This window comes from Biomphalaria glabrata, chromosome 11 (assembly GCF_947242115.1).
Source record: "Biomphalaria glabrata chromosome 11, xgBioGlab47.1, whole genome shotgun sequence".
NCBI lineage: Eukaryota > Metazoa > Mollusca > Gastropoda > Planorbidae > Biomphalaria > Biomphalaria glabrata.
Window position 1 is genome coordinate 7,729,717 of NC_074721.1, and position 144,179 is coordinate 7,873,895.

At 35.5% G+C, this 144,179-nt stretch overlaps 8 protein-coding genes across 16 annotated transcripts; all 8 read left to right on the plus strand.

Annotated features, from left to right (window-relative positions):
- Positions 1 to 1,415: 1,415 nt before the first annotated feature.
- On the plus strand, positions 1,416 to 2,471 carry LOC129921722 (probable G-protein coupled receptor B0563.6). Its single transcript, XM_056004291.1, has one exon. The coding sequence runs from the start codon at positions 1,416 to 1,418 to the stop codon at positions 2,469 to 2,471; it is 1,056 nt and encodes a 351-aa protein (XP_055860266.1).
- Positions 2,472 to 7,743: 5,272 nt separating this feature from the next.
- On the plus strand, positions 7,744 to 40,167 carry LOC106051639 (putative uncharacterized protein DDB_G0277255). 6 transcript variants are annotated; one of them, XR_008773700.1, is made up of 5 exons: positions 7,744 to 8,243; positions 8,329 to 8,447; positions 23,488 to 30,286; positions 34,772 to 34,880; positions 37,140 to 40,167. XR_008773700.1 is itself a non-coding variant. In XM_056004282.1 (3 exons), exons 1-3 carry the CDS (start codon positions 8,226 to 8,228, stop codon positions 12,571 to 12,573), a joined length of 1,539 nt encoding a protein of 512 aa, XP_055860257.1. In that variant the 5' UTR covers positions 7,749 to 8,225; the 3' UTR covers positions 12,574 to 13,005. The 6 variants fall into 6 exon arrangements, 2 of the variants coding, with proteins under 2 accessions (XP_055860257.1, XP_055860258.1); XR_008773701.1 differs by having other exon boundaries at positions 23,488 to 25,910; positions 37,140 to 40,160; XR_008773703.1 differs by lacking the exons at positions 7,744 to 8,243; positions 8,329 to 8,447 and adding an exon at positions 18,919 to 19,094.
- Positions 40,168 to 54,751: 14,584 nt separating this feature from the next.
- Positions 54,752 to 58,465, plus strand: LOC129921753 (uncharacterized). Its single transcript, XM_056004425.1, has 3 exons — positions 54,752 to 55,051; positions 56,552 to 56,669; positions 56,781 to 58,465. Exons 1-3 carry the CDS (start codon positions 55,042 to 55,044, stop codon positions 57,850 to 57,852), a joined length of 1,200 nt encoding a protein of 399 aa, XP_055860400.1. The 5' UTR covers positions 54,752 to 55,041; the 3' UTR covers positions 57,853 to 58,465.
- A 16,671-nt stretch (positions 58,466 to 75,136) lies between these two features.
- On the plus strand, positions 75,137 to 79,733 carry LOC129929003 (uncharacterized). Its single transcript, XM_056045696.1, has 3 exons — positions 75,137 to 75,310; positions 76,771 to 76,888; positions 77,305 to 79,733. Exons 1-3 carry the CDS (start codon positions 75,301 to 75,303, stop codon positions 78,416 to 78,418), a joined length of 1,242 nt encoding a protein of 413 aa, XP_055901671.1. The 5' UTR covers positions 75,137 to 75,300; the 3' UTR covers positions 78,419 to 79,733.
- A 17,473-nt stretch (positions 79,734 to 97,206) lies between these two features.
- Positions 97,207 to 106,260, plus strand: LOC106069884 (uncharacterized). Its single transcript, XM_056004646.1, has 3 exons — positions 97,207 to 97,411; positions 99,491 to 99,644; positions 104,122 to 106,260. Exons 2-3 carry the CDS (start codon positions 99,505 to 99,507, stop codon positions 104,639 to 104,641), a joined length of 660 nt encoding a protein of 219 aa, XP_055860621.1. The 5' UTR covers positions 97,207 to 97,411; positions 99,491 to 99,504; the 3' UTR covers positions 104,642 to 106,260.
- Positions 106,261 to 107,392: 1,132 nt separating this feature from the next.
- On the plus strand, positions 107,393 to 111,516 carry LOC106069879 (uncharacterized). Its single transcript, XM_013229646.2, has 3 exons — positions 107,393 to 107,556; positions 110,064 to 110,244; positions 110,989 to 111,516. The coding sequence occupies exons 2-3, from the start codon at positions 110,084 to 110,086 to the stop codon at positions 111,500 to 111,502; spliced, it is 675 nt and encodes a 224-aa protein (XP_013085100.2). The 5' UTR covers positions 107,393 to 107,556; positions 110,064 to 110,083; the 3' UTR covers positions 111,503 to 111,516.
- Positions 111,517 to 114,324: 2,808 nt separating this feature from the next.
- On the plus strand, positions 114,325 to 122,823 carry LOC106069882 (uncharacterized). Of its 2 annotated transcripts, XM_056004942.1 has the most exons (4): positions 114,325 to 114,508; positions 116,747 to 116,839; positions 119,582 to 119,741; positions 122,217 to 122,823. In XM_056004942.1, exons 3-4 carry the CDS (start codon positions 119,593 to 119,595, stop codon positions 122,731 to 122,733), a joined length of 666 nt encoding a protein of 221 aa, XP_055860917.1. In that variant the 5' UTR covers positions 114,325 to 114,508; positions 116,747 to 116,839; positions 119,582 to 119,592; the 3' UTR covers positions 122,734 to 122,823. The 2 variants fall into 2 exon arrangements, with proteins under 2 accessions (XP_055860917.1, XP_013085102.2); XM_013229648.2 differs by lacking the exon at positions 116,747 to 116,839 and having other exon boundaries at positions 114,326 to 114,508.
- Positions 122,824 to 127,741: 4,918 nt separating this feature from the next.
- LOC106069878 (uncharacterized) lies at positions 127,742 to 132,501 on the plus strand. 3 transcript variants are annotated; one of them, XM_013229644.2, is made up of 4 exons: positions 127,744 to 127,877; positions 128,072 to 128,116; positions 129,431 to 129,601; positions 130,474 to 132,501. In XM_013229644.2, exons 3-4 carry the CDS (start codon positions 129,447 to 129,449, stop codon positions 131,000 to 131,002), a joined length of 684 nt encoding a protein of 227 aa, XP_013085098.2. In that variant the 5' UTR covers positions 127,744 to 127,877; positions 128,072 to 128,116; positions 129,431 to 129,446; the 3' UTR covers positions 131,003 to 132,501. The 3 variants fall into 3 exon arrangements, with proteins under 3 accessions (XP_013085099.2, XP_013085098.2, XP_055860846.1); XM_013229645.2 differs by lacking the exon at positions 128,072 to 128,116 and having other exon boundaries at positions 127,742 to 127,877; XM_056004871.1 differs by lacking the exon at positions 127,744 to 127,877 and having other exon boundaries at positions 127,900 to 128,116.
- The last annotated feature ends 11,678 nt before the right edge of the window (positions 132,502 to 144,179 follow it).

The window sequence follows — 144,179 nt, forward strand, 5'->3', positions numbered from 1 at the left end:
TATTGTACAGTCTTCTACGCTACATGTTACAGTAACGAATTGTTAGAGTTAATAGTCATTAAAGTTATATGAAACTGAAAGTTTAGTCGTCAAGTTCTTTGCTGTGTTTTTATTTGTGTGCCAACTAATACATCTAGCCAGAAGATTCAGAAATACGTAACAATATATATATATATATATATATATATATATATTACTGCGTCTTACTTGCTATATCTTATATCCAGGCTAAGACTATATGATATTGTACAACATAAAACACATGACTATATTGATATTGAAAACAACAAAATACATTGCTGGAGGATTTTAATGCTTAACGTAGGCGTTCAATAGCTAATAGCTGGCTAACAATTTAGTTCACATTCATTATTCTTTGAAAATTTGCGTTAGTTGTTCCCGTTAAAGAGCAGAGAAAAAAAACGCCTCCTATATTTCAAATATTGACTTTGTCAAAGTCAACACATTTCTTTGTTATTGTTTCAGCCATAAGTATACGATACCAATCAGTCTAGCGGGACTCCATTATTATTTCCCTCCCGGCTGCTATTCTCAGTAATTAAACAAAAATGATATTGGAGATCTAAATTTTACCGTAAAGTCAATTTCTTCTCTACTGCATTATTAAAATAGTTAATGATAGTTGAGAAAATGATCTACATTAGCTAAGCCATCATATTACTAATATATGTACATTTTGGTTTCTTATAGTTATAATGTTTTTTGTTTGGTGTAATGCACAAATTGTAAGACAAATTTCCTTACGGATAATAAAGATTATTATTATTATTATTATTATTATTTTACTTTTTCTTTAAATTTGGTAATATTGCAATAAATATAATTTTTGACTCTGATTCTTACCTTTTTTTTTTAATTGAAGAGTTGGTCTAATAAATAACAAAGTAAAGTCATACTAAGGTTTTGAAAAACATAATGTGCATTTTTTTTTTGCTTTTGAAAACAAATTATATACTTAATTACACATCTTTTTTAATTATAGTTTTTAAGATTTTGTTTCGATTTATTTGATATTTAGAAACTATTTATTTACCCTTTTTTATGACATTTCTATTAGAATTGAAACAACTTTAAACAAATTGCCAATGAGAATCTATATGTAAAAATATATATTTTCATAAAAGTCGTAAAGACTTATGATAGTAAATAAATGAAAAAAAAACATTCTGAAACAACTAAAGAAAATTGTCCTTTAATCTTCTTTGATTTTTTCTTCTATAATTGTGCCATTAAAAATTACATTTTATTACCATCATCAACTAACAATATTTGACTGAGAGCCTGAGATTCTTAAGTCCTTTCTTGCAAAAGCCCAGACAGAAGATTTTAACAGCATTTTCCATCTGTTAAATACCATATCTGTACCAGACTAGTGTTGTTTTTATAAGTTAAGAATGACAACAGTGAACATGTCTGAAAGCTGGACAGCGTCTATCAATTTCACTTTCAGCACCTTTACTGAAAAAACAAAGTCTGTGGAATCTCGGAATCAGGATTACCGCCTGAAAATCGTTCAGCTTTATGTGGAGCCAGTTGTAGGACTGTTAGGAATGATCGCAAATATGTTAACGTTTGCCATGTTGATTAAAAGCGGCTTAAGGAAGCCATCCAATATTATAATATTTGGTTTGACGCTGGCTGACTGTCTCTTGCTTATCACTCCAATTAACATTATTGCTTTGACTGGAAGATTTCTTCACTCAAAAGAGACCGCTAATTATTTTGGCTGGGAGTGTTCAGAAAATCTGGCAAGACTTTTGTCCACTTTTAATAGAGTGCTAACGACATTGCATTACTGGGGAGGATTCGCTGGGACAGGCTTGCCAGTTGTAATTACACTGGAAAGATTTATTGCCGTTTTCTTTCCAATGAAATTTGCAAGTATCGTTACAACAAAGAGAGCTATAGTGGCGGTAGTTACTGTCTGGCTATTTTGGGGTCCCTGGGCTTGTTTGTCTGCCTTTGTTAGGGACTTTTGGTTTACAGTTTTACCCAATGGACAAGCTATTGGTTATGAAAAAGTCTCTGAATTCTACATCCATAACTTTAATCTTCTTTACAACTTGGATCGCTACGTTTTCAACTTTTTAAGCTCCATAGTTCCAGTATCCTTGGTAACCATCGGCTGCGTTCTTATCGGGGTCAAGGTCAAGCATTCCTACTTGCAGCGTCAGCTGATATTCTCAGCGAAGACAAAGAAAAAACCGTCGCTTAAAACGACTCGCACCTTAATGACTATCGCGTTGATCATCGCCACCGTTCACGGGACCTACTTCACCGTGACCTGTGCTATGGTAGATCAGTTTATTAACGATACCACGTTCAGCCTCGTGTTGGATGAAATCAAAATGACTCTCGTCTACGTCTGCGGCTCATGCAATTTCTTCGTCTACGTCCTTCTCAACAGCAACTTCCGCAACATCTTAGTGAATATGTTTCCAAAAGTTTGAGTTATTTTTATCTTTCTTATGTCTTTTTTCATCACTTGGAGGAATATGAATTTGTAGCATACGTAGCAGTTGTTTTATATTCACTGAACTTCATGCATATTTACTTACTTTTACTGTATAATGTAATTTTAACTTTCACTTTTCCCTTAGAGTAGCCTCAGACGGATAAATTGTTAGGTCATAATGCTTGATCTGTAGACATTCATTCTCCGTTCCTCTCTGTCTTTTGCTTTGAAGTAGAATCTCCTACAGCGACAGGCCTATCCATATTTTAATGTTGTTTGTCCGTCGTTCTCTGTGTCTGCCTCTTCTTCTTTGTTCTGGTACATTTCCCTGAAGGAAGGTCTTTGCGAGGCATAAGGACCTACTGATGTGTCAATATAGCTTTAGTTTGCGCCTTTTTTTACAGTGGTCAGCAGGTCATTGTGGGCCCATTAGCGGTTACGCTCATATTTAAAATATGGTGGGAAGCGTGGTCGAGTAGCCAAGTGCGGTTGAACTTAGCTTGGCTTGGCTACCTAGAATGGGGCTCGAGGTTCGACACCCGACTCGGGCAGAGTTGTGTTTACTGAGCCTAAAGGCAGCAAGGAAAACCAACTCCTAGATACTTCCTCCCCCCACTTGTCCACAAATGAGATTGGACCAAAAGCGCTCTGAGCATGCTATAAGCATGAAAGTAGCGCTGTATAAAAAGCTATAATAATAATAAATAATAATAATCTTTACTTGTGACGAGGTATTTGTAGGTGATACGTCGGTTCCCTTTATAGTATCTCTATTCCATTACATATTCATAGAAGGACTTTTTGTACAAGAAAATAAGACGCTATTAGACACGTTGTCAGATGGGCAAGACGCGGAGACAGTCGGAGAGATTCCCCGAGAATTCAAACACCTGGAAGGAAGCTGCTCGGTGAGCTTTGACTAGACGGAACCAGACAGATGATGAGATAAATGGTGATACACAATGTTAATGTCATTGTATTGTTAAAATACTTATTAGTAAGGGTTACGGCACTCAACAACTTAGCGAGAATTAGACCGAGCGTATGAGATTTTTTGGGAGCATATTTTCCCATGGGTAACAATAACATTTAAGCCAGTGCGAGCAAACACGCAACATGCAAAACAGCTAACAGAATAGTTACCTCATTAACAAGAGTACACATTATTAGGTAGAAAACAAAACGAAAAATAATAATATTTTTGAAATATTATAAGAAAATGTGCAGTTTCAATAATTATCCTGTCATTTAGCTTTTCTATATCTCTCAATATAATTCTCTTCATGACCCAACCATGCCTGACACCATGATAAAGTCATGGAAAGATAACTCTTATTTCTGCAAGTCGGACTAGAGTTACTTCATGTAACTATCGAGAAGACAGAGAAAAAAGAAAAGGGGGGGGGGGAGAGAACAAGTGATCTTTCTCTTTATACATTCTATATATATATGACTACATTTATGTGCGTTTTTTTGTTACACACGTCAATATCTGGTGTTATTAAAATAGTTGCATGTTTTTTTCATAAAGCTTTGTTTTGATTTTATCACTTCATATTGCTTTTCATTTCCTAACCATGGTCACCGCTTCACATATATTTCGTGGAGTCAAAAGATCTTTCAATGTAGTTGAAATTCCTGCACAAACTATTCATGTACAAACTATAATTTTTTTTTCGTTGTTTTTTTTTACTTTGACTGTTTACCGGATGTTATAAAAATGCACCAGATGTTTGTCATAGAAAGCAATTTGTCTGGTAATTGAGGCAACGAAAAATGTGTAGCTCATGAACATCGATGTTAATCATTGTTAAATACAGCCAGATGTAAAATGTAGACTTAAAAGCACAGAAATACCAATGATATAGTTTCAAGGAAAGCAATCCAATTAAAAATAAAGTAATGTTGTATATGAGTAGTTTCCTTCTGAATTAAAATGGTGGAAAAAACGGCGTCTTTCTAATGAATAGACAAAGCTATAGTCTGCTGTGTGGGAGACATAGTTCCGACCATAAACAATACCCAGGCTTTCATCTCACTTATTCAAAGCCCAATTTCTCTGAGATGAACCATAGTCGTTCTACGACTGAAGGAGGCCAATGATAGTCTGCCTTTAGCGTCAGGAAAATGGTTTTTCTCCAGTAAAAAATAAAATTTTATGATTACTAGAGACAAGTATTTTACAAAACATTGATTTTAGCTTTGTCGGAGAAAGAATATTAATTTTTAGATCTAAATAAAAAAAATGTACAGTCGAATCCTGTTAATTGAACAACCTGCTAATCGGAGCTGTCACTTATTCAGACCGAATCCTAAAGTAGAGAAACTAATGCTATTACACTATTAGTCTTCCTTGGACCAACTTTCTGTTTAATTTGAAATAAAGAACGAGAGAAAGAAACAGAGTGAGAGAGAGAGAAAAGAAAGAAAATTAAAAAGGGAAAAGGTGGAAATTCAGTAGATCAAAAAATTACGAATATTTTTTATACATCACCAACGAGCCTGAGGGAAAAGATTAAAAAAAAAAAAAAAAAGAAAAAAAAAAGTTTTTTAAAAAATTATATTACGTTTACTTGTATCAATTAGTTTGGATCAGTCATGTAATGAAGTTTGTAAAAATCTAGACTAACAATAAAAAAGCATTTTATAAAAATAAAACAAGGGAAACGACATGGAATCTAACTTATGGCTCAAGCCTTCTCAGGTTTCTGAAGCCAACACGCTAACCACTCTGCTAGTTGAGAGCTTATGAACATGGAGGATTTTATAGTTATCTATTGTTTCCATTGCCTCGGAATATTTTTCAAGTTTGCGTTCACTAAGACTCAGACAGTTACCTATAAAGGGTTCTAATTCAGCTTATGCCGCCACTTCAGTCAATTACAATTTCTTTCCCTTGTTCTAAATACCCAAACATAAAAATTAATTACAATAATTAATTAACTATTTGGTTTTATTTTTTATTGATTGTCAGGTAAAAGAAATAATTGTGCACAATTTCAGCTTGATCTTAGTTTGGATGTGGGAGAAATAACGTGTACAAACTTTTAGCAAGACAGGAAGAGATGTCATTAGCTTTGTAAAAAGAAGATGCTGCAATTGTTGCTCAATTTGGCGTAAGGAAAGATATTTAAATGTTGCTCTGTTATTTCATTCAGGAAGTAAACAAAGACGTCTACACCGTTGTGTTAGATGTTTGAAGTGATTTTGTCTAAGTTCAGCCGTCAACAGAACGCGTCAGGTCATATCTGGTAAGTTCTTCAATCATTTACAGAAAATAAGCAAACATAGTGCTGAAGATCGATTCGAAGATGTGTTTGCAGATTTATTTTTTACAAAGCGTATACTAAATCTCTTTGACTGATACAAAGTTTGTACACGTTATTTCTCCCAAACTCATTCTCTGATCAATTTAAAACTCAGCACAATATTTCGTAGGCATAGTGAGACATAATAATAAATAATAATAAAAAAAATTGTCAATGAATTATTTTGTTTGATATCACAAAGTGAAATTAATTCTGCAGTATTTACAAATATGTCTAAATAAATGGAGTTTTGTCCCCTTAGATAATTTACACGTTATTTCTCCCACATCCATTCTCGGATCAAGTTGAAACTTTAAACCATTATTTATTGTACCTAACAAAACATGAATAAATTAAAAATTTTACACATTTGCCAATTATTACTAATTAATTATTTTGTTTAATATTGACGAAGGGAAATCAACTTTCTCTATTCTTCTCTGTCATTTGCCTTGGATAGAATCTCTTTCAATGACATGCCCTTTATTTCCTCTATCTTGTCTTCCCATCGCTTTTCGTGTCTACTGATTCTTCTTATCCCTTGAAATAACGTGGATGGAGGTCTTTGCTAGCCCTTAGGACCTCATGATATGACCATACAATTCAAGTTTTGCGCGTTTTTTTTTTCTTTACAGTGGTAAAATATATGAGGAGTTAAACCTATTGAGAAGTCGGAATTATTCTATCAATACATGAATATAGGATTAAAATGTGTACAATGATGAAGAATAAATGGAGAGCTAGATATTAAGTGTAAATGTTTTAAAAGTCCCCTTTATTATTGCAAAAACAAGTCCTTAGTTTTAGTGAATCCAATACTTTGCTATATGCTATTTTGCATTACATGTGCATATTTAGTTTAGAGAGAGTCGACGTGAATGGGTGATAATCCTTTTCTAGAATTGTTCGTTTGTAAAATGTTTTACATGTTTCGGATGTTCCTTCAGAGTTGAAGATAATTTACTTCCTAGTCCAAACCTCCCGCAGCACGACGGGGGATGGGAGCGGGCAGGGTTTGAACCCGGGACCATCGATAAATCCAAAACGACAGTCCAGCGCGCAAACCGCACGCCAAGGCAGTCAGCACTGAAGAAAATAAAATATATTCTTAATACTTATTATCAGTCAGAGAAAATGTTTTACTGCAACAGACCTGTCTTTGGATGAGAATAAATTTCGCAGGACATTGTTAATGGGATAATGATAAATAGTTTTTTTCACTAACAGATTGTTTTAAGGTCGTAACTATTAGCCGATAATTATATAAAAATGATGATGTATTCATGGCGATTAAAAGAACGTGTATATTAAAACAAATACATTGAGTACAAGTTTTCTATAAAAACATAACCTACACAAAGCAAACCTTTTTACAACTTTTTATTTTTTAAAGGACACTATAACAATGCTATCTTCTGTTTCTTCTACTGGAACCAGTCAAGTGGAAACAGTGCGTGCTAAGGCTCTGAGATTCTGCTGGGTTAATTCTCTATATTTTGCTATCTTTTGGGGGAAATTACCTTCCTGGTGGAAATATGGAACATTGATTTTTAGTAATGAGATTCTCAAAATTTTCTTTAGCTTTCTTAAATAGTAATACAACTTTAAGTGTTGGCCACCTTTGTTGTATAAAAATCTTTTGTTCCAGTTTTAAGTTTGGAGCATTGGGTGACATGAGAGCCTAGGTATAGGCTACGACCTGAACATAGTCGGATACGATAAAATAAGACACAATAAATATTTAATATTATGTAAAGATTTATGAGTCAGAGAGAAAAAGAGATTGGAGGAAAGTATATGTCAATGTGCATTGCAGATCACACCCTCAAAATAAAATACGATTACTTAACTATGAGTTTAAATTTAGAACCTCTCGAAGCCATTCTGTTTAGAATAGAAAATATCGATATAGTGACTATTTGCATTGATTTGTACGTAACTGAAGAAGAAGACTGGCATGATTCAGACGGCTTGTCTTTGTCCGTCACTACGATCACTCATGCCAAATAGACCATATGTAAACAGACAATGTGATGTTAGAGATCAATCGATTGCAGTGCGTTGGATGATTGAAGAACGCCACAATCCATCTGACTTTTATCATGGGTTAATGTACAGGAAGCTGAGAAAATTGTTGATGTTGATGTGAATTATCCGAAACTGGACTAAATTGACTTTAAAAAAACAAATGTGTCTGTGTGTGCGTGTGTGTCTAGGTATTTTTATAATTTCAAGGGATTCCAAATTTAGAACCGCCGTGTAACATTCACAATTAAGATTTTTCTCTGTCACAGTTCACGTGAGACGACAGCTTCAAGTGACACTCTTGTCTGATCAATACAAAGATGGAACATTATAGTTATCATCTGTTACTAAATGTATAGAATTAATAAAGTCTTAGATATAAGATACTTATTAAATTCTGAATAAAATCTAACGACATGAAACCAACTCATAAGGTAAGATACTCTTTTATAAACACATTAACAGATTGTTTAGCTTTTCAAAACTTCATTTGTAAATATCATTCTTTTTTTTTTTTAGAATTTGATCATTTCGACAGCGGTATTTGAGACTCTGTTCTTATTGCTTCCATTGTGTCATGTCTTTTGTCTATCTCAAAGTGATTGCCCTCCTATAACGCAGTGCATACCACAGCTCAGGTAAAAAAAAAAGAATATTATATTTAACTAAGTTTTTATATTAGTAATACACATTTCCTTTTCGAATCTTTCATTATAGTTTGTAATTTTATTGCTCTGTAAGGTTTAGATTAGGATATATTTCGTTGAATTACTGGAAGAGGTTTTGCCTAAAACCTGGGAGAGGTTTATCATCACAATTGTTTACACGGAGGAACGATTTGATAATATCTATATTCATTTCTCTCGTTCATTTGATCCTTTTGGCTCCTTTTGTTCTACCACCAACAGCACCTCTCTCTTGTGTTTGGTCATGAGCTTGTGAATTACCTTCAGTAAACACTCGACTCATTGGTGAATAATATTTACCGCCTGAGTAATTTATTTCGAGTTTAACATTGTCCTGGAGTTCCAATTGGGAATGAAAAAATATCACATAAAAACTAAATTTATGTTCAATATATTATGCTAGCCGGATATGACTCCCGGCCTGCAGGCCTTAGTTTGGGTATTACGGATCTATTGATTGGATTTAGATTTATGTTCCTTTCAAATATTTCAAATATTTTTAAAAATTTTGCCACTAAAAAAAAATGCGTTTACCAGTTCAGCCGACATATTCATATCAAAAATAAAATACCATGTTGTAGACAGACGGTCTGTTATTATTAAAAACTGCTATTCGACACCTACAGAAATGGACGTGATAAGAAGAGAAGTAGGTCATGAGCTTCAAATACAAGAGCTTATCTCAGATATAAATGACACACCCTCTCAGCCGACCAACGAAAACATTTGTAGAACACCCAACCAACATGACAATGATTCAATATCGGCAATAAGCAATGAGCTAGACTCAAAATTTGTACTCTCATGGACCGTTACAAGAACACCAATTTTAACTCTAGGCCACGTATCCCTAAACAAAATGTCAAGAAAGAGATAAAAACTTATATTATTGAAATAAATAAAGTTTTAGTCAACTATTTTGAAACACCAAAAAATTAGTTTGATATACACCTCACTACATACTTCGCCGCAGTGGCTGTTACAGAGATCTCTGGACAAAAGACCATCGAGCTAAGCTAGGCTCAATTAATCAGGGAAAGAAAAAAAAACATATGCCAGCATGGAAAAGGCGCCTTGAAGACCATATAATGGATACAATAGGACAATATCTTGGAAACAACTATTCCTCGAAAATTCTTAACAAAATGAAGTCCATTTTGAGAACAACTGGAATCAAGCTGATGGACTGTGATAGACAACGACTGCGGACGACTCTTATGTTTGAAAGATACGCTGAGACAAAAAGTTTAAGGGAGCTCGGTTAAAGCGCTACAACGAAACCACTAAAAGGAAAGAGCATAATGCTCTATTTCAAGACAAAAGAAAACAGTTCATCCGTAAACTAGCTGATAATGATGCTGACAAAATTCAGAACATTGATAGCACTAAAAACGGCGAGTTCATCGACTATTGGGCAGCGCTTTGGTCCGACCCTCTATATTACAACGTACAGGCTGACTGGATCGATGAAATCCAAACTAAAAACAACCTAATACCAGAAATGTCTGATGAGGATTTCACAGCCGAGGAAGTCTTAGCAGCTATATCAAAAACTAACAACTGGACTGCTTCTGGGCCGGACAATATACACAACTTTTGGCTGAAAAAGCTTACAGCCATACAAGTACCACTAACATCAAGTTTTAACGAGTTAATATCAGAACCGTCTTCAATGTTGTTAGAACTCACTGAAGGGAGAACATCTTTCCTCACGAAAAAGGTGATCCGAATCAACCATCAAACTATTGCTTTATCACATTTCTGTCACTATTAACTTAACTATTAAAAAGTAAAATGCATAAATTTTGCTATGCTCATAATCTACTAGCAGAGGAACATAAAGGTTGCATTGAAGAATCGATGAGCTGTAAATTACAGCTTATAGATGGTATTATAGAAGAAAAAGAAACTTACACATGTGTTACATCGACTACAAAAAAGCATTCGACTCAGTGACTGGCTATTAAAAACCTCGAATATTTAGAAAAAATCAACATAAGAATAACAAAAAAAATCTATTGAAATTCGTAAGGATAATTTGAAGATAAATCTACACCTTAACGGTAGATTATGTTCACATAAGAAGGAGTAAATACTAGGGTGACTCTCTATCTCCGCTCTGGTTCTGCCTAGCTATTAACCCATTATCTAAATTACTCCATAGCACTACAAACGATTTTAGGATAGACACCAAATCTACAAAAAGTGTGTCTCACCTATTATACATGGATGATTTAGAGCTATATGCAGAAACCGAGAAAAAGTTAAACACCCTCACTGAAACGGTAAAACTCTTTAGTGACGATATCTGTATTTCTTTTGACCTGGATAATTGTGGCATCATTACCATTAATTAAATACAACAATGTACCTTATTGTTATATCAACCGAAAGCATAATTCCAACTGATCTCACCTTCAAGGCCCTTAACATTCTTAAGAAGATTCTCGTGGACTGTCAGAGGCCAGTACTGCTGCAGACCTGCCACATCATCAGAAAATTTCTCAGTGGACACTGATAAAGGAAATACAATGAATTTCGTTTCGTTCTTGCGAAACCCGACCCTGGCAGTGCCACAGAATGAATACTTGTTGTTTCTAAGATAATAATAATACTTTTTTAAAAATTAGTTCTCTTTATTCAATCATCTATAGTCTACATTTTATTTTGTTTCAGTGCACTACAAATGTCTGGGTGTCAACCTCCTTTTTGTACATTAAATGAATTATGTCTAGTGGACGCTTCTTATTGTCTGAACATCTCTTGTAATAATGCAAATTTAATGTGTGAAATTGCGTGTACTAATCTAAAACGTTCATGTCAAAATCAATTAACGAGTTACAGTAGTAAAGTCTTGGGAGTAACAACATCTGAACCTCCCCCCAACGAGGAGTTCAGTAGGACATATTCTGCAATAATCACAGCGACCTATAGTAGTAATGCCCAGAAAAAGACAACGCCAGCGCCGTCCTATACAGAGGCTTTTAACAAGACTGATTCCTTAATAATCGGAGTCATTGTCAGTTGCTCGTTATTGGGCGTTGCTTGTATTGTGATATGCGTTCTGTGGAGGAGGAAAATAAAGAGAACACAGCATCTTGACAAAATGTGTAGTCAGGACTCTTCTGTCACCATAGTGAGACAAAGCTTGGCGCTTAACAACGATTACGATGTCATACAGTGGGTCAGTGAAACACAAGATGCCTGCAGTGAGGCTCCTAGTCAACACAAGGATGTTAAAACTTCAGCTTATGAACTGTTAATAGAAGAAGATAGTGAAACGTATGAGGCTATAGATGATCCAGACGAGAGGGCCAATACACAGGAGGAGACCTCAGTAGATCTCAACAAGGTAGGAGATAATGGCAAAAATAATGCAATCATAAATGAATTGGATGGACTCAGCCATTGCGGAACTCAAAACAAACTAGATAAAGAGCGTAATATTTCCTCTGCATCTACGAACGTTCCAAACCCATACTTTGTGCTAGATTCCGATGGTGTCACGGAGCCATACTTTATGCTGGATTCAGCGTTCAGTGGTGTCAAGGAGCCATATTTTGAGCTGGAGTCAGCGTCCACTGATGTAGGAAACCCACACTTGTTGGAGCCAGTGTCCACCGATGTTTCGGATTCTTACTACGTGTCAGAGTCGCAAGATAAATCATCCAATGATACAGAGAATAGTTCTGATTCTTATTCCAGACTTGGTGAAAAGAAAATAATTAAGGCTGTAAATCCTTACAATGTTAAACTTGATGACAATGTCATTGTCAATGATAATAATGACAACAATGATAGAAATGAAAATATTGATAGAAATGAAAATATTGATAAAAATGAAAATAATTGCATTAATAACAATAATGATAATAATGACAGTAATGATAATACTGACAATAATGATAATACTGACAATAATGATAATAATGAAAATAATAATGAAAATAACAATGACATAACAATGACAATAACTGACAATAATAAAAACGACAATAATAATGACATTAATGATACAAATGAAGAGTGTGAACAAAAGCACAATGACTTAGATCCCCCTGCGCCATTCGGCTCGTAGGTCGGCAGGCTCTTTCCATATAAATCAGTCACTAGAGAAGTTTACAGCCTCTTCCCAAGAGTCTAAGGTCTTCCATGACGGTACGACGCCATGTTATACACAAAAAAAAACGGGCATATTTTTTTTTGTTTCAACCTCCTTAATTTACATGTCTTTAGGATTCTTCTTGTCAAAAGATGTCATGCGACGTTCACAGCACATAATGATTTATCACAATACTTTTTTGGATTATGCATCATTGGACAAAAGAATGAATTTGCTGAGATATAAATTTCTAAAATTCAATGTTTAAAAATGCTTGGCATGTTTCTTTTGTTGTCTGTGCAAAGAATGTATGTAGAGGAACTCAATTGTTTTCAAATAATAAAGTCTGTTTCCAGAATTCATTAATACTTTATAGTCAATACCAATAAAATTGTTTTAATTTGTTAAGTGTATTGCTATCTTTTTTAAAATGTACACTCTTACAGTAAATGTATTTTGTTTTTTTTTTTTTTTTATTTCCTAGTGTAAAATGCTCCTTTATTTTTACATTACAGTATGCTCTAACACTTCAGAGAGATATGGTAACTATTTTTTCTGATGAAAAGAAATTTCTTTATTAAGAAGAAAAATGTAGCAATCACAATCACACAGAAAAACATTAGGCCACACCTGTTGAAATACAAGTTAATAATCTTTTCCTAAATTGACCTCTGATCTATGCGCATGTGTACATCTAAGTAAAACCCAATTGCAGATGAGATTGAGAACAGATGCGTTTACATCCAACCCTTTTGTAGACCTCTGGCAGATGCGCTTGTATCCAACGCCCATGTTAGTCACTGACCAAAGCGCGTGTGTCCAACGCCCATGTTACTCACTAACCAAAGCGCTTGTGTCCAACGCCTATGTTAGTCACTAACTAAAGTGCTAACGTCCAACACCCATGCTAGCCACTGACCAAAGTGTTAGCGTCCGACGCTCATGTTAGTCACTGACCAAAACGCTTGTGTCTAACTTTCCTGTTAGACTACTGACATATACGCTTGTGCCTTAACTTTCGAATTCATCCATATTTATTACAAGACATTTATTAATTGTATAAATATAATGCAATCCGAACAGTCCAACCAATTTATGCACCAAAAGATGTATGTCATAAACACAATTTCATCTTCAAGTGGAGGCTACACTACTGTGCAATGAAAACTACATCTTATCTTTTATAATACAGACGTTACTTCAAAAAAGAAGATGATTACGTCCTACGCGTCATGCATTCAGTCATGCATGTTAACCAATGACTTAAATTCTGCCAAGTCACTGGTTTTCCGATCTAGCACTGTATACATTACTATATATCCTAAACCAAACCAAACAAGATGGTATTGTCCTTATGTGCTTTAAGTAGGAAGCAGAGCTTTTCATGTAAGTGGGACTTGAGACATCTGTGGCTTCCTTGTTTGAGTAATGCAAATAGAGAAAAGCGTTGGTTAATTCTGCTCAGAGAACGTTGAAAAATATGACTCGCAGAATTGTAATGCTATAAGCGCTAAAAAATATTATGAGCTTAGTTTTCAGCGAGGGAACATCTTTTATAGATCTATTGTTAGAATTCAAACTTAGATATCGAATTTTTTATAGTCTAGTATGACGTTAGATAATCTCTCATTGCAAATAAAACAATGATGTTATTAAGTGAGATCAAACTCGTTTTTAGAAAGTTCGGGATCGGTTCGGTTAGATTTAAGTTCGAGTTCTGTTCGATAACAAGTACGGTTCGGGTTCAGTTCGGTCATCATAGCTTCACACAACATAAAACAACGCTATGGCACCCCTGTGATAATGCAGTGGGTACCGAGTCACATAGGTGTGTGTGACAGGTGGGGAAATGTGATGTGTGTTTGGCACGTTTTATGTCTAGGGGATGATTATTTTTAATGCTATCACACCCCCACTTATCAGCATATGAATCGGGAGCAGACACGCAACGAGACAAAGCAATGAAAGATAGATACAAAAGTTAAAATAAAGGAAATTTATTTACATAAATATACATATAATAATAAAAAGGGGGAGGGTTTGCATCTATCTCTAATATATTCTATGTTTAATCATCACTCTTGCACATAATAAGAGAGTATGTCACTTTGTCCTCTGACTTAGCTGGTTGTCCTATTGATGTCGCAGCTGGCTGGGTCCTGGCTTGAGGTTCTGCAGCTGGAGGTGGCGCTCTAGCGGATAGAGGGACGCCGGCGATATAGCTCTTGTGGAGTCTCAGTCCCAAGTTCTAGTATCTGTAGTGGGCACAGTATGGCGGGTGGCCGGATACCGTGGGCACAAGGTTACTGCGGGCAGAGCTGATCTGCCGTGGGCGGTGTGAGTAACAGGATATGTCCAGTGAATTGCAGAGGGTTGGCGTAGCTATGACGTCTCGCACAGATCTGACTCTATAGGGACGTCGCGCCTAATAGCTTGACAGGTGGGCTGTCGAATAGGTGGGCAATGCCGATAGCGCCAAGTAGTAGAGTTGGGTAGATCTCATTAGGCAAATGCAGCGCTGAATAGCACTAAGCACAACTGCGGGTAAATGGATCGTTGATCCAGTAACTAGGCAATAGGTGATTCTTGATAGCAACTAGGCAAGTGCAGCGCTGATTAGCACTAAGCACATAGATAGGCCAGTAGGCAAATAGGCAGACACCTGAGGGAGGCTGCGGATAAATAAAGACAAGTTAGGACATGTCTCTCATACATATTATCGATGCCCTCGACTGAGGTGCATTCGTCAGATTGGTGAAATTGCTTTAGAGCACAATGAGGAGATGATGACAAATGGGATTTGGAAAATAGATGGCAGATAGTAGCATTATATAAATGTACATAAAAGGGGAAATACTAATATAAAAATGTACATAGAAGGGGAAATAATAATCTCAAATGAACAACACAGGTGGATAGAGAAAGAAAAGGGGGGGGGAAGTGGGCTGTGGTCAGCGACCCAGACGATTTGTCTACATATGACCGTGGGTCGAGAACAATGGGGCGCGCTTGAATGGAGTGTCCGTTCAAGCGGCGCAACTCTCATTAGAGTAAAATGAGTAAAGGGGAGATAATTCAATACAGGGGAGATAACTCATATCTCCTTTCTAAGCGCAGTATTAGTGCGATAGTAAAATCATCACGGTTGTCAGCCGAGATAAGGGAAATAGGCTAAGATGTACAAATATATACATGGTCGCATCAACGATCAATTGAGCAACGTAGCATTAATAGATTAATGCAATACATAAATACATAGGGCATGTTTATGTTTTCTACTTACGCCAGTGAGAAATACACAATGCACTAATTAAATACAAATGAAATAAGCAAAATACACATGATAATATCCAGTGGAAATAGCACAAAAGTAATTAAGATGGAACTTGTGATTAAGTTCGGCTTACCACCAGGTATTCCTCTAGGAGAGAGAATAAGTGATATAGTCCAGACTCGATAGCTCAGCTCGAATGAGAAATGAAAAAGGGTCTGGCTTGAGTTGGTTTACTTTATATAAGCCTGGAAAGTGCGGGCGGACACAGGAAATGCCCTAGGCTAAGATTTATCTTACACGTGGGTGGATTTGACTCGAGGTGGGAGCCGCACCTTGGAATATCACGCGGTGTGTTGACCAGGGCAATCTCTTAGATCAAAGAGAGACGTGAGAGAAGGGGGGGGAGAAGGATTAGCTTGCATTCAAACCAAGGTGGTGTCAACCGCGACCGTCAGGCAGACATCCGGCGGATAAGACAAAGGAGATAGTGTGATTATCTTTCCCCGATCAAGGGCAGATAAATGAAAGGACTGGCCTAGTTTTCTCCAATGTGGTCAACTAAGTCTAGCCTGGTATAGAGGAAAAGGTGGGGCGGGTGGAGAATTTAGGGGTAGGATGGTGAAATAATCAAAATAAAATAAATAAATAATGAAAAATAATAATTAATGCTGTGATAAATTTGAGTGACTCTGACAGCGAGTTTTTGACTTGTCACAGTGTGACTGGCAACACTGTTGCAGACTCCTTGGCCCACCAGGGAGGGCAAATTCCACCCACTGAACAGGCTGTAAGTTTCCATCATGCTCTGGCTTTAATTCAAAAAACAGAAATGGAAAAGTGGTTTGAGTGCTGGGACAATTCCCAAAAAGCCAGTGGAGTCTGGGAGTGCATGAGGCGCCCTGACCGCACTTCCCCGTGGTGGAGGCTGTCCAGGCCTGAGCAAGCTATTATAGCACAGCGCAGGACAGGCCATTGTCCTGTTGGCTCATATTTCTCACGGCTATGGCCAAATTTCGATTCACGGTGCCCCCGCTGCGGGGAGGAAGAGGAAACCGTGCCTCATATTCTGTTTGACTGCCCCAGACTTGCTGATCTCCGTCTCGAAAGGTCTGCGAAACCCAAAATTCTCGATCTGTATGGCGACATTTATGCACTACACAAGACAGCAGGGTTTCGGTCCAGGGCTTTAGCAAGAGAGGATTTGAGCCTCTCAAGCCCTCACTCTAATGGAGTTTGATGATGATGATGATGAGTTCGGTCAGATTTAAAAGTCAGGGTTGGGATCAGTTCTGTGTTAGAAAATTAGGTAATATCCAAGCTCCTTCATCTCGTCTGTCTCTTTACTTTCGTCGTAGTGGTGCTGTGACAGTTCGCGTAACCAAATCCCTCTATTTTTCCCGATCAGCAGCTGTTCTTAAAAGGATATCAAGAGAGAGAGAGAGCGAGCGGTCCATTCTTTTAAAATGTCCATCTTTTCTTCAGACGACCCTTTTTTTCGTGCTCCATCCATTTCATCTTGAAGAATGAGTTTACACAATGAGTCATTTCTTACACTACATATATACCTCCTCGTTCGTGGTCAAAGATGAGCACATTTCTCATCTCCAGTGAACTCGAAGATGGCTGTAAAGTCCAATCTTCGCTTTAAAAAGCTGGCCGCATACGTGGCATGGTTAGATTCGGTCAGTTGCAGATAGGCCTGCTTCTTCTCTCAGGTTTTTTGTTGGTTCAAGGCTCTTTCGCCCGAGTTGTTTCTGTTTCAGAAGGTGTTCTAGTTCCTGATTTTTTCGAACATACTGAGCGTACCCCACCACTTCTTTTGAAGTCTTGGTTATAGCGTGAACTGATCAGCACCAGTGTTTTTAAGAGAGTTTTCAACAGCTAGGTTCCTTTTTAGATCTGCACAACTAGTTCTACCATCGTTGTGATTAAAGAAATTCATATTATTACCATTATTAGTAACTAATACCAAGTCACTCTTTGTAGTATCATGAAGAAAATGTTCAAGAATTACAGTTGTCTTTGCTTTTACACCTACACAAGTTTTAGACTCAGTTAACTTAAAAAATCCAATACAATTGCTTATAAAGAAAGGCCGTAGTTGCATGTAGTTTCAGAACGAAACAGCTGGAAGTCACTTACATAGGCCGCGGGATACACATTTGAGACCAAAAGAAATTTGCTGCCAAGGACAAACGTAGACGGCGAACAGAAAATCTAAATCGACAACCGCCGGACAATTGTAATGCCTGCGCAGAGAGTGGCACATATGTAGGTCACAGCTGGGACTGCGTAGCCACGGGAAATACTGCATTCCTCATTAATCTTCGGACTCGAAGACAAGCCTTATTATTATTGTTAATGTGATTTGAAATGTATTGTAGGGATTTGTAAATGGCAAAATGTTCAATTTGCAAATCTTGATTCAGTTCGGTTTGGACAAGGACAGTTCGTTCCGTTCGGTTCGTAGCGATCAATTTTAAAGTTTGGGTTTGGTTCGTTCGGTTTGGGTTCGGTTTGTTTATCTCTAGTTCTTAAGCTTTTTCTCAACTTAAATCGTTTGTTATTGTATTATGTTATAATTGAACGTGAGAGTAATATCTTGTAAAATTATCAAGCAACCTTATCTAGAACTACAAACGAAACAAGTAAAGTAACAATACCTGAGCTAAAGTAATACATTACTGCATAATATTATACTGTTTTACCATCCTAAAATTTACCCGAGAAAAAGAGAAGTCACGATATACATCTATTAAGTTAAATAATTACAGTCTATTAATAAAGCCTATCATTTTAAAATGTGTAGTTAAGGTTCGACATTATCAGACGGTCATAGCTGGCAGATGTAAACAATGCGCATGCGTAAGGATCTTAAATAGAGGGGATATGCTTAAAGTGCTTAGTATAAATATTTTATAATCGTTTATTAATATCCTGTTTTTACTGGAGGAGGTAGGAATTTTTTGGAGAAAAAAATCGCCCTACTAACGAGTGCCCCCCCCCCCCTTTACACTCTTAGCCCACGCTGCACGCTATTATGGTCTCAGAAAGGCATGTGTATTTGTTGCATGGTATTTAATTCAGACAGTGTGTACACACACACACACACATGATGGGAGAACGGAAAAAGAACCATTTGGCAGACTAGCAGGCAACGGAACTTTAAATAGGATCTGATTATTCGCTGTAAAAGTGGATTCCTGATGACTTCATAATGTAGGTACAAATAAATTGAAATATCGATTTGGTTATTTACTATTAACACATTTTAAATTATAGTTTTCAGTACTTGGGGTAATAGAAGTAGAGGTAAGGTCGATTTGAACTAGGGGGTGGCGAGTGGGGTAGCCGTACCGAGGACCGCGCCTTAGAGCGCCCCGCGATAAAGAGAAACTTTTGTGACCATCCATTGTACAAATATTTATGGCCCTGATATGACACTCTCCCACGGCTACGTAAGATGCTAACGCCGCCTCTGTCGCTATTGTCACAATCAATATCGTTATTACCTTGCTAATACATTTTTTTATTTTAAATACTAAGATATTTACGTAGATCATATAAACAATTTTAGTTTATTTCTGAAAGTTTTATAAATATTGTTTAATAACAGTTGTTTTTACTGTCCATCAATAATCTCCCTACCTCTTTTCTTTTCCGCATTTTCCACTCTTTCCAACTATCTAGGATTATTCCCATTAGAAGTACACATTCGTATTTCTTTTACTCCCTTCGATATTGTTTTAATTTCAGATTTTAATTTGAATTCTATTGCAAAAGAATGTTGGTAACTATTTAAATATATGTTTCAATCTATCTTCGAGAAATTGTTGACCTTAACTAATTCTTCATTAGTTTCAGGCCTGTGAAGTTTCTTTCACCAAATTCCACAATCATGATGTTTTTTTTTCATCGCGCGGAGATTGGCGTTTACCATTTTGAATGACACCCCAAAATGACATTTTAGCGGCCCCCGAAAGGGGAAAAGACGTTATTAGTTTTGTGTGGCCTGTATGTCCGTCTGTTCATCTGTCCCGTTTAGATCTCAGAAACTAAAAGTGAAAATGAAAATCAGACATCATGATATTTTAGATCATTCAAAGTTCTGACGCAACGGCTACTTTATTCTTTTCCGAAAGTGAACCATCTAATTTTTAAAATTATATATGCAAGCAGATTTTTTTTAAATTACACAACTTTTCAATGAAAAACTTCAGGGGAAATAAGTCTTATTAAAAGTTTGCAAGCTTCTTCATTTATAAATCAAGCTTCATTCATAGATTCGCCCATTGGTACAAAAAAAAAATACATCTAAGGTCACAATTGAAAAAGTATCAATGAATTATTATAAAATAGATTTTCCATTTATTAACTAAGTCATGAAATAGAATACTGATTCAAATGTTGTTTTTAAAAAAGAATTTTAATACGAACTTGGTTTCAAATGTAAATTTAAAAAAAAACAACGAACAACATTTATACCGCTCAGTTTTCACACATCGTCGTTAGACTATACACATGACGACAAACTAATTTACAATAAATAGAGGCCAGACATAGATCTAGATTTAGATTTAATTGTATGAAACAATTTGAACAAAACTTACATTTTTTATCCATTAGGAAAATAGTTTATCTTCTAACAGCTTAATGATGCAGATTTATTTATTATGTAAGCAGTAGTATCACATCAAGAAGTGAATCAGATGTGAACAGCATAAGAGCACTATAACCCAATAGTAGGTTTACTTATCCTGATCATAATATTGACCTAGATCTAGTAGATCTAGATTCTATTTATAGATTCCCAGATCAAGTCTAGATTCTAGTCTAGATTAGATTATAGATTTAGTTCTGGATCTTTATCTAGAGTTTATTTAGTCTAGATCTAAACCTAGTCTACGATGGCTGCCTGTTCGCGCGGTTTGCGCGCTGGACTGTCGTTTGGATTTATCGATGGTCCCGGGTTAAAACCCTGCCTGCTTCCATCCCCCGTCGTCCTGCGAGATGTTTGGACTAGGACGTAAACTATCTTCAACTCTGAAGGAACATCCGATACATTTAAAACGTTTTACAAACATTCTCTAGGCCTAGCCTAGATTCTAGATCGAGATCTAGTTAGATCTAAATCTTTAAGAGTCTAGATACAGATCTAAACTTGATCGATATCATTGTTATGATAATTATATTCTGTATCGGTTGTCGTTCTTATGTTTACATGTGCTTGTAACTCGTCCGTGAGAATGTGTTCACGAAATGTGTGTTGTGTAGTCATTCAGTGTATTAGAGCCATACTATGAGGACATGGTTTTCGACTCAGTTATCTTTATGTTCATAACAATCATATCTAGAACTAGTCAAGATCTAGTTTCTATATATATTCTAATTCTATATTCTGGATCTAGTCTAGACCTATTAAGTAAATAGAGTCTAAAGCGATTATGATCAGTATTAGTTGGCCTACTAGTGGTTAATAGTGTATTAGCCTATTCTGTTCTCGTGAAAAACCAGTTAAGTTGTGCAGGCTCATTTTTTTTTTATTTCTTACTACGTCTACTCCAATATATTAATCGAAATTGTTGGGAAGAAGTAGGTATCTGGGAGCAGTGGCGTCATGGGGAGGGGGCGAGGGTGTGGTCCGCACCGGTCTACACCATTTTGGGGGTGAAAACCAAGTTGGAAAAATTATAGCTTGGCAAAAGCAGACACATTGAAAAAGATAATAATGAAATCTCGGGATAGATCTTGGAGCAGTCGATACCATTTTGGGGGTGACAACCAAGTTGGAAATATTATAACTTGGTAAAAGTAGACATATGGGAAAATATAATGATAAAATATCTCGATATATTCCCAAATATTTCTTGACACATCTAGATGATGGTTGAAGTGTAAATGATACAGCACATTGTTATACCATTTGAAATATAACAAAAGAAACCTGTTCATGGGATGTTACGTCTGTTTATAATTTTAATTAGGTTATATTATATTATAAAATGTGCAATAACAATTTAATAAATTTAATTAACATTTGGGATTTTACATTTGAGTAGAAATCAGTAAAAGTAGGTAATCAGGAGGTTTCCATGCTGATCTTAGGTGATCCCTTAACGCTATTCTGCTTATTCCAGAAGAGTTAGAAGAGCCTTACCAAAGACGACGTGTTGCACTGCTTACTTTTTTGTGAAAAATAACGCCGAATTTCTTTAAACCATCAAAACATTGGTGAATTTGATGGGGGCCGCCTATGAGTTTGTAAGATAAGGCAAACTCTCTTTGTAATCTTTTTTTCTATATATTTCAGGAATTTTTCTTTTTGAGTTTTCAAAAGATTTTAATAATTTCCGGAGATATCCATGACTTTTTCGTATATTTTGCAATTTCAGGAGATTTCCAGGAGCTCCTGGTAAATCAGAAGGCTGAGGAAATTCTGTTATAAGTTATAAAGCGGTTTAATTTAATAATATACACCTAGAATTAGCACGGGTCTTTTGAAAGTGCGGGGCCCACTGAGGTCGCATATGTTGCATTGGTCTAAGGCCGGCCCTGCAAAATAACGGCGTATTCTTCGCCGTGGGTAGACTAGTATTACAAATTGGCTAAAAGCATACCGTAATAGTTCAGGCCTATTGATAATTAACTAGTTAATGTTTACCAAGCGGTGGTTCTCTCGACGCTTCTATATAGCTCGAAACATGGGCATTATAAAGAAAGCAACCAAGATTATTTGAGTACTTTCACCAAAGATGCTTGCGCTCCATTATTCCATTATGGGTCATACGGTGACAGGACCGCACTACAAACAGCGATGTCCCTTCGAACGCATGTATGGACAGTATAAAGGGACTTCCTAAGGCCCGACAGTTACGCTGGGCAGGGCACGTATCCCGTGTGGGGGACGAACGTATGCCAAAAAACGTTTTTTTTTTTTTTTTGTGAGCTAAAAGGTGGTCGAGGTGGTCGAGGTAACAGAGGTGCCCCACGGAATCGCTTCAAAAACCAACTTAGGCGCCAACTTGCCTTAGCTGACATAGAAGACAGCACCTGGTTGCATGCGGTCTCAGAATGAGACAGCTGGAGGTCACTCACAAAGGCCGCCGGATACACATTTGAGATCAAAAGAAAATCCGCTGCCGAGGACGGACGCATACGCGATAAGAAAATCTTAATCGACCAGATTATGGTAATACTTGACCTGGAAAAATATGTAGGTCACAGCTGGGGCTTCGTAGCCATGGGAAATGCTGCATTCCCCACTAATCTTCGGACTCGAAGACAAGCCTTATTATATATATATATATATATATATATAATCGCTCGGGGTAAAATCTTAACTTTTGATTTGAATGATTAAGATCTAGTTATGTAATTGTTCTATTTATACATTTTAAAAATATAGTTTTGAGAACTTGGGGAAATAGAAGCAGAGCTCAGGTAGGTTTGAACTATTTTGTAGCTTCTTGTCAAGATGCTCGACCTTTCCAAGTAATATTTAACAAAATACCAAAGGCTTAAACATTATTTCAGTTTAGACTTTAGACTCTATTTAGTGTGATACAATGATTTCTAAGGTATCTATTGACTTACTTGTACTCTTTTTTTTTCTTTAGTTTGGTAGAGACAGTAATGGCGGCACCTACTACTTCTACCTCTACAAAGGCTACTCCCACATCATCTTCCTCCCAGAAAACTTCATCAACCTCAATAATAATCACATCGTCTACATTATCAACCATGTCCACAACATCCAGGACTTCCACCAGTTCGTCCAGACCATCAAACGTGACAACTTCTCGGACAACAGCATCGACTGTCTCTGTCCATACAACGCAATCAACTCGCCCTAATGCATCGTCATTGCAACCGTCAACAGCCAGTGTCTTGACAGGGACATCCACTCTCTCAATTCTATTAACAGAACCGACTCTCAAAGACAATATCACGTCACCACCATGCTTTCCAACAGACAGTCCCTTGAATTGCAGTTTCCCAATCAATGACAAACAAGTACAAAGCAATGAAACCAACTTAATTATAGGACTTACAATCGCTTTGTGCCTCTCTGCCATTATTACATTAATGATCGTCTGCTTTGTGCGGCGATTACGTGCTCAAAGAAATGCCCGCCGTGGGGTTAAAAATAACTCTGACATCTTTAACCAATCAGAAAAAGATACACGATCCAGTGTGTATTGTAACAGTTTCATAAAAAGGGACGTCATTTTACCCGTACTAAATAGTTCGACAGATCTCAAATCAGTTCCTTTAAAAAAAGTAGATACTGCATCAATCATTTATAGTCAAGTATCAAAGAAGACATTAGACCATAAAGGCAGCCATGACAATTTTAATGTCTCTAGTGAAATCTACACTGAAGCCGCACCAGATGGGGCTGATACCAAATTATCAGGAACCTATTATGTGCTTGAACAAGATACTAACTACACAGATGGAGAGTATATAAACTCAAACTCTATTCAAAAAGAGAGTTCTTCAATAGACAAAGAAAAAGGAAGGGTCAACATCAATCAAGAGTATATCAACTCAGAATCTCTCAAGAAAGAGATTTCTTTAGTACACAGAGAAGAAGAAATAAACACAGCATTATATAAAAACATACATAAAGAGGAGAATTTGCTAGCGATTGAAAACTCTAGACTTGCAGACGATCGAAATGGAAAGAGCCTACCCCAAATTGTCATGGCAGATCCACGATACTGGAATCAAACAGGAAATGATGATATTGAAAGAAGTTCAGTAATATTGGATTCAGAAGACAAGAATGAAAGAAAATATCCAGAAATACACGTCACTGAAGATTGTTATATTAATGTTCACCATGATAAATCAGCTGCAACCCCAGACAATTCAGTTTTAAACAGTGTTTTAAAAACAAGAGACACATATGCCAATGGAAAACTTTTACAGAAAGATTTGGCTCAAATGGATTACTCTAATGATGGTAGCCAATGGGAATCTGGTAGTAGAAATCCAAGTGACAATTATGCTAAACTACGAGACGTCACTAAACCGTCTAGCGACGACTACGGCCCAATAATGCCAAAAGAACTCGACAACATTAAATAGCTTCTAATAATATTAAAAGAAGGCTTGGAGATTAAGCATTTATGGACTTACTTAGACTTAGGTCCTCCCGCGTCGTTCGGCGCATTGGGCGGCAAGCTGTCTCCATAAAGATCTGTCATTGGTAATGTCTGAAGCCTCCTCCCACCTGGTGTCCACTGTTCTGACGTCCTCTATGAAGGTGTGTCGCCAAGTAATACGGGGGCGTCCCTGTTTGCGCTTTCCTCGTATTGGCTTCCACGTTATCGCAACTCTTGGTGTGCGTAATTCATTTTGACGTAGAACATGTCCCGCAAACCTCATGCATTCGACTCCAAGTTCCGCATAGGATTTCCTTGTTTGAGACTCGATCTGTGTAACTGAATCCCAAAATCCGTCTCAGCCATTTTTGTTGAGGCACATTTAGTCTTTTCTCGATTTGGACAGATGACTTCCATGTCTCACATGCATAAGTAGCAGTTGGAATGACGATTGTGTTGAGAAGGTGTATTTTTGTCTCGAGTCCAATGGCTTGGCTAGTCCAAATAGGCTGCAGCCTTTGGAAAATGCTTCCTACCTTTCCTTGCATTTATGGAAGTTATCTAAAATAAAAATGTATATCAACCGAGGGGATTATGACAACTGACGTCACAGATACCTTCGAGACCGTTAACATTCCTAAAATGATTCTCGTTGCCTGTCATAGGGCGGTACTGCTGCAGACCTGCCCCATCACCAAAAAATTCCTCAGTGGACACTGATAAAGGGACTACAGTGAACCTTGTTTCTCTTGAAAGAAACTCGACCCTGGCAGCGCCAGAGAATAGAATACTCGTTCGTTTCTAACATAATAATAATCTTTATTGTCAATTAGAAAATGTGTCTGACTATAGACCAAAAAAAACAAACATCATTTTAACTATAGAAAATAAAATAGACATCAAATTTTACTGCCTGGTGTAACACAAAGGTTAGGACAAATGTTAGGCTCAAATAACTGGCTGTAGCCAGCACAACACTGTTTGCCTGCCTGCTAATATGAGCTGATGCGGGGTGGGGGCGGCTCTGTGCGCTACATCTAACTCCACCCCCTGACCTTGATACTCGTTCAAGCGAATAGTTTTCACTAATTTTTCGTTTGTGGCAATTCAGAATATTTAAAAAAAAATGTTTTGTTTCATTTATGTTAATATTCTTCCTGGTAGAAAAGTGGATGAACTTTAACCTGTTAGTTAGACCAAGTTTTCATTGTGTTACAGCAGAGGTAGGCAAATTACGTCCCGCGGGCCACATGCGGCCCGCCGAAGCGTTTTATGCTGCCCGCGAACACCTAAAGAAATCAGGTGTGTCCACACATTACACAAATATAAAAATGCAAATATATTAAAAATAAATAATTGTAAATATCTTTAATTTATTAAAACTTTTGATTCTAATCACTTATAATGAAGAAGCTAAAGAAACAATGTCTCTAAATGTTATTCTAATAAGTTTATAAAGTAAATGAAGATTATTTTAAATTTCAATAATTCGGGAAATTCAGTCATAGACACAAGTTCAAGCCAGTATGTATTCAATGTTATGAAGAAAAGTTGAAAGAGTTGGGCTGGCTTGTACAAGATGGCAAGGGTAACAACTGATGGAGCCCCTTGCTTAGACTGATAAAAAGAGGCTTTTTAATAAAATAAAGACAAATTTCCCAACCATAAACTAATAACGCGAAAGTTTACACAAAGCTGCATTGAATACCAAGTTTAAAGGGATATATCCCATTTACACAATTTAGGCAAACTGTGCAGCTGCTGGCCTCGCATAAGACCTCTTATTACATCAAATTTAGAGAGGAAATAGCGAAACCCTGTTATTGTTGAAGTACACTAGGTTTTAAAAAAAGGCATACTTTTAGACTTTTTGAAGTTATATTTTATTTTTCTATTTTATTTGGTGCTACCAAATTCACTTTGCCTAGGGCCTCCAATCAACTAAGGCCGGCCCTGGCTGGCTATTCGGTAACACAGTAGAATCCACTGGCCTAGCATTAGAATAATATGGAATCTCAATGAAGAAATTGTTAGGCTTCTTGAAGAACTGTGTTTCTAATATTTCTAATGAAGAGCTGAAGACTTCATGTTTATCATCGCAAGCATGTGCATCCTAAATCTTTGCAAACAAAGCTATTCCATTTCTTGAGGCCAGCAAGTGAAATCAGGTCTTCTTATTTTCATTGGTGAAGGTGAAACCATTTACCGTGAAATGGTTGAAAAGTACAAGACTTATTTGGATTCCTTGATTGTGGAATTTGAAAGCCAATTTTGAGACGTCAAGAACTTGGAACCAGTTTTCAATACCCTCAGTCAAAAACCTCTAAGCAAATTATGATCTGAAAAGGAAGTTCCAGGCAGCTCTTTCGCGGGAATTAAAAAAAAAAACTTTGCTGATTAACTTTCACATTATTTGGCAAAGCATGTAGGTCACAGCTGGGGTTGCGGAGCCACGCGAAGTACTGCATTCCTCACTGATCTGCGGACTCTAAGACAAGTCTTATTATTAGTATATGACTGAGTCATAAACATCCAGAGAGACAACGAAATTAGAAAGATGGTTGAGTAGCTTTTTACTTAATTGTTATACTCTCATAGCGACAATGAACAAACAACATGGCATTCTTGGTCATGGCAATACCCTTGTGTACTTGCGAGCGTGAACGTAGCGATGGAATGGAGATGTTACAGAAACGATCTACCTAACACATACAGAGACCGCATAAAAGAGAGGTAATAGATAGAGAGATCACAATGGCGATTTGGTCCAAGATGACCTTCTGACCATAGTAAAAAAAAACGCATACTAAAACTGTACGGCTATATCACGAGATCCTCAAGCTTCGTAAAGACCGGAAGAGAACAGTGCCATGAATAGAAGGAGAACCGCCAGAAAAAGTGATGGTAAGACAGGATATGGTAAGACAGGATATGGCAAGACAATGTGTGGTAAAACAGGGTATGGCGTCTAATCCTGGCAAAAGACAGAGAAGAATGGATGAAGAGACAGGCCATGCGTGGTGCCTCAACGGCCCAACAGACTAAGGCAGTGTTTCTCAAACCTTTTCCTGTAGAGAACGTTTCGCACATTCTGAGTAGGATATTTAGCGGAACACTTTGCTATTTTTTTTAGACCTATTAATTTAATTATAATTAATTTTTAGACAGATAAATTAAAATGGTGGCCTACTAGTTAATTATTCCTGTAGTTTATGAAACACCTATTCAAGACTTGCGTAACATCAGCGAAAAAAAATGTTTGGGATACACTGGACTAGTTGGGTGTGGCCCACTGAGTCAAAAAGTAAACCTAAACCTGAACTCGATCTAAATTAAAAGAACCAGGCTTTAGTATTAGTCACGTGACAAGAAACTTTCTCTGCAGTGTGATGAACATGTCGATGTTATCACGTGACCACTCTGGAGGCCCATCGAAAGAAAAACGAATATTTTGAACATCTGGATTGTCATGGTAGACATTGACATAGACGCCTCTGGCGGGGTGCTGTTGAGCCGATGCTTCTTGTCTCAGTCAGACCTTGTTTTTATTTTTAACACTTCCTCTATTCAGCTTGCAAATGTATGTAAACTGGGAAAAACTGGGCACAGATCTCGAAGGCGACAAAAAATGATATTTATGTGATACTTAAAGCTTATTCTTGAAACGATCCGGTCTAAAGAAAATACATTTCCTTACGAAGTTCTTTCTTGTGTGTCATATACAATCTTCATCTTTTTCGCCTGACACCATGTTTTTTTTTTGTTCTGTACTAATCCCCAGATTTGAAAATTTGCTTTCAACAAAGGTAATACTGGCTTCAGCGATGTCCTCCAGACTAGTAGTTAAAAATGTCTTTTTAACTAAATTAATGCTTTTAGTATCTATTAGTTTGGATCAGTCATGTAATGTTTTTGTAATAGATCTAGACCAGGGGTGGGCAACATTTTTGTATCGAGGGCCGCATTAAAAAAAGTTTGGTAATGGCGGCCGCATATATATATATATATTTATGTGTGTGTACCCAAATAGTGTGAACAGCAGCAAAGTTTTTTATAATGTGGACATACAGCTTCTGGCACCCATAAAACTACCGTGGTAGTGATGACTGGAACTTCTCTTTGCTTTCAGTTATGTCCTCTGGAGCTGAATCGGCTTCTCTTAATAAGTGTTGTACTTTAAATCCTTTTTCACTCAATTTTGTTTCACCTTTCAGCAAAGGAAAATGACAAAAAACTATTTCTTTTGCTTGCTTGTAGAAATGGGGAAAGTCTGATTTGTAAAGATGTAACATGCATTTACATTTCATATACAAACAATCAATTGCAATAGCAATTATGAAAAAAACATAAAATTTGTCTTCAACTCATCATTACAAATATTGGTAACAAAGTCACAGTCAATGTCCATCAATTAACATAACAATTTCATCATTGAGATTTTATATTCTTCTCCTTTGCCTTGCCCATACTAAGCTAGCGGATGCATTGGATTATTTATTCATAAATCAGCACTAATAAGTAATATTGCTATCGCATTTCACAAGACTAATTGTTTCAATTATAAGCAGCTTTGTGCAAACTTTCCTGTTTCAAGTTTATGCTTTCAGTCTAAAATCGACCTCCATCAGTTGTTACACTTGCCATCTTGTTCCAAGCCTACCCAACACTCAGAGATTGTGTCTTGAATTGAGTGTATTGATGTATAGCCAATAAGCATAATCTTCGTTTACTTAAAACTTTTTATAATGAGACAGTTTCAATAACTAACATAATAACTAACAATACCAACGTGGATTGCACCAGAATGTGGAAATTAATTACGGAGAGAAAGAGTTAAGTTAAATTTTACCTTCTCCCTGAATACACTTGGTGATGAATGAATCGAACATCAATGTAAGAATTTACTACAAACTATATTTCCAAGTATATTATACAATTTATAAAATAATCTTTTTACGAAAAGATAGGAACCTGCCGAGTTCTACTACAATTAGCAATTTTTTGGGGGGCTGGTGTAAATAGCAATTTTTTATAAAAAGGTTTGTAAAAAAGAATGCCTAGAAACTTCAACTTCCTAATACCATAAAGAGTTATATATCAATTACTTACAGTGGTTTCCCATTCCTACACGACCATAGAGTTAAATTACCGCCAAGTTATTTAAATCCTGCTGCGGCCGGTAGTGTGAGGAGTCAGCTCTGTTGCTTGAGAGGAACCAAGTGTTGGGTTTATATTTTTTGTTCTTTACAATTATTTATGTGATATATGAATAAATTTACAATTTACATTTCAACAATGCTGCAATGTAAGTATCACATTTCTTACCATAAAAAAAATTCATTACAAACAATATTGATAAGCAAAATAATAATATAAAAACAAGATAGTGTGAGTTTTCGTCTAGACACAAACCCGTAAATGGCCACTGCAAAATAATTGTACGTTACGTTAGAAACATGTTCTTACATAAATTACAGAAACTGTTACCGATTAATAAAACTCCCAATTAATTCCTTTTTAGAAATTCCTATTTTCACCTAGAACAGTTGTCATGATGTAGTTTTAAAAAATGGTCGAAACGGACCTCGAAAACGGCTCTAACGATTTTTCTTGAAATGTGTATATCTTTGTGAAAGGAATTAGTGGCCACACATGAAAAACTCTGATTTGACCGTTATAATTTTTAAAAATATAATCTAAAATTTAATTTGGTCAGGAGGTCTAGACATTCGTTATCACTCATCGCGTATTACCGCATGTATTCATTAAAGAATTAAATCAATAGATAGATGTTATAGACGACTAGGAATATTTTGCGCATCATATTCTAAGCCTGGATCTATAAGCCTATCTTCAAACTAGAATCATCTATTTCATTTATCTAGATCCAGTATTCTTGTCTATAATACTGTCTTTTAATGTTGCTATGTCTGGATCTGTATCTCCAAACTAAAACTATATTCTAAATACTGTAATAACTGAAGGGAGGCAACTCAACGAGACATAGACGTTTATTTACACGGAGACATGACAAACACAAAGGGCATCTGCCTTGAGTACAGCAACTCCATATTGGCTCTCTACTTGGGCGGAAATCGTTAGTCTCTTATGTCAACATCCGACTTGTCTGGTCACTGATAGTGCGCACCTTCTTTCTGCACTATCTTGGATGGCGGTGCGCATGGCAAAGTCATAACATTGCCCCCGTCTTAGCACTTTTCGTCCCGAAAAGAAACAGTGCAGCTGAGGTTTGACAGTTCAGGTGGAGGTCGATCAGTGGGAGCCACAGGCGGCAGGGAGCGTGTTCCCCACGAAACCATCCGCATTGTTTTCTTCCAGTGCCGCTTTCTCTTTCTCCAGTTGACCAGGCTGTTGTTGCGATAATGACGTGGCCGTTTGACACACAAAGAGATATTGTCGAGCACTGTTTTCTTCAGCACAGCCGTTGATCGGACACGCTGTCTCAGCAGACCTTCCCGACAGACGCCTCTCAAGGGAGCTGCAGGTTCGCTTGCAGCCACGTTGCAAACAAAGTCCAATGCACCGCAGTCATCCTCAGACAACAGTCTCACGTCCAGAAGATAGGTCTCTTCAGGTTCAAGTGGAAAATGTCTTTCTCTTGACAGCTCAGATTTAGAGTGATTTGATTGACATTCATCTATGCCAATGTCGATGATGATGGTAGAAGTACATATGCCCTGTTGGTGGTTTTCTTGGCATCTAAATTCTATGTGTGATGCGCCGCACGTACAGTTCATGCTAAACTTCTGGATGCTGTTGTCAAGCTTCGAATTTCCCTCGTGAGCACCGTCAGATAGGCAGAGGTCTTTAAAGTCCACAGCAACAGGCTCGAACGCAGACCCAACGTTGTCTTGATCTGTCCGGCTCATTGAGGTATTAGTAACAGGTACAACAGGAACAAACGCTTCAGGCACATAATAGACTTCAGTTAAGGTACTGGTAACAGGTACAACAGGAACAAATACTTCATTTGTCTCTTTCCGTTTGACTCGGTACATCTCGTTGAGATTATCACAGCAATCGTTGTCACGTTTCTCGTCTTGAAAGTCACAACCACAAGACTTGCCCACAACACAGACACAGACGGCGCTCAAATCCCCAGCGTCTCCGTCACCACTGTTTGTGCAACCACAGTCTTGACCACTCAACTTCTTGACCAACGAGTCTACAGGCAACTGCTCCTTTACCAACGAGTCTACCCCTTCTTTCATTCGAGACACCATTTTATCTACCTTGTTCCCCATACTGTTAATTTATTCACACATTGCTTCATTTATCTTGCCAATAAGCTCATAAATCTCCGGTTCAATTTCAAATAAATAGGTATCTGGATCTTCGTCTTCATCTATCAAGGCTTGCCGGAGACGAGCTGTAAGCACCTCCTTGGTACCACCAATTATCTCATATCGGTTACGAAGTTCCTTCCTAAGCTCTCTAACTGAGAGTTGGTCTAATCGTTTCAAAGCTGCCATTGTAAATCCTACCTCCTCTCGTTGAGTTGCCTATAATCCCACTTCTGACAACCAATTGTAATAACTGAAGGGAGGCAACTCAACGAGGACATAGACGTTTATTTACATAGAGATATGATAAACACAAAGGGCATCTGCCTTGGGTACAGCATCTCCATATTGGCTCTCTACTTGGGCGGAAATCGTTAGTCTCTTATGTCAACATCCGACTTGTCTGGTCACTGATAGTGCGCACCTTCTTTCTGCACTATCTTGGATGGCGGTGCGCATGGCAAAGTCATAACAATACGTTAAACCATAACTTTTTAATGGGAGAGGGGATTGGGGCGGGGTAAACAAATATTTTTAAAACCTAGTATTCATTATTATTCAAAGTCAAGTAATCACTCTTACAAAAAGCCCACAAGTTCATAAAGAAGGCTTTGTCTTTAAATAAAAACACAACAATTGTATGTTTGAAAACAAAAGCGCACGATCCATAACAAATATGCCACATATTCAGCGTCTCATTCAAACATGGGCGTAGCCAGGATTTTTTTTCGGGAGGGGTTTTGGGGGGGGGGATTCCCCCCCACGCCCCCCCCCCCCCCGCGAAAAAAAATTATATATATATATATATATATATATGTGTGTGTGTGTGTACATAATTAATCTTTATTACACTCTGACCCTTTCGGAAGACGTTTAATGTGCCCTAGAATAGATTCTTCCTGGAATTAGTGGAAAACTTGTAGACTCCCCGCCCTTGCTAGCAAGGGGGTATGGGGGAGCTAGCAGCGCTCCCCCAGCGCGGGGCACTATTTCTGGTATTGAAAGCCAACAAAATGCATATTCTGAGGTATCTACAGTGCATTATCTTGCTATTAAAAAAGTTTTATTTCAAAAACCTAATGTGCTATTCTTACTGACTTAGACCCTCTCGCGCCGTTCGGCGCATTTTCCGGCAAGCTGTTTCCGCGTAATTCATTTTGTCGGAGAACATGTCCCGCAAAACCTCATGCGACGCTCTGTCACAACCTTACTAAGGGTTCGAATCCCAGTTCGGCATATGATTTAAAATTCTTTGATTTAGACCCGATCTCTATGACTGACTCCTAAAATCTGTCTTAGCCATCTTTGTTGAGCCACATTTAGTGTTTTTCAATTTGGCAGAAGACTATTCACACTTTATTACTGGAGCCCAAGCCACTGGTAGAAATTTGTAACCTTTCTTGGCTACGCTCCTGGAATTACATGCCTGTATTTCGCTTTAGATTTTATATCGAAAAGGAAAGTTTTTTCGTCAAAATCATCTGTTGAGGGGTTTTAAATTAAAAATCTCTGGAGTTTTTTTTTTTTTTTTTTTTTAAATTCAAAACCCCATTTAGCTACGATCATAGAATTTGGTGACTGTAGTTTGCTTTAAAATAATATTGAAGAAGTAGGTTTTCAACTCTAAACGCTCTGTAGGGGAATTTTAATCTCAAAACCATCTGGTGGGGTTTTAAACTTTAAAGAAAAAGCCATCTGGAGGATGGGGATTTAAACTCAAAACCCCCTTTGGCTACGCTCATAGCATTTTGAGTGCCTAATTTGCTTTATTTTTTTAAATATTGAAAAGGTAGTTTTCAGCTTCAAACCCCGCTGGCAGGGGGTTTTAAACTCAAAACCCTTTTGGCTACGCTCATAGATTTTATAGTGTGTAATTTGCTTTTTTTTATATTGAAGAGGGGGTTTATCGTAAATTTTGGAGGGGGTTTTAAAATCAAAATCTTCTTTAACTGTGCTGTTAGAATTTGGGGATTGTTGTTTGCATTTTTTTGTTTTGTTTTATAGAAGAGGGGGATTTAACTACAAAAACCTCTGGTAGGGGGTTTTAAACTCAAAGCCCCTGGTGGGGGGTTCTAAACTCAAACCCCCCCTGGTAGAGGGATTTGTATCTCAAAACCCCCTGATAGGGTTTTTTTAAATCTCAAAACCCACTGGTAGGGGGTTTTAAACTCAAAACCCCCTGGTAGAGGGTTTTTAACTCAAAACCCCCTCGGCATTGCTGTGGTAAGTGATGATTTAGTATTAAAATCTCACCTAAAATAAACAAAATGAAAGCAAAAACCAGTCACTTTATTCCGTTTCCCCCCCCCCCCCGGGGGGATTTCATTTCGGGGGGGGGGGGTTGAACCCCAAGAACCCCCCCCCTGGCTACGCCCATGCATTCAAATATTGTGTGACAAATTTGTGGCATTCACTTTACATTAACTATGAAATTTTGTATAAATCAGTTTTTAAATGTATCTAACATACACACATTTTGTTTTCAGATATATTTTCAAGTCTTGTATGTATTCATCTTGTATTGTCACACTACTGTTCAGCAGAAGATTGCAGATATCAATTATTATTGCCAAGCTCTTGCTATATAGATAATAGGTAAGAAATATAGTGGGTTTTTTTTTTTAATTTCTTTTTTGATTTCGCATATGTTATTGCAGTGTTTGCCAAACTATTCGATCAACGGAACACTTCTCACAATCTGAGAATCTAGCGATACACTTTCCATATTGATATGTTTGGATTATTTTCTTTTTATAAAAGATAAACACAGCGCATTGTATCTGATTACATCTGATCAAACTCAAATGCAAGTCTCTTGTAGAAATGAGTATGACGGCAATTTAAAGACAGATCAAGAAACTATAAAAAAATAATAATCCTATCTATATACAGACTTTATACGTAAATACCCTCATTCATTCATTCATTCACTGACCTATGGTTAGTTCTCTCACTTGCAGTGGACTAAAAAATATGATATTTTAAACTGTTGTTACTAGTCTTAGGTCTAGAACATGTAAGACGTAATTGTCTTCTTTTTTGAAGTAACGTCTGTTTTTTACAAGATAAGAGCGTTTACCTTTTTACTATTATTCTTATAAGTAAACAACTGTTTCACAATTGTTAACTAAGACAATATTCAGCCTGGTGATAAAAATATAATAAAAATAAAAAATTGGCATAGTAATCTAATAGAATAATTCTTGTATTGTAATCTAAAAAAAATCTCAGCTAACTGGCTACATCGGAAAGCTTGAAGTTGACCGTTATATTTTTGTTATTGTTGTTGTTTTTTTTCACAGTAAGATTGATTTTGGCTGTAAAAATATCCAGACAGCTATGACAGAAAATTTCAGTTAATTGTCGGCCGCAGAATAATAGATCAAAGTATTCAACACATTTCAGCACTAACGCAAACTAGTGAGAAAGAGAAGCTATTGTCTTTTACTAAAAGTGAACGTGTTTGGGTAGACTGCCCTCCCTTTTGAAACAAACTATCATTATTATAAAGTTTAGAAGTAGTAATAAGGGACACTCCAGACTAGTAGACTAAGCGGTGGCGAACGAAACATTTAAGGTACATTTGACTGGTACAGTGCAAAACAGTTCCTTTAATGTAGAGTCTTTCAAGCTTAATGAAGAAAGAATGTTCAATTAATGTTAAATATGTTTCTAGTGTTCGTAATCTAGAATGTCAACTAGTGACGCCATATATATAGCTATATCTATTCAATATCTATTTTAGCTTCTGTGGTCTAAACTGTAAGGACGCATAGACAGATCACACAAATGTAATAGCTCCTATTGCCCTCTCGGGGGCCGCTTAAAAAATAGAAGGAAGGAGAGCACACAATATGACGTAATTAAAATTAGTCCAATTATACTATTTGAATTCGTACACAGTAACAGCCAACTTTAATCGATTTGGAAAAATTCTTAGTCTAGACGAAATCCATATCTAGATCTGCAATGCACATCTGCTATCGTATTGACCCATATTAATAAATTATTCATTCAGTTTTATTATCTTTTGTTTTTTCCACCTTGTCTAGATGTAGATCTAGAAAGAAAAATTTTTTTTTTTTTAAATAAAAAAACAAACTGCAACGAGAGAGAGTTACGTATCAAAAACCAAAGTGTTAATAAATGCTTCAAAACTGTAAATACTGTATTGTGCTATTAATTAATGGCTTGTCGACTCTATAAAAACGTAACAATAGTACGTAGCAAGGAATGAAAAATCGTTTTGGGGAAAACTAGCTAGTGCTGATTCGATCGTATTTAGTGCTTTTAGTTGTACTAGGTACACGGTAAGAAGTAATTTGTTAAATTTTCATTTATTTTCCTCTAAGTGTATGGATTAGTAATGAGTCCTTGGGTGATCGAATTTAGAAATTTGTAAAAATTACATTCTTGTTCACTATAAACAAACACGGGATCTCATATTTATAACGGCACGAGTGAAGATGGCTTACCAAAATATCTAGTTTGTTATCGCCTTTGAATGTCATCATGACGGTCCAGAGTTCCAACCCTGCCTGCCGTCCTTCATAACGCATAGACCAGAACGTAACTATCCTACTTTTACAAGTAACGTTCTAAAGTGATAAATGAAAACGCCATGAAATCAAGACAGCACAACAATCCTCGGTACACTTTTATTGCTACCAATGCTGCACCATTGATACACCCTTACTATGCGCAAAAGAGATTATTTGAATTGACATCTTCATAATGAATAATAAACAGAGTTGGTTTGTTTTAGTATTATCTTGCTCTCTTAACAACTGAATATATTTTTAATGTCTCGGGGTAAACAGAAGGATTAATAACAAAGTTTTATTTGATCTACAGATCACTTTCAGATGTCAGCCTACCTTGTACACTTGAAACATGTAGCAATGCAGAGTACACGTGTGCCTATAACGGAACTGGACAAGACTTCAGTTATTTAGTTTTTTATTGTAATTCAATTAAAGCTAACAGCGAAAGGTTGAATTGTACATTTCGTAGAACATCATGGATATTATATAATAACATTACAGCCTTGTTTAATGTTTGTTTGATTAATGAAGCAACCTGTAACATACCTAAACAGTATCTGGCTAATTGTGCTTTAAACAGTTTTAGTACTAATACCACTCATGCATCTACTAGCGCATCTACAGCTATTTCCGTAGTAACGACAACGAAAATCACCACATCATTGGCCACTAGTCCACCCACACCATCACCTCTTAGCACATCAACAACCAGAGCAACAACAACTGAATGGGTTAAAACTACATCGCTCGAGTCAGCCACAACAGCAACCAATATTTTTTCAGCGTCTCCCACAAAAAATGCGAGTCAGTCAGTCAGTCAGTCAGACATTAGCACTATCCATGTCTCATCACATTCAGACACACAAGAAGCAACTGAAAACAACAAACTTATAATAGGATTACCAGTAGCTTTTGGCATAGCATTTCTTATATTAACTCTTGTCTTTATTGTAGCATTCGTGCATGATAAGAGAAACAAATCTAGATCTAGAAAGAAAATGAATGCGTTAAATACACAGTTGAATCTTAGATCATCTCAGACTTCTATACTTGCAATAACAGAAACAAATTCAGATCCATGTAGTCAAGGATATACTGTAGATTATGCTAATCATCAGGCTGAACACAAAACTCAAAATGATGGTTTATCAGTATATACCAATGAAAATAGTCTCTCGAGCAATTATTCTAGAGTCATTGGTACACCAAAAGGAGTGACCCTTAATAAAACAATGACGCATTCAGAGCCTCTGTTAGTACAATACTCAATGGTTAAAAAAACACACAATAATGTTGGTAGTGCAGGTAACCCATCTGTTCAGCCAGGTTACGTCAGTAACAACCTGTACGGCAAAAGCGGAAGTAAGTTACTGACAGAGAATGACACGACATATCACGAAACGAAAACTGAAGCCCAGACACAAGTGAATTACTCGAAACTTTTTGAAGTGTCAAGAGAAACTTCTTCAGAATATGCTGCAGTTTGTAATGTCAAACATATAGACAACCAGTCAGTTCATCTGTAATAGAGTTAGAAGAAGTCGGTTCCTCTACAATATCTTTAGACAAGCAGTCAGTTCCTGTATAATTGCTTTAGTTCTTCTATAAAAGCGTTAGATAAGCAGTCAGTTAATATATAATAAACGATTGAAAAGCAGTCAATTCCTCTTTTTACTGCACATTCTGACTCAAATTTTGTTGTCAACATTTTACAACTTTTCTAAAGAAAGACGCTTTACAATTTTAAACACTGTATCGTTGTAAAGAGGAAAACAAGAACTATCTAGCACATGATTAATATAAATCACATCATTCATATAAGTCACATCATTTATATAAGTCATATCATTTATATAAGTCACATCATTCATATAAGTCACATCATTCATATAAGTAACATTATTCATATAAGTCACATCATTAATATAAGTCACATCATTTATATAAGTCACATCATTTATATAAGTCACCTCATTTATATAAGTCACATCATTAATATAAGTCACATCATTCATATAAATCACATCATTCATATAAGTCACATCATTCATATAAGTCACATCATTCATATAAATCACATCATTCATATAAGTAACATCATTAATATAAGTCACATCATTAATATAAGTCACACCATTTATGTAAGTCACATCATTAATATAAGTCACACCATTCATATAAGTCACCTCATTAATATAAGTCACACCATTCATATAAGTCACATCATTTATGTAAGTCACATCATTAGCATAAGCCACATCTTTAATATAAGTCACATCATTAATATAAGTCACATCATTAATATAAGTCACACCATTCATATAAGTCACCTCATTAATATAAGTCACACCATTCATATAAGTCACATCATTTATTTAAGTCACATCATTAGCATAAGCCACATCTTTAATATAAGTCACATCATTAATATAAGTCACATCATTAATATAAGTCACACCATTCATATAAGTCACATCATTAATATAAGTCACACCATTCATATAAGTCAAATTATTAATATAAGTCACACCATTCATATAAGTCACATCATTAATATAAGTCACACCATTCATATAAGTCACATCATTAATATAAGTCACGTAATTTATATAAGTGTTATAAGCCTTTGTTCTCTACTCATTTTCAGTCCTTTTTGTTTTGATAATCTTGTAACTTCTAATATCCATTTTGGAAATAATTGGAGGATATAACTCCTCATTTGTTTACAACACAAAAATAGCATAGTGTACCTTTTTTTATGTCTATAAAAGTATGGCGACAAATTGCTGTGACAGTAACACTGTAACACTGTTACATCGATAATTATTAATGCCCACATTCTTTTAGCACTTAATTCTGTGAAGACATAATCGTTGTATTTCGTTTATTTATTATAAAATATGAATTGCAAAAATGTATGTTTAGCCTTTATGAAAAGCACTTATTGTTTAAAAGCTTTTATTATCGATCACACTAGTCCTCTGAAAAAGCATATATAGTTTATTGAATAAATTATGTAACAAAATAAAGATATACGATCATATTTATGCAAGAATGTCATACTATTGAACGTGTCAAGACCTATAAAGATATTTTAGTTTTTCATTGAACAATTCAAAGATCAGCGCTTCTATTATTACTACTATTATTAAAGCCATGTTTTTATCAATAAAATTTCAAAAGTATTTGTTGGAAAGAATATATATATCATTATAAGCTTGAAAATAAAAAAGAACAGATTATCCTTTAGTATTTTCCGACCATTTCTTAAAAAAATTAAAATTATGCTCAAGTTTCAACTATCGTTATTTATTTTGTTTTGCGTAAAATTTGGTTATATACTCACTATTCATTATGTTTTCGATTATAATGTTTGTATATTTGAATAAAAATCTCACAAAAATGTTTGCTGATGATGTCAGGGCTTCAATCCTGTGTTATTAGATGTAATCAATGTATTGGTAATTAAACAAAAATCACTAAATTTACAAAGCCTTCAGGACAGAAGACTCAAAAGTAAAGTAGCAATTATACATAAAACACTGAACCATAATCTTCAAATACAAAATTTAATAAAATACTCTGAAAGACACAAAGATAAAGGCACATTCCTCATCCCATATGCTATGACAAATTTGTACAAATACTCCTTCTTCCCTAGTGCTATTAGAGCATGGAATGGGTTGCCTTAGCTAGCCAGGAAAACCAGTGACTTGTCAGAATTTAAGTCATTGGTTAATAAGCATGACTAAATGCATGACGCGTAGGACGTAATCATCTTCTTTTTGGAAGTAACGCCTGTATTATATAAGAAAAGATAAGAAACAATATTAAATAATAAATATAAATTTTATGACAATAGCTGTAAGTTTATTTGAATAAAGCTACTCTCTTTTGGGTTGTAATTACAAATACATTTTTAATTATATTAATCCCTAGGTTCAGTCTAAGCACACAAAGTCTTACAAAAAGTAATAACAATAACCACATGCATAATAATTTAAAAATAAAGTACGAATTTAAAACTATGCTATTAAGGGGTTACTGGATAGCGAAATTTATTTTTTTTTATTTTTGCTTTAACTTAATAACTATTGTTATATTATATCATATGACAACTCAATAATAAAAAATATATATTGAATGTTGTCTAATGTTTCCGGGTTGCCATGGTAACGGCAGCCATCTTGAAAATAAACAAAAATTAGTTCATATAGGAAAATTCTAAAGTCATTAAAACTAGCTGATTCTCTGTATTATTTATCTCTGAATATGTGTACCAATTTGACACATTTATCTCTATTAGTTCTAGAGATTTTAGAAATATGTTACAGGGGGGGGGGTCACAAAAAATGCATTCACTCAAAAACAGTGAATTTGTATGAAAAAAATATGGAAAATAGTGTTCACCACGCATCATTAAAATGCTTTTTTTCAATAAAAAATGCTATTTTTTAGAAAATTTTTGGTGCCAGTTTATAAAATACATGTCCACCTATTAATTACACCAAAATTGAAAAATCGATTTTTTTTACCCAAAATCGGATCCAGTAACCCCTTAACACAATAATAACGATAAAGGTAAATGATGCGAATAATGTGAATAATGTGTAATAAAAATAAAGTACCCGGTGACCGAGCCTCGCTCGTTTGAATAATTGGTTGAGGATATGTATTTACTTATTTGGATCGGGCAAAGAAATGTTTTAGTATACTGCTGTAAGCCGTGTCAAGTTTTTTGGCGTCATGGAAAATGTTCATTCATAAAAACATTCAAAATTAATTTTTCGCTACTGAAACATTTTCAAACCGATATAACGGTTGACCTCGAGTTTTCCCCTTGTGGTCTATATACATATACGTTAGTTTGTTTCGGATGTTCCTTCAGAGTTGAAGATAGTTTACTTCCTAGTCCAAACCTCCCGCAGGGCGAAGGGGGATGGGAGCGGGCAGGGTTTTAACCCAGGACCATCGATAAGTCCGAACAACAGTCCAGCGCGCAAACCGCAAGACCAGGCAGCCGTTGAAATTTTAAAGAAAATCGTTAGAGCCGTTTCGAAAAAAAAACTAGATACATGCATACATGCAAGAACTGCTCGCTTAAGAGTATAGGATATATTAAAATACTAAATTCTAATTACATTCATAAAAAACTAATTGAAGAACAATTAATGTAATAAGATACTTCTATGATGAATGAAAAAACGAGGACAAGACACCGACAATGACTTTAAAAATATCAACTGTTCCACCAACTTGCATCAAATATTCTTCACTTTCAAAAGATTACCTCAGAAACTGTTAACAGAACACCAACTCTAACAAATGCAATCAAGGACTGTCACTGAACTTCTGAACGTCGACATTGGCAATGGTGGCGACTACACTGTTAAGGGCAACTCCTGTACCGACAATATTAACCCAACGTGAAAATGTGTAACGCCAACACTGAAACCCTATAGTATAGAAATAAAAAAGACTCTAACATTTAATCTAAAACTATAATTACGAACGAATTCGCATAAAAAGTACAGCAATATGAAAAATAAACTCACCCTAAAGTGCCCTAGACCGGGGTCAAGGAGTCCTACCAAAGAATAGGTCCAAGATAATATGGCAATGTCCGTCCTCTAGCTTAGAAACCAAGAAACTTTTCAAAAGTAATTATTTTAATTATTTTTATTTTACTAGGCTTACTAAAATTAAAACAACAACAACAAAAATTTTTAAAAATCGAAATAATGAAATGTTTTTAAAAGCAATTCAACAGGTTGTGTACAATATTTATTGTAAAAAAAATATTACATTGATATTGTTACGCCGGATTTGAGGGGGTGAATATTTCTAAACTTGTTTTGGTGACTCAACATCTAAGCTTAGGCGTAAAAATTATAATTGATAAACAAAACTTCTAAAGAATTGGATAAAAAGATGAATACTCTCACACACGAAACTTGATATTAAAATGCATAACATAATTCTAGTTCAGAATCAAATCCACAGAAATAACGTAACACTAACTTGAAATCGTGAAATCTCTAAATCAGTTTTACTTTAATTTTTACCAGTGGCGCATTCCCCGACTCGCCCTTCCGGCCCCTCCCTCCCCCCCCCCCAAAAAAAAAAAAAAAACTCGTTTGCGCCCAACTTAGCCAGCTTGGGTCTGAAGGAGATCTGTATGCTCCGAAAGTGGAATGCAGGAAGATTTAAAGGATGTAATGAGAAGAAAAATTCAGACATCTAATTCTAACACATTTTTCCAGTTTTACCTATATATTTAAAATATGTATAAAAATGTACATAATAAATATTTATTAAACCTAGTCCGTTTAATCTTTTCTGTCAGAAAGCTTGTTACATATCGCAGAGACTGCAAGTTCCTCCTCCAGAAAGGTAGGCGTTTAGAAAAGTGAGCGACCTGATTCCGAATTTGAGGGCTAAGGCCTCCACAGCCTCCTAAAGCAAGTACTGTAACCACTGTTCCAGGGAGCTGCTTGTGAAAATAGGTTTATAGTTATTTACAAACATTTCTTTCTACAGACAATAAAGGGGACAAGTTCAACATCTATCTCCTTATCAGTCAAGTAAAATTTCTTTCCCTTATTCGAAATACCAAAATGCCCGCCAAAATAATTAATTACCAATAGTCAAATGACTAATTGTTAATATTTTTTTTAGCGTCGGCAGATGAAAAAAAATAATTGTGCGAAATCTCCGCTTGATCCGAGATTGGGTTTGGGAGAATTAAAGTGTACACGCTTTTTTTTCCAGAGACACAGACAGACAGATTTGATAAAAGCTTTGTAATAATTAATACCCAGCATAAATCACACTAAAAAGATTTTTACTGTGAAATCGCTTTGAATAATGGAGATGTATAAGTTGCAACTCATTAGTGCACGACTTTCGGTATAACAATAAGGCAGATGTCACGCTTATGAACAAGCAACGCATTAGATGCGATTTTTTTTTAATAACATGAGGAAAACATGTATATTAACTGCGAATTTTATTTGAAAAGAAATCTATCAATTAATAAATCTAGATCTATAAGCTATTAAATAGAATATGCTTTACTAATTGTATGCAGACTTCAGAAACTTCTTTCACTAAAAGAAGAAATATAATGGTAACACATTGAGGGTTTTATTCTTTAAGATCAGAATGGAAGAAGTTCTTGAGCGATTCAGCCGTTTTAGAAATAACAAATAATTGAGTCAGGATTTTGTGATTTTACCATCACAAAGAGATCCAAGACACCGATAGCAAGGACAAACAAACACAAAAACTCTTTTATTCCCCCTAGCAATCAAATCATTAAACAAAATTCAACTATCTGATATAAACTTTTCACAGGTAAATTTATGAGTGAGAAAAATAGACAAAGTAGTCTTTTTTGGGTGTCATTCAATATTGAAAACGCCAATTCTAAGCGCAATATAAAAGGTATTGTCAGCTTTCATTTAATACAAATGTAATAATAAGGCGAATTTTAAGTTCCATTACTTTATTTACTTTAATAGTCACTGGCATATAAATATGTTTCTAAATCTGTCTCGATCTCTTAACAAAAATCAAAAGCGATATTCTTTTAATTGGATCGTGATTTTGTAATTAGTAAAGAATGAATAAAATGCAATTTTCACATGTTATCCTTATCTTTGCTCCGACTGGGCCCCCGCCCAATCCGTTTCGCATAGCGCCCCGCAATTGGTAGGGCCGGCCCTGTCTCATTGGTTCAATCCTAACACATCTACACAATATAACAATAGAATTAAATTTCAAGGAAGTGACCCACTTCCTAGTTGGCAACTACTTAAAAGAACACAAAATAGTTGAAGAATGGATCTGTTATAAAAAGGTATCATTAGCTGCATACATCCACGTCATGTGCAGTCGTGTAAGTCTTTAGTATTGAAACGTTTTTTAAGCATTTAAACTTGTCCTTTTGCAAAGTTATTAGATCTAGATCTAGGTATTAAAAGATCTTTACAAAATTACATTATATAAATAATGAAAAATTATTTATTTCTTCATATTTTACAATTATTTATTTATTTTTTCATATTTAATTTAAAAATATGAAGAAAACTACATGTAAGTCCCTGTGGCATTTCATTCTTTTCCCTTTGCAACGTCTTGTGTGACTAAAGAGGCCAATTCTTGATACGTAGCTGCGATCACAGGTTAAGCATCAGTAACCAACAGGGACGGTTGTAATTTCACATCTGTTTCAACTAGAGATGTGTATGGCATCTGCAATCCCTGTGTCTCAAAAGACAATGGATGCGCCCAGATGAATCACTGGTTTTAGTTTCTTCTTGAGTGTGGGCAGAATATGGCGTGGCTAATCTAACCAATTTTGCCACAGTTTGTGTATCTGTTTTAGGGCCATCTGATAGGGCAGCTTTCTTTCTCATTCTCTTGTCAAAGGCGGCTTCGTTATAGACAGACAGTCAGAGATGTATTATCTTATATTTTAACTTTTTCATTCAGACAAGCTGTTTCTACTGTTGTGTTGAAGTCTTTTGTTCCATCATCTCTTACACCAGAGGTTCTCAACCTGTGGGTCGCGACCCCCTTTGGGGTCGATTGAAGATTTGCCAGCGGTCGCCTAAGACCATTGAAAATATGGATTGTTTTTGTCTATTCTTCTATTGCTGTGTGGATGGGGGTCGCCGCAGAGTTGGGATTGTAAATAGGGGTCGCCGAACTTAAAAGCTTGAGAACCGCTGTCTTAGACGAAGACTGTCGCTCTGAACTTTGAATGCTGTCTTCTTGTAACATTGATTCTGGCTACGAACAAATTATAATTGTTTCTTATGTAGCAACCTAAATATTATTAAATTAATTTCTAAAATGCTTATAAAGAGATACGAAAAGAATACCATCATTAAATATATACAAGGTTGTAAAATATTAGTAACTGTATCTATTATCTACAGATCTCCATCAGATACCACCATACCTTGTAAACTTGAAAAGTGTGCAACTTCTTTAAACTCGAGTTTACTTTTCTAGTTTTCAACTGTACAACGAATTGCAGCGCAAACATGAACTGTACAGTTTGTAGAACTCCAAGCTCATTATATAGCAACGTTACAGCCTCGTTTAACGTTTGATTAATTAATTAAGAAGCCTGTAATAGACTTTCACAGATTATCACCACTTGTGCTTTGAACAGCTTTAGTACTACGTACAGTCAAACATTAACAACCACACCATGGCATCGAAATCATCCGCTACGACTACATCACCTTCAAACAATGCGATTTCCGCATCAGTAGTCGCTACAACTGATAGAGACACGAAACAAATACTTTTAACTGCAGCAGTTCCTCTATGCGTGAGTCTTATTGGCTTATTGATAGTGGGCCTCTTTAAGCAAAGACGTGCTAAGCTAAGAAACTCTACAGCACAAAGAATGGAAGATACCAAAATAGAATCATCAATCATTCGTAGAAGAAACAGTCTTAGTGTAATAAAGAAAGAGACATTGACCAGGGATGTGGCAGATCACTATGCCGACCATGTATATAATCACACTGAAAACCGAAACTCCAACTATATCAACAGTTCTATGATTCAATATACCATCTGTACTGAAGTCAATGTGGACAAGCGAGATATACCGGTGGATACGTACGACAGGTACGTAACTGAATGCAACGTTTCACACCTGGAAACTACTAGCCAAACTGAAGCTACTGTATCAAGTGAGAGTGACAGAAGTAATGACAGTGAAACAGACAGGAACGGCCTCAAGACTCAGTGTCACCCACAACAATTAGAAGCTATAGCTACTGCATCAAGTGAGTGTGACAGAAGTAATGATAGTGAAACAGATGGGAACTATCTCAACACTCAGTGTCACTCACAACAATTAGAAGCTAAAGCTACTGTATCAAGTGAGTGTGACAGAAGTAATGTTAGTGAAACAGATGGGAACTATCTCAACACTCAGTGTCACTCACAACAATTAGAAGGTAAAGCTACTGCATCAAGTGAGTGTGACAGAAGTAATGACAGTGAAACAATTGGGAACTACAACACTCAGTGTCGCTCACAACAATTAGATGACAGCTGCTGTGAAATCACGACACCCTATCAAAGCTTACAAGATGTCACTTATTACTTCAGACTTTCTTTATCACAACAAGATAATATTCATACTTATGAAAAGGTAAAGCAGTAAAAATTAACTTTTTTTACAAAGTTTAGATCGACTGTCTATCTAGGTTTGAGTTTGAGTTTAGGCACATCGGCACAATTTAGGCCATATCGTGCCCGTAATTCTTTAAGGATCACTCTCCCTTTATATAACAAGGGCTAAATTCTATACATTTGAATCATTAAAAACAAGGTCTATTCATAGTTAAAATAGTAAAAGTAGTAAAAATGTAACTGTCTATCTGGTACAAATCTTGTACACGTTATTTCTCCCACTTCCCATTCTCGGATACACATTTAAATGACATATTGAGTATATTATTAACTTTTTAATAGCACTAATTTTTTTAATCTTATTTTCAATTCGCCAAAAAGTTGTCTCAAGTAAACTTCATAATTCCTAAACTTGTCTGTTTTCCTTTCCATTAAAAATGAACCTTGTGAAATGAGACAAGTCAATTTGTACTAAATAGCAGATTGTCAAAGAGAACCAGTTCGTTGTTGGAAACTCTAATGGGTACATACGTTACTAAATTGATTTTTTCCTTGTATCTTAACATTCAATTTGTTCAAGCGAAAAAACTAATACATTTCTCATGAAAGTAAGACACTACTTCGATCTTCAGTTCTCAAACTTGCTGAATTCAGATGTCCAAATGGTTCGAGGCAAGCACGACCCTTTTATGAACCATGTGACCCGAGAAAGGCTTTTATCTCGTGGCCAGGATGAGAAATAGTCTCTTCACCGATCTCTCTGTCAGGAGGCCCCCGTTCTTCCGAACCCCTGCATGAATTCCTCCTTTCATATGTGGCCGGAAGCTCAAGCCCCATGTGGGGGCCATCCTTATGCCTATGCTGTCCCATCGTACCCGTGGGGGGACCATCACCACACGTATGTGCCCCTTTGGGAAACGGGCTGATGGGGGTTTCGGACTGGTTTAGCGAGCCTTTTCCATCCCTACCACGTGTAATGTAGCCTCGCTAGAGGATACGTGTGGTAGACCAGTGAGAGCTATGTTTGCTACCGTACTTCGCCTATCCACTTTCCCGGATGGACGTTTCCACGGAGGAGCCACGCTGAGGCGACAGTAGCTGGAATTTCCTCCGCAAACTTGCTGGAAGAAGTGTCCTACACTTAGCGTTCTTATTTTCATATCTAAGTGTCATGGGTTGTTTTTTTTAGATATACTTACACTTGTTCTTGTCCGGACATAAATCTTTGCAAACTTGAAATATATATATTGCTTAATAATAAATATATTTAAATAAAATTATTATCATATTTTTATTTAAAATTATTTAGTGTTTTTTAAAACCAATAATTGAAATAAAGAAACAATAAATAACTGATTAAGACTTATAATAAATAACTGATTAAGACTTATTTACTTGAAAAACTTATAACTTACACATACGGTATTACCAAATTTAAATCAGAATTTCAAATCAGCAGACGCAACCAAAAGTGATTCATAAAAACAAATACCACTACAATACTGTCACAATTTTCCATATCCTATATTACTAAATTTTTTTATTGTAAGTAATTTTTATAAAAATTCTTATTACAAAACATATGGCGGGCCGATATAGCTTAACAATAATAGAGTTGTACGATTGGAAAAATATTTATTGATTGTTTTTCTTTAACACAACCTCTCTATATATAGCATACTCAGCGCACAATTGTCCAATAAAAAGTGATTCAGTTGTAAGGATTAGAAGTGTTCCTGCGCTGCCTGTTCAGAAAAACTGAAAAAAAAGTGCTCGAGTGTCGAGCATACACGATAGAAGGCCGATTTTTTTCAGCATTTGTCATCGACAATAGATGATTATGCATATCCGAAGTTTCAAATTGATCCGAAAATCAGAATGGTGAGTAATAGCAAGTTCTATCTGTTCGAACAGAAAAACTGTAGAGCTGCTTATATAAATAGAATCCCTTTACAGCGAACAGCTTTAATGATGTTTTCTTTCTTATTTTTTATATAAATAACTGGAAATATTCATACGTATATTGTAGGCGTGTATTTCTACATGCTATGGTAAATATTCTCTTTAGAATATTTTTGGGTTTTAAAGACATTTAGCTTTTTAAAAAAAGGGGGCTAAACTTATTACGAATAATAAAGATTTTTTTTTCATGAGAATTATTATTATTAACATCATTGTTAGATATTACATTTTAATACATTACATTACTTTCTTTTGTGGTCGAACAAGGGAAAGAAATTGTACTATACAGTATTACAGATGTGGTGTTATTAGCTGAATTAGTCCCCATTATGCTCTGAGTAGAGAATCAATTCGTCACTTAAAAGTTTGAAACTAAAAATATATAGCTGTGAACCCTTCTATCTTCATTAGTACTTCGCTGGCACAGTGATTGGTGTATTGGCTTGTGGAAGCATGACCCCCTCAAATTTGAATTAAAGTCGTTAAAACAAATTACAGATATAAAATGCATTTAAAATGCTATCTCGGTAACTTTAGCTAGTTGTCACCTTCTCCCCCCCCCCCTTTACCCTTTCCAACTGGTCCAGGCAAGTGATAGGATCACAATGTATTGAGAAAGCTAAAAGCATGGAATTGCGCTAAACGAAAACTATTTGTAAAATATTTGTTGGTCTAGTCTAGATCTATTACAAATTTATTTACATGACTTATCCATATTAATTGATAAAACTACATAAAATATACGCTTTTTAAAAATATTTTTTTACATTTTTCTGTTACAAGCTGCACTTGTCATTTTTTTCTGTGATCTGTGACCTTTCAGGTTTATTCTACAAATATACCTAGCATTGTACATTTACTTCTAAATTTAATATGACTAAACCAAAGCGATAGACTTTTATACATTTTATCATGATTTATTTCTGTTGTTTTATTGGCACATTGTGAATGGTGAAGTAAACAAAACTATTTTGTAAAAAAATATTTGTAATCTCACGCATGTATTTTTGTTTAGTCTAGATCTATTACAAATTTAATTACAGGACTGATCCAAACTAATTGATACAATTATACTTTTAATATAAGATTTTTTTTTCTTAAAATATTTTTTTGTTTTTCTTGTTTTCCTTTTTGAAACTTGACTTTGATGTTTCTTTGCTATGAATGTTTGTATCATTTAGCTTTTTGTCGTGTGTATATGTGTGTCAGTCTTTTTTGGTGAGCTAAAAGGTGGTCGACATAACAGAGGCGCCCAACAGAAACGCTTCAAAGACGAGCTTAGGCGTCAACTTTCCTTGCATGCGGCCTCAGAACGAGACAGCTGGAGGTCACTCTCGAAGGCCGCGGGATACACATTTGAGAGCAAAAGAAAATCTGCTGCCGAGGACCAACGCAGACGGCGAAAAGAAAATCTAAATCGACCACCTGCGGACAATGGTTATATTTGCCCTGGATGTGGCAAAATATGTAGGTCTAAGCTGGGACTGCGCAGCCACTGGAAATACTTCATTCCTCACTAGTCTTCGGACTCGGAAGACTAGCCTTAGTATGCGTGTCCGTTTATAACTTTTTTCTTAAATTCTAAAACTAAATGGAAATAATATAACCAATCTCCTACTTTATATAACATAATAGATAATAAAAATCTGAAATTTTGCAATTTAACCATTTTCTGTTAATGACGTCAAGTCTGTCTACGGTCTCTTTCTATTTTTCCCTTATAACAATAAAAAAAAAGGTCAAAATGGTCGAAGTCTCACATGATTGTGAAGCCATGTAAATATAGAATACCATGTGATCGAAGCAATGCATGTATGAACATAATACAAGTCTTTATCCTTCTCCATTAAGTTTGTGCCCCGTGAGAACATTTACTTTATCTCTGTGCAGCTTTTCTAACAAATCTGTTGGAGGACATAAATCACATGGCTAAGGAACAGAAAGTTTTAACCACAATTAAATTTTATTAGAGATTAAAGAGTGTTTTTTTTTTCTCGTTGTAAAAGCAAATAGCTACACAATGATATCAATGAATTCACTGAAAAAATATCTTTTAATTGAATTTAATATAACAGCTTTTAACATGTAAATGAAACACAGAAACGGAAAATTATTCAGATTACCTAAAACAAACAAAAAACATAAAAATATAGTTTGTATACCAGCTAAAAAAAAACAAAGACGAAAAGGACACAAAGAGTTGCACGTAAATGAAACATGATCAAATTGAAGACATGACCTCAATTTATAAAACGTGACCTAACTTTTATAAGACGTGACCTAACTTTTATAAGACGTGATTTAACTTTCAGCTTATTCTCAAAAAGCCGTTTTGGGTTTCTGCAAGTGATTTTGTTTTACTAAACTATCTATGGTTGGATGGTTTGGAATTACGTAGTCTATTTATAATCACCAGTGACAGCATCTTAAGGTCCTGTAATCTATACCCCGGGGATGACAAACACCTACCTAAGAGGGAAGCTTGTGTAGCCTATGTTGCCAAAAGTACATCCGTATGTTACCGCATTCCAAAATATAGAACATTAGTTAAATTTAAAATAAATCTAGATACACATTCTAGATCCAGATATACAACTTTTTTTAATCATGTATCCATGGCAAGATCTATAGATGCATCTGACAAAGTTCGTTTCATTTTTTTTTATTGTCAGTATTTCAAATGCCAAAATTCGTTTTGATAAAAAAAATCTGCCTTTTATTTTGGCCAGGCTAGGACATCAAGAAATGTCGTAAAAATACTCCAAGACGCCAATCTTCATGATTACCGTCACTTGATATAAGGATACACTTCCTTAGCTCACTTTCTAAGATGCATGTAAGTCCGGCCCTGCTATTTAGTGACGGGTGAATACTACTTGTTCTCCCCCACCCTTTTTTTTTTTTTAAGTGTAACTGTATCAGTTATACAGAAAACACTGAATATCTTCAAATACAAATACAAAATTTCATAAAACACTTAAAAAGACACACAGATAAAGGCACATTCCTCGTTCCATATGCTAGGACACATTTGTACAAAAGCTCCTTCTTCCATAGCGCTATTGGAGCATGGAATGGGTTGCCTGAGCCAGCCAGGAAAACAAGTGAATTGGCAGAGTTTAGGTCATTGGTTAATATGCATGACTAAATGCATGACGCGTATGGCGTTTTCGATGAAACAAAAACTAACCAATTGGTTTAATTATTAGTCGCAATTAAATAATTTTGTTTTATAATTTAAGAAATGGGAGTTAAACCATTCACTATTGAGAGATATTACAGTGATTATTTTCCGTTCTTCCCCTTAGATAAGCTTTGTTTTTAAATAGTATCTATCTTCTATATATATAATTCTCTTCATGGCTCAAGAGTTTGAACACGCAAGCAAGAAGTAAAAGAAAGATCACTCTTTAATTTCTGCAATTCGGACGAACTAGAGTTAAGCCAGGAAAAAAAAAGGGTGGGGGAGAACAAGTAGTATTCACCCGTCACTAAATAGCAGGGCCGGACCGTTATGACCAAAAAAGATCACTCTTTTTTTTTCTACCTCACGTACCGGCGAAAAAAAAAAGAAAGGGGGGGGGTGGAAAACAAATAACCTACTCTGTATTCACCCTTTACTAAAAAGCAGGGCCGGAAAAAACCGTTGTGGGGCCCTAAGCGAAACGGATTTCGCGGGCCCAGTTTCTGTATTTATAAGAATAATAAATGAAATTTAAGAGTTAGTATTTGAAAAAAAAATCGTTTTTGCATTTTATTCATTCTTTACTACGTACAGAACTACTTTACGAACCTTGCGTATAGCGAAGTCATACAGTATATCATGAACATTTTATTTCCTACATAGATCACGCTCAATAGCAAGAATTACCAAATATTTCAATCTATCAACGAGAATTGTTGACCTCAAGTAATTCTTCATTAGTTTCAGGCGCGAGAAGCTTCTTTCACCAGATTACACAATTACTGCTAATGCATAAAGCCGTTTTTATTTATCGCGCGTAAAATTGGCGTCTTCCATATTGAATGACACCCCAAAATGACAATTTTTGTCTACATATTTCATGAGATTTGTATGAGTTTTTAAGAGATTTTTTATAATTTCCGGAGATTTCCATGACTTTTTTCCTATATTTTGCAATTTCATGAGATTTCCAGGAGCTCCTGGTAAATCAGGCGGTCGCGAAAAATCTGTTACAAGTTATAAAATGGTTTATTTGAATAATTTACACCTAGAATTAGCGCGGGTCCTATATAATTGCGGGCCCAATGCGCTCACCTAGGGCCGGCCCAGCAAAATAGAGGCGTATGCTAGGCCGCCGGTCGACTAGTTATATTTTGCTTGTTCTTATTAATATCATCATCATCATCATCGTCATTGAGGGAAAGGCCAAGAAATCTGTTATTATATTCTAAATATGTTTCAAAATTACTTTCCTTATATGCTTAAAATAAACATGAATTTATGTGCATCGATAATCTTAAAACTGAAAATTATTTGATTTAAAAAGTCGAGTAATTCATTAGTCAGACATGAGGGAGTCGTTATTCAATAAAGACACATAAACAGAAACAAATTGAATAGTAGATTGATTAATCTCCCATTTTAGTTAAGACACAGAAAAGGACACATATTGGCTCTTTACAACTAAAGATGTTACCCAAGATACGGACATATTATTAAAGAAGTACTTTACATTAAAAGCAAAATTCCTAATATATGTTATAATAGCATTGTATTCTAAATATCTATATTTTTTTTGTCATTGAAAAATAAAGTAGAAAAATATTGGATATTGGAAATTGAACCTACACCAATGCAAGTTCCAAGTTCTATCAACTCAGCTATACAATCAACTTTCAATTTTAGACATGTTAGCTTCAAATAAATGATTCAACATTTTTCATAAAATTTTATTTGTATCTTCTAACTTTAATCCATCTTTCAATTTCCCAACAACAAATAACTTAGCTAGTAGTAGAAATTGGAAAATGTGTATTTTCTTTAAGAAGAAGACACCTAATGACAAAGTACATAGGCATATCCAGGAGAGGGTAACTGTAAGTTTTTAATGCGTGTTGAAAGGGTGAGATAGGAGAGGAATTTAAAGATGGAGTAATGTAAAGGAAGTTATTACAGATATATTAGTAATTGTTACCCAAGATTAAAAGCTTCATAAGCTACTATATATGAGTGTGTTGGTGTTTAATTAAGAGTCTCATCTGCTCGTAACAAGTGGCGCTGTGGTGATTATTATTAAAGTTATATTTTTGTCGTTAATTCATCTCTGGCGTCTCTTGAGTTATTGAAAGAAGTATTACTAGTACGTTCTGTGTCAAGTATAATTCCAGTAAGGAGTTCAAAACAATCACAACAGGCGCCCACCGAAAAGGTAAAACCCACGTATTCCTCTGTACATAGTTGATCTCCTGTCGACAGACAGTAGAGATATTAAAGCCCAGAACTAGCGACAAGATACTATTGATAATAGACAATGGCGCACAAGGCTGAGGTAGCAACATTAAAGGGAGAGGGGAGGTTGTTGGAGCTTGAAGGATCGGAACTAAGATAACACGTTCAAGAAAGGATGATAGAGAGGGAAAGATAAGCAATGGAAAGAGAGAAAGAAAAGGAGAGATTAGTTTCGAGATTAAAACCCTGCCAATAAAAACCATGTTACAAAACTAGTCACCGAAATCCATGAAATTGAAACCTTCCGCCAATGAAAACTAAAGCAAAAACCAAATTCCATGATCACGGCCAACGGGTTTTAAGGTTAACCCCTCCCTCCTTACAATAAATAAAACAAAACAATACTGCAGCCACCAACTTGGGAAATAGATTGGCTGTAAACTTTTAATCCTCTTAATGTCATATCAATTACTTAAAATGGTTTTACATTCCTAAACGGACAATAGAGAGTTAAATTACCGTTAAGTTATTTCCGCCCTGCTACGCCTGGTAGTGTGTAGACATGAATGTCTGGCTTGAAATAAACCGTTAGCTAAGCCACTAGATGTGTTTCTGTTGTTGTTTATACATAATAATGTGATAAATTAATAAGTTAACAACTAATTTCTCAACAATGCTGCAATGTAAGTATGAAATAGCTTTTTATTAATTTGTTTTAAACAATATAAAAACGAAACAACTATAATGCAAAAAAGGAGTTTTGATCTACAGACAAACTCGTAGACGGCCTCTGTAAGCTAGTCATACTCACACATTATGTTACACATGCTCTTACATTAATCAAACTTTTACTGATTAACGAAACTCCTTTTTTAAATGCAGTTTTATAAGCGTTAATACGTTATGTGCCTATAATGTGCACTATGTGTAAAAAACAACAACAGTTGTACACGACATCGGGTAGTTTAAGACCATGAATAGCATTTTGCATTTACAAATACAGCTTTTTAACATTCCTGTTGTCAGCTTGCGAATGCTTCATGGGTAGAAACAAGTGAGGGGCCACTGTAAACGGATCTCTAAGACATATCTAATGATTTTCCTAGTTTATCTTTTTTTTTTTTTAAATTACTAGATTACTGACCTCACAGGAAGACTCTAATTAAAGAGGTTCTAATTTTTCAAATATAATTATAGATAGATAGATTTTAGATAGATTTTAGATAGATAGATTTTAGATAGATTTTAGATAGATAGATTTTAGATTTTTGATAGATAGATTTTAGATAGATAGATGACAGATAGATAGATAGATAGATAGATAGATAGATAGATAGATAGATAGATAGATAGATAGATAGATAGATAGATAGATAGATAGATAGATAGATAGATAGATAGATAGATGAAAGGGTGGGTGGGTGGATGGATGGATGGAAGGGTGGGTGGACGGATGGATGGAAGGGTGGATGGGTGAGCGGGTGGTTGGGTGCTTATTACCGGACGTTGGTAAAATAAATGAATGCTTGGTGAAAGTGTCGGTATTTGCCACATTGTTTTTCACCGTCAACCCGCCTCTGTGGCTTACGTCACCAGCACCCCACCCCAACCCTTTAATGAGGTATAAGATATATAGATAAAAAATAAAAAAAAGAAAAGCTATCTATCTTTCTATCTATCTGTTTGTCTAATATGTTTTTTTAATCTATCATTTTTTTTGATTAAAGCATATCTTGAAAGAAGTTCATAAGTCGAATTATTTATTGCTATAGTTTCCCTTTAAGACCTTGTGGTTTATAGGGCAGATGATGTAAAGGTCATCTGTTTCTGTGGCCTACGGTTAACGAGGGTGTCATGTGGCCAGCACAACCACCAACCGCCTTTACTTTTCTCCAACTAATGTTAGGTACCCATTAGAGCTGGGTGGACTCAGAGGCGCCCGAAGATCCCGAAATTAAAATCCCAGTTTTCACCAGGATTTGAACCCGATACCCCCGGTTCGGAAGCCAAGCGCTTTACCACTCAGCCACCGCGCCTCCTATTAATTGCTATACATATCACAAAATTTTAATAATGAGCTCGTATAAGAAAATGCGCAAATTATATGGAAAATATCTACTTTTTCTAGACAGTATTTCATTTTCTCCATTTTTCTTAATTTTTTTTTTTAAATCTATTTATAGATACTTCATTTAGACTTGTTATTCTAGTGTTGTGTGGAAGTCTCTTGTTCAACTATCTTTCAACAGAAGACTGCAAATATCAGCTCTTAATGTCGAGTTCTTGTTACATCACAGGCAGGTACGAATAATTTAATTTTATGTTTGGTAATCCATATACTATTATAACAATTGTATTAAACAAATACCTTTTGATAAATGGACTAAAATTGTATTTGAATGTATTTTTCAGGTCGCCATCAGATGACATCTTACCTTGTAGCATTAAAACATGTAGTACTGCCTCGCACAATTGTGTCTACACTGGAAGTGGACAAGACTTTAATTATTTGGTTTTTAATTGTAGTTCAAGTGTTAGGTCAAATGTGAATTGTACATTTCGTAGAACATCGTGGTCACTATATAATAACTTTACAGCCTTGTTTAATGTTTGTTTAATTAATGAAGCGACTTGTGATATACTTACACTAAAAGTGTCTAATTGTGTTTTAAATAGTTATAGTACTACGTACACTCAGGTATCTACAACTACATCAAAGGTATTCACATCATTAGGAAGTATTACACCATCAACTATAATCAAACCAGGAACAGATAACACAACATCATCTCTTTCCTCACTGTTAATGGTCAATACAACATCAGGATTAGAATTAATTCAAATGACAGGCAATAAAAGTCTTTTCATCGGACTAACTGCAGGTTTTGGCTCTGCTAGCATTGTATTTATTAATGTCCTTATTGTGGCCTGCTTGTGTTATAAAATAAGAAAATCTAGAACTACAAACTCAAACATTAGATCTTTTCAGACACCTATACTTGTTATATCAGAATCCCAGAATTCAGACTCATATAGTCTAGAATGTACTGCTGATCTTACGTATCATCAGCCTTATGAACAAAATCAAAAGAATTGTTTTGCTGTATATAACAATGGCAATAGTTCCTCCAGCCATTACTCTAAAGTAATTGATCTACCAAAAAGTGAGATACTTACTAACGGAGTTACGTATTTGAATACTTTATCAGCACAACAGGCCGCATCCGTTGATGCCATACATAACAGCTATAGTACAGCTAGTCACGAGTCCGTTGAAGATGAGAATAAAATACGCAGTAATGTTAACGGATTGATTTCAGAAAATAAAGAACTCTATGGAAATAAAAGTGAAGCTCAGACTCCGGAAGTAAATCAGTACTCAACACTTTTTGATGTGTCTAGAGAACGTACTTCAGAATATAATGATCTTTCTAACGTCAGGCAGATAATACAGGATGGTCAAGATACTCGAGACCTGGTATGATTACAGGTCGTGTCCATTGTGTGTGTTCATAATACCTAAACAATCAGTCATGTGAGGCGCGTCCATGCTCAGTTAATGTTTACTGTAATCTTGTTGAATAAATCCAAAATATTGGTAGTTCTAGTGATGTTATGTATTACAATATTTAAAGACAAATAAATTATAATATATTTTAATGCTATTTAAAAATAGTTTTAAAAAAAAGCATATTATTAATAACAACATACTAAGCATTTCCTAATTCCCAGGAGATTTTCAAAGTATGCATCATGAGATTCAAGACACAAATTAGCACGTCTCAACATGTTTTATAAAATTTTGAAGGAGTCATGTGGTCTGACTCCAGACCTCCTTTATCTTGGCCACTCTATAAATGTACTATCTATAGAAGCAAAGAAAACACTGATCTATCACGAGATCTCTTAAACCCTCGTACGTATCCACATCAAATTTTGCACACAGGTTCCCTTTACCTCCTGTGTGCTCACTAAAAACGTTTTTAGACGTTTTTAAAAATAGCACGAATTCCGTATTTTTAAAGCAATATTTTTCTTTTTCCCTATAACTTTATTTATTTTTAATATGCCATACGCCATTTCCACTTCCTATTATATGTTGTGTAAATAAAAAAAATATACTAATAGCAATAAAAAGATAGATCTAGACTAGAGTCTTTTTCCTTTTTTTTTTTTTTTTTGAGAGAGAGAGAGAGAGAGTGAGAGACAGAGAATGTAATAGTACTTTGTAATATTGTAAAAAAAAAAACATAAAAAAAAAATTAATCCTAATGGTATTGAAAAAATAAATGTAGAGCTATTGTCATTTCGCTACATTTAAAAGTGATAAAATAAACAATTACATATAATAAAACACAAATTAATATTTATTTTTTTTAGAGAACAAAATACCAAGACAAATGTAAAAATGGGAACGGGAATGTGTATGAAAGACTTACTTTTTGTTCTGAGGGGGGGGGGGAGGATTAAGTAAAAGTGCTACTAAAATTAATGGGGGCCAAAATAGGAGAGCGTGTATGTGTCGGTGGGGGCATTATAAAGCGGATCTTTCCAAATCAAGTCAAAAGTCTATGTGGGAGAAATTACGATGTGCTGGTAAAAAACAAAATGGAGGTTCCAGAGAGCGAAATATAGAAATTTCATTGTAACAATTACACTACTTCACGGGCTAAAAAAGTAGATAGGTTAATCGTTAACAAAGGCCCATATAATAATTTATTAAAATACAAAAAAGAAAAGAAGGGGTGTGTTCCGGCCATAATAAACATTATAAAGCCTGGGAACAAATCAAATTGCATAGCTGGTATGTACTGCTAGTAGTAAAAGAAAAGTTGTCAGTTTTTCTCTTTTGCTGCAGATTTTGTCTGCACGTTTGGTACAAATGTCGTTTTTAAATTCCCGCCATTTCAATTTGAAATTTTTACAAAATTTTTTTTTTCCAATTACAATCACCTTACAAAGAAAAAATATGTGACAATCTCCTTACAAGAAGTCTTTTGCACAGCATTAGCATGCTACTCGTCAGCACAGCAGGAACATTTTTAAACCTTTTTTATTTTAAAGTGGATAAACTCTTCGGCGATTGGCAAGGCAAATGTCAACTTATTTTTACAAAGCTGATTATTAACTCACTCCGTCCATCTCTTTTGAATCTTTTGAACGTAATTTCTCACACGTTCCATTCTCGGTTCTAGTTGACGTTTTGCAGAATTATTCATTGTTAATGACATCACAGGGTTCAGTCAAAAGATTAATCAATTAATGAGTTAATCAATAAGGGGTAATAAATTAATTTTTTGTTGTACATAGAAAATGTACGAAGTATATTACCAGCATTGATTTCCGCACTAAAGCCTTGGACTTCACTTTTGTTTAATTAGTTCTGAAGCTATACGATGAATTAGTATCCTGATATACTGTTGGGGTGAATAAGAGAGAGAGAGAGAGAGAGAGAGAGAGAGATGCAATTTACAGAGTTTTTGTATTTAGATGAAGCCTCAAACTCCTATATGTGATGACCCTTATATATAGTTATGAAATCGAGCCTGGAGGAATGTGGTTGAGTTTAAGTAGGTTACGTAACCACGTGAATTTCTCTTATTTAGGGTTAACGAAATACTCGACACTATACCCAAAAGTATAATCAAATGTAGGTTGTCATATATCAATATATCACCAGCTTCATATGGCCACCGTAAATGTATGTAATTGAAATGGGACTTTCAACTAGATTACATCAATTAATGAAAACGTGATGGAACATAGAAACACTACCTAGAGGCAACAAAGGTGCCAGGCCAATATATAACTTGATTATCCAGACCTTAAATTAAGTGGTAAAATTGAGATCAATACATCTGTATCTTTGTGTGTTTTAAATAAATGAGATTTGCTAACGGTAGAGTTCTTGAATAATATTCTGAAAGCAGAAAATTAAGGATCATGGTAGAAGAGATCAATTCAAGACGTAATATTCATAGTCTGCAAGCTTTTTTTCCCTTTTATTTCATTATGTGTTTTCCTCAAATCGTAATATCAAAAAGGTCCATATGTTAAATGCTGTATAGTGAGCAATAGTTTGTGTTGGAGTCTATTTGTTATTGAGTTGTTTGAAGTTAGTGAGTTGTACAATTATTATATTTATGAAGTATAAATATGAAGTATACGTATCTTCATCTGTTTACCAATGAGTTGAAAGTGCTACGCTTAAAGTACTCCACCTTTCTTGTAGGAAAAACTCGAATGTTTCAGACCCTCTTTAAGAAATACAGAGTATAACGTCCTAACCAAAACAGAATTATCGTGATAGTAGCCCAGAGCGCATACCAAACGCTCACCAGCCCCACACAGGCTCTAGCTTTGAATAAATAAATACAAAATGAGTAACAAATATGTTGGTCCTTGCCAGTTGCTGTTTAATTATCATTCTATGCATGTATTTTTGGGTTACTTTTAATTACTAAATCTCACGTATACACACGCGGAGGGGTGGTGGCTGGGCGTTAAAGGGGAAGACTGGGATTTTTACGTTAGGGCGCTTCTGAGTTCAACCAGCTCTCTCTATCTCTCTAACGTCCATCGTGGTTCGATGATGACCACTTTTGTCATGCGGAGGCTGAGGTTTTTGCAATGGGGTTTTGTGCCTCTTCATGTAGATGGTGAATCCAATGTGATCCGGAATGTTCGGCTGAACACTAGACAGGTTAATCCAGCTGGAGTTAGTGTCGATGACCTTGATTTTTTTCTCTGACGTTTTTCTTCCTGCCAGCGCTGTTCTCTTTTCCTTAGCAATTTTCGCGTCAGTTTTCACATCAATACGCCATGATGCTCTATCATGTGCTTCCGTCTCCCAGGTGGCTGGGTCAATGCTGAACTCTTTCAGAGAAGCTTTGAGGGTGTCCCTGAAGCGTTTTTTTTGTCCGCTTTGTAAGCGCTTTCCTTTCCTTAATTGGCCATACAGGAGTCGTTTAGGGATGCGGTGGTCTTCCATTCTGCAGACGTGTCCTGCCAGCCGCAGCTGGGACTACAACAGGATTGTGTGGATGCTTTGCAGACCCGCTCTCCGAAGAATTTCAGTATTTGGTATTTTTTCTTGCCATTTAACATTCAGTATTTTTCTTAGACATGTCATGTGAAACTGGTTCAGTTCTTGTGCATGTTTTCTTTATACTGTCCACGTTTCTGAGACATAGAGCAATTTAAAGAGGATCACAGCTTGACAGACCCCTAGCATTGCGTTTGTGGGGATATCTCGTCTGTTCCAGCTCTAATGGATACCTGACATTAGTTGGAGAAAATTAAAGACGGCTGGTCGTTGTGCTGGCCACATGACACTTTCGTTAACCATGAGGCAACAGAAACTTATTACCTTTACACCACCTGCCCTATAGATAGTTAAAAAAAATAACGTCTTTGTCTGTCATTACTTACATCATTGCTATACTAGAATTTAAATTTCACATACAAAGAATGTATCATTTCTATTATGTAACTTTGTATTGGAAGTCCAATACCCTATACATGGCAAGCCTTTCAACGCAAGGAAACCGACTCTTATAGGCACGTGGAATGTAAGAACCCTGAATCAATGCGGTAAACTGGCCCAACTTTTAAGAGAGTTTGACTCTTATCGGCTGGACATCCTTGGGATCTGCGAGATGCGGTGGACGTCAAGTGGAAAAATTATCAATGATGGCAAGACAATAATATATTCAGGACATGACAAGGAGCACATTGGTGGTGTAGGAATCATCATGTCTAAAATAGCAGCTTCAGCGCTAATTGCTTGGAAGCCGATCAGTGACCGCATCATTACAGCTCGACTCCAAACAAAGCAAATTAAAGTCACTACCATCCAAGCTTATGCCCCTACAGAGGATGCAGAAGATACCATCAAAGATCAGTTCTATAATCAACTACAAACCACTCTTGATGAAACACCTACTCACGACCTAATTCTACTGATGGGAGATTTTAATGCCAAAATCAATCCCAACCGAACTGGCTTTGAATATGTAATGGGACCATATGGCTCTGCAGAAAACATCAGTGATAATGGCGAGCGTTTGATTTCTCTCTGCGCATCCAACAGCCTTTCAATTGGAAACACATATTTTAAGCACAAACAAATACACAAAAAAACATGGCGATCACCAAATGGGGAAACCTTCAACGAGATAGATTACATTTGCATCTCCAAACGATGGAGGTCATCTCTGTTAGACGTGCGGACCCGCAGAGGAGCTGATATCGGCTCAGACCACTACCTTGTCAGTGGCAAATGTAAGCTCCGATTGAAACGCCAACCAAAACGAGCCACACGACCCCGCCCATTTAATGTAGAGAAGCTTAAAGACGGCAATACTGCAGCACAGTTCCAATTGAAACTAACGAACCGCTTTGAGGCTCTTGCAGATATATTGACCCTTGAAGAAGAGTGGGCCAACTTCAAAGATACCACTATTGGGTGCGCAGAAGAAGTTATCGGAAGGAGGCGAGGTTCATACAAGGAACGGTGGATACAAGACAGAACATGGAAATTGATAGATGAGAGGAAAGAGGCCAAACGTAGACGAGATCAGAAAAATGAAACACAGGATCGCAGCCTAGCGGAAGAAGCCTATAGGGAAGCAGATCTGAAAGTAAAGAGAAGCTGTCGGCAAGATAAACGGGACTGGATTGAGCAGAAGGGACAAGAGGCACAAGCAGCTGCAAGCAGAAATGACACAAAAACCCTCCATCGTATTGTCCGAGATCTCACTGGAGCAAAGAGTGGACATGGGGCACCAATAAAAGACAAGCAAGGCAAAACTTTGTTAACGAAAGAAGAACAGGATGCAAGATGGGTAGAGCACTTTAAAGAGACCCTTAACCAACTGTCGCCAGACATAACTTACATATTCAAGGACCCCTCTCCAGACAATGATCTCAAGGTCAAGACAGACCCAATAACTGCTGAGGAGGTTACCATGGCCATTGCAGTGCTAAATAATAACAAAGCACCAGGACTAGACATGATATCAGCAGAAATGCTAAAATATGGGGGACAGTGCATTGTTAACAGAATGACTGATCTCTTAAATCTCTGTTGGCGAACTTCAAAAGTCCCAGAGGACTGGCAAAAGGGAGTGATTGTAAAGCTTCCAAAAAAGGGCAACTTGGCAGACTGTAACAACTGGAGGGGCATTACTCTCCTCTCTGTCCCAGGCAAAGTTTTCAGCACTGTTTTGTTGAGACGGCTTCAACAGTCTGTAGATGAAAGGCTCAGAGAAGAACAAGCAGGTTTCCGAAGAGGCAGATCATGTACAGAGCAGATTTTCGTTTTACGAAATATCATAGAACAAAGTTTTGAGTACCAACAACGGCTAACGATCAGTTTCGTGGACTTCAAAAAAGCGTTTGATAGTGTCCACCGAGAATCACTATGGAAAATAGTTAGAGAATACGGTATACCAGAAAAATTCGTCCAGATCCTACGACACCTTTACAGTCAGTCTAGTTGCTGCATTAAAACAGAAGAGGGAACAACAGAGTTTTTTACAATCGAGACAGGTGTGAGACAGGGGTGCATCTTATCTCCCTTCCTTTTCCTCCTAGCCATCGACTACATAATGAGGAGAGCAATGAACCAGACTGCCTTTGGTATTCCATGGCATGAACAACTCCGATTGACGGACTTGGACTTTGCTGATGATGTTGCACTACTCGGGGCTACAAATAAATGCATTCAAGAAATGACGGAGAGCCTAGACAGAGAGGCACCCAAAATTGGCCTCCGCATAAACTTGGATAAGACTAAAATTATGCGAGTGGGATATAAGGCAAAGGGTGTCCCCGTCAGACTTGGCGAGTCAAAGCTTGAAGAGCTGGACAAGTTCACGTACCTTGGCAGCATCATAACAAATGATGGAGATGCTTACCATGATGTAGCGTGCCGAATAGGAAAGGCAGGGAGCATTTTCCAAAGGCTGCAGCCTATTTGGACTAGCCAAGCCATTGGACTCGAGACAAAAATACACCTTCTCAACACAATCGTCATTCCAACTGCTACATATGCATGTGAGACGTGGAAGTCATCTGTCAAAATTGAGAAAAGACTAAATGTGGCTCAACAGAGATGGCTGAGACGGATTTTAGGAGTCAGTTACACAGACCGGATCTCAAACAAGGAAATCCTTTGCCGAACTGGGAGTCGAACACTTAGTGAGGTTGTGACTGAGCGTCGCATGAGGTTTGCGGGACATGTTCTACGTCAAAATGAATTACGCACACCAAGAGTTGCGATAACATGGAAGCCAAAACGAGGAAAGCGCAAACAGGGACGTCCTCGTATTACCTGGCGACACACCTTCATGGAGGACCTCAGAACAGTGGACACCAGATGGGAAGAGGCTTCAGACATTGCCAGTGACAGATCATTATGGAGACAGCTTGCCGCCCAATGCGCCGAACGGCGCGGGAGGACCTAAGTCTAAGTCTAAGTAACTTTGTATCACGTCGACTACATCGGTTACATAAAGTGAGTTTTATTTAATTTACGGTATTTAAAAATGTTTAATGTAATGTCTTTTTTTCTAACAAAGACACCAATAGATAACATTAATGGCATTGTTGTGACACGGTTACTATGTCTGGCAACCGTGACACACGGTCAAGTGTGGGGTACCGGGTAGTTGGGTGTGTTGTAAACAAGAAGAAGGAAGTCATCTAGTGGAGTTGTTCTGTATATAATGTTAGCCTTGTATATGTTATGTTGAAATACTTCACGATTAAAAGGCACTTGATACTTAAAGAGACTTGTTTCTTCACAGACATATTTACACTATCAAAAGTAATATTATAAAAAAGATGCTATTGTACATTACCATTAGTAATTGTTTCGTTAGACCTAATAAGCCTTGATTAAAATCTCAACTACTTACTATTGAAGCTTTTGTTTCATTACAACTATCATTTTTATTTTGTTTTGTGTGTTGTTTTGTGATTTTTTTTGGAAGATATCTTAATTTTGTTTTTAAAATAATATTGAAAAATAGAAATAAATAGAAATCCTGCACCAAGGCGATACGTTCGCTGATGAGAAATTTAAAGTTCTACATTATGTTTGGGACAACAGAGGTATAGCATTCGGGAGTAACATGCTTTGTAACTTATCAACCAAGATGGCGTCGTATTAAACAACTGATTTGTCAGTTACAGCAAAAATTCATATAAATTTAACACCATGAGCGATCGAAGAAAGAATATGACTGGAATGAATTTCTAGAACTTAAAGGTCGCATCATAGTTGATATTAATATAAATTAGCTAATTAAACTAGCTGAACAATAACAAATACATTTATCAATTTAAATATTATTTTTGAAGCTTAATGTTATCGTTTAAAATACAAAAACAAAAAAAAAAAAGAATTTGGTTTTATTCCAAATAAATATCTAAAACAACAATACATTTCCAAAGAAACGTAATTAATTTGATTGAATCACACCTTATTTTACTAATATTAAGAAATACATTATGCAGCTTGGGGCCTTGCAAAAAAGTGTTCTATTGGTCTATTGGTCTTGAGCTAAAACCAATTACTCTTCAAAGACATTTTAAAATATTCCTAATATTTAGAGATAATTAATTAGACCAATATAAACAATTTCAGATTTATTTATTATTAGATAATAAATTGATATATATTTTGAATTACTTATTTTCTTAGATACTGGCAAAGGCGAATAACTGGCGCCTAGACTAGTAAGCTTCTGGGCAGGAGTGAAGTGGCTTTGTTAACTTTGGCTGTTTACAAATATAGGAGAAGGAAAACTATTAATTTAATAAACAGATAGATTGATACCAGCTAACTATATATATAGATTGAGATAGAGAGATAGAGAGGGAGGGAGGGAGGGAGATTGAAAGATACTCAGCTAGATAACTAGATAGAAATAAATTAGATAGATAGATATGGCCTTTTTGTGTTCAGTTCAAACAATTGTTGTAAGTTCATGCAATTTTATAAATTACATGTATTTGAAATAGGCTCATGTACTTTTGTTAGGTACGCGTATTTCTCAATAAAGTCACGTTATTGTAATACAATATTTTAGTGTAATATACACCCTCCACTACAACACCTATCAAGATATCTATGGCTTCCTGGTCGTGCGGTATGTCGTTCGGTTGACTCGTTTGTCTAGTGCTCATTCCCTGCCCGCTGTCATTCCCCCGTTGTCCTTCGGGAGGTTTTGATTTGGAAGTAGATTATCTTCAACTCTGAAGGAACATACGAACATTCGAACCATGTAAAACAATTTCATCTGTTTAAAAAAAAAAAGTATTTGTGTTGCAGTATACATCATCGAAAACATGTGTACGTTTTTAGATTTTCTGCTAAGTAAACAATACATGGTTAAATGTGAAGCAATTATACAATTTTAATACTTAAATAAATAAATAAAATATAAGTTCTAATTAAAGTGAAATAAGAATTAATTTTCAAATATCTAGACTTCTGCTAATCTATATATGTGAATAACTGTAGGGGCCTTCCATCGGACTATCTTTATAATCTAATCTAATGCATCTATCTATTAATGTTCAATTATCTATAGAATACGGTAAGATATCTTTTTAAAAAGTTAATAAAAAATATTTATTTTTACATATAGATCAAAACTTATTTATAAACTCATAATGGCATATTCGCAATCTACTTTTATACATTATTTCATTTACCTCATTTTCTCCAAAAATCTTAAAAATATATATTTTATAAGCTTGTATCAGCTCACTTCGTGCTGCTAATGTAGTAAAAACGCTTGTACACACTATTTCTTAGATCAAGCTGAAATTTCGCACAATTATTTCTTGCAACTGATAATTAATTATTTTGTTTGGTATGTCGAATAAGGGAAATAAATAGTACTTAAATGAAGTGGTGGTATATGCTGAATTAGACCTCTTTATAGGTCGCCGCCTTAATGTAAGTTTTAAACAAATAGCTATGCTATAGTCATAAGTAGGCTGATTATCATAGTAGTTAGTATGTCGGCTTGAGGAGACGGTAGCAATGAGCTCGAAACCAGGTCGCTCCTTTTTTTTTTTTTTTTTTTTTTTTTTTTTTTTTTTGCAAATGCTTTTAAAAAACCAATTACTGTACATTTAGCTCAGATATCCCTTTCTTTCTTTCTTTCTCCCCCCCCCCCCCCCCGCCCATTTTACCAACTGGTTCAGAAAAGTGATAGGATCATAGCGTATTGAGAAAGCTAAAAGCATGAGTAGAGCTAAACAAAAACTATTGGTGAAAAATATTTATAATCCCACAGATTTATTGATGTTGGTATATATCTTTAACAAATAAAATTGCATGACTGATCCGAACTAACTGATACAATTACAATTACACATTATATAAGATTTGTTGTTTATTTTTAAAAGTATTTTTATAGTTTTCTTGATAGACACTTTATTCAGACTAGTGCTTCTAGTTTTGAATGAAAGTGTGTTGTTAAGTATTCATTATAAACTTGTTTAAACTTATGCGCATATCGACATTTTTCCTAACATCTTGAAAATCTATTTGTAGACACTTCATTCAGACTTGTGCTTCTAGTGTTGTGTGGACGTCTCTTGTTCAACTACGTCTCAACAGAAGACTGCAGATTTCAACTCTTATTGACGAGTTCTTGTTACATCACTGGCGGGTACGAGTAGCTTACTCTTATATTTGATAATCTATGTAACATTCTAATAATAATATAAAAACAAATACCTTGTAATGAATTGGCTAATACTGTATTTGAATGCACTCTTCAGATCGCCATCAGATGCCCTCTTACCTTGTAGCATTGAAACATGCAGTGCTGGATCGCACAATTGTGTCTATACTGGAACTGGACAAGACTTTAATTATCTGGTTTTTAATTGTAGTACAAGTAATAGGTCAAATGTGAATTGTACATTTCGTAGAACATCATGGTCACTATATAATAACTATACAGCCTTGTTTAATGTTTGTTTAATTAATGAAGCAACTTGTAATATAATTAATCGAAATGTGTCTAATTGTGTTTTAAATAGTTATAGAACCACGCCTACTCAGGTATCTACTAAAATAACCACAAAAATATCTAATTTAAAATCAACATTAATGACCTCACAGGATACCACATCACTGAATGTTACTTTACAATTTTCATCAAATAGTGTAAGTGTTGTTCCAATAATCAGTATTTCGAACATTAATGGGAAATCTAGCACCAGTGATAATAAACAATTGATTGTTGGTCTAATAGTAGCACTGGGAATTAGTTTGATAGTATTTATAATAGTGGTTCTCATATTGTGGCGACGTTATAAGCTAATAAACTGTACAACGCCAAGAATGGAATCTAGAAACGCAGTACCAGCAAACAATATGAACATTTTTAACTTATTGAAAAAGAAAAGCGTTAACCGAGATGTTCAGCCTGAACAGGATCAGAATGCCAACCATGTTTACAGCCACCCAGACAACCGTACATCTACATATGTCAACCATTCTGTGATTCAGTATACCAGCTGTACAGTAGCAAGTGTGGGCAGAGGTTCACAAACTCTACCCGATGACACAGACGAAAGGTATGTCTAGGAATGCACGTTTTCTGCTTTGCAGCCAGCTACCAAAAGTAAAACTACAACATCACGGAAGTGGGAAAGAGTTAAAGACCATCAGGATAGCTAAGTGTTGAGTGTTGTACTAATTTCACAACTGCGAACTGAAGACCGCTACTGAGGAACCACTACACAAGACCAAACTGTACAAGATGTCACTAATCACGCTAACATTCTACGTCATAAGACAACATTCACGCCTATTAAAAAAAAAAACTCAGTAAATTCAAATTTGATTTTTATCGGCGCAAAAACAAAAAGGTGAATACTCAGTTTTACTTAGTTTATGGTCTATCTGAAAGTCTGTGTCCATCCGTCTGTTTTATTTAGATTATAAATTGTTACGTGCTAAGAATAGGTGCAGTGGAGCTTCTTTTTGGTCTCTTTACAGGTAATCATTATGCCTTTAAAACTTAATCCGCAGAAGTTGTTTGTTTAATATCAATACATCATTTTAAACAGAAGTATTCTAATACTATCATAGCATGGTCTTACAATAGTAAACAGTAGTGGCCCGCGTCATTGCGTGGAAATAATGTGCTAGTATTTTAGTGTAACATTTATACATTCAGTTTAGCTGAAATTTTCTTTATGCATGCTTTTTGTGATTTATTAGTCTGTTACTCTTTTGGGGGGGGGGGGGGGGGGGGGGGGGAAAAGGGCTCTTTAATATATGATATTTGTGTTTTTTTACGATTTTATTTCTATAATTATTTCCAATTTATATGAATATGACATTTATGGTTATGACAAGTCTTGAGGCTTCAGCTAGTGATCATTACATTAAGAAAACATTTTAGTTTCGTATTTGATTTACTTTCAAGATGTGTATTTATATATCCTCTTTTATTGTCTTGTAAAACAACGTAATGCACTAGTTTTGTTTGTTCTTGTTTTTTCCAATACATTTGTTTTATTACATATGCAAACTTTGTTTTCACTTTGTAGTCTTTGATGATCTTTGCATTTGTTTTGTTGAGGTTTTTGTGATATTGAGTTTTTGTGTTTTTTCGGATTCTGTGCGTTTTTTTAAGGGTTAATTTAAATTATACCCAGGATGTGGTTCATACCCAGAAACATAAACTTCTTTATGTGGTAATGTTACATTTGTGACTTGTGATAACTGCCTCGTTCCATATCTTCTATAATAGAGAAATTTAAGCCTTTTCGAAGAACCAAAATTTGTGCACTCTTTACCAGTACCAGGGCGTAGGTATGGAAAACATAAATCAGTAATGACAAACTTAATTTTGTATAACAGCATGAGGAAAAATGCATTGATATTTATAAGACAGACTTTTTCAAAAGAAGAGTTAAAAAATTAAAAGATTTAGATTTTACCTACGAAAACAAAAGGCACTAGAAAAAAGAAAATGTTTTACGGCACATGTTCTCAATCTTTTAGCTAATTGACCACTTTTTATTGTTTCCCACTATGCGGCCACACCCGACGTAAAAGTATGTGTGCGCGTATTACCCAAAGTAACTGTGCTTTTGTTTATATTATAATTCCGTAATTATAGTGTAACTATCTGATAAATATCTGATACACATTGATAATATTAAGAATGATGATCAAATAAAACTAAACAACTATTTATTTTAAACTAGCGACATCTAGTTTTCACTTTTAAATGACCCTGACTACAACTGTCTAAAGCTGACAACCTAAACTTCCACTAACTTCCTATATAATCTCGTCCTCAAAACTCTATACCCCCCCCCCTCCCAAGCCACGCTCTCTATCTATAGCCTTGGCCTTTGGTTTCCCGCCTATTTGTCCCCTCACATAACTCAAGCAATTGGATCTGCTTTCATGATCTTAGGATCTTGCGACGTCACATTGTTGCACCTAGCCTTGACCTTGTTTCCTGGCTACAAGCTTCAGCGTGACAGTGTCATTTAGATTTGTGTTGTGGTTTTATTTTTTTTAAGCTTTTAATTTATTATTTGCATTTTTTAAAAAGACGAAAAGGAACAAGGTGAAAATACGATTCTTTCAACTACTCATTCTCCTTTATAATGTTTGTTTGTTTTAAATATCCTCGGATGTTCCTTCAGAGTTGACGATAATGTACTTCCTAGTTCAAACCTCCCACAGTACGACGTGGGATGCCAGCGTGCAGGGTATGAACCCGGGACCATCTACAAGGAGTATTTGTACAAATTTGTCCGAACGACAGTGCAGTGCGCATACCTGATAAATAGTAAGACCCTGGAATCTTGACACTTAAACCCATTTGTGTTATTGACTTTAATGGTTTCTTTATTCCCTTTATAACGAGAAAGAGGTCGAATGGGTTCAAAGCAAGTCATGGAAAGGATTTCAAATATAGAATATAAGAAGTATCGGGAATAATTCGTGTGTAGAAGACGTGAAGATGTTAATTTTTTTATATAACTCTTTCTCTAGATTACTCTAGAAGCTGCTGAATGAGTGACGTAAACTAAACTGAAAGTCTTACGCATTAATTTATATTTTGTTTCAGATTGTAGAGTGTTTTATAGCAAAGAATTAACGAAACAAAATGATTATATTTACCGAAAACCTGTGGATATTTGGTAAAGTTGGAAAGAAAATATTCTCATATGACTAAAGAGACCAATGATTGATACAAAACTGTAGTCATAGGTCACATTTGCATTTTGTAATCACTAGACTCTAGAGCACTTTCATCTTTCTTTTTACTTTTGGTGTGAATGCCATCAGCAATCCAAGTAGTGTGTTCCTATTTATGCTTACTGTCCGTGTGAATCTATCCAGTGCATCTTTCTCCCAACTGTAGGTGTCGATTCAAAGTAGCTTCATGTCGCGCTAGCATATTTGTATATCTTAGAAGTGGCCGACCTGAAGATCTCCAGCTATCTATTAGATAACCATACAAAATATTTTGTGGGAATCGAACCCTTGTCTACTATGAACTTGTCCAGGCAAGCCTTGCTGCACACATACCAAAAATTATAATGTTTCATACATTCATATACGGCAGTGGTTCTCAAACTGTGGTACGCGAACTCCTTGAGGTCCGGCTGACGCCTGAAGAGGTTCACAGAAAGATGAAAATTGAATACAAAATTTATATGAGAAGAGAGTCCTTGTGATCACAACAAATTTCCAAAAGGATCAATAAAGCAGTCTTAGTCTTGGTCTTAATTTCTACGCTAAAGGCAAGTTTATCCGAATGGATAATTCGAATAATAATCAATTCGCCCCTGACTACTGTTTATCTATTACAACCTAAACCAGGGTTTCCCACAGTGGGGGACGGAAGAGTTTCAAGGGATGCGTGATGCAACGCGATAAAATATTTAGATTTTTTTTATTCCCAATTATTATGTTCAGTTAATAAATTAAAAGTAATAATAAAAAGGTTTTAAATTCCATTTTTATTATTTCAAGAATGATCATGAAATGGATAAGGATGTTACGATTGCCGCCATCACGTCCCCTTTTTTTCTACGTCTAAAAGATGCTACACGTTTTAAACCTTTGTTGTTGTTTGTAAACACTAATAACCCAAACTAAACCCACTGATTGAATATTCTAATGTAAGAAAGCTATGGTCAATGTCTTTTTTTTTTTTTGGGGGGGGGGGAGGGGCAACGGGTACTCATAGTTAACAAAATTATAAAGTCAATGGTTTTGGAAACACTGACCTAAACCAAACAAAGATTTCAAGACATTTTTCAATTGCACACTCGCAACTGGGTATTGAACCCTTTTCTAACTATGTGGACAAACTCATATTTCAATCGATACCTGGGTTAAAAACAAATGGAGAACCTCTGATATAAGGTATATATACGCTAGACTTTTCCTAACCATATTTATTTTCCAACAATATTACATTTGATATCTGATTTTCTTTTGTAATTTTCTAATGTAAGATGAGCGAAATATTATAAAACATGATCTAATTTTTATAGGATGTGAAATATTTTTCATAAGATTACCTAGCTTTTAAAACATATAATCTTTTCATAAGACCTGGCCAAATTTTCGTAAAACAAAATAATAATTCAATTAGAAATACGTTATACTTCAAGTTTGTTTTTTTGTGTTTTTTGTTTTTGTTTTTCAGAGAAATTTTTTTGTGAATGAAAGCTTTTTTAGGTTTGAGAACTGCAAACTATGAATGACTTCTATTGTTGGAGTTGATGTATTTGTATATTTGTATGTATTTGTATACTACCAGTTACTGCGCCTTTATGTCCTGTAAGCAACCTCAGCCCAACGATCTCATTATTCTAGATCCCAATAGAAAGCGAGCAAAACAAAGTGACCCTTTTATCCAGTGAGCATGGCAACGTAGCCCTTAACTGTAACTAGCGTTACAATGAACTTAAACACTGTTCAAACTGTCACTAAAATACTGTTTTGAATACAATTGTTTTTAAATAGTCGTTATCAATATACCAAAGGGAACATTGCTAATATCATTCCTGATTTCAATCTTCTTGGCACTGTCTCGTGAGATCATCACTTATCATTAATAAATACCAAACATTGTCGGATTACTTAAAAACGTAAGGCCCAGTGAATGATTTTGTGAAAAATAACCGCTTTTAATCGGGTCAATAAAAATGTAGCAAATAATTATGGTTGAGTGGCCAAAAAACAACAACATTTGGCTACCTATAAAGGTGCCTTGAGTTCGATTCTCGACTCGAGCTGAACGGAAACCTTCTTCCATAGGTATTGTCACGACTTGTTTTGGAGAGTACTATTGTTTTCCGTAATCGGTGACAAATTCGTAATTGGAGAAGCCTCTATGTATACCTGAATACACTAATTTGGTATACGGAAGAAACACAACGCTAAATATATTTTCCAACAGTTTAATGTTTTCAAACTCAGTTGAAAAAAACAAGCTAAAATTTAAAAAAAAAAGCTTTATAAATAAATGGACTTAGAATAAGGGGAAGAACTTCACATTTACAACCAAATGTATCAATACTCTACGATATATTTCAGTGTTTGATTGATTTATTTAGTTTGCTGTTTAATAAATAATAAATGTCAATGATAACTGATCGTAACAAAATAAAACTTTAGGTAATAAAAGCAGCGACAACCTCATAGCCCTGATCTGTTATTGGCATTAAAACTTTGAACATAACTTAATGATTTGACTTTTTAATTAAAACTTTATCATTTATGGTTGTGTATGAAATAAATTCATATAAATTTATTTAAGTGTATTTTATTGATTTTATAAAGGGTTCTGGTAACTTTGTATTAAAAAAACAAAACAACATTTCTTTTGAGAATTACCAGAAAATTATACTAGATCTAAGGGAAACAACTATTACTGTCACCGAAATCGTTCTCCCAGATACCCCTCGCCAACCCAATGGTCCGCAAAACACATTGCACCATAGCAGTTTGAGCAAGCTATAAGTTTGAAAATTGCACTATATTAAAGCTAATTTTAAAAATACGCATATATTCTGTATTTGTATACACTTTAAGTATGATGGATTTGTAATTGATGTATTGTAATGTATTTTGTTTTTTGTTTAGGTATATGCATTTGTATTAAATTCATGTTTTATCTTAATTTTATTCTTTTTTTAAATTACAAAGGGTATATAAAGCCACCATGTCTGTCTGTCTGTCTGTTAGTAAAAAGTGTGTACACTTTATTTCTCACACACTCATTCTAGGATTAAGTTAAAACTTCGGACACTTATTCATTCATATTGACAAAACATTAAGCAATAAACAAAAGTAGGTAACCAATTAGACTATTAATTTCTGGTAATTAATCAATTTTATTTAATACCAACAAGGAAAACTAATACTTCAGTATTCACATAAATGACTAAATTTGTTTGGTTTAGTCCCCTTAAATATTTGTTAATGCTTTTTTCCCCTCACGCATTCATTGTACAAAAAACAAAAACACACGAATCAATGAACAAATTACTCAATTAGTCAATTTATTATTGGTAATTAGTTATTTTGTTTGATATTGCATAAGAGAAATAACTTAAACATAATTGGTAGATATAGTTCTTTCTCTTTTGATAAGGTTTGTTGCTTTTTTTTTTTTTAATATTTTTTTTTTAAATATATTGCTTGTTTTATATATTTGTATACAGGTCGTGTATTAAACTTATGTTGAACAAGAAATAACTCATTGGTTATCTTAACTCTCATCTTCACAACGGAGCTCAATTTCTGTTAATGATCTACTTCCTTGTTGAGAACTGCTTCAAGCAGTAACAAATGGTATAAGACGTACCATTCACAAACAGTCTATCATTTTCTGGATACTTCGACGTCATGTTTAATCGTAAGTCTTTAAATAGTGTTTTAAGAAAAATATGTTATTCATGTTATCGTAATTCTATGGATATTTTAACCAGTTATCACTCTTTTCGTGTAAATAAAACAACGAAATCATTTTCACATTGGAAACCGCAGCGATTAAATTGACAAAAAACAGTTTGGGGTCAGCGCCGTGGCAGTTTCTGTCAGGGTGTAACATTGGGTGCTACAGACTGCCTTAGGGTCGCCAGCTCCTGACTTTTCCTCAGAGTTGACTCCCGAAGCCTTTCCCATGACTGGGTATAGCTGCAAGGCAACAGAGGTTTAAATTCAGAGTTTTCCTTCTCCTAGGTGGGTAGCCGGTCATGGTTAACGAGCCCCTCCTGCCCGAAGCTTACTGGTTAAGGCGCCATTTACTCGCCTTTGCCCCTTCTCCTGTTAGTGAGAACAGTTCCGCCGGACTCAATATCTGAGCCATACGTGAAGGCCAGGAGTTGGACTGGTTGTAGGAAGCATTTTATAGGTAGTGGAGTGCTTACATCCATTACGACTTCCGGCAAATGACAGCCTTGCGTTTTTTAACTCTTTCTCTCCTAACTGACAATACCAGCGTTGATTCCACCAGAAAGTGGTAAATAATTACGGAGAGAAATAGCTAAGCACTATTTAAACTCTTCATGTTTTTAAAATTCAATAGTACTCATTGGTGCGTAAATTGTTTTCTAGACATTTTTTTTAAATAATCATTTTTTTTGCCAGTCAAAACTGTGAAGGCTTTCATGTCTTATTAGAGCCTTTCAAATATTTAAATACAGAACTTCAAGTGATACTAGAATTCACAGTTTAGAAGTGAGTGTTTTTATGTTCGTGAAGGGCTTAGTTAAACAAGGCGCTACAATTAAACATAACAGTCACTATAATTCACGGGCCGAAACGTGTGGCAGCTACAGGTACTGAATCATTATGTTTTACAATTTAATATGCAGGCTTTTTTCCATATAAATACTACATTTACAAAAACAATACAAAAACAATACAAAAACAATACAAAAGGCCAAGCACAACGGCAAAACTCTCCTATCATTTCACTGTACCACATAAGCATTGCAGATCTCCACTATAAAAAAGACCCTTGAGGAGGGTAAAAATGTTTCTTTCATCTCCGCCAGTGCCATGAATTCTTTAGCCCCCCCCCCCCCCCAAACGAGTTCTGTTTTGCTTCTATATTGGTCAAATGGTTTCTTAAAGACCGTTCCCCCCCGAACGCATATTTTAGACTGTGATTGATGGGTGGATGGATGGATGGATGGACGAACAGACAGACAGAAAGATTAACAGATTGACAGACAGACAGACAGACAGACAGATAGATAGATAGATAGATAGATAGATAGATAGATAGATAGATAGATAGATAGATAGATAGATAGATAGATAGATAGATAGATAGATACAGACAGTTTACACTCAAACATTTATTTGTAGAAACTTTATTGAGACATGTGGTTCTACTGTTGTTGGGATGTCTTCTGTTCAAGTATCACTCAGCAGAAGACTGCAGATATCAATTCCTATTGCCTGGTTCTTGTTACATCGATTCCGGGTAAGGAGAAATAGCAATTCTTTTTCAGTAATCTGCTCATCATTCTGAAATTTATTTTTAAATGCTTTATACAAAGATGGGAATGTTTATCAATGGATAGAAAGTTATTAAATAATTGCAGCTGGATCAAAAAACCTAGAAATCCTCCATCAGAAGTCATCGTACCTTGTGGTGTAGAGGCATGCAGCAATGTTCTATTCACTTGTGTTTATTTAATGAATTCTCTGCTACCAATAATATATCATCATTTTTCACACAAGGATAACTTTGTACTTGCATACGCAATGCAAACAGCTAAATTTAATTATTTTATTTATTCAATAAATCCTACTTTCTCAACAGCTGTATTCAGTTCAGTTTACAATGTGTCGGGATACACACAACGACTAAATAACAATGCTGTATCTAATCTACAGATCATCATCAGATGTCATCCTACCTTGTACTATTGAAACATGCAGCAATGCAGCCTACACGTGTGACTATACTGGAACTGGACAAGACTTCAGCTATTTAGTTTTTTATTGTAACACTAATAATAGCACAAGGTTGAATTGTACATTTCGTAGAGCATCATGGACATTATACAACAACTTAACAGCCTTGTTTAATGTTTGTTTAATTAATGAAGGAGGAACGTGTAATATACTTACACGAAATGTGTCTAATTGTGTTTTAAATAGTTATAGTGTCACTCATGCATCTACATTAACTGCATTAAAGATCGCGACATCAACTCTAAGCTTACCATCACCTCTGAACGCTTCAACCACCAACCCAACACCAACTGAATGGACGGAGGCTGAGGCTACATTGGTCGAGACGACCATAACACCACTAAATACTACTGAATTAAATTCAACAAACATTACACTTTCGACTTCATTATTTAATACAACAAATTCGACTATTGTCAAAAATGGTAATAGTAGTGATAAGAGGCAATTAATTACTATAAGTGTAGCAGTTCCACTAGGTAGTTGTATTATTGCTTCTTTAATAGTGGGCGTATTTATCTGGAGATGTAAGGTAAGAAAGACTCGGTCGCAAGGAACGAAAGTTACCAAGGTAGTATCAGCAAGAAATAATAGAACCGGTCTTAATAATGTACTACTAGACAAGACATTAGTCAAGGAAGTTCAGAATGAAAACCATGTGTATAATCACCCCGACAGTCGAGATTCTAATTATATCAACAGCGCTATGAGTCAATATACCATCTGTACTGAAAGTGTGGACAAGCGAGATGTACCTGTTGATACTTACGGCAATAACTTAATTGAACGCATCGTTTCTCCTGAGATAACAACAAACAAAACTGTATTAAGTAAGGGTGACAGAGATGACGAGAAAGATGAGAATGAACTTAACAGAAACGACCTCAACTCTCAATATGATTCCCAGCAACCAACACAAAATGGCTACTGTGAAATCACTTTACTTGATCAAAGCTTGCAAGATGTCACAGGTTACTCCAGACTTTCTGTATCACAAGACAAACATCATACCTATGAAAAGTTCAAGAAGTAAATACGAACTATTTTCTTCTGAGGAAAGACGCAGTCACGCAAACATTTCTAACAGCAGAAGAAACAAAATAGGTTGCAGATACAAGAAATAGAAAAGAGGCGTTTGAAATCTTCCAGGGCTGCCTGGTAGTGCGGTATGCTAGTTGGACTGTGGATCGTTGGGCCTCGATGGTGCAAGGCTCATACTGACTGACGGCTGTTTTTATTAAAAGTCTCTTTAAGAAAAAAGAATAACCTTAAACCAAAATGATTAAATAATTCTAAATCTACATTTTTTGATGCATTCAACCATACTACGCAGCTTCTCTACCACCAAAGCGAAAGCCACCTTGACCTGCAATATTTGTGGACGGGAGTGTCTCTCCAAAATAGGACTCCACAGTGATAATAATAATAATAATAATAATAATCTTTATTATCCGTAAGGAAATTTGTCTTACAATTTGTGCATTACACCAAACAAAAAACATTATAACTATAAGAAACCAAAGTGTACATTCACACCAGACTCACTCATAATTTACATGTGACAAAGTTTATACCAGATTGTTCTTATTTAATGATTCGATTGCCAGGGGAACAAAAGAGTGTTTGTGTCTGTTTGTCTTTGCTATCGGTGTCTTGTATCTCTTTTGTGATGGTAAAATCACAAAATCCTGACACAAAGGGTGATTCTTTATTTCGAGGATCTTGTTAGCTTTTTTATAGATGTTTGTCTCAAACAACTGCCCAAATGGGGTTTGTTTTTTGCCAATGATTTTGCCAGCAGCATTTAGGATTCTATTAAGTTTATTTTTATTTTTAATGCTCAGATTGCCATACCAGGCAGTGATATTGAAACTTAAAATATTGCAGATGTGAGCGTGATAAAACATAGCCAAGGCCTTTTCGCTAACATTAAACGAGGACAGTTTTCTTAGTAGTCGTAATCTTTGCTGCCCTTTTTTGCTGATATAATCAGTATTTGCAGTAAAATTTAGTTTATTGTCTAGGATAGTACCAAGGTATTTAAAGGTTTGCACAATTTCAATAGTCTCTCCAGCTACAGAAACAATATCGAGATAAACCAGTCTTTTCACGACTGAAGGAGGCCAATGATATATATATATATATATATATATATATATATATATATATATATATATATATATATATATATATATTGTTTAAAATGATAAATGTATATTTCTTAATGTATATTATAATGTATATTGTTAACATGCATTTCAAAGTTCAAAACTTTTTCTTACGAATATTTTTTTTAATTTAGAAACATATTAAGGAGACAAAACAATGTGTTACTTTAGTAAATATAATGTTACATTTTAGTCGTAATACACTACTATATGTCTATCGTTTTAAACAAAGTCTTGAAATAAAAAAAAAAAGTTAAGAATGTATAACCTTTTTTTTTTAATTAAAATATTAACGTTTTAAAAAATATATTTTTAAATTTTACTTTACGATTCTATGTTTGTTTATGTCTTTTTTTATATTTTTACATTGTGTTCTTTTACAAAGTTTATATCAATACACTCTGTCAAAAAGTGTGTACTTCTTAGTTTTCTCATGCTCATTCTCGGATCAAGTTGAAACTTCGCACAATTATTCATTGACACAGACAAGACATGAATCGATAAAAAAAAGTAATTATCTTATATAATCCAGACGTTACTTCAAAAAAGAAGATGATTACGTCCTACGCCTCATGCATTTAGTCATGCATATTAACCATATTAATGGGCTTTGTAGCTGCACATAAAAATTATATATGTGTCAGACGCGAATAGCCCAAATTTTCACTAAAAGAAATTACTGGAGTAACACCTTTGGTAAAATCACTAAATTTAGAAAGCCTTCAGGACAGAAGGCTCAAAAGTAAAGTAGCAATCATACATAAAACACTGAACCATGGTCTTCAAATACAAAAACAAAATTTAATAAAATACTCTGAAAGACACAAAGATAAAGGCACATTCCTCGTCCCGTACGCTAGGACAAATTTGTACAAATACTCCTTCTTCCCTAGTGCTATTAGAGCATGGAATGGGTTGCCTGAGCTAGCCAGGAAAACCAGTGACTTGGCAGAATTTAAGTCATTGGTTAATATGCACGACTAAATGCATGACGCGTAGGACGTAATCATCTTCTTTTTTGAAGTAACATCTGTATTATATAAGATAAGAAGATAAGTCGCAATAGGTTCTGGGTATTCCGTTCACGCCACTCACGGTTCTGCGTATACCGAAGGCGTAGTTATATGAGTATATGGGCACATGTGATTCGTGAAACATTCAAATAAATAGTAAACACTGCACTCATCATTAATCTTCGGGAATCACTGACATTGTCATTAAGTAGACTCTAGATCTAGATCTACATTTCAGATCGAATCTAGTTTAGAAATCTAGATTCTATCTTTAGACTAGATGTCACTAGGCTAGGTCCAGCTCTACCTGACTAAAGTTTATTAATTAGGATAGGCCTACATCTACTAGCTAAATTATTTTATATAGAGTCTGTATCTAGATCTAGACAAATTCTATAGCTAGTCTAGATCAGAATCAGTAGATCTACTATCTATACAATATTGAGTATACTTCTACATCTACTTATACTTTTCAACGCCAAGACCTAATACACCAATATAATAATAATAATAAGGCTTGTCATCGAGTCCCAAGATTAATGAGGAATGTAATATTTTCCGTCGATACGCTGCCCCAGCTGTGACCTACATATTTTCCCACAATTAGGACAAGCATAACCATTGTTCGCCTATGGTCGATTAAGATTTTCTTTTCGCCGTCTGCGTGTGTCTTCGGCAGCGGATTTCTTTTTGGTCTCAAATGTGCATCCCACGGCCCATGTGAGTGACCTTCAGCTATCTGTCACGTTCTGAGACCGCATGCAATCAGGTGCTCTCTTCTATGTCTGCTATGGCAAGTAAGCACCTCTGTTACGTCGACCACTTTTTAGCTAACCAAAAAAGACTGGTTTTGGCAAACGTTCATCCCCCATACGGGGTACGTGTCCTGCCCAGCGTAACTGTCGGACTATAAGAAGTCCCTCTATACTAGTGTATACTGTCTATACCGGCGATCGCAAGGACACCACTGTTTGTAGTGCTGTCTGGCCACCGTATGTCCATGATGGAGCTCAAGCATCTTAGGTGAAAGCGTTCAAGTAGTTTTAGTTGTTTTCTGTACAATACCCATGTCTCAGATCCATATAGAAGAATTGAGAGAACCACTGCTCGGTAGACACTTTTTTTTTGTTAGCAGGCGGAGCGATCTATTCCGCAGACTCACTCCTGGAGGCGTCCAAAAGTACGACTGGCCATGGCCAGACGGTTATCAACTTCCTTGAAAGCGAGGTGTCATTCGATACTATGCTTCCGAGATATGTGAAGTGGTCTACCACGTGAAGGGGGCGCCCATTTGTAGGTTTCATTGGGTCACTTCTGGAACATGACTTTAGTTTTCCTGACGTTTATAAATAAACATAAATAAACATAAAGAGACGGCAGCGTATGCAAATTTGTTGACCGCGATCTGGAGATCATGTTCATTCTGAGCTAACAGGTTGCAATCATCGGCATAAAGAAGCTCTGTTATGACCACCTCCTTTGTTTTTTTATGGGATAGTAGACGTCGAAGATTGAACACATTGCCGTCCGAACAAAACCTGATGTCGATGCCTTCGTGCAATCGCTGCCTCATTTGACCCAGTATTACGCCAAAGAAAATAGCGAATAGAGTTGGAGCAAGTACACAGCCCTGCTTTACGCTATATCTGTTTTGAAAATGATCGACAGGTCACCATTGTGTCTAATCTGGCCTTTTTGTCCCACATGAAACTGCTTGAGAATGGATAGGAGGGTAGTTGGGCATCTGATCCTTGCCAGAATCCTCCATTAACCATTGACCATGTCGAAAGCCTTGGTGAGGTCCACGAAGGCAGCGTATACATAGGTTTATATAGTGTACTAGACTTAAATACTGTCTAAAAGAAAGACTAAGTCTAAGGCTCTAGATCTAGATTGCCTAGAGTTACAGTCTAAAGTAAATTCTGATTATCTTAGATTCTATTTGTACTATATTTATAGCCTAGGTATATATATAGGCCTATTCAAGAAGTAGATCTATACTGATTTTATAGTTACAATTCGAATTCAACTTGAATATTTATGATTATATAGATTACATATTATAAATAGATTTTATAGATCTATGATTATTATACGAGACCTATGGCATGTGTGAGATCAATTTTTAAAGCAACTATAATTAATGGACTTCATCTAAAACAAGTTCTTTCATATATTCACATGCGATTTTTTTTTATATTTATAAACTTATTTTTATTTTGGACCAATGTCTCATAACATCTGATAAGAGATTTCAGATCTTAACATCAGGAGAAAACACAAACACTTAACTCATGAAAACATTAAGAAATTAAAACAGACACAAAATGATAGTGAGATTCATAGCAAACGAATATTCACAATTAATTATAATAACATCTTTTTTAAAAAAGACAATTTTAAAAAATCATTTAAAGTTTAAAATCACAAGAATTTTTATTTCTACAATTATTTTTGTGTGTGAAAATGTGTATCGCAAGATGCCAGGTACTTGAAATAAGCTAGTCCTAAACAAATTACACAGATCTTGGGTAAAAGACTCATCAAATAAAGTACTGTAAATGCGTAGTCTTTTATTTCTAAAACCTCTATCGGGTTTTATCCCAACTCATCGTATTTTTGTGCAGAATTATTTTCTCTATCAGGCACACTTAAAATTATAGCATACTAATGTCAGTTTAATTTAAAAAGAGAACTAAAAAATTCAAAAGATATATACAAAAAGGTACTTCGGGCCCAATTTATAATTCTAGTTTTAAACCAAAGTAACGAAACACATCAGCGCAACATAGCCCATTAGGCAATTACTGATTATTTTGTGTAATGGCAACAAGGGAAACTATACCTTCAGTATTCATAGATATGTCAAATGTGTTGGGCTTTGTCCCTTAAATAATATTTAACACTATTTTCTTCCTCAGGTATTCTCCGATCAAGTTGATACTTTAAACAATTATTTATTGTACCTAACAAAAAATTAATCAGTAAACAAAATACTTAATTAGTCAATTAATTATTGGTAATTTTTTTGCTTGGTATCGAATAAGAGAAATAACCTGCAAATTATTGGGAGATGTAGTTTCATAGACGGAGTTCTTCCCCTTTAGATAACCTTTTCTTTTAAAAAAAAAAAAAGGTTTTTTTTTTTTTTGCATGTTGTAATGTATACTTAACATTGAAAAACAAGGACAAAAGAAACTATATACAGATATGATTTTCTCAACTACCACCTTCAGAATATAACATATCAAATAATAAATCCCTGAAACATGGCACTATTACCATTCTATGCTATGAAAAGTTAACGAGAGAACGGATCTGTAACGCATTGTTTCCCAAACGCCTAATTAGTTGTACTGCATACGCACTAATAATGAACTAGTAAGCCACCACGCGCAATTATCTCTTTAAAAAAACAAACAAAAGTGTTCCGCTAAATACTCAGAATGAGAAACACTGGTGTAAATTATTTTCTTTATCACGAGAAAGAGTTCAAACTGTTCTAATACGCAGATAATCGTCATGCCATGTAAAGGGTTTCAAAAGTGGAATGAGAAGTGAACACTCAATGTATCCACAGCATGTAGGTCTCTATCCCACCTTAAGTTAGTTTGTAACCCCTGAACAAGTTTGCCTCATAAACATGCAGGACTGAGGGATATAAACTACACGGCTGAAATAACCATTTTCTTAGAGCTTCAAAAAACATAGTTTGATTGAATTGTTTTGATTAGCTATTTACCTGTTGATACAAAACAGATGCATAAATAAATGTATCGGGATTTTCATAAACGGAAATAAAATATGTGTTGTCTACATGGATGAGAAATAAATATGATAAGACAAGGCTCACGTATATAAAACATAGTCTCATGTAAGACATGTTCTAACTTTTGTAGACCATGACTTAATCTTTTATAAAACGTAAAACTAATTTTTATAAGACACATTGTAGCTTTTTTTAAGACCAAAGAGTTGAACACCATAGACTAATATTTAAAATACAAGACCAAAGATTTTAATACCATAGCCTAATTTTTTAAATACGAAACCAAAGAGTTTAACACCATAGACTATTTTTTAAAAATACAAGACTTAAGAATTTAACACCGTGATCTATTTTATTTTAAATACAAGATCAAAACCTTAATATGAGAAGACCTAACTTTTATAAGATAAGACCTTACTTTTATAAGACAAAAGTTTAATTTCGTAAGACATGACCTTACTTTCGTAAAACATGACTTTACTTTTGTTAGACGTGACCAACTTTTAAGCTTATTCTCCTAAACCTGTTATGGTTTTTTGAGAGTTATTTAGTTAGACTTATCTAAACTATGTGTGACGTTACTACGGTGATAATGCACTTGGGTACCAAGTCACATAGGTGTGTCTGATAACTCTGACTCCTTGGCCAACCAGGAAGGGCAAACACGGCCCACCGAGCAGGCTGTGAGTTTCCAACATACTCAGGCAACAATAAGAAAAAAACAGAAATGCACAGAAATGCGGGACAGTGGCCTGCCCCTTTGGCTCATATTTCACACGGCTATGGCCAAACTTCGACTCACTGTGCCCCGCTGCGGGGAAGAAGAGAAAACCGTGCCTCATATTCTGTTTGACTGCCCCAGACTTGCTGATCTCCGTCTCGACAGGTCTGGGAAATCAAAAAGTCTCGACTTGTATGGTGACAAGCATGCACTACGCAAAACAGCAGGTTTTCTGTCTTGGGCTTTTGCAAGACAGGATTTGAACCTCTTAAGCCCTCACTCAAATGGAGTTTGATGACGCAGATGATGATGTGGGACATCTATTTTTGGGAATAACGTGTTTCTATATTTTTTACCAGTGACAGCATCTCCTGTAATGTATACCCAGGATGTGGTACAAATACTTGAGACAGATTTTTTTTTGTATGTAGCCAAGAGTACATTCCTTAACTTCCTCGTTTCAGTTTCTTTTGACTATTTCAGCCTCAACATACATTGAGAACAACAAAGTTTGACCGACTTTTCCAGTGAGCCTGACATCGTGAATTTTACATGTAACAAGCAAGACTCATCTCTATGAGCTGAAAGACTGTTCAATACTGTAAAACCGTTGCTAATGTAAAGAGTACATTCATTGCTTAATAGTCATTATCACTACCAGTACCAGATGCATTCCAAATATGTTTTCATTATATCAATATCAGAATCGCAATCAATCATACTGAAGGTTTCTGAAGGTTTGGACTAGGAAGTAGATTATCTTCGACTCTAAAGGAAAATGAGAAACAATTACAATGTGTTTCTGGAGGTTTGGACTAGATTTGGGCTAGGAAGTAGATTATCTTCGACTCTAAACGAAAATGAGAAACAATTACAATGTGTTTCTGGAGGTTTGGACTAGGTTTGGAAGTAGATTATCTTCGACTCTAAAGGAAAATGAGAAACAAGTAAAACCTTCTTATAAGGAGAAGAATAAGATTAATGATAAGGGTACTACAATGATTGTGTTTCCTCTAATAAATCTCACACATGTCAATAATAATAATACTAGTCATTGGGGGCGCGGTGGTTGAGTGTTTAAGCGCTTGGATTCAATAACCTGAGATCCTGGGTTTGAATCTCGGTGAAGACTGGGATTTTGAATTTTGGGATTTTCATGGAGGCCCTGAGTCCACCCAACTATAATGGGAGGCAATTGGTTGTTTTACTGGCCACATGACACCCTGATTGTTGACCGTTGGCCAAAAAAACAGATGACCTTAACATCATCTGCTCCATAGACCGCAAGGTCTAAAAGGGAACTTGAATTTTATTATTTTCTTATATAATGCCTATAGAAATATTTATTATCCTCAAGGAAAATTGTACAATACGCATAAAAATAAATTTTCAGACATTGGAAATAATAAGGATAAGTGTCATATTTCACGTGACAACGCAACCCAGTTGCGAGCTGCATATTTAGCACTCTACTATATATTTGTAAGTTACCCTAGACTCGTGTATCGTATCGTATCGCTACTGTGGTACTGATTCTCTTGAAATTTCGTACACATGTTCCTTTTACTACCTAGGTGCTCACTAAGACAAGGTTTTGACATTCTCAACCTGACTACCACAATCTGCGCAAAACCGCAATTTTACTTTCAAATCATAGTATTTTATTTTCGGTATTTAGCTAAAAGGACGCATTGTACATATGAAGTATAATAGGGATCATCGGTGAATGCATTTTTTTAAACTTCTAGGCTTGAAACTGATGGTTTAAAGAAATGTTTGTGTTGTATTATACCGTACATTACTTGCTTTAAGATTAATGGAAGCAATTTAAAAAAAAAAAAATAAAATAACCAAAGGTTTTATATACAGAAATAAGAAGCTGAAAAGTGTGTACTGAAAAATCGATCAATCGAAACATGCTTTAAAAGTTTGTCATTGTGATATAAATGGGCCGAAAAGCGTGATAGCTGTTGTGTGTGTGAGATTAATTGAATTGTGAAGCCGAAGATAATTCAGACTTCACGTAGTACTTTGTTATTTTCTTTTTGAGGAGGGGGGGGCCGAGGAATATGTGAAACTAATTACAGATTAAACAAACTGATTGCATGTGCATATATATGTGTCGGGAGCGCGTTATAAAACGGGTCGTCCCAATTAGCGTATAAAAAGAAACAAATTATAAGCAAGCTCAAAAAGAAATGTATAGACCACAGTTTCAGTGTAACATTACATGTGAAATTAATTATTATTGTATTATTAATGGTTTAATTGCCAAAGGAACACAAATGTTCGGTGTCTGTTTTCACAAAGCTATTATCAACTCACTCTGACTATTCGTCAATCTGTCTGTCAGTCTGGAATAATTCTTGTTTATTTATTTGTTATACTTCCCATGCTCGGATTAAGTTGAATGAATCAATAAAATATCAATTAATAAATTAATTAATGGTAATAATTAATACAGTTTTATATAGCTTAGGGGAAATAATTCTAACAGTACTGATTGGTATGGCTATAATAGCTATAAATATAGTTCTTCCATTTTGACGAAACCCATTTCATTATTTTGTTATTATTATAACATTATTATTATTATCACTATTTTGTTTTTGTTTTGTTTTTTTTTTACTTATTAAAATTATATTTTGCTTGTTCTCTTGTGTCTTCTCTGTGTGTTTATGCTTAAACTTTTTTTTAGTTTACAGCTGAAGCTCTTTCTATCCTAAGTGACTGGAGAAAAGAAATTAACTCTTCTATGCTAGACTTATAAGGTTTTTTTTTAGCCCTTTGTTTTTAAGTACAGCTTTGATTTAATGATCGAGTCAACCAGATGTACAGCATTGACTAGAAAACGTAAACAGGTACAGTAACCCCAAGGAGCAAAATTGGGAAAGTCGCTCTATATTTCTATTACATATGCAAAATGTAATTTGTCTTAAAAAACAAATGGCATTGGTGTAATGATCAAAGTTAACTGTACAGTAATAGGCAAGCATCATGTCAAATAAGAAATGTTTATATTCACTTTGAAATTAAACATGTTCTAAAGATCATTACCAGCAAGGACAATAACTCTGTTATTTTCACATAAGTGTGTTTTTAAAATTACCGCCCCTATTTGGTTCAATTGTAACTAGGCATGGATTTAGGCACAGTGTTAATCTTGAAATTTCACAAATTACTAAATGTGACCAATGCATACTTTATTTGTCATTGAAAAATAGAGTAAAAAAATAGCCAATATGGGGATCGAACCCATGACATTTGCGTTATTAGCGAGCCGCTCTATCAATTTAACTACCCAGTCATGCATCTAAACTAAGAACTGTGTTATATTAATATTTCATTAGCTCCAGTTTCTAGAACATATTATGTTTAGCTTGAATGTGTAGGCCTATGTTTCTTGTTATATAGTGTTGCGTTTGTGTTCAAAAGTACTCACCCAAAACCGGTCTCTGCTGCCTTTGTTGCACAGTGCTCTACTGGAGCCTAATAAAAATGAAATGATTATCCAGTGAAATAATTAACAAAAATAATCCACAGAATTCACAAACGAAAATACAAACATTGATGAATGTGTCTCAATTCTGTCCTAGAATCCCCCCCAAAAAAAAACTACACAATAGAGCTCTTCTCTTTTCTCTCTTTCTCCAACGTGTCCACGTGAAAGATTTACACAGACACCCAAAAATAAACTACATAAACAAAGTCACGTGATCATTTTGACCAGTCTGCACGCTGTCAGGCAAGGAGCCATGGGAAGTTATCTATAATGTTTGGGTCTATCGCGTAAATCGAAGGAACCACAATGTTTATATCAGAAGCCTTGTAGTGGATACTAATAATAATAATAATAATAATAATAATAATAATGGCCGCCGGAAGCTATGGCGTGTTTTCCTTCTCTCTGACTCATTGTATTCTTATGACTTTTTAGCGAGATCAAGGAAGTATTTGTACTGTAGACTTTACAAATACTGAAGTACTGCTACATGGTTGTAGGTCCGCATATACTTAGGATGTTTTTATGCATTGGGTTTGAAAACTTTCTTAGTTTTAAGATCACTTCTTATCCTAGGCTAGGGACGCCATTTTCGCTGCGTCACTTCCATGATTACTAGACCTAGATCTAAAAAGCTTGTTTACTGAGACAGTAGATCAAAATAAACTAGTTAACGCACGTTCATTTTTTTTTATCTTCATTTTTGAATTTTGAGGAAATAGAACGGACCCATTGCTTCTTCCAGGACAGCGATGAATATGAAATAAATTAGGCGGTAAATATTATTCACCAATGAGTCGAGTGTTTACTGAGGGTAATTCACAACCTCATGACCAAACACAAGAGGTCGGTCTACTCCCTGACTCGCACCTCACACAATTGAGAGGTGCTGTTGGTGGTAGAACAAGAGGAGCCAAAAGGATCAAATGGACGAGAGAAATGAATATAGACATTATCAAATCGTTCTTCCGTGTTAACATTTGTGATGATAAACCTCTACCAGGTTATAGGCAAAAACTCTCCCTGGAATTTAACAAATTATACCCTAATCTAAACCTTACAGAGCAGAATGTTGTAGACAGAAGATCTGTAATAATTAAAAAATGTTATTTGACCCCCGCAGAAATTGACGTGATAAGAAGGGAAGTAGGTCATGAGCTTCATATACAAGAGCTCATCTCAGACATAAACGACATGCCCACACAGCCGACCAACGAAGACATTAGTAGAACACCCAACCAACAAGAGAATGACCCAACATCGGCAATAAGCAATGAGCTACACTCAAAATTTTCTAATCTTATAGACCGTTATAAAAACACAAATCTTAACTCTAGGCCTCGTATCCCCAAGCTAAACGTCAAGAAAGAGACAAACACATATATTAATGAAATAAATAAAGTCTTAGCTAACCATCTTGAAACACCAAGAAACTTGTTTGAGACACACCTCGCTATATACTGCGCCGCTGTGGCTGTCACGGAGCTCTCTGGACAAAAGACCTTCGAGCTAGGCCCAATTAATCAAAGACCAAAACAACATGTGCCAGCATGGAAAAGGCGCCTTGAAGACAATATTAATCAACTGAGGAGCCAAATGGATACAATTGGACAATATCTGGGAAACAACCATTCCGCGAAAATACTTAACAAAATGAAGACAATACTAAGAACAACTGGAATCAAATTGACGGACTGTGATAGCCACGCACGACTCTTATGTTTGAAAGATACTCTGAGACAGAAAGCTAAACTAAAGGGAGCTAGGTTAAAGCGCTACAACGAAACCACCAAAAGAAAGGAGCATAACGCTTTATTTCAGCACATGAGAAAACAGTTCTTCCGTAAACTAGCTGATAATGGTGCTGACAAAATTCAAACCATTGATAGCACTAAACACGGCTCCTTTACCGACTACTGGGCGGCGCTTTGGTCCGACCCACTACATTACAATGTGCAGGCTGACTGGATCGAGGAAATCCAAACTAAAAACAACCTAATACCAGAAATGCCTGATGAGGATTTCACAGCTGAGGAAGTCTCCGCAGCTATTTCAAAAACCCACAACTGGACTGCTCCTGGACCGGACAATATACACAACTTTTGGCTGAAAAAACTTACAGCCGTACATGCACCACTAACATCAAGTTTTAACGAGCTAATATCAGAACCGTCTTCAATGCTGTTAGAACTCACTGAAGGGAGAACATCTCTCCTCCCCAAAAAAGGGGATGCGAACCAACCATCAAACTATCGCCCTATCACTTGTCTGTCAGTGGTGTATAAACTATTAACTTCACTTTTAAAAAGTAAAATGTATAAATTTTGTTCTGCCCATAAGCTACTAGCAGATGAACAACAAGGTTGCATTGAAGAGTCGATGGGCTGTAAAGTACAGCTAACTATAGATGGTATTATATTGCATCAAGCTAATAGAAGAAAGAGAAATTTACACATGTGTTACATCGACTACAAAAAAGCTTTCGATTCAGTTCCGCATGATTGGCTATTAAAAACCCTGGACATCCATAGAATCAACCCAAGAATAAAACAACTATTGAAAGTCTGTATGGATAATTGGAAGATAAACCTGCACCTAAATCGTGATAAACTAGGTTCTGTGCACATAAGAAGAGGTATATACCAGGGTGACTCACTATCTCCACTCTGGTTCTGCCTAGCGATTAATCCTCTATCTACATTACTCCAAGACTCTACAAACGGTTTTAGGGTTGACACTAAATGTACAAAATGTGTGTCCCACTTATTATACATGGATGATCTAAAGCTATATGCAGAAACCGAGCAAAAATTACACACCTTAATCAAAACGGTAAAATGCTTTAGTGACGATATCTGTATGTCTTTTGGCCTGGATAAGTGTGGCATCATAAGCATTAAAAAGGGCAAGGCAACGAACACCAACATTGAATTTGAAGGCATCGAGGAATTGAACTCCGCCTCTATTTATAAATATCTTGGAATAAACCAGAATGCCAAGATAAACCATAAGAAATTAAAAGAGGACTTTCTTGGCAAATATAGGCAAAGAGTTAATAAAATCCTCAACACCAAACTGTCTGGCAGTAATCTCATCACTGCAATTAACAGCTGGGCCGTCCCTGTGCTCCTTTACACGTTCGGTGTGATCAAATGGACTGACACCGACCTACATGACATTGACAGACTCACTAGAAAATTACTAACCAAGTTTCGATGTCTACACCCCAAGTCCTCCACCATAAGGTTATACCTGCCCAGGAAGGATGGGGGTCGTGGATTGCAGAACATCTTCAAATTGTGTAAGATGCAAGTTTTAAAAATACGATCAAAACTGCTCGCCTCCAGCAATAAATTAGTTTCCTTCCTACGGAAATACGACTCCGATGCAACCCCTCTGAACCTACACAATGCTGATGTCAATATCGGTTTGGACGACGTAGGGCATGAGATTCGCCAATGGGAAGAAAAAACACTCCACGGAAAATTTCCGGCTTCATTACATGGGGACAACATCGACAAGGCTGCTTCCTTAACATGGCTCAAAGCAGGTCATCTCTACCCTGAAACAGAAGGCTTTGTTACAGCAATACAGGACAGAGTAATCAGGACAAAAAATTACGAGAAGCATATCCTGAAACTCAATGTTGTCGACAAATGCCGAAAATGTGGAAATGTGGGCGAGTCGATTGAACACATTATGGCAGGATGTCCAGCCCTATCAGAATCAGCCTACCTAGGTCGCCATAACCAAGTTGCAAAGTTAATACACCAACACCTGGCTTTGACGTACAAATTGATCGGTAAGGACACTCCCCCTTATTATAAATACTCTCCGCAAGAGGTTCTCGAGTCTACTGAACATCTGCTGTACTGGGATAGGCCTATTCTGACCGACAAAACGGTAGATTTCAATCGCCCGGATCTGCTGTTCATCGATAAAAAAGAAAAAACCGCTACCATTATCGATATCGCCGTACCACTGTCTCATAATTTAAGAAAAACTGAGATAGAAAAACAAAGAAAATATGGGAACCTAGGCTTGGAGATTAAGCGTCTATGGAAATTGTCCAAAATAACAATATACCCCATTGTTATATCAACCGAGGGGATAATAACAACTGACCTCACAGACACCTTCAAGGCCCTTAACATTCCTAGGAACATCTTCGTTGCCTGTCAGAAGGCGGTACTGCTGCAGACCTGCCACATCACCAGAAAATTCCTCAGTGGAAACTGTTAAAGGGACTACGATGAATTTTGTTTCTCTTTAGCGAAACTCGACCCTGGCAGCGCCAGAGAATGACTACTCGTTCATTTCTAACATAATAATAATAATCTTTATTAAGGAAATTTGTCTTACAATTTGTGCATTACACCAAACAAAAAAAACACTATAACTATAAGAAACCAAAGTGTACATTCACACCAGACTCACTCATAATTTACATGTGACAAAGTTTATACCAGATTGTCCTTATGTAATGATTCGATTGCCAGGGGAACAAAAGAGTGTTTGTGTCTGTTTGTCTTTGCTATCGGTGTCTTGTATCTCTTTTGTGATGGTAAAAGCACAAAATCCAGACACAAAGGGTGATTCTTTATTTCGAGGATCTTGTTAGCTTTTTTATAGATGTTTGTCTCAAACAACTGCCCAAATGGGGTTTGTTTTTTGCCAATGATTTTGCCAGCAGCATTTAGGATTCTATAAAGTTTATTTTTATTTTTAATGCTCAGATTGCCATACCAGGCAGTGATATTGAAACTTAAAATATTGCAGATGTGAGCGTGATAAAACATAGCCAAGGCCTTTTCGCTAACATTAGTAATTGTATCTTCTCCAGACTTGTGCATTTCTGCAACCATTACGTTTCAATTGATATATCTTTTAACGATCACTACTGAAACAATATATATTTTGTAATTACGCATGTGGCTACATGTTAAACCAGGGTTTCCCAAACTTTTTCTTTAATGATGCGGCTTAATTGAACACTTCGTACATTCTGGTCATTTAGCGGAACACTTAGCTTTTTTTTAATTTTTTTTTAGATTAATTCTCGTTCTGGCCTACTAGTTAATTATTCCAGAAGTTCTTGGAACTATTCAGGCCTGGAGAAATGTTAGGGTTCCTCGGAACACAGCTTGGGAAACACTGTGTTAAACCAGCGGTGTCTACTGTCCCATACAACTTGCTCACACTGCACTTCATAAAATAAATTTAAAAAAAAATAATTAAAAAAAAAAAAAGCTTATACTAATGTGTATCAATCAGCTTGGATCAGTCGTATAATTAAATTGGTAATAGATCTAGACTAACAATAATAAATCTGTGCGATTAGAAATATTTTTTCACCATTTGTTTTTATTGTTTAGCGCTATTTCATGCTTTTAGCGTTCTCAATGCTCTATGATCCTATCACTTGTCTGGACCAGTTGGAAAGGGGGAGAAAAACGAGGCATCTGGGTGATCGCTTTTTAAATGTATTTTAAAAATAAAGAGAATCGACATGAATTCGAACATTTGGGCTAAAGCCTTCTCAGGCTTCTCAAGCCAATGCGGCAACAACTCTACTAACGAATAGTCCATGAACATGGAACATTGTAGAGTTATCTATTGTTTCTATTTCATGTTTTGTGTTCACAAAGCTTGAGACAGCAGCCTTAGGCAGCCTAATATAAAGGGGACAATTCAGCTTATGACACTACCCTAGTGAAGTACTATTTCTTTTCTGTGTTTGAGATACCAAACAAAGTAATTTATTACCTGTAGATAATTAACTAATGGATATTTTTTTTTATTGATTCTTGTGTTGTTAGGTAACAGAAATAATTGTACGAAATTTCAGCTTGATCCTAGATTGGGTGAGGAGAAATAACGTGCTCAATGTTTTGGCCAGACAGACACACAGACAGAGTTGATAAAAGCATTGTAACTAGCCTCTATGTTGTAACCTACGAAATTCTGCTTTTATTTTTAAACATTTTCTGTTTTAGGGCACTTTCCTTACATGGTATGCACATTTATCCGGCAAACATACGTCAAACCAAACGAATGTGACCAAGAAACTAAAAATTAGAAAGTACATGTATTTATTAGTATCAACTATAATCACTGTATCATGTTGTATGTAAATATTGGAGTACACTGAAAACTTCACTATACATGTAAATAATAGTCTACCTGATTATGAAAGGGAGTTCATCGCTATCATTTTGTACATTAAAAAAAAGTAAATTGTATATATAATGTAGATCTATATATTAGATATTAATAATATGAATCTACCTATACCGTCAGCTATCCCTTAGTCTGTTGAACCGTTGAACCCATGATTTGTACATCGTCTTTCCCCATTCCTCTGTCATATACCTTGGACACCATCTCTTTCAATGAATGGCATGTTCTTCTCTTACCAGTTACCATTACTGTCTCTGTGAGCATCTTTTTCCTGTTACTGTTCCTTGTAGGAAGGTCTATCTTATCTTACCTTATATTAAAGACGTTACTTCAAAAAAGAAGATGATTACGTCCTACGCGTCATGCATTTAGTCATGCATATTAACCAATGACTTAAATTCTGCCAAGTCACTGGTTTTCCTGGCTAGCTCAGGCAACACATTCCATGCTCTAATAGCACTAGGGAAGAAGGAGTATTTGTACAAATTTGTCCTAGCATATGGGACGAGGAATGTGCCCTTATTTTTGTGTATTTTATTAAATTTTGTTTTTGTATTTGAAGATTATGGTTCAGTGTTTTATGTATAATTGCTACTTTACTTTTGAGTCTTCTGTCCTGAAGGCTTTCTAAATTTAGTGATTTTACTAATGGTGTTACTCTAGTCAAATGTGAATATTCCTTTGTTATGAATCTCACTGCTCTATTTTGTGTTTGTTCTAGTTTCTTAATGTTTTCTTGAGTTTGGGGGTCCCAAACGGAGGATGCATATTCTATTATTGGCCTAACCAAGGTTAAATAACATTTTAGTTGTATTATCTTATTTGATTTATAGAAATTTCTTTTAATAAACCCTAATGCTTTGTTGGATTTTTTTATAGTTTCATCAATATGTGGATTCCATGACAGTTTTTCATTTATTATAACACCTAGGTATTTTGCGTTTTTAGTCTGTGTTACTGGTTTCCCATGAATAAGATAAGTGGAATTAATTTGTTTTAGTTTTTTTGTTACTCTTAACAACTGACATTTTTCTGGGTGGAAAGACATGCTCCAATTTGATTCCCATTTCTGTAATTCATCTAATTCTCTTTGTAAAATATCTGTGTCTTGTATTGTTTTTATTGTTCTATATATTATGCAATCGTCTGCAAATAATCTGACTTTTGTTCCTAAAGTAATGTAATTTGGTAAATCATTTATGTAAATTAAAAATAGTATCGGTGTTGATTTAGAGCCATTTATTATTACAGTTTGTTCTCTCCCTATCAGAAAATCTTTAATCCACTGATGCAGTGGACCATTAATGCCAAAATATTTTAATTTTTTAAGCAAACTTAAGCAAAAGCCTTGGAAAAATCTAGTAAGATAGCATCTATTTGTTCACTATTATCTAAACCTTTTGAAAAATCATCAATTAGTCCTATTAGTTGTGTTTCACATGATCTATATTTCCTAAAGCCATGTTGGTATGTGGTGAGGACATTATGTTTGTCTAAGTGGTTTATGATGTTGCTACATATTATGTGTTCTAGGATTTTACATGTGATGCTGGTAAGTGATACTGGTCTGTAGTTTCCTGGGTCAGATTTTTCTCCCTTTTTTAAATAGGGGGTGACATTAGCTTCTTTCCAGTCCTTTGGTACTCTGCCCTGGTTAAGCGATGCCTGAAAGAGTATTTTGAACACTGGGGTTAGCTCATTGCTTAGTTCTTTGAGTAATATAGCTGGAATACCATCAGGTCCAGACGCTTTATTTGGTTTGGTGTTGCGAGGTCTTTGCGAGCCCTGATCACATCAAATTTTAATTTGCGTTTTGAAGGTCACCTGTGAGATCAGACTATGTCTTGAGTCGCTTCAGAAACTTTTAACTTTGACAGATGTCACTATGATGTCATACTTAAAGCCAAGGTATCCATCACTTTGCAGTCCTAAGTAACTTATTTTGTGTATTTACATTGCGATATACTATATAGGATATTATTATATACAGTAACTTATACCATAATAAGTTATTGCATACATATCTATTCGTTTTATTGACAATGTTATATTGCGTGGTTTTATATTGTTTTGTATTGCATGCTTTACTTTAGTTTTCTTGGACATGTTTTGGTTGCTCCTTCAGGTTTAATGAGGATTAAATCCTTGAAGGACGATGAGGGATGTCATCGGGCAGGGTTCGAACCAGGGACCATCGACGAAAGTCTCCAGCGTGCATACCACACGACCATGCAGCCGTCCATGCTCATCTTTACTTAGAGAGACATCTATTCTTTATTTCTATACTTAGACCTTGTACATCATCTTACTGCTAAGACAATGTTATCAGCGACGTCAACCAAGTTTAGACAGAGTCTAAATTTTTTTTTTTGTTAAAGATTATCCCGAGTTGTCCGTCTTGTTATTGTTTCAACTGAAAAAGAAGTCCACTTGACCTGAACCCTTTACTTTAGTCCAGAAAGATAACATGCTTGATAGCGTCTGGTCTAACAACGCACATTCAACACACTAACACACCCAGTATGTGTGCTTAGTGTTGAGATCTATACAAATCACTATTGATGAAACATTGCTTACATATTTAACTCAAAACAATGTCTATATCCATATTTACAAAAAAATGTTGCTGAGAAACTGATTTATTTTTAAATAAATACATCATATATTAGTCAGGTGAGTCTTTGGATGTGATATAATATTGCAGTGTAATTTTTCATAATGTTACAACGTACAATGTGCTAATAATTTAAGTGTATAATTTATATTCGATGAAATATAAGTATTTGTTTAGTTTCATTCACACAAATTCATTCAGGCATGAGTTTACTAGAGCTATATAGTTGTTTCAATTCTAAACATTTATACTAAATAGATCCGACATTTGCAGATTTTCAAACAAAGGCTCCGTGTAGTGAGTGATGTCATCATGTACAATGGATAAGTACCTGCTCGAGTCTGTAACATTAAACATTAAGTTGATCTTGTTATATAAACAATTTGGGATTTACGTTTAGTTAGAAGGTTAGAACTCTAACGTCCTCGTTCTACGACTACGTGATTAAGGATACAAAATGATCTTGATCTGTCAATATTTGCTACAATGAAATCTTGATTAACATGTTTGTCTTGTGTGTTATTGTTGTTGATTGAGATATAAACCGATTCATAATTTATTGTTGTTAGTCTAGATCTACGACAAATTTTAATACATCACTGATCCAAACTAATTGATACAACTACACTTAATATAAGCTTTGTTTTTAAAAATAGTATTTATAATGTATTTAGCTTGTTACCAATTAGGAGTGGAGTGGACAATATTAGCTACTAGAACGGCAGTGGACTTATGTAGCAGGGTTTGATCCTCGGGACCATTTAATGATAATCTAATATTTTTATAGCATTTACAGTCCATACTATAGAGGACTGTTTATAGTACCAGTATGGAGTACGACCGTATACCAACGGTAATATTTTTTGGTGACTTGAAAGGTGGTCAGCGTAACAAGGTGCCCCACTGAAACGCTTTGAAAACCAGCGTAGGCGCCAACTTAACTTACAGAAAAAAAGCACCTGGCAGCAGGTGGTTTCCAAATGAAATAGCTGGAGATTTCTTTTTACAAAGGTCGCCGAATACATAATTGAGACCAAATTAAAATCCACTGCCGAGGTCAGACGTAGAGGGAGAAAAGTGAACCTATATCGACCACCGGCGGACCACGTATGTGTCTGCACTAGATGTGGCTAAATATGTAGGTCTCTGCTGGGACTGACTCGAAGGAAAGCCTTATTATTATAGCATTGATAATCAGAGTTGGTAACAGGTCCAAGATTGTCAACTTTTGCCAACACTTTCACTTTTCTCTCTGGTTAAAATATTCTTACTTCATCCATTTACTCAGAAAAACACTTTTATTTGTGAAATTCTAAAAGCAATAATGAGACGTCTTTATAGGTCCTAATGGAACATGTTTTATTTATGATTACATAGACTAATACTAATGGTGTGCATTCAGAATTAGTAAAATAAGCAAAATAGTTGTTCAGGCTTCCTAATATACTGCTTGGATAGAAACAATAGACAAACAGACAAAAGACATACAGACAAAAGACATACAGACAAAAGACATACAGACAAAAGACATACAGACAAAAGACATACAGACAAAAGACATACAGACAAAAGACATACAGACAAAAGACATACAGACAAAAGACATACAGACAAAAGACATACAGACAAAAGACATACAGACAAAAGACATACAGACAAAAGACATACAGACAAAAGACATACAGACAAAAGACATACAGACAAAAGACATACAGACAAAAGACATACAGACAAAAGACATACAGACAAAAGACATACAGACAAATGACATACAGACAAAAGACACAACTAAAGTGCCCGTAGAAGGTGAGAGAGGGTAAATATAAATTAAAATGCAGTGAAATGTTGCATTTGAATATTTCAAAGAAACCTCATTGAGTATGACATCAAAACATCTTGCTTATTAATGCATACAAAATGTGAAAAATTTTATGAATAGACTTTGGATTATTACCTTACTATAAAACTTTTATATCCCTATTTGCAAGGTATGTATTAAATATAGTATGTAACATGTCTTCAAAAACATATTGGTTCAAAAGTGCGAATATATAATTACATATACATATAGATTAACATATATAGGAATATATTGTACATATCGTCTGTATTATGTTGTAAAATTGTGTGTTTCCCAGGTTGCACAGAAGTCATGTCACTGCTGGTCTATATAAGTTTATTTGGACTTGCCTCTAGTCAGACTATCAGATTATCGTTTCATTTGGACTCCTCACAGCCTGATGTTGATGGAAGCGCCAAAGATTTGAGCGTCATTCCGATTATCTCTAGGACGTGAGTCTTATCTTGTCATCGTATATTTCACAGTTTTGAATTTGACATCACAGTTAAATTCGTTGAATTGGCACACCGCAAAATCGGATGGCAGTTTGGTCGTGCGGTATGCGCGCTGATGTGTCGTTCAGTTTGTTTCGATGGTCTCAGGTTCATACCCTTCCCGCTGCCATGTCCTTCGTCCTGCGGCGGGTTTGGACTAGGAAGCAGACAATCTTCAACTCTGAAGAAACTTCTGAAGAAACATCCGAAACAGGTTAAACATTTTATTCGTGTTCAATCCCAAAGTACCAGAGCAAATCCAATTATATAATCGAATCCCCTTATTGGGACATTCGGATTTTAGAACAATAATGGTCACGTTCCTATGCCGTCAGATATCAGTCTATTACCTTACAATTGTAACCTTTTCACAAGTGTCTCCCAAAGTGGGGTACGCGTACCCCCCCCAGGGTTACGGGAAGACTCAGGGGGGGGGGGAGGGTTCGCGTTGCATCTCATTTATTATGATATTTTTTTAATACCAAATATCCATTTATTATGTTCATTTTTCTCATAGATGCAATTCGAGTGTTACTCAGCTTTACAAAAATTACACAAGGTACACTTTAGTCAAAAGTTTGGGAAACACTGATTTAAAAGATGCTGGAGCTCATGCCCTAGCTTGCTTTAATTTCTTAGTGAAGAAATCAGGAAACAAAATAGCTGCGGAAAGACAGCCTTAACAAATGTCACAGGGTACACATTCGAGGCCTAAAAGAAAGCTACCTCCGAAGACAAAGATAGAGGAAATTAAAATTTACCTTTGGTAGTCGTTTTGAAAGGAAGGGGCGACTCTATGGGCATTCTGGCAAAGGCTCGGTGGGCTGATACCTAAGGGCCTGTGAGTAGTTCGTTGATGTGTGCGGTAGAAAAAACAAAAGAATAAGACTGCCTAGACTCGTGATGAAGGTGACATAGTGTACTATCTGTCTTACCAGCTACAAAGAGTATAATATAATAAATTTAAAATTGGAAAGATCTAAAGCATTTTATTATGAATAACAAATGCTCAGGCATCGCAACAAATAATAAGCACACTGGGACTTCCTAGTCACGTGTCGAAGGTGATCTATTGTACTTCGGATTCGACGAAAAGCCTTTTAATTGTATTATAGTTATAGTAAGTCGACCTACTGGCATTCTACGAACGTGGCCAAGCCAGCCAACGCGTCTGCTGCTGATAACAGAGCGGATGTCCTGGCACCCTGCTCTTAGAAGCACTTCCTCATTGGATATCTTATCTTGAAACCTTATTTTAAAGACATTCTGTATGGCGATCTAATAGAAGGCAGGAGAGCCACTGGTCGCCCACTTTTACGGTATACGGATGTATGCATACGAGACATGAAGCTCTTTAAAATCGACACTAGCAGCTGGGAAGAGGTGGCACTGGATAGATCCACATGGAGAGAGAGCTTAAAGGAAGGGTCTCGGATTGCAGATGTCATACACAACAGAAACAGAAAGAAGGGTGAAAATGCAACGGCGCCCTTGATTACATATGCACAACCTGCGATCGCAAATGTGTATCAAGTCAAGGATTGGCCTCTTTAGTCACACAAGAAGTTGCAAAGGGAAAAGATCGTCTCGCGAGACGTAAAATGCCACAGAATTATAGTAAACTTATTAATAAAATTTATAAAAGAAAATGTCCACAAAAGTGGCATAAATTTTTTTCAAATAAAACGGGTAATATGCTTAAGGCTGAAAAAGTACATATTAATATATATTAATTTAATGGCAATGTTTTCGATTCCGAAGATTAAGGATGAGTGCAGCATTTCTCTTTACCAGGCAAACCCAGATGCGACCTACATATTTTACCACACCAATGTAGAACAATCCGCTGACGACTGTCTGCGCCTGTCTTCGGAGAGCGACCTTCTATGTGCGTTATACTATTTAGCAACAGTACCTATGTTGAGGATAACTAAACAGTTTTACTTAGTGCTGTCACGTGACTCCGCTGTGCTTCGTTGGCTATGGGATTGAATTAATTTCATGAACTCAGATGTCTTTACTCCATGTAAAGTTCTGATGGCGTAACGCCATAACCAAGTGATGCCCAACTTAATTAGACTTGCGGGCCATTTTAATTTCCGACACTCATATCACGGGCCACATGAACGAAAAGGTGCAAAAAAAGAATTGACATTGACCTGAAATTATTTCATTCCAAATCCGTGGATCTAATACACTAATTAATGAGATGTTTGAAGTTGTCAGAAAATGGCTTCATTTCTCTACTTCAAATATGAACAGCATTGTAGCCAGCTTTACAACCGACTAATTGTCTTGTCGCTATTTGGTAAATATTCCCATCAACCTCCTCCATCTAGCTAGGCTTTAAAAACAATCTTGGCTTCATAAAAACAATCCTTCCTTTAAAAACAATCCTAACCCTAACAATCTTTTATTCTACACTTAATATAAGCTTTATTTTTAAAAATAATATTTTTTGTACTTTGCTTGTTACCAATTAGGAGTGGAGTGGACAATATTAGCTACTAGAACGGAAGTGGATTTATGTAGCAGGGTTCGATCCTCGGGACCATTTAATGATAATCTAATATTATTATATCAAACCAAGAAAGTCGTCAGATTCGTTTTATAAAGCTGTTGATATGTTGTTGTTTAAAACATCCACACATTCTTTACAAATAAAATATGTTGGCTTCATATCCACACACAAAAAAAGTAAAATGAGTACACTCTTACTGTTAGATTCTTAGGCTCTACATTCAGAGTCCATTTCATAAACGCACAAATTTTAAAGGTCATTGACCAATCCATCAGAGGAAATGTGAGGGCCTTAACGTAATTTTTCTTTGGAAAAAAAAGGGGGGGGGGGGTTTCTACGCTTTGTGCCGACTTCTCGGCGGGCCGGATTGAACCACTTTGTGGGCCGGATATGGCCCGTTGGCCGTATTTTGGGCATCACTGCCATAACCAAACAAATGCTAACCCTTGACCTCATTCTATTAATAGCATTTATTGTTTGCAAATAACAGATAATTGGAGGCGCTAGGCGAAGTGAATTTAGTGGTCTAAATGAAACAGGAAAATTTTTTTTTAAAGACAGTGGAAAAGTAAAATTACGCATTTTATTCAGACCCTTGTATACTTCACCAATAACTTTGAGGCCAAGTTTTGCTATTTCTTCTCTAAAGAAACTGTTTCAAATCCTGTACGAGGCCCCTAACCATCGGAGGCCCTATGCGGCTGTTAGTTTGCCTATGCTTAAGGCCGACCCTGTTGCAAAGTTAAAAACAAAATTAACAAAAAACTTTATAAAAAGAAAGCTTCTATTAACTGAAGAGAGGGAACCGTTCAATTCTGCAAGGTTTATCTCCCCCTTTTCTATACGATACAAAATCAATTAATTACCAATAATGATATTGATTAATATTTTTTTAAATTGATTCATGTGTTGTCGACGACAACATGAGCCTCTATATACCGTTCCGCAGCACACTAATGGGATTGTCTTTCTCTAACACAGTACGCGTCATTTTTTGTTTCTATACATAGTATCTTACGTAGGTACTGTACTAGTGAACCTCTACTAGTTTTGATCGCTCTGCATAAAAGATTTCACCTTTTAAAGTTAATAAACTTATCTAATGATTCAGAAATATTTTGCATGAAAAATCAACAAACTAGACAATAATAATTTCTGCTAAGCTGGAGTCGGAGAGTATGAATTACAGTGGAAAACTAAAACACTTGCAAGAACCAAATAGTTGCTTAGAGTCGGCTTAGACGTTAACAGACGCATACCTTTTCCTGGCTTGTCACTTTGCACTGATAATAATAACTATGTATCTTCTCTCCCCTTGTGCGGTCCGAATGCCAAAATGAAATTGATCTTCTATAAGAACAAGATGTGCGATAGGAGCTTCAGTTGACTAGTTCAATCGAGACCAATCGTTATAGCTTCAACACTGACCTGCGACGTCGCCACCTATGTAGACTAATAGATCGTTGCCACGTAGAAGGTCTTGAGAACAGTTGGCATGTTAAAGTTATTAATAGAATGGGAAATAGATATTTAAGAGATTAAAGTGTTGAAGATACTGCTCAATTTGGAGGGTTGCGTCCCTTTAGATAATCGGACACGTTATTTCTCCTACACCCTTTCTCGGATCAAGTTGAAACTTTCAACAATTATTATTGTTCCTAACAAAACATGAATCAAATTGACAAATCTGTCAATTAACTATTGATAAATATTTTATTTTGTTTGATATCGAATAAGGGAAATATCTTCTAAATTATTTCGACACATGGTCGTAAGTGCGGAGCTCTTTCCTTTAGATAAGCTTTGTTGTTGTTGTTTTTTAAGGATTTTTTTATATTTTGCTTTTTTTTAATTTTTTGTTTTATTCTAAATTAATAGTATAGTATCTACAATATATTCTGTTTCTTGTTTCAGTATCTACAGTATATTTTGTTATGGAGCGGTGGGTGACAGATTTGTACTGAGAATGGACCCTAACACAGCGCATATGGAGATCGTAGACAGGAGCATCCGATTCAACAACAGCACTCAAGGCATCGACTCCTGCATGCCGGCTTTCAAACCCGTCCAGTGCACAACTACTCACTTCTGCTCCCCCAGCAACAACTGCGTGGTCAACTTGGCTATCGACTGCGGTCTGGTCCACGGCTCGGACAGGTGGGAGCGTACGCCGCAGATAGAGGCAACGCTCCAGAACATTCACGGAGAGCTGGTGTTAAGGGATTGCTTCGTGATGTGCCTGGACAGCGGTTACGTGGAAGAGGTCAAGGACTCCGGGCCTCAGGGGCTCTCCTACACGGCCATCGGTCTCATTGTTTCGGGCATTGTGATAGTGGCGGCCATGTTTGTTGCAGGATGCGTGATTTGGAAGCTGAGAGTGATACGAAAAATTAATCGTCAGCCCCACCATCATCATATGCATTTCGCGAAATAATTGAAATTACTAGAACATTTGTTAACAATTATTTTTCTCAAAATTGAATCTTTATTTTAAAATGTAATTTTGATCAGGGTGCTAGATTATATATTTGGTCTTGATGGTGACGAAAGAAAAATCTCTAGAACAAAGATATATTTGCTTTTGGCAATTACTAATGGCTCTTCCATCCTTCACTTTCACCTATCCCTTAGTCTGTTGGACCGTTGGGGCTCTACACAAGATTTGTCGGCTTTCTCCATTCCTCTCTATCTTTTGCCTAAGATAGAACCTCTTTCAATGACAGGACAGTTTATTCTTTTATGTTGTCTTCCTATCTGCCTCCTCTTCTTTTTTTCTGGTTCTGTTCCATGAAGGAGGGTCTTTGCGAGCCCCGAAGACCATGTAATATGACCAGAGAGTTTTAGCTTGCGTTTTTTCTTTACAATATTTAGCAGGTCATCGTGGGGTCCAATCGCTGAAGGAACCCTGTCTTTAGTATCTTCGTTTGTGTGTAGCATCTCAATTTCATTGCTAGGATCTTCCTCTTCTATTCTAAAGTCTCTTTAAGAGTTAGTTTACCATGACAACTGTCGTACATGTTATTTTTAGAATATTGAGTCATATTTCACTTGTACCAAATTAACTGCGCACTGTCCTTTACGTTTATGTTGGACATTAAGAGTCACATTCAGACGTGGTTTGTTGATGTCAGATGCAATGTCATTCATTGTAAGGTACCATTGCTAAACATTAAAATATTAAATACTTTTTTTTGTATCTTCAATCAGCCTGCACAAGAAAGTGTGTGTGTGGGGGGGGGGGAGGGGTAGCAATGTTGATTTAAGTAAAAAATCTTTTGTTTTAATATTTTCTCACCCTTTTATTGGTTTCCATATTATTATTATTTGTTTCGTTTTTCGAAGAGACATACACCAGGCGATTGCTTTTTGTGATAATTTAGAAGACTAAATCATTGTTATGGATGGTTACCTAGTTGTTGTTTTTTTCTTATTCAATTCGGACTGTCGTCACGATGATTCCAAGTTCGAGTCCTTCCTGTTGTTTTTTTCTATTGTTTTTTTAATAGCTTTTATATAACGCAACTTTTCATGCTTCCTTAGAGCGCTGGCTTTGGTCTCATTTGTGGACCAGTGGGGAGAGGGGGATATATGGGAGGTTTTCCATGCAACCTTTAGGTGCTCAGTAAACATTCAGCTCGTGTCGGGATATCTACCATTGTATAGTTAAACACTTGATTGGTTGAAAGGAACTGAAGCAGCGACTGATAAACACATAATTAACACAGGCTCTCAGAATATCTTCTCTTTTGAAAAATGTCGGTGTTAGAGTCACAAGATGTCAGATCCGTTTTTAATTAAAACGAATATAACATTCCTTCATTTCTTCAACGCATGTCATTCTTCAATGTATATTTGTAAATGTCGTTTTAAGATCCTCATTGAATGATTTCACATGCACTCTTCATAAACAAAACTTTGAACATACATATTTTGCAAACATAAACTTATTCATAAAATTATAATCATTGATTTGAATGTTTGTATAACTATTATTTGCACATGTCTCTACTCTCTTGATTCCAGACTCAATAAAGACATTTCTATATCTTTTAATGTTTAAAGTTACAATTAGCATTCACTTTCGTCTTCAACTGTATGTTAGTCTGTCGGGCCAATAGGGGCGCCACACATAATCTTACAACCGTCATTCCTTTCTGTTTTCCCCCTTTTCCCCAGTATTAGAGACTCCTCCATAGACAGGCCTCTCCATTCCTTAGGACGACCTTCCATCGTTTCTTCTATCTGCCTCTCCTTTTTTCTCTGGTACCGTTTCCTGCAGAAAAGTCTTTCGAGCCGTACAGTCCTAATCTGCAGAAGTAGAGAAGGAGGTACAAGCCATGCACTTCAGATGTTATATAATGATTTAAAGTATACGAAACTGAAACAAGATCACAATGGCATTTGTGCCTCATGATGACCTTCAATAGATACAGAAACATTCTCTCTTGAAGAGGTAATACTGAAGACACAGAAGAAAGAGACCACTTCAGCAGAATACTCACTTGTCTGAATTAGATGTGCAAAATATATAGATAATAACGCAAATAGATGCACTGTATCTTAAACTTCGGACACGGAGACACGTGTATTATGTTTTATTATCTTTATTCTCGTTATTGTAATTATTATTTCTATTCAAACAATGTTGCCTGCTGGGTTTGTGATAACCTATTTTCGGTTGAAGTTATGAAAAGGAGGGAGGTGGGGGGGGGGGGGTGGAAGGATGTTGCATCCTATGCAGAAAATTTTATGTTCTTTGAATTCCATAAATAGAAGAATTTTTTTATGCTCATATTTATAATACGATATGATACGATATGATACGATATGATACGATATGATACGATATGATACGATATGATACGATATGATACGCTAGTAACTTACAACTCGTTGGAAATATAAACAACTGATAAGCAGATGTTTTCCTTGATATAGTTATGCTGTACATTTGTAATAATGAGACAGTCTCTGTATAAATGTTTTGAAAAGAAAAAGCAGAAGGAAATGTGTACCTCCCTCAAGATCTGGAGTCCAAGATTAAACGTAGTCACCGAGGACAGTGACCTCAGCAACCTTCAGTTTTGGTAGTGAAGCAGCAGTCAGTGTAGCGTGACAATGCCCTGTTATTTCGGGAAACTTTTGGGGGTGCGTTAAAATTAGAACGACCCCAGTTAGTAAAGCGATATGCTCCGGTGTGTTGCCAGGACTAACGAACTGTGTAAGTGCAGTGTAGAGACTTGCAATGTAGACAAACTGCCAGAAAAGCTTGTTTCTCCAATGGGTTTAGTGAAATGTTCACGTCGAACATAGTGAGGCTTGAGTTTCACTACCAATAACTTGCAAAAGGTGAGTCTTTATAAGTGAATATGAGATATTATGAGAAAACAAATTGGCTAGGTCATATATGCTATTGTTATAGAGTTAACCTTAAGCATCCTCTTCGAAATAAGTCACTTTGGTCCTATGACTGGAGGACTCTTATGGTGTAACATAGAGAGAAATTAGTCCTACACATCTAGGACTGGAGGACTCTTAGGGTGTAACATAGAGAGAAATTAGTCATACACATCTAGGACTGGAGGACTCTTAGGGTGTCCCGGTGTAACATAGAGAGAAATTAGCCAATCACAAGGCCAAACATACAGAATGCGTTTGTTCATATGGGTAGACAATATTTAATGATTAAAAAGATGCAGGTTACTTTATAACACTTCCTAATAGTTTGGCACAAGCTGCTCTCTTTTGGGGGGGGGGGGGGTTAAATCTATGAAAAATAAACACACACAAAATAAAAGATTTTATTCTGAGCTGTCTGATGTGAACTTAACAAAGCATGGTGCTATATAGTGGTAATAGCATAGCGGTGTCTGGACAATGTAAACTGAACCTTGTTTGTTCTAAACTTAATTAAGCTTGTAATAGTTTTATTTCTTTTGAATTTAGAACCGGTCAGTTGTCTAAATATAGCCGATAATTATTGAAACGTTCGCATAGTGTTTGATTGGCCTTGCCCTTGTAGTTGTTGATGGATGTCTAGCTTCGACAGATTACTCTGAAAATGTCTGGGTTTCTTGTACGTGTGTATTTCATGTACTTAACTAACAATACCTACATATGTAACATGTAGAAAAGTCCAAACCATTCGACAAACTTAAATGACGTTTAATACTAAAAATGACACAGTCGAGTATATGTCCATAACATCGAGTTATTTCTCTGAAATTCTAACACCAACTGAATATATCAACATAATTATCTATAGTCTGGAGGCGCGGTGGCTGAGCGTAAAGCGCTCGTCTTACAAATCGGGATTCCCGGGCTCGAATCCTGGTGAAGACTGGGATTTTTAATGTCAGGGTCTTTGGGCGCCGCTGAGTCCACGCAGCTCTAACTAGTACCTGACATTAGTTGGGTAAAAGTAAAGGCGGTTGGTCGATGTGCTGGCCACATCACACCCTCGTTAACCGGTGGCCACAGAAACAGATGAGCTTTACATCATCTGCTACATAGATCGTGTGACATTAGGGACAATAAGGGTTCAAGACCGGAGAGTGTGGAGACCGGGACTGTTAGTCGGCCATGAAGTCGGTCCTGATTGAGTCCTCATGTGTTGATGTACAAGTCCAGAAAGAGAGACAGTAGAGTTTTGTACGGTGATGTACAGAGTGACATTTTAGTTGTTGACGTGTTTGATGCCAATTGTCTAGTATTGGCTGTTATCTACTTAATCACTCATTATTAAAGTACCCGATATTGTGGAGCTCTTGTTGTCAGGTTCTTGATGTGTTGATGTGTTGTGTTGTGTTTAGAAGTGTTTAAAGAAGGCCTGATTTGGAGGAGAGATTGTAACACTGGTGTCAGAAGTGGGATCGGATCTACTATGGCTTGTCTGAAACTGCTGAACGAATTGGAATTGAAAGAACTGAGGCGAGAACTCCGTGATCGAGGGCTGAAGGCAATCGGAAAGAAAGAAACCTTGCAAGCACGTCTCCGAGATGAACTAACTGAAGAAGGTGAAGATCCAGACACCTACCTGTTCGAGTTAGAACCCGATGTAGTGCAGCTGCTGATCACCTTTCAACAACAGATGTTGGCTGGCTTTCAGAATGTGTGGAAAGGTGACTTACAGAAAGATACCTGTACCAGAGTAGAACAGATGTACACTTCGAAATACTCAGAGAGACACAAAGTTAAAGGCACACTACCAGTGGTGTAGCTTGGGTGAGGGAGGAGGGGGAGTATTTGAAAATCCCCCGGGGCCCCACCTGAGAGGGGCCCCCAAATGAGTGTTTTTGACATTAAAATTTAAATATTACGCAAAATGCAGGGGCTACTAAAGAGGTCAACCCCCCTCAAACAATGGAAAATTTCTAGCTACGCCCCTGCACATTTCTTAATCCATACCCTATGCACATTGTATTGCTTTGTTGCCGAGTTCATTAGAGCATAGAACACTTGTCTCAATCAGCCAGGTAATCCAATGACTTAGATTAAGTCTCTTATTAACATAAACGACTAGATTGAATTATGAGAAGATGGGCCTCCATGAAATACAGAATGAATTTCAAAAATTAAAAACTTGCATATTAAATATAAAAAAAGAGAAAAAAACAATTGCGTTTACAAGAAACGCAAAGCACTTTGTTTCTTGACCATAGCATTATCTATTTACATTTTAAAAATAAGGTAGTAACTACTAACCACCACTTCTACAGATTTAAATCCGGCCATGGTTAGTTCCAACTGCAACTGAAACCACACACACAAAATAACTTAACGTGCTGCCAACCATGTGTTTTTCTTTCCCTTTTAATCAGCTTATGTGAAAGTATTTTAAATATTTTATTATCTAGGTCTTGAAACGATGTGAAACATGGGATTGACGGAGCACGTGCTGTACTTGTTGGTCACGTGTTTGTGCCTGTCAACAATCAATGGACAACTGTCTCGTTTGTCTTTGGTCTTCCAGCACGTGAAGGATCCCAATGCGAGGTCCTTGTCAGAGATGTGGCTGGATGACGTTAATATAAACCTGTAAGACGTTTTGTATCAAGTACAACCTAAGGTTATAGTTGCATGACGTTAACATATTGATAGAGACGTAGTGAAGTAGTGTATTAATATATTAATATTCATAAAATATAAGAGATATGACCTTAACCATTTGCATATGTATTTGACGTGATGTATGGGACTTTCTTAGGGTATTGGTGCTTGACATCAGCATTATGTATAGGATAGTCTTAGGATAGAGACTATTTATAGACGAATGACGTCAATATTAGCAAAGACGATACTCCGAGCATGAGATATTTTCCTTACAGTAAGATCACATAAAGATAGTATTCAACTACAAGTGATATGGTGCACTGTACAGGATTTCTTTAGTGGTTTATTATTAGTACAGTTAGTATTATTATTCTAGATTGCGCTGGATGCTGCCAAAAATGTAGGTCGCAGCTGAGACTGTCACGAGAAATACACATTAAGATTCGGACTCGAAAACAAGGTGTTATTTTTTTTTAGGTGTTAGTCCTAAAATTGCGAATGTATCAATGTACGTGTTGTACGTAGATATATTTTTTTCAAGACATTGACTTGTATTTCTAATGAAAGACTAGAGAATGTGCTGACTGATTCAGAGAAAGTAACAAGTAACAAGAAGATAATGAGCATTTGATATTAAGAAAAATTTATTTATACAATGTTTTAATGAAAAACAAATGCATACTATTTTGTTGTTATTTTATTTGTATTGCTTTGCGTGTGCTTTGACAGAATACAGAACAAGATCTGCTTCGGAGGCAGTGATGCCACGTTTGTTTTGAGAGCGAATCCCGCATCAGGAACCATGGAAGTGGTGGCCAAGTCTCTAGCCCTGGATGTGGCGGAACCGGACGTCAAATCCTGTAGGCCAAGCTCCTCTGCAGTGGTCTGCGATGCAGACATGTGCCAGGAGGACGCATCCTGCAGCGTCAGGGCGCTGGTGAGGTGTGAGCTGGACAACGACGTCTCGGACTGGGAAACCACCCAGTTCATCGACTTTGTTCTGTATCAGAGGAGCGGGCGCCTGGCCATGCTGGACTGCATGGAGGAATGCACCTACGCAGACAGCGAGGAGATAGCAGCGACGGGCGAGGGTCATGGATTGCCAACCTGGGCGCTCGGTTTGATTATTGCAGGTGCCGTAGTACTTGGCGCCCTTTGCGTGGCGGCTTTTGTTGTGTGGAAAATCAGAAGCTCTGCGCCAACGTCAAAAAAGTTTTGTGGTAAAATAACTTGCGCCAAATAAAACATTTTCTTGTATTTCATTTTTCTTTCTAATCTCTATACATTTTCTTGTATTTAATTTTTCTTTCTAATCTCTATACGACCAGTGGAATCATAATAATAATAATAATAATAATCTTTATTGTCCGTATGGAAATTTGTCTTACAATTTGTGCATTACACCAAACAAAAAACTTTATAACTATAAGAAACCAAAGTGTACATTCACACCAGACGCACTCATAATTTACATATCTTTGTTACAAACATTTTGATTGTGTGCTAAAATCAAACTAAATGTTCACATGTTTGTTGTTTAGCCGAGAGTTTGCTAACAAACATTTTAAACAAGAAAAACATACATAATACTTTTTTTGTTTGAAGACAATACCTTCTTTATTAAAAATTTATAAAACAATTTTTTTCTCATAATAACTAATAATCCATAGATATTTTTAAAAAAAATGAACATTTTTTTACCGAGCCTATCCCCCTGCCCTCACACCTGGGGAAAAAATCCTGGTTAAACGAATGTGTAAAGCTTCTAGACGTTATAACATGTTCATACTATCTCTATAGATCTAGACTTAGTAAACGGTTCGCAAAATGTTAGTAATTCTTATCCTAAAGATATACTTCAACTGTCAAATTTCTTGGAAAAACATTAGAGCCGTCTTCGAAAATCGAGTCCACCCTTTCCGTTGCAGAGGTTCTACACCGAAAGTGTGACTTGAATAGAGGTATTTAAAAAAAAAATTCAGATTAAAATGTAATGCATTTTTTTAGGCTTGATATACTTACACAATTATATCATCTAGATAATCTTGATCATGTTTTCGAAATGTACACACTAAGCAATTGCTAACTGTAGAGGACACACTTAATACGTATCAGTTATATAAATACCAACTTCATTTAATGCGTGTGATTGCCCAGCAGTGAAAAACCTATATGTTGGGAATTATGGATTCTTGGATCTTCAATTAGTACGCGTTAGATATTTATTACTTTTGCCCCAAAGTGAGTAAGCTAAATATATTTTTAAAACCTTGTTTTACTTTTGTACTTCTTAACTTTTAAGAAAGCTTAATTTATATGACCAAAATTAAATGTTATTCTAATGAAAGGGATGTAACCGCATTATATTATAATACTTCAATTATACAAGGTTATGTCCTCTTTGGGCAACAAAATTGAATAGAAGAGTCAAGAGAAAACAACTGGCATATGAAATGAAGCACTGAACTATAAACAAGAGAACGTATGAGTGTGTTCTAGTGGAACATTAAAAACACAAATCCGAAACAATTATTATTTCTGCTTCCTCCATCCCAAACGCACACACTTTTTCGCCTCGTTTCAGATGTCAAGAGTTACCTGCGGTAGTATTTCAAAAAGTAGATAAAATCATTAAATGATTGGTATGGTGGAATAATATCCATGGATTCTCCATAACGCGTCTAGCAGGAAAGAAATACTGTCAATGAGTGGGTAGTGTTGATCCAGGCTTTGAAAATAAAGACCTTCAATTAGCTTCTTCGTGTTTTTAAAAAATATCTTTTCTATAAAGCATGCTCAGAGTGCTATGGTCAAATCGTATTTGTGGGATAGTTAGGATAGGGGGGTATCGGGGAAAATGTGCTGCCTTTAGGGGTTCAGTAAATATTGGGTGCTCAAATTGGGTGTCAAACTTCGAAACCCCCCACCCTTCGATAGGTAGCCAGGCCACGCACAGGGGTACTTAGCCACTCGGCCACAAATCCCTTTGATTTATACAAAGATCACATAATAAATCAAAAGATCTGAATAAGAACAATTGATTCCTTGACAATTCACTCAGCGTCTTAAATGATGAAGATTCAGATAGAATTATGACGTTTTAAGATCTAACGACCATTCGATGACAATTTTACAATACACATTAACAGGCGGAATAAATGAAAGAAGACAAAAGAGAAGTTGTAGAGAAACTTATTCAAGTGTGGGCTTACAAAGGGCAGCGAAATACCAAGACTGTTTGAAAGTGAAGTCGTGAAAGGGTCAACATCGGTGCCCTATATACCCAACTTTTCTGGTTTAACGAGCTGAAAGAAAATTCACATAGTCATCTCTAATAGTCTAGAGTCTAGACTTAACACATCTCAATTAGGCTAGACTTAACACACTTCATCTCTGGATCTATTAGTCTAGACTAGGAGTGTTTTATGCGACCCGCCAGAGTGGCTTATGCTGCCCGCGGACACCTAGAGAAATCAGGTGTGATCACAGATTATACATATAAAAATTGCATATATATATATATATATATATATATATATATATATATATATATATATATATATATATAGCCCCCCCCCCATTCCACAAATTTTATTTAATGCGCCCGCGAAAGAAGAAGGTTTGCACAGTTCCTATTTAATAGTGTGGACTTAACATTCCTCATCTCTAGATCTATTGGTCTAGACTTTACACAATTCATTTTTTATTAGTTAGGACTTAACAAGTTTGGGATGTTACTTCAGAGTTGAAGATAATCTACTTCCTAGCCCAAACCTCCTGCAGGACGACCGGGGAAGGCAACGGGCAGGATGTGAAACAGTTGACCATCGAGACGACCGAACGACAGTCCAGCGCGCATACCAACCAGGCAGATGTCTCTACCTGTAAGCCATAAGATGTGTGTATATTTATACGCGTGATTTATCTCGACATAAATTCCACTACAAGTAACCTTGCTAAAAATAACATAATGAATGTCCTTTAAGTAGCGTGCATATCTTTTAATCAACGACCGCGAGAAATCAATTCTTCTCGCCTCTATCTGTAAATAATTGTCATTCTAATGAGAGAGACACGCAGAAAGTATGAATAAAGTTATAAGCAATATCCCATGAGGGACGTACTGTAAATACACTATACACAGGTCCCGGAATAGGACTATCTACTGGACGTGTGTTTCCTCATGAGAGCAGGGCGTATATTTACACATGAAAGCTGAGATTCAAGAAAATAAGCCGAACAGCTAGAGGTAGGGTGACTTTAATAAAAATTTAATTCATCATTTTCGTTATTATCCAGATATTGCAAGTGAATGTATGAGTATGTAAAGTAAAAAAAAAAATTAAGTTCCTATTTCAGAACTTAGAATCAATAGGGAGAATGATATAAAGGTCATCTGTTTCTATTGACCCACGGTTAACGAGGGGGTCATGTGGCATAATAACCAGCTGCCTTGACTTTTCTCCAACTTACGCCAGATCGCCCATTAGAGCTGGATGGACTCAGAGAAGCCCTAAAGATCCCGAAATTTAAAATCCCAGTTGTCACCAAGATTCGACCCCCGAAACCTCGGTTCATAAGCCAAGCGCCTTACCACCCAGTCACCTCGACTCGGTGTGGTTTTTAGAAAAAGAAAATTATAAATATTTTGTTCTAACATCGTGGTCTCATGTAGAAATGTTACCATCACAGGTCCAAATCTTTTTTTTTGTGTCTGGTGTAAAAGCAAAGGAGGTGGGGGGAGATAAAAAGAAGTCTTATTTTTGTAAATAATGTTTGGAATTTAAAAGACAGTTTTACGCAACAAGTATCACCCTTACCACACGCTCTCTAGACCACAACAAAAAAAAAGGTTTCTCTTATGTACACTCTCTGACATTTTCTTCGGCTTCTCAATTCAGTATTCAATATACTATATGATGCTTTTCAACAGGAACACACACACCCCAACACAAACACACACACACACACATGCTTTCACACTTTTAGGCTCTTTACTATTACAATGACAGGCCCTAACATTTTTTGTTTAGAATCCTTTAAATTGACACCTATCCACAAAGTTTTCAAGATATTGACTTATAAATTCAATAATTCAATAATTCAAAAACTCTTTGGTTAGTTTTACCTTTTTTTTTTTATCTCATCTTTTAATCACAAAGCAAACAATGTTCGGTAATAAACTCTTTAGAGTTTAATCCATCAATCTCAGGCTTAGTGAAAAAAAATACATTTTCTAAAGGCCTCAATCAAATGCTCCATTCCCGTTCCCCATACTGCATTACTTTAGGCCTTGTGTACTCTAAATAAAATGTATGAGAAATGACAGTGTTACAAAATATCATTCACTGCTATCACTCTCTAGAAAAATTAATCTTAGCGGAAATGGCTTAAGACGAATTATTAAATACAGAAAGTCTTATTAGAAAGCTTCTATCTGTCCGTCTGTCTGTCTGGTAAAACTTTTTAATACATTATTTCCCCTACACCTATTCTCGGATCAAGTTGAAATTTTACAGTTATTTATGGCATCTAACAAGACATGAATCAATGATTTTAAAAAATCACCAATTAGTTAATTAATTACTGGTTGATTTATCTTTGCTTCCTAATGCAGATTATTTATTTATTTTACACAACAATTAAAGCTAACATTGTTCAGAAACTGTCCAAACTTGATGGTCACGTGGTTGTCCATTGTCATCTGTTGTAGACACACGAAGTCATTGATATTGTAATTTTATTGAAGGATCTGTCCTTATTTCCTATAGAAGCCCAAAAAATTCCTATTGTAACTGTTTTTATGTACAACAAAGTGGGCTAATCAACGCAAAAAATGTTCCTGTACATTACTCAGTCAGTAAGTCCCACGCCATTGTTTACAGGCTGAAAGATCCAAAGGAACTTTATTACTATGACCGTTTTTCCTAAATCTCAAGTAGAGAAACCTCCACAAGTTGACAGACCGGTACCGGTTTCAAGATGTTAACTTGTCATCAACCCAAGATTAAGGCTAGGCAGCATTGCAGTGAGCTCATGAAGAATTTAGAGGAATAGATTATGCTTTCCAGTATGTCTGGTCTGGCGATATTTTTTCCCCTAATGAAGTCCCGGGACAACTAATCTCTACCAATTGACACTGAAAGGTCATGGAGTTCTTTTAGAATCACCACAGACTGAAAAGATAAAATAGAGTATCTGTGAGTAATTTTTTTAAAATAGTCCCCAGTACAAATAAAGCTCCATGAGCCTCTCCAACCTTTGATTATAAATCTCACAAATCTCAAATAAAGGAAAATTAATTTTTTTTTAGGTTAAAAAAATATATATTTATTCTATAAAACAAATATACAATTTGCAAAAACATTATTTTTTAAAGAATTTGCTGTATTCATTAAAATTGACATCAACACTCCAATCTACAATCACTTCCAACTTCTGTTTGGGTTTGCTTAGTGCTAACATTCTTTTCTTCTCAACTTGTCAGAGCACTCATATCAACTCGTAGCTTTCTGATACTTCGAGGCTCGTGGTATCTGATGTTAATGGTTCTGCCATCTGGAAACACCAACATCGTTGGGTATGTTCTTGGATATGAAAATCTGTGAGCTCTTGTGCTACTGGTTGCATTGGAATTATCTTTGAAAATATTTATCATGGGGGTTTTGTTTCTCTTGAGCAGAGGTTGTAGTGATACATTTTAATCTTTGCAAAAAACTTATCGACCTTTGACTTTTTAGTCTGCTCAAGCGTGTTATTTTTTATTATTTTTTTATGGTTTATTCAGATTATACTTTCACTTACAATAACACACAAGACAAACAGGTTAACGCATCCACGTCCAGACCATATAATACTGTTCAGTAGTCAAGGTTATTGAGAAGTTGTATAGAGTTCATGATCATTTACACTGTACATTGTAATATACCCGATGGAGTTCATCAATTATAAAGTCATAGTTGTAGATGTACAATGTAAAAAAATATAATCGATCTCTTAGATAGTGAAGGGCAAAAATTGTGAAACTTGTACAAGAAAATCAATAGTTTCAGTAAAACTTTACTATATTTGAATAAAAGTACAAAAAAAGATACATAATATTACATAATAATAAATAACCTCTAAGAAAAAAAAAAAACTATTAGCATAATATTCATAGTGAAGGTACTAAACTTACTATTAATTAAAAAAAAAAAAAGAAAAACGCTACATTTGCTTTTTTTAAAAATACAATAGTACAGATATACAACTTATAGAGCGACTGTTTTTCTCTTCATATAAGTAATGAATGTTAGATTAAAGAACAATGGAACATTTTATATCCATCTAACGCCCTCCTCCCCCTTCCCCAGACGAAATCCTGATTAAGATAATGTATAGATCTACTACACTTTTAAATATTCCATTGATATGCTTTTATATTCTAGACAAGACATGTCAAACTCATTAAGATCTATGGGTCACATAAAAAACAAATTATCGTGAACTGAAGAGCCGCAGCCAAAAATCAGTTGGAAAACATAGCCTACTTGTTTTAGCTAAATTAGAAACAATACAATAGAATATAATAATTAATGGAAAACCTGTCCCTTAGATAAATGTGTAGTACTACCTTGTTAATAAACAATTAGGCTACTATGATTAAGCATTATTTTCGTTGTCCTGATGCTTGACATCTTTCTGAGATACAAGTTTATTAATGTCAGGTTGAAGTTTGTTTGCAACTGACACTTTCATCACTGGTGACAAATTTTGATGACATAATCTCGAACGGTGAGATGTTTTTGTAGCTTTTATTATAGAAAAGAACTGCTCACAGAAATAAGTGCTTGCAAACATAGCAAGAATTATGGCTGCAAATTTCCGCAATTCAATGTACCGTTCAGTTATACAACAGTACAATTTTGGTTCAGCAACTACTATATACTTCGCTTTTAACAAAGAATCTGACTTAAATTCTATCAGCTGTAGTAGCACATTATCAGCAGCATTTTTAAGAGCAAATGAAAATGGAAATACCAACAACGAAAATTCTTGCTCGTATGAAACGAAGTCACGAAAACGGTCATTGAAAGCATTAAATAACTTTGCTTGAAAGCACTTCACATCATCACACGCAGTTGTGTCAATTTTGTTTTACATTCAAAGTCAAGTCTTGAAGGTGACCAGTGATATGAACTGCAAATGCCAAATCCTGAACCCATTCATCAGTTTGGAAACGTTTAACAGGTTCATGTTTTATGTTCAGAAACAATACAATTTCCTCAAGTAGTGCTAAAAATCTCTTCAATACTTTATGACATAAGAGCCAGCGGACTTCTTTGAAGTAGGAAATACAAATCAAATTCGTGTCCATTGTCATCCAGAAACATTGAAAAATCGACTATGATTTAAGCCACGGGCACGAATAAAATTGATAGCGACTGAAGCTGGTCTTAGCACATGTTGGAACTGAAATTGCTTTGCCTATTTATTTATTTTTTTAAACTTTTTTGTTTAAAAAAAAAATCTGTTCATTACATAATACCTATTAAATTCAACGAAGTTTATTGTTACGTTTAAGGTTGTTTTCTCTGTAAATAACTAAATCTGAACATTAGTGGTGACTGTTAAACCCATACTATTTTAACATTATTTTGATAATTCTTGAAGTCGCTGCCTGATTTAGACTAAGAAGACGATAGTCAAAATTGTTCTGAACATAATTCATTTATTTAACTCTTGAATCAATGACGCCTCACTTTTAGAAATTCCATAATGTGATAGTCATTTCAAGATCGCGAAAGTTCTTTCTAAACCGATGTTGGATCTAGAACTTAGATCTAGTCTTCTAGCCACATTTAAATTTATTTTATTGTTTCTCTTAAATAATGATAACGGTCAAACCAGAGTTTTCCCAGTAAAGGCCAACGAGCTAGTAATTCTTTTCACATCGATAAACATCAGAGATGTTAAATTTCTAGAAAAATCTTAGGGCCGTTTTTCAGGTCAGCGTCCAGATTCCACCCTCAATGAAGTTCTGACTTGAATAGAGGAATTGTTAAAAGAAAACATCGAAAAATTTACTAAGAGTGAGACCAAAGTCTTTTTGATCTTTTCAACTATTAAATCTTAAGATTTGGCTAAAATTTGCACTACTGTGTAATAATGCTTCGGTATGACTAAAGTAATCTTAGAATTATGTATGTTATGACAAAAGCATCTTATATTTAAGTATTTTGTGAGTAAGGTATTTTGTGAATCAAATATTGTATGATTCTAGTGTATTTGGCCTTCGATCAAAATTATAATGAGTTTAGAAAGAAAGTATTGTATTTCACAGGTGGCCCAGAGATGGTGTTCATTTTATTACTACTAGTCAGTTTAGAGTTCGTATCCAACGGAAATACTCAGTCTCTGCCACAGTTGAACTTTCAATTCGTCACTTTGAATCCATTGGAAGAAGGTCTGGATGTCCACTTGGAAGAGGAACTTGACCATATGTGAGTACATATCTGTTTATATAGATTTACTTCTAAGAGGCCTATAGATCCCTAGCAGGGGCAGACTGGCTAAATTCCCGGTGGGCGGTTAACCGATTGGGCCGGTAAGGGCCGCACAAATGCGAGTAAATTATTTTAAGATTTTATAATATTCTCTTTAAAAGCAACACTTTGAGCGTCGTGATTTAAAAAAAAAACATCTTATACACTTTAAAGTCTAATACTAATCTAAAGCATTGCCGTAAATACCCTACATCAGTACAAAGTTCTTCTAATAAACGATAAAAAAGAAACTTAAGGCCTTTATTCCTTGTAGTGATCGACATTAATTTATACATAGTGAATATATTCGAATGTATCTCTAAAGGTCCCAACAACATCGTTTCAAGTCTTATAGATGACAAGTCCAGTCACATACACATCCTTATTGGTTGAGTTGTCTCATGAACTCGAGTTGGCCCCTCTATGAAGTCCTTCACAAATCATAATTGTTATCTTGAAAAGTGTAGAAATGCATTGATTGGAATCAAAATGTTGAAGAGTAGAAAAAGAAGGAGCAGAAAATAAGTCAGTTAAAAAGCAACTATTGCTGTTAAAAAAATGTAGTAAAATTGATCCTGTTTTCTCACAAGTACTAGAGATTCACCAAGCTTATGATGACAGCATTTATGAACAGCTTAATACCAAGAGGATAAAAATATAAACTTAGGTCGAAATACAAAGAGGCTTTGCTAAAATATGAAACAATCTTGACAGCATTTGTTGTACTGAACGTAAGGAAAATTATAATTACCTTCAAACATGTGAACAAGTTCTGTTTGTGTTATTGAGGAAGCAGTAAATGGCCTTGTCAGTAATGTTCCCCTTTCAAACCTTGCGTTAAGGTCATATGTTTCTTTGGCCGAGGTTAACAAGCAGGGTGTCGTGTGGCCAGCACATTGACCAACCGCCTTTTCTTACCCCAACAAAAGTTAGGCACCCGTTAGAGTTGGGTGAACTCAGTGGCGCCCTAAAATTCCCGAAATTAAAAATCACAGTCTTCCCAATCCCGCAGGTTCGGAAGCCAAGCGCTTAACAACTCGGCCACCGCACTCCCATGACCTTGTCAGATGGGCAGTTAAATAATGGAGGATGAAGAGTTGTATTTCAGATTGAAGTCCAAAATGCCTGAGAAAATGGCGAGTAGTGAAACTGAATCATGAACAACATTTTCGTTGATTAAATAGGCCTACTATGAAAAGCCTATAGTTAAAAGCGCATTATTTTTTATTCCAAATACTAGAACTAATACGTAAAAAAATGATTGCCTAAATCAAGCAGGAAAATCAATGATTTAGCAGATTAGCATGCAGGACTAGATTTTCACATGGATACGAGTAGGACGTAATTATCTTATGCTATGAGAAGTCACGTCTGTAATTTATAAGATAATAAGACATGTAGTTAGCTGATCAATTCTGCTATTGGGTTATTAAAAAGATGGACTGTTTTAATAAACAGTATTCGTGACTTTACAGAAAATTATATTGTGGTTCAATATGCACTGTTTTGTTCAGTTCCATAGAGTGTTGGAATGTAAGGTCAACACACATGATCTGTCAACGAACTCTGTAATTCCTCATTGTCTATTGACATAGTTAGTCTTATTTATTAACAGGCTCGTCAATTCCTTGATTTGATTTTATATTATCATTGCTTTATTTTTGGTCAATATCTTTTTCTTTTTATTCTTTGAAAAATTATAATTTTCAAACTAGAGTTTTCCCTTTGGGGCCAACGAGCTAGTAATTTTTTCCCCAAAGATATACATCAACAGTCAAATTTCTAAAAAAAAAATGTTTCGAGATCAGTTGTCCACCTACCCAGTGTCCACTCCGAAAGTGTGACATGAATTGTAAATATGTATTGTAAATAAGGGGGTGGAGGACACGCACTAACCATGAGTTATATCAATTATATGAAGACCCACCAATAGTGAACGAAATAAAAAAGAACAGACCACGTTGGGCAGGTCACCTTGAAAGAATGTCAGACAACAGAGGGGCGAAAATCGTATACAAGCAAAAACCAAAAAGCAGGCGACCCAAAGGCAGACCCCGAATGCGATGGATAGATGACGTGGAAGCAGATCTGAAGCAGCTTGGGGTTAGGGCGTGGAGACGAAAGGCCCAGGAGAGATCTGAATGGAAGGATGTGTTAAAGCAGGCCAGAGCCCTCCATGGGCTGTAGCGCCACTGGGATGGATGGATGGATTGTAAATAAGGTTTAATGCTAATAATTATATATATATATATATAACCAGAACCTTTCACTATGAATTGATTATATGTATACTTTAAACATAACCATCACACTACGTATCTGTTAATATATGTATTGCACCTTGATTGTTATTTCCCTTTTCTTTTTTCTTTCCTTGATTCAGACTATTTAGTTTCATGTGCAAGTTATTTCCCTTTTCTTTCCTTGATTCAGACTATTTAGTTTCATGTGCAAGTTCTCTGGCAATAAGTTCACTGTTCGAATCAGCCCGAGTCAAGGGGCGACCAACCTCATCGATGACAGCCTAGGCTTCACCAACAAAACCGAAGGCGCTGTGCCTTGCCTCCTGGGCGACACCCCTGCACCGATCACCTGCAACGACCCTAGCTTCTGCCAGCTGGGCAACACCTGCAGGGCAACGGTCAGGTCCGTATGTGAGAAGTATCAAGACAGGAACAGGTGGATGATGACCCAGGCCGTGGACATCACGCTGGACCAAGAGGACGGTGAAATCCTAGTCACCAAGTGTTTCACAGTCTGCGAGCCAACCTCTGAGGAGGTGGAGATAAAGGCCAAAGAATACGGCATCTCTGTGGTCACTTTAACCATTATTGTGGTCAGTGTCATGGTCACCCCGGTGTGTGTAGTAACAGCTTTGGTCCTGGGGAAACTAAAATATGCCAGCTATTTGAAAGATATTGAGAAGAAAAGATCTCAAATGGTGCATTAATTTGAGATTTATACGATTGATTTATTTAGATTTATTATTATTTTATATTGAAATATAAATAAAATATATGATAAAACATTTTATGTTGTTGTTCGAAATATCAATTTTGGAATCTTGATTTAAAATGTATTAATTTCAATCTAAATACGTTAAAATCACTCTCGAGTAATAGATCAATCACGTTAAGTAATGCAAATGCATATATCCCATACTTAATCAATTTAAGAACAATATTAAAATGAAATTATGTATAGTATTTTACGCGATAAACTGGAAAAAGCCAAGGATGCTAAACTAAACATAACTGTTGTTAACAAAAGAAGAACAGAATTGACCTCTAATTTTAATTCTCTCAGTGCCTGGCAGTTGATCTTCAAATCGATTCTTCTTTTACCGCTAGTTTGTTGCCCATTTGCTGTTTAAATACGGGTTAAGTCATAGAGTGAGAGTCTGGTGCTTCCTACATCTTGAAATGAATGTCTGCTACAAACGGAAGTGACTAGAAAGTTGAATCCTGCAGTGCTAACAAGGGCAAAAAAAAAAGTATCATATAGCTTGAAAACAAATGTAGCTTATCCACACAACCTTTAGTTCGTATACCGTATACACCAGAAAGCTAGCTCTTTATTGCTTTTGCCACCATGTCTGAAAATCTCCACTATAACGCATATACTTATTTAAAAAGGACACATGACACAAAATGAAGCAAAAAAAAAAATAGACATACTAAGGATTTGAAAACTCTGCAATTTACTAACACCATAGACATATATATATATATATATATATATATATATATATATATATATATATATATATATATATATATAATACAGAGAGAGAGAGAGAATATATTATCAAAGGAAGAATACAAAAATCATTATTTCTACTCAACAATTTCTATATGATAATACGGAATTGAGATCTACCTGAGAACAGCTTATACTGTTTTCCACTCAGAACCGGATACAACAGAATGAGACAACATATGTTATGGAAGATTGAAGTCTGGACTAGCGAGCCCTGCCCTTGTGGAGTATCACTAGAGAATGCTGACCTTGTCATTCAAAGCTGCATACTATAGCAAGAGGCCCGAAAAGGACTCTGGCCCCAAAACCTTCCTATAGAATAAAAACTATATGGAGATCTGCTGATCTGGAAACCACTGCGCGGTTCATCTCAGATATAGGATTACTGATCTGAACCCTCCGACATGTAAAATAAGAGCAAAGAAGAAAAACTTAAACTGTCATCAGAAAAGCACTTATTTTTATAATTTTTTTTTAAATCCTTCACTGACCAGACACTATTAGCAGCAGACATACTGCAATGCGCCAGTCCTGTTCGAGTATATAAGCCTACATTACAATCTCTTTATTGAAATTGTGGTGTAACATTTTGCGCTTTGTGATTTATAGAATCTCAAGTTTTATCCTAAAATTATTTAGAACAAAAGATCTTGTCAAATATTTTTATAGCTATAAGCAAGTGTGATAAGGTTAAGAGCTCTTTTTTTCATGCTACTAAAAATATATACTTTTCTCACATAGTAAATGTAAATGCTTATTATTATTATTATTATAAAATAATAAGTACAGAAGCATTGATAAGGAAGTTCTTTTATATGATTCAATAAATTACATAATCTGCTGCTAGGAATGAAATAATTGCAATGCAATATATTTGCTACACAGAAAGACCTAAAATGATGTCTTATATTACAGAGTAACTGAATTCTTTATAAATAAATATAAATGCAAATATATAGCACAATGATTTAAATTATTACAAACTGCATTTTAATATTACATAGCATTCGAACTAGCAGTACCTGAAAAGCTATTAAACAATTATTTATTACAAAACAATACACTTGATCACCTCTTTTTGTAACTCATACTCTCTCTCTTTCTCTCTCTCTCTCTCTCTTTCTCTCTCTCTCTCTCTCTCTCTTTCTCATTTCCATTCCTTTTATAAGCATAATTAAAAACTATCAGCTACTCATAATGTTTGAGTCCCTATATTGAAGTATTTTCCCATAGTAAAGAAAAAGCGATTAGAAAAAAAATATTTTTTAAGTCTAATATAAGCTTGTCAATAAAATGTATTGTTTTTTTTTTTTATCTCATTCGCTTTCTTGACATTAATAGCATTCAAGCCACGTAAGAATACAACTGTGGATTGTCACTAGCTTTTATCATGCTTTCATCGTGTCTTTCTGGATTTCCGAAGAGGCATCAATCTTGGCTAGGGTTTGAACCCGGGACCATCGATAAATCCAAACGACAGTCCAGCGCGCAAACCACACGAGCAGGCAGCCATCCTGTGTAATTGACCAGTAAGACCAACATATTATATTTTTTTTATAGCAAGGTATGGTAGTGAACTTCATTGAATGCTTTAGAGAAATATAAATATCATCACATCTATTTGTTCATTTTGATCTAAGCCCTTTGATCCAATCAGACCTATTAGATGGGTTTCATATGACCTACATTTTTTAAAGCAATGCTTCTATGTTTGATCATCTGAAGAGTTTTGATTTTTAAGAATGAAAATTGAAATTATAAAAAAGGCGCACTCTCCTAAAATATTTAGTTTCCCGGAATAATTTATTTTATTTGTATCACTTCTTCACAACCAAGTAATACTTACTCCCTCCCCCCGGTCACATCATTGTTAGAGAATCACTGTGACGTGAAATGAATAGTGTACACTGTATCAGTTTATGTTTATCTCACGTGAAAAGTCTCGGTCTGAATCTGACCACGCAAGAAAAGTCAGTTGCTACTTGGTCCTCAGAGAGGAAGGACATAGAATATTTGTTGGTAGAGAAAGGAGATTTGTATTTAGTGTCTTTGTAAAATGCACTCGTATTTTGGATTTAGAATGTGTAATTAATGATTTGTCATGAACTTATATTTAGTTGTTCATAGCGCCTTTAGGGCTGGATCACCTATGTATTGTTTTATAGTAATAAATATATTGTCTGCTGAGAAGTGTGTCATTCAATAAATCTCAATGTTTGTCGTCCTACTTAAGATACAAGGCACGCGCACAAGAACCCAAAGTAACATCTAATAAAATGAGCAGTAATAAAGGTGTTACACCCCTCACCCATTTTTCTCATGCTCGCATACATATGCATACACTCAAACACACACTTACACAGACCTACACCCCCCATATCACCAAACTGGAAGTGGGAATTTTAAAACTGGAAGTGGGAATTTTAAGTAAGTCTATCGTAAACATGTACTTTTAGAGTCTACCTTCTTCCCAACTTATTGACATTTATCTTCGCACATTGTTTCGTCTTTTTTAGAGTGCTTCCAAACTTTTATTTTTCACTACACAAGACAAGCGTCAACAATAATGCAGCATTTATAAATAGATACTTTCATAAATTGTTTTGTTTTTTTTATATGCAACGTACAATGTTTAAAATGGCTGCCTGCTCGTGGAATGCGCTTTAGTCTGACATCGCCATGGGCCCGAGTTTCAATTTCCTCCCGTCCTGGTCAAGTTTGTCTGAAGAGTATCACAACATTTGTAAAAAAAAAAGTTATTGTAATTTAGTTTCTCTGTGCAGTATCAACATCATCATCATCCTCATCATTGGTCTCCTTCAGTCGTAGAAAGACTAGGTTTCATCTCGAACAAGAGAGTTGAAAGCCTGGGCATTGTTTATGTACGGTATATAGCGTCTAGATGTTATTGGTGTGATAAACTTATTAGTGTGAAGCAGGTTTTTTTTCTTTTTATAGGGTAACAAAGTCAAAGTATAGAAAAAGGCTGGACACCACATCAGTTGTTAGAAATCAAATTACTGATATCATGCCTGAAATCAAGTGTATATCATATATATATATACATGTCAGACGTCTGTAAACTTTATTGATAGTTTGCCTTTTTCAAGCTTGTTTTTAATTTCTACCTGTTTCATGTTCTCATAGTGCATCGAGCCTCCATTGTGTTAGTTAACAGCGCTATATAAGTTTAGTAAATATTATTTTTATCATTCTACTCAGTTAATGACTAAATGTCTCATAACATCTTCTGTTATTGTACACAGCACATAAAGCTTTCTTCTCTGCAAACTACGGGGTTCATTAATGTGATGTTAACATATGACAATTTTTTCTAGTTCTAATTGTTAATAAAAATGTCATGATTGTATAATGAGAGTTGTTCTAGACATCAAATAAAAAAAAAAATATATATATAATATATATATATACATATATATATATAATATAATATATATATATAGTGTTAACATTACAATTTAGAGGTAGAGAAAAAAAATGTAAATATCTTTCCATCCCAAAGGTGTTACAGCCTATTGAGGGACACATTTTTTCCTTTTACATCATGGAGTGTGGTGGCTGACTGGTAGAGCGCTTAGCTTCTGAACTGAAGTGTCTTGGTTTAAATCTAGGACGTTCCTGAATCGACCCGACTCTAATGGATACGTGACATTAGTTGGAGAAAGTAATTTGGTCGTTGTTACTTTATATGCCCCATAGAAACCCTTCCCTACAAATAGCAAGGTCTGAAAAAAAAAAGTACTTTACTTTACCATCTCGGGTTCCTTTCTTGGGAATGCCCTCTAACTATGTTGGGGAAATAAACCCTTACCCTAATTCTATACCCGGGGGTAGACGAAAATCAAAATCTGCCTAGGAACACTTGGATTCCGCGGAACACTGTTTGGGAAACACTGCTTTACATAATTATTCTTTGTCAATGACAACATATGAGCCAATCAAGAACTTAACCAATTAGTTAATTATTTAGTAATATTTATAGAATTAGTTAATTATTGAGTAATATTTATAGATAGGAGATAAACCTTGTAGTATTGAGAAATATCACAGTAATTGTGTGGGTCTTTCCCTTATATAAGCTTTTTAAAGTATTTTCTTTCTATTTCCCTTGATTTGTTTTCTTTTGCGATCTCTCCCAGACACGGCCTACGTCAATCTTGCAACAGCGTGACCAATGCATGCGTAGCTAATTTATCTTGCTGCTAGTCATAGAGCGTCTGGCATAGTTTACAACAGAGGGCATATTGTATTCCCTGGGATCTAAATATAACGGTCATCACTGTATAATGTGCGCGTAGGAAGATTTAATATATAGTAAGTTGTTTTTTTTTATTGTTGTAAAAGTGTTTTGTGGTATGTAATAAATGAATAGGCATCGTCTTGGATTAGCTAAACCACAATAATACTAGATATTATTATATGAAGTGATAGGGACTTTTGTAGTTGTTTATAAATATTATTTTTTATTTTATATTCACGTTTTAACCTCATCATTCAAATGTCTCTAGTGCACTCCCAAAGGATTGGATTGAATTACTCCTAAACTATAGCCGGTATGATGTTGTTTTTTCATTACAATACTTAGTTTTCTTTCAGTAAATAATAAATAAAGATCCAGGCCTTATTATTATAGAAGATTATGCCAACAGCAATATTAGATTAGTTTTACAGATTATCAACCCAATCTGTCTGTCTGTCTGTCTGGTACAATTTGTGTACATGTTATTTCTCCCAGACCCATTCTTGGATCAAGTTAAAACCTTATACAATTATTTGTTGCACCTAACAAATATGAAAGAATATAAATTTAACCAATAAGAATCAAATAACCTTAATATCATCTGTCCTATAAATCGCAAGGTCTGAAAGGAGTACTTTTTATTGATTGAAAAAGAATATTAGTCTACAGTCTACTGTAAGCTTTTTTAGCGGACCCCGAATGGGGAAAAGACGATAATAGTTTTGTGTGGAATGTATGTCCGTCCGTCCGTCCCATTTAGATCTCGTAAACTAGAAAAGATAGTGAAAATCCGACATCATAATATTTTAGACCATTCAAAGTTCTGATGCAACTGCAACTTTTTTCTTTTCTGAAAGCGAAAAATATAATTTTAATCACTTATGCAAGCAGTTTTTTATAAAATGCACCACTTTTACAACTATTCACTATTAATAATAACAAACACTGGAAACTCTTTAGTAGGGGGAATAGTTATTCACCATATCTGTAACACATTTATGCAAATGGTTTTAGATTATTTGTCAAAATATTTTTTTTACAAATGTATTGCTAAGTTATGTAAGTTCTGTAATACTAACTACAACATTTACACACAAAAAAATGTTTACTTTTTTTTAAGAGAAAAAATCTATTTCGTATGTATATAAATTGAACATAATTTAAAAAAAAACAATTAATAAGTAGTTTTTCATATTATCGCGTGGAATGCAGGGTACATCTATACTTCCTATAGAAAACATAAGTAAACGAATTTTTATTATTTTTACGGAAATATTTTTTTCTTGAGGATTTCAATAAAAGATTGACCCTTTACAAGACGATTAGATCAATTGGATATTCATTATAAAACATTAGTTAGGCCAGGTTTACATTTCACTTTACATTCAATTTCACCTATCCTTTGGTCAGCTGGACCGCTGGGGCACCACACAAGATCTGCCATCCTTCTTTCTCCGTTCTTCTCTGTCATTTTTCTTTGAAAGAATTTCATTGTGATGTTCTTTCTGAAATATTGAAACCTGCCTTTTTACCTGCCTGGGTGGATCATTTCGGAGGCCGATTTTGAGTTTGTGTTTCCACACAATTTGTCTTTGTAACCTTATTTTTAATGTATTTATCACTACAGGTGAACAAACACTGTCATGACACTAGTAGGACTACTTCTGATCAGCACCACATTGGTCATCTGCCATGGACAGTCGCTTCCTCAGCTCAACTTTCACTTCGCCTCTCCGGACTATCCAGGTCGAGTACCAGAAACATTAGACGTCCATTTGGATGAGGAGCTTGACCACCTGTAAGAGTAAGACTTTAAAAAAGAAATATTATCTAACAAATTTGAAGAAACTTACGCACTGTAAAATGACTCTCTTTTCAAAACAATTGTAACAGCGAGCTGTAGACATGTTTAAGGGATCCATATTTTTAATTCCCTAATTGAGGATTCATTGTTGCCTTGTTAATTAAGGCAGTTGAAAGAAACAAACAGGACAGGCTTATATAAACTTGCACACACATGAAAGGTCAATCCTTTTACTTTACTCAAAAGCTAGTAAAAGCGAGGCTAAAAAAAAAAATATTTTATCAATATACAACAAACTATGAACGTATATCTTGTGCGCTATTTTAGAAATGTTTGCTGTAATTATTAATTGCAAAACACATGTTATCACGAATAATGAAGATTATTATTAATTTTATATACAAATTTTCAAAACCACATGAAGTGACTAATAACCATGCATAAATTCTACTTTGTACAAAAATACATATAGGCCACCATAGTATATGTTCCAATGTGATTTTTTTCGTCTTTCTGTTTGCTCTATTGTTTTCTTATCTTATCTTAAACAATACAGACGTTACTTCAAAAAAGAAAATGATTACGTCCTAAGCTTCATGCATTTTGTCATGCATGTTAACCAATGCCTTAAATTCTGCCAAATCACTGGTTTTCCTGGCTGGCTCAGGCAAGCCAATCGATGCTCTAATAGCACTAGGGAAGAAGGAGCATTCGTACAAATTTGTCCTAGTATATGGAACGAGGAATATGTCTTTAGTAAACATCGGAGATCAGAACAGACCATATCGACATTGATCTTCAAAGCCTTAAAGACTTTTCTTTTGTATCCACTAAATTAAATAATTTTTATGCAATTTTTTCCCCAGGCTGTATGGACTCATGTGTAGGTATGAGGGAAATAGGTTTACTGTGCGCATCGACCCAAGCGACGGAGTCACCAAAGTCATAGACGACAGCATGGCGATGACCAACGAGACCGAAGGCGCCATTCGCTGCATGACATCTAAGAAGCCTGAGAGAGTAGGCTGCGAGGAACCAGCCTTCTGCGCCCTGGGCAACATCTGCACCGCCAGATTGAAGGCGCCTTGCAACCGGTACAAGACCTTCAACCGTTGGTTGATGACCGAGTACGTCGACGTGTCGTTCGATAACGAGGAGGGAAAGATCCACGTGGTCAAGTGCTTCACCAAGTGCGTGTCCATTTCCGCCTTGGAGTCGGACAGTCAGAGCAGAAGTGGGAGGCTCTCCTACCTGGCTGTCATCCTCATCGTCGTGGGAGTGGTGCTGGCAGCAATTCTACTGGTGGTTCTGATTGTCATTTACAAACTCCGGGACGGAGGGCTGATGCGAAAGATAGAGCGGAAGCGTAGTGTGGTGACAGAACTAGTTCAATAACATCATCATTTACACTCTCTTGTGACTCTCAATAGCTATTGTACACCGTTTGGCTACCAACAGAACAGACAAGCGTCTAGGAACAATTACAAATCCAGCCACACATATCTTATTAGATCGACTTGTAGAATCTTAGCTGGTTTCTAATCATAAAATATGAATCGTACTTTTCCTCCATCTTTTTTTGTATACCATCTACCTGTCATCTTGCATTCAAGCATTAATTTAATATAAGAGTATATGATCTCATTTGAACGTATTCACTAATACGTATACTACAATAGCTATGTAAAAAGTCGCAACAGAATCTAATAATTAATTTCATCAAAAATATGTAAAGACTATATACTTTCAATTATTAGTTGGTGTTGTAATTATCACAATCCAATTAGGCAACGTTTTCATAGGCATGTTGTTGTCATTTTTACAGGGCTGGCATTGGGCCGATTTCACCGATTGCTTCATATTGGGCCCTGCGCCTGGCAGGAGCCCGGCAATTTTTTACATTTACCATATCATTCTCATATCATTCTCAGTCATGTCTCGTATAACGGGCCAAGATGTAGGACTTAAAGGGTTAGCATATCTATTATATCGTACGATTGACGTAACTTTTAATTAACCCACTGGCGCCTATTACGTTTGAGCTGCTTTCTATGAGTACCGGTATTGTATAATAAAAATGTTGATATAAAGCTCTAATTAATAATTATAGTTGTTATTGTATTAAAAAATAGAAGAGTGGCCACTAATTACGGAATTGATTATGCTAACAGTAAATATGTTTTATACATTGTAAATATGAATTCTAAATGGCATGTTATATTCATGCAATGTAAGCTCTTCGTTCCACTTGGACTCTTATAAAAATAACATTTTCATCATTTCATTCTAGCTGAAAAAAAATTACATTTATTAAATTTCAAATGTATCTCAAACGTTATTGATGTATCATTGTCTAAGTTACACGTTTTGCAAGTGGGAATGGCGTATAATGTAAATTATGTGTTGTAATACTAATGACAAGGATGAAGGATCAGTGCAGTGTTTCACATGGTTTGGCAAACCCGGTTACAAACTGCATATTTTTCTCCAAATTCAATGCATTGTGTAATCCACACAAAAAATTTTTGTTTATATAAATATCTTTTTCACTCACTCTTCTTCACAATTTTCCCCGGCTTTCTTTTTATTTTATGTTTGTTTTTTTTTTTTTTTTTCGCTTCTCTCTCTCCTTGTGAGTGTTGTTCTAATCAGTTTCATTTACTCACCGCTGACACCATCAGATTAGTTTTTCCTAATCTATCCACTCTATTTTGTTCAATCTTTCATGTATTATTTTCTCCCTATTTCTTCACTTTTCAACTTAAATGATTCCCAACAAAATTGTCTGATTCTCTATCTACTAGCACATATCTCTCTCTCTCTCTCTTTCTCTCTCTCTCTCTCTCTCTCTCTCCTGTATTTTTTACTGGAATAAAAGAAACTTATTGAAATGCTATTAATAAGAAGTTTGTTGTTTAGTAGAAAATATACTTGCTACAAAATGTCTCATGTCTCTAAAAAAGTTACCTCGCCTTTAACCTAATATATTTTATTTGATATCTGTTCCTCACGTGAAATATATTTCTACCATTATTTATATCTTAATTTACTTTACTTTATAAAAATCAAGCAATGAAAGGGATATCACCGATAACTGAAATTCACTGGCGAAGTTTAAAGTAATAGCACAGTAGCTTCCCTTGTTTTTATAAAGTTTATTTTTTCTAATAGTGGTTACATTTGAAGCGCTACTACATTATAAATCTATATTTACAAAAGTGTCAAGTGACCTGATCACTGGCCATCTGAATTTAATTTTATAATATTTTCATATGTTAAATATCCATTTACAACGGTCAATGAAAAAGGCTTCGCCTCAAATCAAACATCAGCATTTATAATTAACCTAAAATGATTTTTAAAAATATTTTCACCTCATTTTATTTTTTATTACAAAGGTGAGGTCAAGTCTACCTGTATCTTTATTCATTAATTTACGAGAGTGTTGTGTGTTCACCTGAACGATAAGCCGCCATTACTTTCTCCAGCTTAGGTCAGCTAGCTAGGACAACTGGTTGATGCGGTATTCACAACAAAAAAACAACTATTTATATCTGCTGGAAGAACTTTTTGACAGAGGAACGATCAATCAGCTAGTTTCAAACCCCTCCCTTCTCAACTGGTAACCATTCATCGGCAATATATAATTGACTTCTTTAGGGACTTCCTAGTATAAATTGGCACAACACTTTCATGGACCTCAGAGCAGTGGACCCCAGATGGAAAGAGGCTTCACACATTGCCAATGACAGATCTTTGTGGAGACAGCTTCCAGTCCAATGCGCCGAACGGCGCTGGAGGATCTAAGTCTATAATTTATTTATGAACAATAATGATAAAGAATGAGAACGACAATGACATCTGGACCATCGTCCTACAACGCAACCAAACAGATGAAAACATTCCACAAAAGCGGTCAAGCTTTGAAACACTGTTCAAGTTGACCCACGCCTAATGTTCTGACAATCGTCAGTCACTAATATGAGTCGAAATTCGACTCTATACTGTTTTTATTTAAAATATTCAACGCGTAGTGCAGACCAAATAACTAAGAGTTTCACCAGCGCCTTTTAATAATGGCTGTGGTGTGCGCTATTGACTGTCTTCCTCATGGTCCAGGGTTCGAATTCTGTCTTTCCCGCGGGCATCCTTCTCCGTCCTGCGGGGTATCTAAACTAAGAAAAAAAATATTCAATTCTGATGGGAAAATCAGAAAGACGTCAAACGATAAAATAGGACTTTTGTCGTATTTTAAAGAATATAGACTATTACCTATATATATACAATAATTGTTTCGAAAAAGCTTTTTAAAAAATATATGTATGCCATATTCAAGACAGATCTCCCTGTATAGAAGAAAGTTGGATGAAAAGCAAAAAGAATTTGAGCCCTAGAACGTCGTGTTTGATTGAACTATGTAAATCTATGTGACAATTTCTTTTTTTATTTATAGCCTTTTCATAAAAGGGAATTATATGAAAAGAATTTGTAATAAGTAATATATAAACTGTTCTTCAGTGTTGCATTTAGTATAGATAATGAGTGTTGCCAAGCCTCACCTTTTTGACGACTAATGCACAAGACATGTAGCTGAGCAAAAGTTTCATTTATAAACGTACAGTTAAGCAACACCCAATGACAGCCTACAAGGTATTCCGTGATAGAAGTGTAGATATCTATATAGTTTTCGTTGCTCTTCTTGAAAAGAATGTCTTATGCCTTGGTCAATAAACTATATATGGGTCATCAGAAAACTAGAAAACTATGAATACATCTGTACCAAAGAATCTTGTAAATCAGTGGCCCAAAAACCTCCACATAGTACAACTGACTATTTCTTCTCAAAGCCAAGCGACGGTCTACATACACCCTATGTTCAATAGCGTCTCGCTACTGTGAATCTTTTGATGCATTTTTTGTAACCATAACATTTGTTAGGACTATATTTAAACTGAATAGTTTAATGTTGGTTAGTATACGCCTCATTTAAGACAACATTCGTCCTGACGAAATTGTATCCTTATAGAACCTTATATAACAATAAGCAACAAAAGTTTACTGTTATCCAATAGTCCCGAGTCATCCATCGCTGTCTTGGGCTAGGATTTAAATACATTGCCATTACAATGCATACAGAGAAATAGAATTATTATGTTAGCATTGCTATAAATAAAATTACTACACAGTAAAAAAAAAAACACTTCTTAAAATGATGTGAAAAAAAAAAAAAAAAAGAATCATGGTCACTGTTGCTGAGTGGGATCCTGGGTTCGAATCTCGGTGAAGACTAGGAATTTGAATTTCAGGAATTTTAAGGCGACCCTGAGTCCACCCAACTCTAATAGGTACACGACTTAAGCTGGGGAAAATAAAGTCGGTTGCTCGTTGTGCTGACCACATGACACTCTACTCATTAACCGTTGACCAAAGAAAGATGACCTAAACATCATCTACCCTATAGACTCCCGTGGTCTGAAATGGAAACTTTACTTACTTATGAAAGACTCAACTTAGAAGAAAAAAAGTATGCTATGATCTGCGTTTACTTTTTCTTAAGCGCTTCAAAACAAGACAATTTTTAATTCGTATCTGTTCAAAATAGATCTTCTAAGATGATGTCCATTAAAAGCACTTACTAAATAAAACACTTCTCTGGTAGTATGCATAATTTGAATTAAAAAAAAAAACAAATAAAACAAAACGTAAGAGAAGTCAAAATAAAAAGGTAACCTTTTCAGACCCTACGATAGCTGCCTGCTCGTGGGGTATGCGCTTTGGTCTGTCGTTATGTGATCTCCAAGGTTCCCGTCGTCCTCCGTCGCCCTGTGGGAGGTTTCGCTTACGATGTATTTATCTTCAGAATCTGAAGGAACATCAGAAATATGTCCAACAAACAGATGTAAATTTCAGCCGTTTTTAAGGCCGACGTTTAACGTGAGCGCCATGTTGCCAGCACAACTTTACTTTAACCAATTTCAGGTTCCCATTAGAGTTGGGTGGATTCAGGGGGTTCCTAAGAATCCCAAAACTTCAAAACCCCAGTATTTGCCAAGATTCGTCTCGAGTATAGAGGAAAGTATTTGGCAGAGGATGGTCTCTGAAAGAGACTGGTGGAGAGCCTTCACAAAGGATTCAAGAACACATCTGAGACTCAAAGGAAAGCTCTTGTTAAAGACAGGCACAGAAGACGGAAAGAAAACGTAAATAGACCGCCGGCGGACAACGGCTTTGTCTGCACTTAGTTAGTACTTACTTAGGTCCTCCCGCGCCGTTCGGCGCATTGGGCGGCAAGCTGTCGCCATAATGATCTGTCACTGGCAATGTCTGAAGCCTCCTCCCACCTGGTGTCCACTGTTCTGAGGTCCTCCATGAAGGTGTGTCGCCAGGTAATACGAGGACGTCCCTGTTTGCGCTTTCCTCGTTTTGGCTTCCATGTTATCGCAACTCTTGGTGTGCATAATTCATTTTGACGTAGAACATGTCCCGCAAACCTCATGCGACGCTCAGTCACAACCTCACTAAGTGTTCGACTCCCAGTTCGGCATAGGATTTCCTTGTTTGAGATCCGGTCTCTGTAACTGACTCCCAAAATCAGTCTCAGCCATCTCTGTTAAGCCACATTTAGTCTTTTCTCAATTTTGACAGATGACTTCCACGTCTCACGTGCAGTTGGAATGACGATTTGTCTGCACTAAGTGCGGAAAAATATGCAGGTCGCAAATGGGTTTGTGTAGTCATGTTAAGCACTGGACTCATTCTTAATCTCCGGAACCGAAGACATTGCCATTACAATGCATACAGAAAAATATTCATGTTCAGACATCCACATAGCTTGACTAAATATTAGAACGTTGCTCAGGCATGACGGCTCTGGTCAAGGGTCACTGCAGCGGTTGGTATTTCTGGGCAGAAGACACCGTGTTTTATTGAGAGATGTCTGCATCAAAGAGTTGGACTATTAACCAAGCGTGATCACACTAATAGAATTAGTAAAAAAAAATAATTCAACTATCAAATGTCTGTTGTATGAAATTTTTTAAACTATATTATCAAATGTCTGTTCCTATCTTATCAAATGTCTGTTCCTATCTTATCAAATGTCTGTTTCTATCTTATCAAATGTCTGTTCCTATCTTATCAAATGTCTGTTCCTATCTTATCAAATGTCTGTTCCTATCTTATCAAATGTCTGTTCCTATCTTATCAAATGTCTGTTCCTATCTTATCAAATGTCTGTTCATATCTTATCAAATGTCTGTTCCTATCTTATCAAATGTCTGTTCATATCTTATCAAATATCTGTTCCTATCTTATGAAATGTCTGTTCCTATCTTATCAAATGTCTATTCCTATCTTATCAAATATCTGTTCCTATCTTATCAAATGTCTGTTCCTATCATATCAAATGTCTGTTCCTATCTTATCAAATGTCTGTTCCTATCTTATCTTATCAAATGTCTGTTCATATCTTATCAAATGTCTTTACCTATGGAATGAATTGTTGTTTCAAATCTAATCAAATATATGTTATTGTCACTGTATTATTTTATATGTTATGAATGTGGCTGTGGTTATCAATGTAGGCGTGGTGGTGACATTGGGTTCTTGTTACAAATCACAGAATAATGAAATGACGCTGGGTGTAGCAGACACAATAAGTTTAATAAAACACCACATAGTGAATACACCATACAACTCGACCCAGGAATCGTCAGTATTAATCCAACAGTAATATACGAATATCACAACTTAGTACTTATTCTATAACCAACTACTTTAAACATCTAACTCTACTGCTTATATCTTAAGTCACTCAATACAAGTGCTTGCTACAAGATCTCTATGTGGACTGACTGCCTTTAACTCTCTGGTTCACCTAAGGTCAAAAGTGTTCACCTTAGTGCAACATGGGTTGTGAATAAGATTCACAATATGGAATTAACATACCCAATACAGAATTAGGGTTTCTACTCTATGGCACCAACTTTGAGGTGGTGACATTACCTATCACCCCCCTTTTGAAAAAAATTTTGAAGAAATTTTTTTTTTCAGCTTGACGACATAATTATCATAAGTAGGATCAATTGGAATTCTTGGGGTCTATGAAATGTACAATTGCAGAGTTCAAATAGAACTACAAACTTGCAATAAAATATATAATATGACAGTGTTACACAAAATATTTGCTGAATCAAAAAAAATCAATAAGGGCAAAATTCTCTAATCCATCATATTCTTGTAAGGCAATTCAAATAATTCTCTGAGTCAAATACTTAACCTCCCAAATAATTCTTTACATGTAGTTCTAATATATACATCAATATTCAAATGTGTTCAATATTTACAAGTCTTTTTCATAATAATATGTGCAAAGTGTGACAAAATTTCAATGACAATCTCCTATGTCACAATGTGAAAAATTAATACAAGTTTTTTATTCACAATATCTATTTATAAAAAATCTTTGACACTATAGAAATGTTAGAAGTCTGTTTTTTTTTAACACCAATAGTACAATATGTACAAATCATGTAGAAAATGTTACATGTAAGTCTCAATATGTAAGTGATAAGTATAGAAAAATTCAAAATATATGTGTCAAAATTCAAGATCAAATTGATTAATGATCATTGTTACAAATTCAATGTATCTGTTTACTTCAATATGAGGTTTGACATCTCCATAAAAAATTGTTGTGCATTAATATTACACAAGTGAATATGTATAATTCAAGTATCAAAATATTTGCTCAAAAGTATGAACATCAAATCAAAATAAATATCTTTCATAGTGCTTGTTACATGCACCTTATGTTTCAATTAAGTATTTCTCCATATGACAGTTCAAATAATTTGTAGCTAGTAATGGCAAAAGTTTAATGTTACATTGTTTATCAAATAATTATTGTGTACAAAGTTCAAAAAATCTTTGTCAAAAAATTCAACTGAGAAAATGTGTCAGTTGTGATACAATCTTTGAGTTTACATTAATTTGTTCAAGCATATATATACAAGCATAACATCATAATGGTTTAGTTGTATTCATTTTAATCTGTTGTGAAAAAAATGTGTAAGTCCAATTTAAAAGAATAATATCAAGTGTCTCTTTCAGTACTTGAAATATCAAAAAGTTTGTATAACAATCTTCTTGTTTACATTAATGATTGTTACAAAAAATATAGTCCATAAGAATAGTTTGACAAAAATGTTTTCAAAAAAATACAAGTGTATGTCAATATTTGATTACACTAATTGACATTAAATAGATAAGTTACATTATGAATCAATCTCCTTTTTTCAATAGTATTGAAAAATGTGACTAAGTTATATAATTGTGATAAATGACATAGTAAAAAAAAATGCAATCTTGTTTACAATAGCTGTAGAAAAAAATTCAAAGTTGTTCTCAATACAATGAGAAAAAATAATGTTTACATTGCATGGAAAAAATTAAGCTAGGTACTGAATAAGTTGGGAAAAAAATCAATGTTTGTTTACATTGTTGAGCACTAAAATGTTATTCTTGTTGACAAAAGAATGTGAAAAAATTGTTGGTTACAATGTAGTAATCAAATTCCAAAGTTTGTTTACAAATAGAGTTTTTTTTTAAAAAATGGTTTCTAGTTCAATGTTTAAAAATAGTACTCATTGTTTACAAAATAATGCTCAATGTTTACCAGATGCGATGTATTAAGTCAACAACACTGATGTTAATTGTGAGTCCCTTAATTGGTGTTCCGTATATTTTATGTAATAACTCTTTGTAATGGCCAAAGTTTTTTATTTGTACCCACATTGACTCTCCAAGTTCTGGATGTTTCCAAACCTTTTTATATCCAAAATCACAAGTTATATCTTGTACTATTTGAAAAATTTCTTTCTGAAAATCAGAATCAGACAGGTCATAAAACCATATTGTTTTATGTATTACTGGCTTTTGATGCACTTTAACTTTTGGATAAGATCCAATAATTACTGGACTGATAGTATTTTCAAGTACTACAACTTTTATTTTCCCTTTTATAAATGGTGATTTGATTTCAGCTATGGCAGTTTTACATTCTATCTTTCTAGAGTTTGGTAAGGTTACAATGGCTATATCATTCAAATAATCTTCTTTTTGTACTAAATTGGGCTCTACAAAAGTGATTGTGGATTCTTCATCAACTATGCATACAACATCCTGATAATTGACTTCTAGATCATATACTTTTATCTGTTTGCTGTTTTTAAATGTCAAGGCTAATATTTCTTCTGTTATTATTACTTTAGGTGAGCTAGTGTTAATGTCATTTTGTATTTCTTATTTTTCAGCTTTATCTTTATCATCTATTTGTATTTCATCTGTTTGTATTTCACTATCATTTGTTTGTGTGTTAATTGTTTGGCAATCTTTATTTAGTTTAGATGCTTCTGTTAGCAAATGAGTTTGACATTCTACATCTATTTTATTTGCATTTGTAATTGACAGTTTAGTTGCTTCATGTATACTGACATTGTTGTAATCATGTGAATTAGTAGTTGATGCTAACTCCATATTTTCTTGATTCACACTATTAGCCCATTTTACTAAGGCTTCTTCTGACAGTTCAACTATATTCTCTATGTTCCCTATAATTAGTTCTTCAGCTGGGTTGTTCATTACTATGGCTTTGTATTGACCAATGAACCATGGTGATTCAATGAAAACTAATGCTGTTTCACATTCTTCCCATAAGTCTTTATTTGCATAAGTCAGTGTGACCTTGTCTTCAAGTATCTGTTCAGGTTTTACTAGTGATTTCTTTACAATGATTGAGGTGCAGCCGCTGTCACGTAATGCATATACCTTAATGCCATCCACATAGGCAGGATACACTTTTAATTTGGCTACCTTTGTCTGTATATATGCTACTGTTTCATATTCTATTGGTCTTTCAGTTGCTACAGCTGCTATGTTTTGTCTGGTATGATTGTTATTGTGGTAAGTATGTTGTCTATCTTGAAATTGGTCTCTTCTAGACATTCTGTTGTTTTGCCATCTTCTGTTTGTTTGATGTGATCTACTGTTAGTTGGACTGTAGCTTTGCCATGTTCTTCTGTTATATTGTTGTTGATAGGATCTATTATAGTTAGGACTGAAGCTCTGGAAAGTTCTGTTATCTCTTCCATATTTATGGTTTCTATTTACATATTGCTGTTTTTCTGATGACATTCTCTTTCTGCACTCTGCTTTGGTGTGACCCAATATGCCACAGAAAAAACATTGTATGCTCTTGGCATATTTAAATTTATTTGTAGTTCTTTGATGGTTTTCTGTCACTGTTGCAGCTACATTGTACAATTCCCTTTTGTCAATGGTGATGTTTGGGTGTGAGTCTTTGTATGTTGTTAAGTTTGATATCAATTCAGCTTCATTTTTTATTTTTCTCTCCTTCAGGAATGAGAATGCTGCATCTGTAACATTAATTAGCACATTCTCAATGAGAAAGAAATCTAAGATCTGTTTGGGGTCATCTAAGTTACAGTTCGCGAGTTGTAGCCACTTTGTCATGTTCTGGCGCATGTCATGTATTGTTCTTTTTAAATCTGTATTCTTTGCTAGTTTTATTTCCCTAAAAAGTTTTCGATAGTGCTCCTCCGTTTTGCCAAAATGTTCAATTAGTCTTTGTTTCACTGTGTTGTAGTCTTTTCTTTGCTCCATAGTTAGTGTGTCGATGATGTTTAGTGGTTCACCTCTTAGGTTAGCTAGCAGTTGTTGAGCCATTTGTGCACTATTCATATTTGCTGTTTGACAGATGTATTCAAATTGAATTATGAAATTTTCTAATGTGTCCTCTTTTGGGTCAAAGTTCCTAAATTTGCTATGATACTGATGATGAGATGAAGTTTGACTTGCTGAATTGTCTTTATTTTCCTTTGTTAGCTTGGCCATTTTTTCTTCATGTTCTTTTAATTTTATTTCATGCTGGCGTTCTTTTTCTTTCTCTAAGTTTTCTTGTTCTTTCTCTCTCAGTCTTCTTTCATGTAGCCTTTCTTCCCGTTGCTTGTCTTTTTCTACTCTAATTCTATCTATTTCAATTTTAATGAATGCAGCTCTATCATCTTCTTTTAACTTTAGTTTATCCACTATCTCTATTAGTTTTTCATACTCAGCCATTTTCAAAGATTCAAATTAGTAATATAGTTAATTAATAGATATGTGTACACTAGGTAGTTGTAAATGAATATTGTACGATAAATAATTATTATAGCTCAAATAGTAATTGCAGGTAATAGTAGATATATATTTTGTGCGAAACAATTGAGGTTATGAGGTATCTTAAGTTATTCTTGGTACGTTGTCTAGTTCGTAATGTAATACTTTACTGATCAATTATGTGATTATTTATTTCTAGTATCTCCACTTGCAATGTAAAAGTTTATTGCAACAAGTAATTCACAATTATGTGAGCCTTATTAGTCTGATAAATAGTGATCAATGTATCAATAGTATCAAAATAGTTGAATGTGTTTGAAGAGTATATACAATATAAATCTTGTCAATCTCAAATCAAAATATATCCCATAGTGTATCAAGTGTGTAGTGTAGTGTTGATAATAATAAAAAATAGGTTGAAATAAGAAGTAAAATAAATATATATATTAATAAGTAAATAATTAGACAAACATAAATGCACTATAGATACTAAACAGTCTGCTTTAAAGAGACATTACAAGATAGTAGAAATAGTAGACAAAAGAATTACAATGAGAAATAACAATGACGCAAAAGAAAATTCAACAGATGTAAACAAGACAATATCAATACAAGAGTTTAACAATATGATAGATACTTAACGAAATACAAACTTAACTAATACAGCTATACGATCAAGTATTTACTTTATCTAAAGAGTCCCTACCAATACCTGGATGCTTACTTGAAAAAAAATATAAATGCTCAGACTCAATAGATAATTAAATTTAGTCCCTAAAGTCAAATGTATATATAAATACAAATGTAAACAATGAAAAAAAATTGTGGTGTAGTTCAAGAGAACTAATCAATACTGATAATACTAAGGGTAATTAAAGTTACTTCCCTTAAATATTCACTTGATGCTTGACTTGTACATAAAGTTCCGGTGATGCTCCACATAAAATATGTCCACAGTACAGTTCATAAGTAATCCACTTGCTAAATCCGCAGCACAATGGTACAGTTCATAAGTAATCCACTTGTTAAATCCACAGCACAATGGTACAGTTCATAAGTAATCCACTTGTTAAATCCACAGCACAATGGTACAGTTCATAAGTAATCCACTTGTTAAATTCACAGTACAATGTTAAATGATACGGTACTCAAGTTCTTGAACAATAGTAATCCAATAGATACTTCATATTGTTACAAATGAACAGTGATAGGTAGAGGTCAACGTATGACCCCGGCGAGATGACACAGCAGCTAGTGTTCCCTGGAATCTACATGTACAAACAAAGACAGGATGTGACGTGTCCTCACGTGTTGTTCCAGGGGACGAATAGATCTAAGTAGAGGGACAGTTACTAATGAACAGTGACAGATAAAGGTCACTACGTGTGATCCCGACTTGATGACACTGCAGCGAGTGTTTTCTGGAATCTACATGTATAAATAAAGACAGGATGTGACGTTTCCTGACATGTTATTCCAGAGGATACTAGGAGTGTTTGTGCAACGTTGGACAAGCGATTAGGGACTCTATATAAGCCAGAGAGTTAATGTGAAAGTCAGTCGTATGGAGTCGTGAGTGAGCCGTTACAGTCGATACAGACTATGTAAGACGTGTGCGGCTCTGTGGAAGAGAAATGTGTACGACTCGAAGCAAGTTAACTAGGGTAGAGTTAACTGGAGTGGACTACTGTCGTTAAAGTCTATACAGCGAACTACAGTGGACTTGAGCCGTTACAGTCGATACAGTCGATGTAAGACTTGTGCGGCTCTGATTCGGTAGACTTGAGTACGACTTGGTTCAGCTTTGGGAGACCTGGAGCGACACTGGGAAGTGTGTCGTTGGTCTGTTCTGTGGAATACGGCTCGATGCAAGTTGAGAAGAGAGGAATTGCAACGAAGTGAAGAGATGCAGTGCAACGAAGTATAGCTAACTGTAAACTGACAGATATTGTACAGTCTTCTACGCTACATGTTCAAGTAACGAATTGTTAGAGTTAATAGTCATTAAAGTTATATGAAACTGAAAGTTTAGTCGTCAAGTTCTTTGCTGTGTTTTTATTTATGTGCCAACTAATACATCTAGCCAGAAGATTCAGAAATACGTAACAATATGTTTGACAGATAATCCATTAAACAATTCATATAGTTGACAAGTAATCCAATAAATAATTCATGTGCTTGAAAGGTAATCCACTGTTTCGTACAGTTGCTGAAACAAATATAAATAACTAAAAATGACCTTAGGTAGTGACGACAAGAGAGGTCTAAGAGTGAGAGCGCTCTCTTATTAACTGTGCTGTTAGACAGCGACAATAGGAGTGTGTCATTAGAATTATGACGAGCACTCGATGTAGATGATTCTTGAATATGTCAGCTACTTCGACTGACCATATAT

Bases quoted from the DNA above. Each gene is read 5' to 3' on its own strand.
- LOC129921722 (XM_056004291.1), top strand. From the start codon at position 1,416: ATGACAACAGTGAACATGTCTGAAAGCTGGACAGCGTCTATCAATTTC.
- LOC106051639 (XM_056004282.1), top strand. The intron at 8,448-11,171 runs GTAAAAAAAAAA...ATTTTGTTTCAG, and splicing joins CAGTGCATACCACAGCTCAG to TGCACTACAAATGTCTGGGT.
- LOC129921753 (XM_056004425.1), top strand. The intron at 56,670-56,780 runs GTACGAATAATT...TGTATTTTTCAG, and splicing joins TCTTGTTACATCACAGGCAG to GTCGCCATCAGATGACATCT.
- LOC129929003 (XM_056045696.1), top strand. The intron at 76,889-77,304 runs GTAAGGAGAAAT...TCTAATCTACAG, and splicing joins TCTTGTTACATCGATTCCGG to ATCATCATCAGATGTCATCC.
- LOC106069884 (XM_056004646.1), top strand. From the start codon at position 99,505: ATGTCACTGCTGGTCTATATAAGTTTATTTGGACTTGCCTCTAGTCAG. The intron at 99,645-104,121 runs GTGAGTCTTATC...TTCTTGTTTCAG, and splicing joins ATTCCGATTATCTCTAGGAC to TATCTACAGTATATTTTGTT.
- LOC106069879 (XM_013229646.2), top strand. From the start codon at position 110,084: ATGGGATTGACGGAGCACGTGCTGTACTTGTTGGTCACGTGTTTGTGC. The intron at 110,245-110,988 runs GTAAGACGTTTT...GTGCTTTGACAG, and splicing joins GATGACGTTAATATAAACCT to AATACAGAACAAGATCTGCT.
- LOC106069882 (XM_056004942.1), top strand. From the start codon at position 119,593: ATGGTGTTCATTTTATTACTACTAGTCAGTTTAGAGTTCGTATCCAAC. The intron at 119,742-122,216 runs GTGAGTACATAT...TCCTTGATTCAG, and splicing joins GAAGAGGAACTTGACCATAT to ACTATTTAGTTTCATGTGCA.
- LOC106069878 (XM_013229645.2), top strand. From the start codon at position 129,447: ATGACACTAGTAGGACTACTTCTGATCAGCACCACATTGGTCATCTGC. The intron at 129,602-130,473 runs GTAAGAGTAAGA...TTTTTTCCCCAG, and splicing joins GATGAGGAGCTTGACCACCT to GCTGTATGGACTCATGTGTA.